Source organism: Odocoileus virginianus, chromosome 30, assembly GCF_023699985.2.
Source record: "Odocoileus virginianus isolate 20LAN1187 ecotype Illinois chromosome 30, Ovbor_1.2, whole genome shotgun sequence".
NCBI lineage: Eukaryota > Metazoa > Chordata > Mammalia > Artiodactyla > Cervidae > Odocoileus > Odocoileus virginianus.
The window spans coordinates 5624463-5757743 of NC_069703.1; the positions used below are offsets into that span (position 1 = coordinate 5624463).

A 133281-nucleotide genomic window follows, 5' to 3' on the forward strand; every position below is an offset into this window, starting at 1 on the left:
ACTGACTCCTAAAATGTCGATGTTCACTCTTGCCATCTCCTGTTTGACCACTTCCAATATACCTTGATCTGTGGATCTAACATTCCACGTTCCTATGCAATATTGCTCTTTACAGCATTGGACTTTGCTTCCATCGCCAGTCATATCCACAACTGGGCGTTGTTTTTGCTCTGGCTCTGCCTCTTCTTTCTGCTGTTATTTCTCCACTGATCTCCAGTAGCATATTGGGCACCTACCGACCTGGGGAGTTCATCTTTTAGTGTCCTATCTTTTTGCCTTTTCATACTGTTCATGGGGGAGAAAGCTGGATCCCACCAAAAAGAGATATTCCACATCCAAAGGCAAAGGAGAAACCCCAGCAAGACAGTAGGAGGGGTGAAATCATGTTTAGAATCAAACCCCATACCTGTGAGAGATGTTCAGAGGGCTCAAAGAAAACCTTGTGTGCACCAGGCCCCAGAGACTGAGCCAGACGTGTGTTTGAGTCTCCTGCAGAGGTAAGGGTCAGCAGTGGCCTGCTGCAGGGGCAACGGCTCTGGGTGCAGCTACCTGGTCACACAGCCTGTTGCATAAGCCTTCTTGGAGGTTGCCATTAACCTCACCATAGAGCCACTGAGCAGACGACCCACAAACTGCAGAACAATTATACCAAAGAAATTCTCACACTGTTAAGAAAGTTCTAGGACCCACAACAGATTTCCCAACCTGGGGATCTGGCAAAGGGACTGAGAATCCCTAGGGAATTTGACTTTGGAGGCCAGTGGGATTTGATTACAGAACTTACACAGGACTGGGGAAACAGACTCTTGGAAAGCAAGGACAAAACCTTGTGTGCACCAGGACCCAGGAGAAAGGTGCAGTGACCCCACAGGCCCAGACTTGCCTGTGAGTGTCCCAAGCGTCTCCTGGCAGAGGTGTGGGCTGGCAGTGGCCTGCTGCAGGGTCGGAGGCACTGAGTGTGGCAGTGCACGCATGGGACCTTTTGAAGGGGGTCACCATTATCTCCATCACCTTCACCATAGTTTGGTCTCAGGTCAACAACAGGGAGGGAACACAGTCCCGCCCATCAACAGAAAATTGGATTAAGGATTTACTGAGCATGGCCCCGCCCATCAGAGCAAGACCCAGTTTCCTCCCATCAGGAAACTTGCACAAGCCTCTTATTCTTATCCATCAGAGGGCAGACAGAATGAAAGCCACAACCACAGAAAACTAATCAAACTGATCACATGGACCACAGCCTTGTCTAACTCAATGAAACCATGAGCCATGCCATGTAAGGCCACCCCAGACGGGCAGGTCATGGTGGAGAGTTCTGACAAAACATGGTCCACTGGAGAAGGGAATGGCAAACCACTTCAGTATTCTTGCCTTGAGAACCCCATGAACAGTATGAAAAGGCAAAAAGAATGATAGTATTGAATTATAGGGCTTCCCAGATGGCTCAATGGTAAAGAATCTGCCTGCCAATACAGGAGATGTGAGAAATGTGGGTTTGATCCCTGAGTTGGGAAGATCCCTGGAAGTAGGAAATGGCAACCCACTCCATTATTCTTACCTGAAATATTCCATGGAGAGAGGTGCCTGGCAAGCTCCAGTCAAAGGGGTCGCAGAGTGTCCAACACGACTGAGCAAGGCACACATAGGCACTCCACTCCCACAGTGCTGAATATAACCCAAAGAGTAAAATAAATATCCATAAGCTCATACTGCTACAAATAACTGAATAAATAAATAAATGGGAGAAAACACAGCATGTTTCTCTGCACAAAAATTCCAAATAAGAAACGAGGAAAGAGAAAGCCACCATTAAGACAGCATAACAGCTAAATCAGTTCAGTTCAATGTGTGAAAGTTTGAGAAGAAACAGGATATTTGCATAGCCTCAGAGTATCTCTCCCCAAATCCTTATTAGTTACAGAGAGGAACACAGGACGATTAGTGGAGAAATCTAACAGACTTCACCTTAGGAAAGTGATGAACAACAGTAATAAGACAGATGTATCATATATCTCCAAATATGAGGCATCAAAAAGTATACAGTATCACTTCTGTGGTATTCTTTCCAAACTGCATAACCTCAATCTAGCCATGAAAAACCATGACATACCCAAACTGAGGGACATTTTACAAAATAACTGACCAGTAGTCTTCAAGACCCCAAGGTCAGGAAAGACAAAGATCAAGGAAAGAGACAGGACAAGTAAACACAGAATAGGATCCGGGATTATATTCTGACACAGAGGAAAAGAGATTTGTGGGCAAATTAACGTTTGATGAAATCCAAATGAAGTTTGTTGTTTAGTTAATTGTATTGTACTGGTATTAATTTCTCAAGTTTTGATCATTGTGCCATGATCACATAAGATATTAATAGCAGTGGAAGCTGGGTGAAGGGTATATAGGAGCTCTACATACTGTTTTTGCAACTCTTCTGTGAATCTAAAATTACCTGATAATACAAATTTTGTAAAAATTATCTTGGTTGGGATGAAAAATTTTAGTCACTTCTATTGATTCCTTATGTATCCTCCCAGTACTTATTTACACAAATATAAAATTTTTATCCCCTGTTATGCCATAACACCTTGTTTTTTCTTGGAGACTTTCCATATAAGTACATATATATTTTCTTTTCCAGTTTTTTATTATGAATAAAATTTTAAACATAGAGAAAACTGGTAAATATATACCATCACCTCTATTTCCTCATTTTCTTTTATAAATATGTGGTATCCCATTGTGTGGAGTTAACTCAAGTGTATCTCATCTCATAGTTAGATGCTAAAATGTCTGTCTTGATCTACTATTGTCAGAATGGAGTAGAAAATGAGTCAGAGATGGAATCAAATTGAAAAGCATAGGCTTTGAAACCAGACAGATCCAAGCCCAAATAACCATTCTGTCACTGTGTGTATGGCTCTAGGCAATATAACTTCCTCAAATCTCAATTGCCTTATCAGTAAAATGGGAATATAACTACTATATCTTAAACTTACAGTTGGGATCATGTGAGGCAACATATAGTCAGCCTTCCATATCCATGAGTTCCACATCAACAGATTCAACCAACCTCAGATATAAGGTTTTTGGGGAAAAAAAAAAAATTCCTGTAAGCTACAAAAAGTAAAACTTGAGTTTGCTGCAGAGAGCAACTATTTACATAACATTGACACTATATTAGGTATTACAAGTAATCTAGAGACGATTTAAAGTGCAGGGAGGATGTGCATAGTTTACATACAAATATTATCCTATTTTATATAAGGGACTTGAGCATCCTTGGATTTTGATATCCTGGGGGTGGGGGAGTCCTGGGAACAACACCCTGCAAATGGGGAGGGATGACTGTATATAAAACATCCAACTCAGAAGATATTCAATAGATCATACTGTTATTATGATTCAATCGGAAAATTTCAGAAATACCTGGCAGCTGATTTAAGTCAAATTCAAAAACACCCATCTTTCTTCCTTCTGCTGATTATGTCATCCTATTAATACCAAGAGTACTCTTATCTTAGGAAATGTAAAACAGAGCTCCAGCAATATCCCTATAACCTTGACTTTATTCTTAAATTGGATCAACACCACAATGTGAATATCTGTTTGACGACACAATTTAGTTGCTAAAGCTAAGTGACAGAGACCTTGTAAGAAGCACTGCTACCCTAAACTGATTCAACTAACTGATTTATATATTCAACTCTGGGCTGATCACCAGTTCATTAAAAAGTCAGAGAATCCTCCACATTTTAATCTCTATGGGTGAGTCGTGTCTGACTCTTTGCAACCCTATGGGCTGTAACCCTCCAGGCTCCTCTGTCCATGTGATTCTCCAGGCAAGAATACTGGAGTGGGTTGCCATATCCTCCTCCAGGGGATCTTACCAGCCCAGAGATCTTTTATGTCTCCTGCACTGGCAAGCGGGTTCTTTACCACTAGCGCCACCTGGGAAGCCCTTTGGAGAAGGCAATGGCAACCCACTCCAGTACTCTTGCCTGCGCTTTAATCTTTAATAAACCTGAAGCCAATACTTCCATCAGAAGGTCTGGACTGACCACAGAAGGTGAAGAACCAGTTAGTGAATTTGCCATTCTCATTCCTCCATAGTACCACCAACATATGAAAACTTTAATTTTGTGTATGCATTTCTTTTTGTGTTTGCATTTCTTTGTCCACAGAGTACTTTCCAACTCTAAGGGGATGTGGTTGCAGATAACTTTGCTGCCATTTGTGTAATTGCAAAGTTAAATCATTCCCAGGTGAGGAAAAAAGCAGATGCCTTTTCCTGGCCTACAAATAGAATATATAAACAGTCAGGAGAGTGTAGAAGCATTCTGTCTGTAGTAGCATTAAAAATTTATTCATTAATTCATTCACTAAACAAGGATTTACCAAGCTTCTAACTGTCTGTGAGGCCCTGTGCTCACTGTTGAAAATTTAAAAATCAAAATGAAGAGAACAAAGGTCTTGCCCTTGAGTAAATTACAGCCCAATCCAGGGGAGGTAAGACACACTGACAATTATAATTCTGTGAAATAAATACTTTGGGAGGGAATAGAATGCCATTACAAAAGACGTAAATCTTTACATCTGCTTTGAGTTCACCAGAGTGAGGGCATGCCTGGCAGAGCAAGCAGACCCTCCAAGGGCAAAGACAAGCCTGTAGGCATGAATTCAAGGTTCCCTTAGGGGATCAGGTGCATGTGAGGCATGTGGATGAGGCTGAAGCTATTAGCAGTTTGGGCTTCATACTTTTCAATGGAAAATGACAAGTTTAAGTGGGAGCTATTAAATGTTTTTAAGCAAAAGACTAAGATAATCATGTTACTTTCTCAAAAGATCATTTTTGTAATTATATGAAAGATGCTTTGGGAAGAATGATTATAAACCCAGTTAGAACGCTATCATAGTACTGTGATGAGAGAGAAAGTGGTCCTCATGGAATCCCTAGGATTTCCATAGCTGAAAAGACCTTACTTTTTGAATGAGGCCAACAAGTATGAAAACTATTGAGTTGACCAAAAGATGTTACAAAAAAACCCAGATGAACCTTTTGGCTAACCCAGTATTTATCAGTTGAAATCAAGAGGGAAATCAGGGAAAAAAATCAATAGGTTTAGGCACTTAGAAAAAAAGTCTTTTAATATAACAAATTCTCAGGAGTCCAGAAACTGGTTCTCTAACAGATGAAGTAGTTTATTGAAGACTTCAGATTCTTTTCTCTAATTTTGTAATTGCCAAAGTTTTTATATGGTTTGCCAGATGGTAGACAGAGGAAAATAAATTAAAAACACTAAATTTAAACAATTTGGCTCCCTGACTACTGCTTAATATGGATATTCAAGGAGAACCTGAAAATTCTAATTACACTGAAATGTGCAGATTATCTATGTTGTGCATACATATACCCCTTACCTCCACGCATAAATCAGAAGTCACTGCAAGAAAAAAACGTAAGGGAAAATGACTCTGTATTGACGCTCTGAAATACTCTCCCGCTTTTCATATTAAAAGCTTTATATGGTCCCTTCACTTGAATAATATATGAGATGCTCATCTCTTTCACCGGATGGGCTTACAGTTTGAAGAATGTCTTACAGCTGTGGTTTGATGGACATTCATCTCACGCGGGGCTCAACTATCTGACTAAGAACAGCGAGTTCAGTTCAGCCAGCCACTCGCTAAGCAAATGAGGACTCATCTCGGATCCGACTGCATTCATTTGAGGGAGAAATTTATTCTCAGCTGCAGCCCCAGGGAGACGAGAAGAATGGATTCATTGCCCTCGCGCTGGTAAAAGGTTTTTGCTTAAAGCAAAATCGCATTGTCTTTTCACTGTAGAAGACATCGTTAAGTCTGAATTCCCACTCTTAAAAATCAGAAACGACTGCAGTTTTATTCTCAACGCTCTCTCTCGTTGAGAAATACCTACTAATCTGTACACAAGGCAAGAAATAAATTACGCCGAAGAGATAAAACACAAGAGAGCGGATCCCCGGTGTTTTACTCTCGGTCTGACCATCATGATCAAGGATGAAGACGGACTTTGTTGTTTTGTTTTGTTTTTTGTTTTTTCTTTAATGAGAAAAATGTTTGAGCTCGGTTTTTACCATTTTTTAATACTCATTTTAAAAATCTCATTTTCCTATTGTTCAGGAAAACTTGATACTTTCCGTCCTTCTAAAAACATCTTCTTTTCTTGGACTCTGGTCTGCTGTAGGGTGTAAAATGACCCAAAAGCACAAGCTCACGGGCAGGAGAAGCTTAACTCTGCAAAGCTGGCGCCGCAGGACCTCCTGGAGGAGAGTGGGCGGAAACTACCTATCCCGGCGTGCCCGGCTCGCGAGCACAATGGAGCCTGTCGTCATCCGGGTCACGGGGCTGTGCGTTCCGTGCGCGCCGCTGGATTCCGGCCTGGATCCCGCCCGGGGCGGAGGGCCCTGTAGGGCCGGGAAAACTGCGATTCCCGGCATGCCCTGCCACGGGTGCGCCTGCGTACGGGAGCTACCGCGCCGGGGAGCGGGTAGGTATAAAGCGGAGTCTTGGTTCCTTGGAAACCAGCCTGCCTGCGGCCGGACAGAGCCCCGGGCGGCAGAAGGGCTGTGCGGTGGGGCCGCGGGGCCCTGGGAGGTGCGGGGTCCCCGGGGGCGGGCCGGTGCCTCAGATAAGTCCCCCGTCGTCTCTCCCTGTCGCCCTCTCCCCTCGCTGGCGGAGTTTAGTCTCGCCCTCTAGACCTCAGGACCCTGGGGTTTATGGCACTTCTGCGCTGGATTCGGGTGAAAACTGTTTCCATTGACCTGGCTCCAGCGACGGAAGGATAGCCACCACAGGGGGTCTGCAGATAAACCCCAGGACAGCTTTTCATGTTTTCATGTTTCTTTACATGTTAAGTTGGCCTTATAGGTTCCTGGGAAAACGATTTAGACGTTAATTATTTCTTAGTTTTGCCACCTGTTATCTTCCTTCACTTGCTTGTTAGCTACTAATTATGATGAAACAACTTAATTTTTTGCTCAACTATCCCCGTTTGCTACCCTCAATATCCCATGTACTGTCCGGCTCTGGAGGTAGAGTGGTTAAACTATGACCTTAGGTGAAGCTCGAGTTGATCGGACTTGAAAGTCTCACAGTCATCTTGGAGCGCCCAAGGCTAGGTCTTTGAATCTTTTCTGTTCTCTTGTTATCCAGTCTCCACGGCTTTAAAAGCCATGTCTGTATTGACAACTTCAAAATTTATATCCCTATTCCACCTTTCTCTGCTGACTCTATATCTACAAGTTCAGTCATGTATTGGGCATCTTTCCTGTTTTAAATTTAACATTTCCAAAACAACTCTTGATCTTTCCCCCGAAATTTGTTCTTCCTAATAGACTTTATCTCAACTAATGACAACACCCTCCTTCCAGAGCTTCCTTTCCCATGTAATCGATGAGCCAAGCTTGTCTTGAAAGTATGTCTGGACACTGACCTCTTCTTACTTCTTACTGTTCCGTTGGAGCACACTGGTCCTAGTCTTCGGCGTCTCCCCTGGATTATTGTAGTTGCTTTCCAGTGGGCTTTCCTACTTCTATTGTCTTTCTGCCATCTTTCCGTTGTCTTGGCTACCACCTAGGCAGAGTGATCTAGTTAAAAGTTGAGTAAGATCCCAGCACTTCTCCATTCTAAAACCTCCGGGTGCTCTGATAAAGGCAGACCTTTTACAATAGCCTCTGAGGCACTGTGTAACACAGTCCCTCTCACCGCATCTCCCAGTGTTCTGTCCTTCACTTTGTCCTCCCCAGTCAAACTGACCTCCTTACTGTTTGCAGACCCATCAGACATTCTGACTTAAGGTCTTTGCACTATATTCACTTTTTCTGGACTTTTCTGTCTCCAGATATCCACATTCACTCCTGCACCTCCTTCACAGGTCTTTCCTTTAAGTAACATCTCAGTGAGGCTTTCTTTGACCACTGTTTACAACGGCAGTCTGTACCACAGCCTTCATCCCATCTTCTTTCCAACTTTTTCATCATTATACTTAACACAAATGAACAGACCAAACATTTTACTTATTTCTTGAAATGGAATATAAGTTCCAGGAGAGCAGGGAGTTTGTCTCTCTAGATCATGGCTGTATTCCTTGGTGTCAAAACAGTTTCTGGTTCATGGTGGGCATTCAGTAAATGTTTGTTGGACATATGAGTTAATGAAGACAATATTACTGACCAAATTATTTTTTAGTGATTGTGATAAGCAACACTGAGTCCCTGGCCTGTTTTTGGAACCAACAGTATATAGTTGTAGTTATTGCCACGTATAAGAATGGAAGCAGAAGCAAATGTTGCCTTTTCAGAATCACCTGATTTACTAGATATTGCTTATGACATTTGTCTTATTCAAGCCATGCTTTCAGTGAGGTAACCTGAGCTTTTTGAAAATACTTTCCCTAAACATAAGGACAGAACTGTATTAATTTGATAATGACATATTTATGAAAGTAATTGTGAATTAACTTTTTTAAAAAGCGTATATCTTAGTATTTTTATTATTGTTGCTATTGAACTTCAGGACTTAGAATCAAGGCTGCATTCAATGATATTTACTCCTTTTCAGAAATAGCATAGCACAGATATGTTTAAGCCATATAGTCTCTTTGTTAGAATATTAGCAATTAAAGCTTTTTCCTTGTAAGAGAAGTTATGGCTTCTATCCCCTTATGTTAAAGAGTTGAAAGTCTATTATAACTTAGTAACTTATAGAATTGCAAGTCTACTGAATAGAACGTCATAAGGTTCTGGCCACTGGCCTCCAAGTGGCCCGTGGATTGTGTGAGGGCGTGGTATTTCTGTTGCCTTTGCTTGGACCCGCCCGATAAGGGAGGAGAGGCAGGGGTATGAGTAACTGCAGTGAAAGTGAGAGTCTCCCCTGACTCTCAGCCTCAGCTCAGTAGATTCACTTGATCCAAGTCCTTCCTGTACCCTGACCCTCACAGGCTTCGGGGACTTCTTGGTGGACATTAGGCTGTCCTGCTGTCACTGCTGGGCCATCGTTGCCACTTTGTTTCTGAGGATTCTCCTGACCTTAGCCTTGTTTGTTTCCCCGTGTGGAGAGGGGGTGGGGAAGAAGAATTTTCAACTAACCCTGAGACCTGTTTGTAGTAAATCCTCCAAGGGATAATTGGCTTGTTTAGTTTTTGAATCAACCTCTTAAATGACTTGAACCCTAGTGATAGACTAAGAGAATATTTTGGGGACAACGCCATATATTTCATATATTTCACCATAGATCCCCTGCACACCATCAGTTGGTGGCCCAGGCACCTCGATCTCTCCTTCTTTAGGATGAGTTTTCTATAAACCACCTTGTCCCTCAGAGGCTGGGGGCCAAGTTTCTTCTTCCTTTTTGTTTGAGAGTATTTTTTTCTCTCCAGAAGCCTGAGAAGCTCCAGTATAGTTCGGGTTCAGATGGGTGTGAGTGGTGGTGCCAATCAAATTCTTACCTAAATGTATATAGACTTTTCTATTTTCTAAGCAAATGAAGCAACTTGAGTTCTTTTTCATCTTGTTTTTTTTTTTTGGCTGAATGCATGCACACCCTGTAAAGTAATGTAAGCATTTTGTACATACTATGGGTACCTTGAGAAAATAGCAGCAAAACTATGACATTTCAATAATTACATGAAAAAAATTTAAGTGGAAATCTACATCCTACTAAAAATAGATGGGGAACTTGTACTCTATTTTCTGTATTTTTTTTGCCAAAAATGAACTTTTATATTTGTGTTAGTATTTTTGTCTGACTTCTTTTAATCAGACAATCCTTTTTATTATAACCAGCTCCCTGGGCATAACTAGTTGCCCCCAAAATTGCCCTTCCCTCCCATCTCAGACACTGCTTGTCATTTCCTTTATCTCTCCTCCTCATTTCTCTACCACCTGTTACCTGGGACTACTGTGTATCCCAGGAATGCTATTGTTGCAAGAAACAGGGAAGAATGACTAACAAAAGTTTATATTTCTCACATAAGCAAAGTTCGGAGGTTACCAGTTTTAAATGTCAGGTTAATTTGAGCTACTGTGGCCTTTTCCATGTTCTCAGATGCTGGTGGTCCCTGACTGTGTTTATATTTAACAGTGAGGCACTGCATGGCTGACTCTTCTGAGGGCCTTCAGAGCCCTGGGCATCGCACCAGAAGGACTGGTACCACTATTTCTGTTCTTTTTATCAGGGAAAAAAACACCTTCCCAGAAGCTTCTTGAAAAGTGCCTAAAGCCTCACTGGCCAGGATATGTCACATGGATGTGTCAGCTATAAGGGAGGGTGGAGATGTGAACCTTTTCAACTTCTTTTGGAGAGAGGGGACAAAGGAGCCAGCTGTCTATCACAAACCAAATTAAACACCCTTTTCTTTTTCTCACAACCCTTGGCTGATCTCTTTCTGTGTTGGCAGCAGCTGGACAGCAGGTGAAAGAACGTGGATGGAGGGTAAATCCATGCTGTGTGTTTCATTGTTCCTCCTCCAGTCTCTCCCCACCCCCCACTGCTGGTGGTGCCCCCAACCCTGGCCCTAGTGTCATGGCAGTAGAACCAGTCCTAGGGTTTGTCTTGTGGTTCTTCTGTTACCTGAGGAACACTATCTTTGCTCCTGTGGTAACCTGAGCAGGAATCTCGAAATACAGCTTTTTCCCAGAAATGTAGATGAACCTCATTTCACATCTTTGTGTATCCAGAGACTCCACTGGTATCTGCCTGTACTTTTGTCTTCCCCTTTAAGAATGCACTGAAAACATAAGAGCGTCTTTATGCCATATCCTTAAGTTGACTGTTAACAAAGATCTGTTAAAGAACTCAGAAAGGTTATGTGTGTGTGAGAAACGCGTTATGCTTTATAGAGGCACATGGAGAGGCATCTTGGTCAGAAGACTAAAAAGAAAATTTGTACACTTTGACCTTCATCATTCCATTTCCCTTAGCCCCTGGCAACCACCATTCTATTCTGTTTCCATGAAATTGGTTTTTTTTTTTTTTTTTTGGTTTGGTTTTTAGATTCCATATATGAGTGATATCACACATTTCTTTTCCTCTGTCCAGCTTAGTTCACTTAGCACATGCCCTCCAGATTCATCCTGCAAATGGCAGGATTGCCTCTCATGTGGCTGAATAACATTATAAATCACATCTTTATTCATCCAATGAAGGATGTTTAGGTTGTTTCCATACCTTGGCTCTTCTAAATACTGGTCCAGTGAGCATGGAAATGCAGATACCTCTTTACGACACTCGGAGAAGGCAATGGCACAACACTCCATTACTCTTGCCTGGAGAATCCCAGGGACAAAGGAACCTGGTGGGCTGCCGTCTATGGGATCGCACAGAGTCGGACACGACTGCAGTGACAGCAGCAGCTTTAAGATACTAATTTTACTTCCTTCAGATATTTACTCAAGAGGGATTATTTACCCAAGTGGGATTGCTGGATCTTCTGGTAGCTCATTTTTAATTTTTTGAGGAATCTCCATACCGTTTTCCATTATGTCTGTACCAGTTTACATTCCCACCAACAGTGCATAAAATTCCCTTTTCTTCACATCTGTGCCAATGTTTATTGTCTTTTGTTTTTTTAAAAATAGCCATTCTAACAGATGTGAGGTGCTATCTTGGGATTTTGTTTCCCTGATGATTAGTGATGATAAGCATCATTTCATGTACCTGTTGGCCACCTGTAAACCTTCAATAGAAAAGTAGCTTTTCAGATCCTCTGCCCATTTTTTAATTGGATTGTTTCTTGGCTACTCTGCTATATGTGTTCTTTATTTACTTTGGATATTAGCCCTTTAATATGGTTTGTGAATATTTTGTCCCATTCTGTAAGTTACCTTTTCAAATTAGAGGATCTAGTGTATAACATGGTGACTATAGTTAAAATGAGATTGTATACTTGACAGTTACTGTAAGAAGGTCTTTAAGCATTATTGCCACAACAAAAAAGTTAGCTACATTAACTATACGAGGTTGTTAATTTTGTGGATGTAATTATTTTTATTTTGATAAACATTCTTCAAAGTATATGTATATCAAATCACATTGTACACATTGTATATATTCAATTTTGTATTTGTCAACTATGATTTGAGCAAATACCAGGAGATAATGAAGGACAGAGGAGTCTGGCATGCTGCAGTCCATGGGAGTCACAAAGAGTTGGACGCGACTTAGCAACTGAACAGTAACGTTCCTCAATAAAGATTTTTCCTTTTATTTTAGTAAAAAGAAATAGAAAAGCCATTCTCTGGGACCTGTAGGGGAAAGATAGAAGGTAATTGAAGAGCTACTCCAGGATGAAAAAATGTCTTCAACGGCTGTAGCAATATTACGTTGGCAAGAAGCTCAGCCTTTCCACAGTGCCCGCCCCCACCATGGGTCTTAAATCCTGCCATCAATTTTAAGACTTACTTAATTCCTTCATTGGTTCCAGGGGACCATCTTCAGTGCTTGAACCTGAGATACTCCCCACTTCCATTGCCTGGGGGCTGAGGGGAAGAGAGAGTATCTGATTACACACCAGGCTGGGGAGAAAGATGTGTTAACAATATCCCAAGTGGGGCCTTTGTGAGCACACGCTCACAGGTACAGTATTGCTAGTGATGGTTAAGGTGTACAGTCTGTTTAGTGTAGAAATGTCTGTACAGGATGGCGTTACAGGAGAGTGTTAAAGTTTCCACCAGTGATCTTGTCATCGAACTTTGGGAAGGTGATTCAGTGGTGAGAATGCTTTTAAGCTAGTTCTGCTTCTGTAATTAATACCTGAAAGGGTAGTGTCACTACTCCCAATTACTCTTGTGTGGTCTTGAGGGAGGAGTCTGGTAATTTGATGTCAGTAGCTGTAGAAGAGTCTTTGCTATGAAGTTAGTTTGCAAGTTATTTTTTAAAGTCACTGCTTCAAGGTATTTGATAAATCTATTTTATGGCAACTGCTCAGAGGTCCAAGTACTGCAGAGTTGTTTTTATCAGAAAGTTTGGATGTCAACATGTTAAAATGAAAATGGCTGGTAACGAAAGAGGTAATAACTCCCTCAGCCAAGTTATAGATCCTAGTGTATGTCAAATAGTAGCAGACAGGATAGGTTGTGATCAGTAGCGAACTGCCCAACAATCTGTGGCTTGTAACAACGGAAGTTTATTGCTCACTCACACTGTGCGGCATGGATGGGCCAGGCTCTGCTCCCGTCATCTTTACTCTGGGATCTTAGCCTATGGAGAAGGCTCTATCTGGGATGTTGCTCATCTTACAGAGAAGGGAAAAGAAAGAGGTGATGAATGACATGTTGGCTCTTAAAGTTTCTATGTGTGTCTGTCCAATTGCTTCAGTCGTGTATGACTCCGTAACTCCGTGGACCATAGCTCTCCAGACTCCTCTGTCTATGGGATTTTCCAGACAAGAGTACTAGAGTGGCTTGCCGTGCCCTTCTCCAGGGAGCTTCCTGACCCAGGGATCTTCCTGACCCAGGGGCCAAACCCTCACCCTCACCTCCTGCATTGCAGGTGGGTTCTTTATTGCTGAGCCGCCTGGGGAAGCTCCGTAAAGCTTCTACCCACATTTAATTGACCAAAGCAGGACACATGGCCATTTCCAAGCTAAACAGGACAGGGATGTATAATCCTCCACAGGAAGGGGCAGTCGCTATCTTGAACAATAATATAATCAACTACACTAATATTGTAACTTTATTCTCAGGTGCATATGGAAACTGCAATGTCCAGACCAGTCCTCTCTCCAACCCGCATCAATGCTACAGCTTCTGAAACATTCACAGTACTTCAGCAAAGGATGAGAATAGTTGAAGAACAGACCAGTTCTCTGAGGGATGACCTAATAATGTTGGACTTTGGTGACAAAAGGTACCAAATGAAAAATGAACACTGTAGGTTGAGTTTTGCTTCACTGGTTACAATAAGGAGTCACAGTATGGATGGTTTAGCAGTTGAAATAAGTATTTAGAAAAGAATTGAGAAATAACCATTTCAAGTAGGATATTAATTAGAAAATATTTGCAAGATAAAGGGTTGTCCTCCTATAATAGAGCTACTAACACTTCTAAACAGGTATTCTAAGTGTGTTATATATTCAATACTTGATTAAAAACAAGTGTGATTATTTACATAATTAGAAAAAAATTTTATCCTTTTGTAAAGATAGACTTTGATATTAAGATGAACATCTCACTTGATTCATGCCATTAATATGATCTGTATTTTCTTTCTCCAGATTTATTGTAAATTAAAAGAGAGGTTTTTTAAGTCTTAAAAATTCATAGTTTAAAATGGTGCTGCTGCTGCTAAGTCACTTTAGTTGTGTCCAACTCTGTGCGACCCCATAGATGGCAGCCCACCAGGCTCCCCTGTCCTTGGGATTCTCCAGGCAAGAACACTGGAGTGGGTTGCCATTTCCTTCTCCAATGCATGAAAGTGAAAAGTGAAAGTGAAGTCGCTCAGTCCTGTCCTTCTCTTCGCGACCCCATGGACTGCAGCCTACCAGGCTCCTCCATCCATGGGATTTTCCTGGCAAGAGTACTGGAGTGGGGTGCCATTGCCTTCTCCGAGTTTAGAGTAAAGTACTCAAAAAAAGAACTGTGTTTTTCCTTTGTGCTGTGGAAGAAGTTATTCCCATTAAAAGTTAGGTTGTTAAAGGCCTGAGGAATATGGGTGCTTACACAGCCAATATTGAATTTACTGGTGTGATTTTCTTTAAAATTACATATATATATTTCCTGAATGTCTCTTATGAAGATCAAAAATTAGTATGATTGGTGTTACAGCACCTATAGAGTAAATAACTGTTCAGCAGTTAAAAGATTAAAATTGTACCAGTGTTGAGTATGTTAGAACAAAATAGGAATTTTTATTATGTCTTTGTTTAAAAATTTTCTAAGGATGTGAGTATATTGCCTCTATGCTAACTAATTCTTAATTTTCTATTATAGAATTAGCATTTAGCATGTTTTATGTATCACTTGTTTTTACATACCAAGCAGGTTTACGAAAAATTCAGATTAAAATGACCATTAAAATGTTGGTAACTTTTACCTCCCCCCCCCCCCCCCCAACTGGTCTCATCCTGCTTACCTAGTTGTTGTCGTTTGGTTGCTAAGTCACGTCTGACTCTTTGTGACCCCATGACCTGTAGCCCACCAGGCTCCTCTGTCCATGGGATTTACCTAATAGTTCTCTCTGTAGTTAAATTTGCAGAGGCTATCAGATACTTGTTAACTAAAGAACTTACTGTTTGTTCTCAGGAGAAATGCAACACTGACTCAATGCTTTCAGTTTCAGTTCAGTCACTCAGTCCTGTCTGACTCTTTCCAACCCCATGAATCACAGCACGCCAGGCCTCCCTGTCCATCACCAACTCCTGGAGTTTATTCAATCTCATGTCTACTGAGTTGGTGATGTCATACAACCATCTCATCCTCTGTCATCCCCTCCTCCTCCCGCCTTCAATCTTTCCCAGCATCAGGGTCTTTTCAAATGAGTCAGCTCTTTGCATCAGGTGGCCAAAGTATTAGAGTTTCAGCTTCAACATCAGTCCTTCCAATGAACACCCAGGACTGATTTCCTTTAGGATGGACTTGTTGAATCTCCATGCAATCATAGGGACTCTCAAGAGTCTTCTCCAACACCACAGTTCAAAAGCATGAATTCTTCGGTGCTCTTTCTTTATAGTCCAACTCTCACATCCATAGACGACTACTGGAAAAACCATAGCCTTGACTAGACGGACCTTTGTTGGCAAAGTAATGTCTTTGCTTTTTAATATGCTGTCTAGGTTGGTCATAACTTTCCTTCCAAGGAGCAAGCATCTTTTAATTTCATGGCTGCAGTCACCATCTGCAGTGATTTTGGATCCCCCCAAAATAAAGTCATCCACCATTTCCACTGTTTCCCTATCTATTTGCCATGACGTCATGGGACCGGATGCCATGATCTTTGTTTTCTGAATGTTGAGCCTTAAGCCAACTTTTTCACTCTTCTCTTTCACTTTCTTCAAGAGGCTCTTTAGTTCTTTGCTTTCTGCCATAAGGGTGGTGTCATCTGCATATCTGAAGTTATTGATATTTCTCCCCACAATCTTGATTCTAGCTTGTGCTTCATCCATCCCAGCATTTCTCATGATGTACTCTGCATATAAGTTAAATAAGCAGGGTGACAATATACAGCCTTGATGTACTCCTTTTCCTATTTGGAACCAGTCTGTTGTGCCATGTCCAGTTCTAATTCAGTGGTTGGGATTACTTTATAATATTGTTATATTGGCATCTTTGTCCAGGGGCCAATTGGAAACTCCAGAATGTTTAGAACAACCTGTGAGCCAGAACATCACTGGACCTATCCAGAATGAGATAATTTGTTCAGGAAAAACAAATATTTTGTGGAAGAATTGTGAGTTCCTGGTCAATCGAATGTGCCGTCTGGAAAGTCTCATCCAGTCTTTGAAGATGAACATCTTCCGTCTGCAAACCGAAAAGGATCTGAACCCACAGAAAGCAGGTACGGAGAGAAGAGAATCACCAGAAAGTTGGCCTGTGTGGGTGCTTGATGAGCTTGTGATTCCTTTCCTCACCTTCTTTAAGCTGCTTGGTGACCCTTCTGTCCTGTCTGGTAGATTTCCTGAAGGAAAGACTGAATACAATACAGGAGGAGCATTCCAAGGACCTCAAGCTGCTGCAACTGGAAGTGATGAATTTGCGCCAGCAGCTGCGAGATGTAAAAGAGGAGGAAGACAAAGCGCAGGATGAGGTGCAGAGGCTGACTGCGACTCTGGAGATTGCCTCTGAAACAAAGGTTTGTGTCCACGTTCTGGAAGACAAATTCACCATTGTGTGTTAGCTGGAGGAGGCAACAGACCCAAAAAACTGACTTTTAAAAATAGATGATGTTGATGTGAAGATTCTTGACATTTGAAATTTATCGCCATCGATAGTATAAAGCGTTGTGTGCTATTAGTAACTGAATATTTACAGATCTCTTCTATGTGACTTTTGAGGACCCAGAGGTGTGAGGGAGTCTGAGTTCTTCAAAAGCTTATATGCTTACAGGGAGAACAAGGCATAGCAGGAAACTAAAGAGAAAAAATAAGGGTATAAGAAATATTAAAGGACAGTATAGGACAAATGTAAGCCAATATTGCCAGCTAAGTGTTTTATGTTCAGGCGGGTTTGAGAAGATGTACATGTCTTGTCTAGAACAGATTAGGCTAGGCGTCAAAGAAGAGACAGGACCTGAGCTGAACCTTTAGAAGGTAAAGCAGAGAGGTGTGGATATTTCAAAGAGCACTCACAGAGGCAGCAAAAAATAAAGACTAAGGAAAGAAATATGTCTTCCCTCCATAGGCCAGGCAGTATAACAGAGATTGTTTTGTTTAAAACATGTTACTTTGCTTAATCTCTGCAAAACCTCAAGGGTATTATTGCCCTTATATTAGTGATAAGAGGACTGGGGCCCAGAGAGAGGTCACTTCTCTGAGATCACACTTCCCTATATTCTTCCTGTATCTCAGATTTGAACCTGTATCTTTCTGCTGGGTGCAGTCAGGGGGAGATGCATAGGCTAGCCTGACCAGAGTGAAGATTTGTTTCTGTGAAGTAAGTTGGAAAGAGCTAGGGCTAACTTCGTAAAGGATCTCAAAATCAAGAGTAATCAAGTAGTCGGGCTTGGTTTTAGGGGGAGTGACTAGATTTTTTATAAGAAAGTGAAAGTGAAGTCGCTCAGTCGTGCCCGACTCTTTGCAACCCCAAGGACTGTAGCCCACCACGCTCCTCCGTCCATGGGATTTTCAGGCAAGAGTACTGGAGTGGGGTGCCATTGCCTTCTCCAGAGATAAGAAGTGACATAATGAAAATAAGAAAACTAATCCAGAAATAGTATAGGACAGCAGCCCCCAACCTTTCTGGCACTGGGGAATGGTTTTGTGGAAGGCAGTTTTTCCATGGGGATGGTTCAGGATGATTCAGGCACATTGATTGTGCTGCTGATCATCTGTATTTGCAGCTGCTCTCCATTGTTAGCTCCACCTCAGATCGTCAGGCATTGGAATCTCCCAAGAAGCACGCACCCTAGATCCCTCACGTGCAGTTCATGGCAGGGCTCACGTTCCTGTGAGAACCGAACGCTGCCGCTGGTCTGACAGGACACGGAGCTCAGGCAGGAAGCTGAGCCGTGGGCGCGGCTGTAGACACGGTGGGAGCTTCGCTTCCTCACCCAGTGCTCACCTCCTGCCGTGTGGCCGTTTCTGACACTCCACAGACCAGCACTGCTCCATGGCCTCAGGGCTGGGGGATCCCTGACAGAGTATCAGTTACAGGAAGAGAGGCTGGAGACAGGAAAACTGGCTAGGAATCCATTGCATTATTTGAGGCATAGACCTTATTAGGTCTGAACTACAGTCGTGGCATTTTGAAAAGAAAGGTATGCTGGAATATGGTATTGGGCAGGGGCTCAAGGTAGGGAAGAAGGCATAGATGACTCTGAGGTTTTACATCTTAGATTGCGGTGCCATTAATAATAATATGAAAGAATGAATAGTGAAAGCTGCGTTTTTCATCCTCAACTCCTAAGCATATTTGAGGCCAGAAGAAATGATGTCTGTTATTTTAGTCTCCAAGTTGTATCCGACTTTTTGTGACCCCCATGGACCCTGTGGGGTTTCCCAGACAAGAATGCTGGAGTGTGTTGCCATTTCCTTCTCCAGGGGATCTTCCTGACCCAGGAATCGAACCCACATCTGCCTTGCAGATGGATTCTTTAACTTTGAAGCCACTAGGGAAGCCCCAGAAGAAATAGAGTACTTTTGAAAAAATAGGAATATATCCCATAAGAAAAATATCTCGCAGTTACCAGGTTTTCCTCTGATGGTTGAATTTTTACATAGGAGGTACCTGTGACTAATCATTTTTTAATGATCTAAAAGGGAAAATTATAGAAGTCATGAATCAAAGTAATAAAATAACTTTAAATATCTCATTGTAGTAATTTCTTTAGATTCATATTAAGAAGTATTTATAACTGTAGTCAGAATAGCTCTTACGGATTTCTCCCAAAAGTCCAGATTTGATATACCTATGGACAGTTTATTCCTATCAGATTTTAGAACCTTTTCTACTTCTATTTTTAGAAGAATGCAGCTATTATTGAAGAGGAACTGAAGACCACAAAACGTAAAATGAACCTTAAAATTCAAGAGGTAAGGTAAAAGGATGCTGAGTGGGTGGAGGGGGCACTGGAATTGTAGAGGGGGATGCCAAGAAAGTGAATAGAGTAAGAGGAAACCACTGAAGAAGAAAATGTGACTATCAGGAAGGTTTTTAGAATATGCTGCTTGAAGTTATACCCGCATTTATATGACATTATGACTTCCTTTCACCTCAGTAATGCCATAAAACTGAAAAGATAAGCGCTCTCTGAGTCGGGAGGGAAACAGTGACCATGGAACTCGTGTGGTTGCCGTCCACTAGAGTTAGGGGACCCCTTCACACAGAGACCTTTACATCAAGTTAGCGTTTAAAATAAAAAGCTTTTAATAAGTCTACTCATCTAATTCTACCTTATTACTTTCATTTCAGCCTCTATTTAAGTAGATAACAGACTGGAATTATGAAGTAGGTGGCTACTAAAAGTTGTTGGACTCAAAATTTGCAGCTGAAAACAGTGAGAAGAGTCAGAATTACTAACTCAATATACCCTGACAGTGTCCTAAAAACCTCAGTATTCCCTGACAGAATAATTGACATTAGTCCAAATCAAAAGGATCAAATTATATTTAAAACATTCTGTTCTACAAGACAGATATACTGTTATAAAAATTATAAATTTTAGTGTGCTTAAGGTGGTAAGTGTAGCTATATCTGGAACATTCTCTTATGTGAAGTGCTTTATTTACCAGTAATTACTGACAAAAGCATTATTGTTCATTGCTGGAATATATTGTTTCACATTTAAAAAAATACTTTGGATATTTTAATAGACTTTTTTGAGCAGTTTTAAGTTTTTAGAAAAATTGCACATAAGCAGAGTTCCCATATACCCTTTCTCCCCACCCCCAGAGTTTCTGCTTTTATTAACATTTTGTATTAGTCTGGTGACATTGATTTGTTATGTTTGATTATGAACCAGAATTGATACATTATTACTGAGTCCACAGTTTAGATTGTTTCATTTTTTAATTGATTACAGTATACAAAAGAGTTTCACTTCACTGCCCTAAAAATACCCTCTGCTTTACACACTCATCACTACCACCCCCTTTTTCCCAAGCACCTGGCAACTACCGATCTTTTCACTGTCTCTGTAGTTGGAGTCAGTTGCCTTTTTGGACTGCCTTCTTTCACTTATTTAGCATATGCATTTAAATTCTCCATGTCTTTTCATCGTTTGATCATTTATCTTTATCACTGAAGAATAATAAGTTGTCTGGATGTACCAAAGTTTATCCATCCACCTACTGAAGGATGTCTTGGTTCCTTCCAAATTTAGCAATCATGAATAAAACTGCTATAAGCATTCATGTGCGGGTCATTTTTTGTTTTTTGGACATGTTTTTAACTTGTTTGGATAAATGCCTAGGAGCGTGATTGATGGATCATACGGTAAGCTTGTGTTTAGATGTCTAAGAACTGCCTGCCTGCCCTGCAGTGACTGTACCATGTTGCGCTTCCACCAGCGATGAATGAGAGTTCCTGTTGTCCCACATCCTCACCAGTGTTTGGTGTAGTCAATGATTCGAGTTTTTGCCATTCTAATAGGTGTATGTATAGTGGCATTTTGTTTTAATTTTCAGTTCCCCGATGATGTGATATTCAGCATCTTTTCATACGTTTATTTGCCATCTGTTTATCTTATTTGGTGAGGTGTCTTAGATCATTTCCCCATTTTGCAGCTGGGCCTTTTTTTTAATCTTACTGTTGAGTCTTAGGACTTCTTTTATATTTTGGATACCAGTCCTTTATCCATATGTGTTTTACAAATATTTTCTCCCAATCCATAGTTTGTCTTTTCTTTTAACAGTGTCTCTTGCAGAGCAGAAGTTTTCTTTTTAATAAGTTCAACTTGCCACTTTTTTCGTGGATTATACTTTTGGTAATTATATCTAAAATATTAAAAAAAAATATTGCCAAACCCATAGTCACCTAGATTTTTCTGCAGTATTATCTTTTAGAAGTTGTATAGCTTTGCATTTTACATTTAGGTCTTGAATTGCTACTTTTGTGAAAGGTGTAAGGTCTATATCTAGATTCTTTGTATGAGTTTGTGTATGTCCAGTTGATCCAACACCAGTCTGTTGAAAAAACTATCCTTTCTCCATTGGATTGCCACTTAGCATTGTTTTTTATTGGAAAAGTCTTCATTCTTGGTGCTGTGGTAAAATCTTGAATTTTCATTGAGCTCGCTGAGGACCTGAAGAAGGACTCTGTGAGTCCAGCAGGAATGTCTTGAGGGCATGTGGGACAAGGAGGGTGTATTCTGCTGGGGCTACCACACACTGCCACACACTAGGCTTCAGCAATGGAAGTCTTTGTCTCACTGTTCTGGAGGCAACAAGTCCAGGATGGAGATGGCAGCAGGCTTGTTTTTCTCTTGAGTCCTTTCTCCCTGGGCTGCAGACGGCTGCCTTTTCTCTGTGTCCTCACATGGTCTTTTTTCTGTGCACGCATCCCTGGTGTCTCTGCGTACACATTTCCTCTTGTAAAGACACCAGTCACGTTGGATTAGGCCCCCCTCAGTGACCTCACTACTGAAGTGACCCTTTAAAGGCTTCATCTCCACTTATGGTCGTATTCTGAGGTCCTGGGGTTATGGCTTCAACATATGAATTTTGGGGAGGTACACTTCAACCCCTAACAGAGCTAAACAAGGAGTAGGGTAATGCAGTGTATGTGCTTTCTAAGAGATAAATATATACATAAAATCTGATTCTGATAAACATGAAATAGATTAACTGATTGCCCTTAATAAAGCTTTAGGAATGAGTATCTCAGTAGTATAATTAGCAAATAAAGATTCCTTTTGTAAGGCACATAAATTGTGTCTTGAGCAAATTATATTGTATAGTTTGAGGTAGAGCTTAACCACTTCTCTTAAATCATAAAGTGGTTGTAATGTGATACTGAAATAGAACCTGAAAAGTACAGCCAAAAGCAAAAACTATGACTCATTCTTAAATAAAACTAGTATTTAACTGATCATTGGTTAAGGAAGGAATTTTGAAACTTGAAGGAACAGGATTATTAAAAGCTCAGTTGGTTTGACAATATAAAAATTAAAATCTTAAAAAAAAAAGAAAAAAAAAATTAAAATCTTATACATGTAAAAAAAACAAAACATAATGAAATTAGACAGTTAATAATCATACCTTTTAAAGAACTTTAAATGAAAATCTCAAAATCAGCGGGCAGAGGATAAGAACAGTTCAGAAAATATGTGAAGAACTAATAACCATATTGGAAAATTTTAGTCTTACTCGGAACCAAAGGAATGAAAAAAATATTAAGATATTGCTTTTTATTTATTAGATTAGCAAAGATTTAAAAATGTGATAATATCTAGTGCTGCTGACATTTATTCAAATACTAATAAGAAAGTAAGATTAGAAGAATAATTACAAAATGTATGAAAAGTCTAAAATAAAATAGTATTTATACTTTTAACCTAGTAATTCCTTTTGTAGGATTTATCTCAAAGAAATAATGAGAAATTCAGTGAAAAGTTGTTCAAATCATGTTCAGCAGAGCAGTATGGACTAGCAAGACACTTGAACACTTGAAATGTCCAGATGTTCAGGATTAGGTGTAGGGTTAAGAAAGTCATAGAACGTTTCCAAAATAGTCTATCTTGTAACAGTTTCATGTCAACATACTTTTCATCTTTTTCACTTTGAAAAACTTTTTAAAAACTGTAAAATAACACCATCCTTCAAGAAGACACATATAAATTATGTATGTACAATGTACAAAAGAGTTATAAAATATACTCAGGTTGTCTTCACTGGAGTTTAAAAATAGAATTTCTTTCAATTTAATATAAGTTTATAAAGGGAATGCATGTATGCTCTGTGGCTTCAGTCGTGTCTGACTGCTGGCGACCCCGTGGACTGGAGCCCCCAGGCCCCTCTGTCCATGGAGATTCTCCAGGCAGGCTCACTGGCGTTGGTTGCCATGCCCTCCTCCCGGGGACCTTCCCCACCCAGGAGCTGACCCGGAGTCTCCTGTGTCTCCTGCCTTGGCAGGTGGGTTCTTGACCACTAGTGCCACCTTCAGTTTCCATTAAATTGGAAAGAAGGAAAAAAAAGCTTAACCTTCTTTGTATCTTTATCTGACTCATAGTCATTTATGGATAGAAATAAGGTCAGTGTACCCAAATTCTTGAATGTTATTTTTGTCTGCTACTTAGCAACTACTTTATTATTTGTTCTGATCTTTAAATTCTGACACAAAAAAAATCCAATACATAATTAAAACAGCTTTCTGAGAAATGTTTATAATATTATGGGATAAAATAGATATATATACACACACACATATGTATAGATGAAGAAATCAAATTCTAGAAAAACAGAGTTAAACTAAATACAGAAAATACACACACTGAGACGTATTCGTGTTTTTCAAACTTCGACCTGTCTTACACAGCAGCAGCATCCCAGGGACGTTCCATGAAGCAGGACTCGCTACTTGCTCTGTGCTCCAGTATTTTCTTTGTGTTCTGTTTTGCCCCCCTTTTCAAATGCTTCTTGCAACTTACAGACGAGTCTTGACTGCAGTTTGGAAAATAGACTTACATAGTAGAAAGGTGAGGGTAACAAATTTGACTCTGCATTTCTTAGAAAGTTAACCATTAGGGAGAAACAAAAACATGTTTTTGCGTAGTCATAAAGGTAGGAAGAATGAGGGTGAGATGGTATGTCTGTAAACTTTTCATGGTGACTTTGATCTTTGCTAAACTGCTGCAAAGTTCCCTTGGTCTCACCTAACTGCAGTGTTACTCTGTAGCTAAGGAGACAGCTGTCCCAGGAGAAGCACCTCAGAGAATCTCTTGAGAAATCTGGATCAGCCTTGCTACTCAGAATACAAGAAATGGAATCAACAGTGGAGGTGGAACGGAAACAGGTAGTGAGATTTTCTCTCCTTGTTTATGTTGGGGAAGTGAAACCAAAAGGGAAAAGCCAGTGTTTTGGCTATAAACCTATAGTTTTGCTAATTTCCTTTAGATTTATTAAATTCTTTTCTTTAGTAATCCTCTATTAATATTCTTACTATGATTTAAAAAATTCTAGTCCAAAATAAGGACTCTGATGCCATTCAGCCCAATACTCTTACTTTATGAATGGGGAAGCAAAGGACAAAGGTTATTATGTGTCAGGGTTTATAGAGGTGAACTCTTAGCTCCTAGGAGGGAGTCATTCCCCCTACCACATACTCTGTGCTCCAGGAATTGATTTTGGAAGGTATTTCCCTAGTCTTGTATTATATGTACATGATGTAGATAGAAAAGAATAATTAAACTGAGCTGACATTTGAAGCATAGAATACCAGTAAGTCAAGTAATCAGGAACGTGTTTACATTGCTGTTTTCAGTTCTCGTCATTTATTTTAGCATAATATTTTTGCCTCCAAAAGTTGTTATTTCAAGTACCTATGTGTATGGCTCAGATTGTAAAGAACGTGCCTTCAGTGCCAGAGACCCAGGTTTGATTTGGGAAGATTCCTTGGAGAAGGGAATAGCCACCCACTCCTGTATTCTTGCCTGGAGAATTCCACAGACAGAGGAGCCTGGCAGGCTCCAGTCCACGGGATCTCGAAGAGTTAGACATGACTGAGCGTGTCACTCAAGTTCACTCACTCACATAAGATTCTAAATTGCAAGCACCCAAGGCAATTAGTAGCTTCAAATCCTGATACCTATAATTAGAGTATGTAATGTTTATTATTTTAATTGATTTTGTTTATTATTTAATTGATTTAAATGATTCCTAACAGTGGAATTATTAAAAGGATTCTACTTAAGGAATTTGCAAATGATCTGTTATTGCTATAATTTATTCTGCCAATATCGGCCATTAACCACTTGTGGTTATTTAAATTTAAATTAGTTAAAATTAAATAAAATTAAAGGTTCAGTTCCTCACCCTGGCCACGTTTCGAGTGCTCAGCACTTGGTCCTGAGCTGGTGCCTGCTGTGTTGAGTGCACGGATGTCTCCTGGATGGCCCCACTGTAGGACACTGTACCCTGCTGAGATCTTCAACATACAAACTCTGCTTCTTCCTCCAGTAACATTCAGAAAATCGGCTTTACACATGTGCTGTAAGATAGCTTAAAAGGAATTTTTTTTTGCACAATTTCAGGTGCACATTTTGCAGGAGAACTGCATTGCCCTACGCAGTTCTATTCAGGCCACCCAAGAACTACTGGCCCAGGAGCAGCAGCAGAAAGGAGCGTTGGAGACTGCTTCCTCACAGCTCAAGTCTGACCTCGGTATGAAAATAGATGCCGGAAACTACACTTTTGTTAGTTTGTTGAGATTTTATGCAAAAGCTTTCAAGATTCCAGATTCTTGTAGTGGCCAGTGATACTGGTATTCCCACAGAATGTAAAAAATTGCTGGCTTTCTTTCTGTCCATGGCACTGGGGGGAAAAAACTAGAATTTGACCCTCTTGATTTTAAACTAATTATTTAGATTTTTACCAAGTTTATTCAATTGTGCACTTGGGACTTTTGGGTTCTATAAATCTAGATTGAATGTTGGGTTATAGAGTGCTAATAAAGAAATGAGGCCATTAATCCTTGCTGAGTTACTGATTCTAACCATTTATCATGTCAGACTCTCCATTCTTCAGGTTATCAGTCTATTTTGGTTAACTTGTATTTGTAGAAATGGATGGTTGTAAGGTACTATAGACAGAGCTTAGATTAACTCGTTTAACTTTTTTTTTTTAAGAGTCCTTAAAGACGACAAAGCTAGAAGATGGAAGTGTCTAGACTTGATCCCAGGGAGCTTAGAGACATGTTTCTTCCAATCCAACATCCTTTATCAGACTGCTGTTTGTTAATATATAATTATAAAGGCAGTTTTCAAATAGATCTCACTGTAGAAATCAGAATTCCAGTGCAGTGCCTCACAAGTGAATAACACTTCATGGTTTACAAAAACCACTTTTACAAAAATTATCTCATGTAACACACAAAACTACCTGTACTTTCCAGAGTTACAGGATGAATAAATAGTGAAGTGAGGCCTAAACTGGATCTTCTAACTCCAAACCCAATGTTCTTATCAGTGCGGCTTCTACAGTGTGGCTGTAATGAGGGTGGGAAATACTGAAAGATAAATGAAATTTAAAAAAAAATAGAGCAAAGAGTAATCCATTTAATGGTTTTACTTGCTGCTTTTAGCAGAAGGTACTCTTTTCATATAATTGTCAAGTAGGGAATTGTTCTGTGAAATTCTCACTGATAATGCCCCAGGATAAGTTTTTGTCTTCCTATGATTGCATACTTAAAAAAACACACATTACATTTTATGATACCATGATAGTATCCCATTTGAGCCTTACAGCATACTTGTGAGAAAGGTAAAATATACCTCATTCTACAGAAGAATAAAAAGATGTATATCGAAGGACCCCCAATAAATAGAATAGCTGGGACTAAAATACAGATCTTTCTGTTATTATTAGTTGTCCTTCTGATTAAGTGATTTTTAAAAAATGTTTCTTTCTTGATAGATTAATGCTTTCCTTTTGAATTTTTAAAGAATATATGAAAGACCATTAAAAACATTAAGATTAGAATAACAGTAATTCAAGCTAACATAAAGAAAAGGAGACCTGTCTCAATACCAACTATATGCTTCATATTGAGTAATATATGCTTTACATGCATGCAATTTTATTATTTAAAAATACAAATATTGATAGTTATTATAATTAGATTAGTAAAAGGAATGCCTTTAGATATTTGCTTCAATGAAGTTTAAAATGTACCTTTTTATTATTAGCAATAAACATGTATATATGTGTGTGTATATGTGTGTGTATATGTGTGTGCATGAATACATACACACTAAAGTGATTACATTGTTTTCCTAAATAGAATAAATTTTCCCCTTTGATTCTTTCTTTGACTAGTGGAATTTCCAAGATAGATCATATAGTTTACCTTTTTGATCCTTCACATATGTTAAATTAGAGTTTATTTAAAATAAGTCTTGGACTCATTTTCAAGAAGTATACTTTTCCTGAGTATATCATAAATGTGAATTTTTATGTGTTTTATAATTTTTCTGGCTTTAAATACTTAAGTGACAAAACTAATAGATCTTTATGAATTTTCTGTGAAGCCAAATGTTAATCTCTGAAGAGTTTACATCTTTTGGCTACTAGTATATCAAGGGTTTCCCTGGTGGCTCGGTGGTAAAGAATCTGACTGCTAGTGAGGAGACTTGGGTTCCATCCCTGGGTCGGGAAGATCTCCTAGAGAAGGAAATGCCAAACTGTTCCCCTATTTTTGTCTTTGGTTTTCTTTTCACTATATATACAGACTCTCTGAGTGGTTTCAAATCCCACCCCCCACCTCAGATCATCCTCCTGAGTTCCAGATGGTATCTTACTGCCAACTAATCATCTATATTTAGGGACCTTGCAGATACCTCCAAACACATGATGAAAGTGTAAGTGTTGGAGTCATTCTTACTCATTGTATCTCCCAACCTGCTCCTTGCCCTGAATTCTGTTTAGTTGAATCCACCATCCACTCGGCTGTCCAGGGCTGCACCCTAGATTATTTTCTGGACTCACCTGTTGCCTTCACTTCAGTTGGTCATTCAGCAAATCCTGACAGTCTTCTGCTTATTCTTCTGCATTCCCATTGTCATTACTTTAGAGCCAGCTTTGATTGTTTTACACTCTGGTTACTGCAACGGCTACTAAACTGATCTCCCTGTCTTTATGGAGCCTTTGTCAAAGTAATCTAACAAACAGCTTTGTCCGTTTGCCTCTCCAGCTTGAAATCCCTCAGAAACTCACCATTATCTGTGGGTTGAGTAAAATGTGACCTCATTTACCATTGCATGTGACTGTGGACTAGTTTTCCATGATTTAGTTTCAAGTCTATAAAAACATGATCGAAATACTGGCGTTCTGCTTATTTCTGCAAAATACAGACTCAAAATCTTTTTTAAAAAAATGAAAATTTCTCAGGAGAAAAAATACCATGTGATTTCAATGTAGTTGTAAGTTATTAACATCTTAGTTATGTGAACTTTTTGTCTTTAGTTTCTAGAGACAACATCATTTCCAAGTTGGTTGAAGAAAATAAGGTAAGTTTAGAGATTTAGAGTACAGAGGTTTTCTTTCATTTCTTCATTAAGTAATATTTCCTCATTCATGTTGGTTTATAGTCCTTCTGATCCTTCTAAAATCTTTATTAAAAATTTCACTGTATATGAGTTTATATACAGAACTGTTATCAACTGGATATTATGAAATAAATTATTTCAACCACTTGTAAAAGAATGAAACTAGAACACTTTCTAACACCCTACACAAAAATAAACTCAAAATGGTTTAAAGATCTAAATGTAAGACCAGAAACTATAAAAATATTTTTGTTGATGGCTGCTCAACATCATGAATGTATGTACTTAATACTGCTGAACTAAACAAACTTAATACGTAAATATTTTTAAGTGAACTGTACACTTTAAAATGGTAAAAATGAGTATAGTTCCCTGTGCTATGTATATAGTAGGTCATTTTTGGTTGTTATTTTATGTTAATCCCAGCCTCCTAACTTATCCCTCCCTACCCTTCCCCCTATAAAGGAAAATAATCTAAAAAAGAATGCATATATTATTATATATATTCTTATTATATATGTATATATTATTCTGTACATAATATATATACCTTATATATACATATGTTAATATATAATATATTATGCACATATACATATATTAACAATATAATATACTATGTATATATAATATATTAATATTATATATAATATATAGTAACATATAATACATATAGTATAGTATGTTATATATAGAATTATATATATAATTAACATTTATATATATAATTAACTATTATATATGTAATATAGAATGTTAATATACACATTTTTATATAACTGAATATATAACATTTATATATAACTGAATAAATATATAACATATATAACATTTAATGCAACTGAATTACTAAAACTAACAGTACTGTAAATCAAATATACTTCAATTTAAAAAAGACATTTCATTAAAAAGATTTTAAAAGTGGTTAAAATGATAAATTTTGTTATGTGTATTTTACTACAATAAAAATAAAAGAAATAAATGTTACTACTTTTATATCTTAAAATATTTCTAAATCAGTCTCATGGTGTAGATGTTATATGATGTTTACTTTTCTTGATGCTTCTTCTGGAAAACTAGAAAAGTGAAGGAAGAGGACTTAGACTTTGTTCATCCCCATTTGACTTAAGTACTGGTTAGGTAAACCACCCCACAACTCACATCTCTATCACCTTCCCTCATCTTAAAGGGAACATTTTTTTTCACAGAATGAAAGCGCTTTCTTCTGCTCCACAGGTATCCTTGATGAAAATATCTTCCCCTACTTATAATTTGAAAATATCCTTGCATCTGTTTCTTTGAAATAATAAGATGTTACTGCTACTTAGAAGAAATGTGTATGTAATTAAACTAACAAATATTTCATCTTAGTATAGTTTTCTTGACATATAAATACCAAGGTTTGTTTTTTCTAATTCAGATTTCTAGGCAAATTCTTTCTAATTGGAATCCCAGTATGAAAATATTTTTAGTAAATCTTTTTGATAACTTATAAACAGAAGTTTGGGAGTTGAAGATACCAAAATTTTAAAAAGTCCTTTTCTATGTATATCATTAGAACTTGAACTGGTACTGGCCACAGTACAGAACAGATATTTTGATAGAGGTATATATTAGATGCTTTACTGTCTGAGCCACCAGAAAGCCCCAATATGTAATAACTCTTACACATAGAAAATAAATTATTTTTTTTCCCTATAGAATATACAGATGTCTTTCAATAAGGAACATGAAGGAAATGCATATTTGAGGTCGGAAATAGTATCTCTTCATGAAGCATCAGAAAAAGCACAGGTAAATCTTCTGATTTCTCTAGTGTTTAGACATTAATTTTGTTCAAGTAAGTAACCAAGAATAATCCTGGTTACATAAATTCAAACCATTGCCATCATCTAAAATTTTTATTTCCTTAAGATGTGTTTCATTTATGAAGCATCATCAAGTTAACTCCCAATTCCCCTTTAGGAATTCTCTAAATTCCTGTGATACATAGGTATCTGAGATACACTGTTATATCATGCGCTAGTCTATACTTGTGTGCTGACTAATTTACTCATTAAATATATACCTTTTATTTCCCCCATTGAACTTCTAAGCAGTTCAGTGCCAAGGGCTATGTCTTATTCTTTCTTTGTGTCTTCTTTGTCAAAGCACAGTGAGAAGCTCATAAGTAATTGCGGATACTGAAGGTGTATGGATCATTTAATGTGGGGTGGTGGTCCCCACGTTCAGCTGATGTTTTGTGCATATGCATACGTATGGAGAGGAGTCGCCACCGATACAGGAGACCGTGTTGTTTCTCATAGGGCCCGATGAAATGGTGTTGATCAACCGAAAGATCTCTTTGTTAGTACAATTTGATGTTTCAGTGTTAGGATCATAGTGTCGCTATGCTCTTTATGACAGAGAAAATACAAAATGTGTTCTTTCATAAAATAGTGATAACAATAACTACTAATGTGTTCAGTCACAGAGTCATCTCTGACTCTTTGTGACCCCATGGATTACAGCACCCCAGGCTTCCCTGTCCTTCGCTATCTCCGGAAATTTGCTCAAACTCATGTCCGTTGAGTCAGTGATGCCATCCAACCATCTCATCCTCTGGCGTCCCCTTTATCTCCTGCCCTCAATCTTTCCCAGCATCAGGGTCTTTTCCAATGAGTGGGCTCTTTGCATCAGGTGGCCACAATATTGGAGCTTCAGCTTCAGCATCAGTCCTTCCAGTGACTATTCAGGGCTGGTTTCCTTTAGGATTGACTGGTTTGATGTTGCTGTCCAATGGACTGTCAAGAGTCTTCTTCAGAACCACAGTTTAAAAGCATCAGTTCTTAGGTTCTTAGCCTTTTTTATGCTCCAGCTCTCTACTACTATTCTTACTATAAATGATAGTTAAGATATACTGAACCCATACTGTATACTATGTTACTAACAAATTGTAGTCCTCTCAGTAGCTCTACTGTAGAAACTATTATTTTTCTCACTTTAAAGGTAAGAAAGCTGATATACAGAGAGGTTTAATAATATAACTAATATGTGACACAGTTGGAATTTGAGCCCAGCAATCTAACTCTAAAGAAAATTAGCTATTTCTTTTCAAAGAGTAAGAGTTCTCCTCTGTCTCACCTCTCAAGTGTTACTCAATGAATAGTTTGTACGTCTGGTTATAACTTTAAAATGTTCCTTAGTGTATTTCTATCTACTTTGCTATACATACTACTTATTATCCTGTCCACATAGTCTTTCATCTGTCTCTCCTTTCTTGTTACTAATTTTTGAAGGTTTTATTAATTCTTCAGTTATTTGCCCAATCCTTAAAGAACTTGTATATTAAAACATAAGATCCTTACCAAATATACTTTGCAAAAATAACTGAGAATTAAGATAAATATTTTCCACAGGAATACAAATTAAAAAATACCAAAAGGACAAAAGAATTATAAACTAACTACATGTTTAATAGATGTGTTGCACAAAAGACTTCTATTTCATTTTGGAAGATTAATCTTGTGAAATGGTACAGTCATCTGTATTTTGCTTTTTTGAATACTGTAATTGGTGATGAAGGAGCTTAGCTATTTTATGTTATCAGCTAAACAATTCTAAAAACTCATCATCCAATTTTGGGAATGGATTTTGTATAGCATTGGCCATGCATCTACATTGTAAATCCCATTCTGTAGATATCTTGCTCCGATTGACCAGCATGCAAAATGCAAAAGAACAAAAGATTGGTACACTGCCAAATGCTTCAGTTCTACCAAATCAACAAATTTCTCCTTTTAATTTAGAATTATTTAGGATGGTGATTCCAAATATTTGAAAGTATTTTATAATTAAATATCCATTGGGTTAAATAAAGTTCACATATATGGTGAAATAATACCATGAAATACTATGTAATTATTAAAAATAATGATGCATAAGTAAAAAGAATTATTTACTGGAGAGATCTGTGATTTGCTATATATGTTGTCTTAGAATTTGAATGACCAACTGACAAGAAAGTGTTCAGAATTGAGCAACATGCTTCAGACTGTTAAAATGGAAAATACCAGAATCATTGCTGACCACCAAGCCATTCTGCAGGTACTCATTTTTATTTTTTTCACAATAGTAAAAGATGCTTATTAGTTTCCATAATCAACAGCCAGACAAAAAATGTAATTACAATTGCAAGCCATAATGGAAACATGATTAACCTAACAATATAAAATAATTACATACAATTTGGGGGAGTCAAGCAGAGTTATATGCACATGTTTTCTTCCACCCAGTGTCCTTTGGATATTGCATTTAATCCATTTACATTGAAGGTATTTATGGATATGTATGATCCTCTTACCACTTTCTCACTTGTTTGGGGTTTATTTTCTGTAGATCTTTTCCTTCTCTTGTGTTTCCTGCCTGGAGAAGTTCCTTTAGCATGTGTTGTAAAGCTAGTTTGGTTGCACTGAATTCTCTTAACTTTGCTTGTCTGGAAAACTTTTGGTTTCTCCATCAAATCTGAGAGTCTTGCTGGGTGGAGTATTCTTGGTTGTAGGTTCTTCACTTTCATGACTTTAAATATATTGTTGCATTCCCTTCTGGCTTGTAGAGTTTCTGTTGAGAAATGAGCTGATAATCTGATGGGAGTTCCCTTGTATGTTATTTGTCATTTTTCCCTTGTTGTTTCTAATATTTTATCTTTGTCTTAAATTTTTATCAGTTTGATTACTATGTGTCGTGGTATGTTCCTCCCTGTGTTTATCCTGATGGGGACTCTCTGTGCTTCCTGGACTTGATTGACTATTTCCTTTCTCGTGTTAGGGAAAATTTCAGCTATTATTGCTTCAGATATTTTTTCAGGTCCTTTCTCTCTCTGTTAGTGCATTTAATGTTGTCCCAGAGGTCTCTTAGGCTGTCTTCATTTTTTCTTCCATTCTCTTTTCTATATTCTGTTCTGCAGCATTGATTTCCACTATTCTATCCTCCATGTCATTTATCCATTCTTCTGCCTGTTACTCTGCTATTGATTCCTTCAAGTATGTTTTCATCTCTGTCTGTCTGTTCTTTAGTTCTTTTAGGTCTTTACTAAACATTTCTTGCATCTTCTCCATTGTTTTCCTGATATCCTGGATCATCGTCACTATCATTGTTCTCAATTTTTTTTCTGGAAGGTTGCCTAACTCCATTTTGTTTAGTTGTTTTTCTGCCATTTTATCTTGTCCCTTCATCTGGAATGTAACTTTCTGCTTTTTTAGTTAAATCAGTTAATACTGATTAACTTTCTGTAATACGACTTTTGTTCTAGCTGATGTGGGCTTGTGGTACTTCTTGCTTCTTCAGTCTACCCTCTGATGGAGGAGGCTAAGAGGCTTGTTAAGCTTGATGATAGGAGGGACTAGGTCTTGCTCTGGTGAATGGGGCCATGCTAAGTTTAGTTCAGTCGTTCAGTCATGTCCAACTCTTTGTGACCTCATCCAGCACTCCAGGCTTCCCTGTCCGTCACCAACTCCTAGAGCTTGTTCAAACTCATGTCCATTGAGTCAGTGATGCCATCCAACCATCTCATCCTCTGTTGTCCCCTTCTCCTCCCACCTTCAATCTTTCCCAGCATCAGGGTCTTTTCCAATGAGTCAGTTCTTCAATCAGGTGGCCAAACTATTGGAGTTTCAGCTTCAGCATCAGTCCTTCCAATGAATATTCAGGACTGATCTCCTTTAGGATGGACTGGTTGGATGTCCATGCAGTCCAAGGGACTCTCAAGAGTCTTCTCCAGCACCACAGTTCAAAAGCATAAATTTTTCCGGCACTCGGCTTTCTGTATAGTCCAACTCTCACATCCATACATGACTACTGGAAAAAACATAGCTTTGACTAGATGGACCTTTGTCGGCAATGTAATGTCTCTGCTTTTTATTATGCTGTCTAGGTTGATCATAACTTTTCTTCCAAGGAGCAAGCATCTTTTAATTTCATGGCTACAGTCACCATCTGCACTGATTTTGGAGCCCCTCAAAATAAACTCACTGTTTCCACATGTATTTGCCATGAAGTCACAGGACCATATGCGAAGATCTTAGTTTTCTGAATGTTGAGTTTTAAGCCATAGTTTTTCACTCTCCTCTTTCACTTTGATCAAAAGGCTCTTTAGGTTTTCTTCACTTTCTGCTATAAGGGTGGTGTCATCTGCATATCTGAGGTTATTGATATTTCTCCCGGCAATCTTGATTCCAGCTTGTGCTTCTCCCAGCCCAGTGTTTCTCATGATGTACTCTGCATATAAGTTAAATAAGCAGAGTGACAATATACAGCCTTGATGTACTCCTTTCCCAGTTGGAACCAGTCTGTTGTTCCATGTCTGGTTCTAACTGTTGCTTCTTGATCTTCACACAGATTTCTCAGGAGGCAGGTCAGGTGGTCTGGTATTCCCATCTCTTGAAGAATTTTCCACAGTTTGTTGTGATCCACACAGTCAACGGCTTTGGTGTAGTCAATAAAGGCAGAAGTAGATGTTTTCCTGGAACTCTCTTGCCTTTTCTATTATCCAACGGATGCTGGAAATCTGATTTCTGGTTCCTCTGCCTTTTCAAAATCCAGCTTGAACATCGGGAAGGTCATGGTTCATGTACTGTTAAATCCTGGTTTGGAGGGTTTTGAGCATTACTTTACTAGCGTGTGAGATGAGTGCAATTGTGCGGTAGTTTGAGCATTCTTTGGCATTGCCTTTCTTTGGGATTGGAATGAAAACTGACCTTTTCCAGTCCTGTGGCCACTGCTGAGTTTTCCAAATTTGCTGGCATATTGAGTGCAGCACTTTCACAGCATCATCTTTTAGGATTTGAAGTAGCTCAACTGGAATTCCATCACCTCCACTAGCTTTACTCATAGTGATGCTTCCTAAGACCCACTTGAATTTGCATTCCAGGATTTCTGGCTCTAGGTGAGTGATCACACCATCGTGATTATCTGGGTCATGAAGATCTTTTTTGTATAGTTCTTCTGTGTATTCTTGCTATCTCTTCTTAATATCTTCTGCTTCTGTTAGTTCCATACCATTTCTGTCCTTAATTGTGCCCATCTTTACATGAAATGTTCCCTTGTTGTCTCTGATTTTCTTGAAGAGATCTCTGGTCTTTCCATTCTATTGTTTTCCTCTGTTTCTTTGCATTGATCACTGAGGAAGGCTTTCTTATCTCTCCTTGCTGTTCTTTGGAACTCTGCATTCAAATGGGAGTATCTTTCCTTTTCTCCTTTGCCTTTGGCTTCTTTTCTTTTCTCAGCTATTTGTAAGGTCTCCTCAGACAGCCATTTTGCCTTTTTGCATTTCTTTTTCTTGGAGATGTTCTTGATCACTGCCTCCTTTACAATGTCATGAACCTCCATCCATAGTTCTTCAGTCACTATGTCTGTCAGATCTAATTAATCCTTGGATCTGTTTGTCACTTCCACTGTATAATCATAAGGGATTTGATATAGCTCATACCTGAATGGTCTAGAGGTTTTCCCTACTTTCTTCAATTAAGTCTGAATTGTTCTATAAGGAGTTTGTAATTTGAGCCACAGTCAGCTTCCCATCTTGTTTTTGCTGACTGTATAGAGCTTCTCCATCTTTGGCTGCAAAGAATATAATCAGTCTGATTTCAATATTGACCATCTGGTGATGTCCATGTTTAGAGTCTCTCTTGTGTTGTTGGAAGAGGGTGTTTGCTCTGACCAGTGTGTTCTTGTAGCAAAGCTCTATAAGCCTTTGCCCTGCTTCATCCCTTACTCCAAGGCCAAATTTGCGTGCTATTCCAGGTGTTTCTTGAGTTCCTACTTTTGCATTCCAGTCCCCTATAATGAAAAGGACATCTTTTTTTCGTGATAGTTCTAGAAGGTCTTGTAGGTCTTCATAGAACCATTCAGCTTCTTCAGCACTACTGGTTGGGGCATCAACTTGGATTACTGTGATATTGAATGGCTTTCCTGGAAATGCAGAGATCATTCTGTCGTTTTTGAGATTGCATCCAAGTACTGCATTTCAGACTCTCTTGTTGACTATAAGGGCTACTCCATTTCTTCTAAGGGATTCTTGGCCACAGTAGTAGTATAATGGTCATCTGAGTTAAGTTCTCTCATTCCAGTCCATTTTAGTTCACTGATTTCTAAAATGTCAACATTCACTCTTGCCATCTCTTGTTTGACCACTTCCAATTCACCTTGATTCATGGACCTAGCATTCCAGGTTCCTATGCAATAGTGCTCTTTATAGCATCAGACTTTACCTCCATCACCAGTCACATCTGCAAGTGGGCCTTCTTTTTGCTTTGTCTTCATCTTGTCATTCTTTCTGTAGTTATTTCTCCACTGTTCTTTAGTAGCATATTTGGCACCTACTGACCTGGGGAGTCCATCTTTCAGTGTCCTATAATACTGTTCTTGGAGTTCTCAAGGCAAGAATACTGAAGTGGTTTGCCATTCCCTTCTCTAGTGGACCACGTTTTGTGAGAAATGCGTCTGCTCAGTAAAGCTTTAATCCAGTTATCTTCTGATGGCTGGGTTGCAGTTTGGCCTGAGACAGTGCAGCCCTGGTGTCTGAGGGTCTATAGTAGGATTAACGGTGACCTCCAAGGGGGCCTTCCAGGACTGCTGCTTCCAGTGACTCTGTCCCTGCAGTGAACTCCTGCCAGCCCCCGCCTCCACGGGAGACCCTCCAACACTAGCAGGTGGTTTTGGTTCAGTCTCCTGTGGGGTCACTGCTCCTCTCCTCTGGGTCTTGGTGTATGTACGATTTTGTTTGTGCCCTCCAAGACTGGAGTCTCTGTTTCCCCCCAGTCCTGTGAAGGTCCTGTAATCAAATCCCACTGGCCTTCAAGGTCAGATTCCCTGGGGATTCCTAATCCCTTTGTCAGATCTCCAGGCTGGGAACCCTGACGTGGGGTTCAGAACCTTCACAACAGTGGGAGAACTTCTTTGGTATTATTGTTCTCCAGTGTATGGTCGCCCATCTGGTGAGTATGGGATTTGATTTTTATCGTGATTGCCCCCTCCTACCGTCTCGCTGTGGCTTCTTCTTTGTCTTTGGACATGGGGTATCTTGTTTTGGTGGGTTCCAGCTTTCTCCTGTAGATGGTTGTTCAACAGCTAGTTGCTATTTTGGTGCTCTCGCAGGAGGAGATGAGTGCATGTCCTCCTACTCTGCCATTTTGAACTGGAAGTTCTGCTCATTCTTTAAGACTCACTGTAATACAGAAGCTTGATCACTCCAATCAGAAAAGATCAGTTTTGTCTTTCAATTTTTACTCCTAGGACCCTAAGCAGACTATAATCACAAGGTTCTCTCGCTCTCTTTTTTTTCCCCCAGCATATGCATATACCAAGTATTGTGCTAAGGATTACATATATTACCTCCTTTAATCCTAGCAGCTGTTATGTAAAGGGATATTTGTCATCCTTATTTTACAGGTAATAAAAAAGTTTAGAAAAGTTAATCAACTTGTCCAAAATCACCCAGCTAGTACAGGATGAAGCAGATATAAATCTAGGTTTGACTCCAGACTTGGTGTTTAATAATCTATGTTATGTCGCCTTTTATTCTGCATTCCATAGTAGTACTTTATGTGTGTGACTCATTTCCTGTACTGCATTGTGTTCTTCCTAGGACACTGTCTTATATGTCTTTATTACCCATAGTGCTGAGTGTATCTTGCATCTAACAGATTCTCAATAAATATTTTTCATTATTTCAAACATTGTGTGTTTACCCCATGTAAGTATTGTTATGATACTAGATCTGGATAGAATTATGGTAGTGAACAAGACAAATCCCTACTTTCATGAAATTTACCACTTAGTAGATTGAATAATGTGACTTAGATACATAACAGTTTCATAAACATTTTAAAACCTTGGAATATGACCCAGGTGAGATCCCATTTTATCAAGTAGAAGGTGTGAGGGTTTGCCTTGTAATCAATATTGTTCAAAACAATGTATTTTAAAGTATGTTTACAAAAGTAATTATTAGCATGTACTCTATAAAAGCTTTATAAATTGTGGATAGAGGGAGTATGCATAAAAATGGTGAGCCAGAGAAAAATTAATTGTGCAAAAACAGTTACAGACTTCCGTTCTCACAGTATCTGAGCACAGTTTCAGATACTCTCAAAAGAATTTACAGTAAACTGTGAAACATGATTGTCCCTGGAGAGTGGAATTATTTGGAAGAGGTGTGGAGGAGTTAGAGGTGGAAGACTTTTTTTCCTTTATATACATTGATATTGTCTTACTTTTTAAAGTATAGTACCATGTTGAAATTTTAAATTACCAAAATATACCTAATATAGTTCTATATCCGAAAATTTGTATCAATTGTATTCAAAAAGTTGTATAAATTTTGCAGCAAGCTGGGTAAATGATGCACCTTGATTGTTGGCAAGAAGAGCTGTAAAGTGATAAAATTGTGGTCAAGTCAGGGTAGGGACAAAGAGAAAACTGGACATTAAGATAAATTCTTTCAAAAAGAGGTTTTATTTATATAAATTAAATTTTACTTTTGTAAGTATCAGTATCTTTGATTAGTTATTTAGAATGATATCCTATCAATTGACTTCTGGCATCTCAGCTTTTAATATTACTTCCAACAGGAGGAACAGAAAATGATGACACAGACATTTCAAGAACAAAACTTACTGCTGGATGCAGCCCATGCCAGTATCACAAGCGAGCTACAGACTGTTCAGAATGAAAAAACACAGCTCCAAGTGCATCTGTAAGTAAATCATAGGCAACTTCTGTATTTTTCGCTTTTGTACTTGTATTTCGTATCTTAATGCAGATGTTCTGATTCTGCATTTGCTGGGCCAGCCACAAAAATAAAAACACTGCCCTCACGGAACTAAGTTTGTTAGAACATTTTAGTAATTGCTCTCAGGCAGGAGATACATTCTATAAGAACATTTAGTCGTAAAGAAGAGCTCTCATTCAGCTTTCATGTCTTCTTGCTCTCTTCCTGCAGGGACCATTTAATCCTTGAGCATAACCAGTGTATCCAGAAAGCACAAGAGGCTGAGGAGAGGGCAACAGTCCAGAAAGAGCTGCTGGAATCCACTATTGCAAGATTGCGAGCTGACCTGGAAGCGTCAGTGCAAGAGAAGAAGTCTCTACTAGAGGAGAAAGACAGACTTCAGAAAGAGGTAGGTGGAGGCAGATTTGTTACCTCCTGGTTGTGGGTGGTGATCTTGTTTTAAAATTGTATTTTAAGTGCAAAAGACAAGAAAAGAAATACAACCCAGATGGAGTTTGTTTGAGTTACCCATGAAAGAAGTCTTTGGGTGGGTAATCGATGTCTTTTAGCCATGTGAGTAGTCTGTGCCAAATAGTCTACCCTTACGTAGCATTAGTGAACGTCAACTAACCATTCACACATCCTCATGTTAGTTAAGGGGTCAGATTTTAAAAATCCATTTTCCAACAGTGGGAGTGGGACAGTGTAGCAGAAACAGTGTAAGGGAAAACGGCCCTGTCTTCCTAGTCGGGAAGGAACTAGCAGTCTGACATGCAGACGTGTCTTTCTAATTTCAGGGCTGTTTGTGAAGTCTCCTGCTTCAGAGACTCTCTGAGTGGCCCCTTTTCTGAGAGGATGTGCTATCTCTGCAGTGTAGGTATTAACTCACATGCAGGGTGTGTCTGCTATAGTAGAGCCTGTCAACTGTTTTTAAAAGACTGGTCTCCTTTTTTCCCCGCTTCTTGGGCAGGTTAATAAAACAGAGAAAGAAGTAGCAGAGGAAAAATGCAACTTGGAGAAAGAATTATCTAAAAGCAAGGTATTCCACGTTTTCTTTCTTTTTGTGTCATTATGTTTTATTTCCTTCTGTATTGTTGCCTGTTGTATCAGCTTATCTTAGTGAGGAGACGGGTTATATTGCTGAATAACAAAATGTAGGGGAGGAGAGAAGCTACGAAGCTGGATGCCCTCAGAGCACTTCAGTCACTTCAGCATAAGGCTGCTTCTGGGAAAGGTTTGTTTGTTGAGCATCTTGTGTTTGCCAGTGAGTCATCACTGCCTCTGACCCTAGTGTTCACCAAGCAGTTTAGCTAGAAAGACTCCCAAGTGTGAGCTCATGGGCCTGTGGGAAGCAGAGGGATGATTGCTGACAGTGCTTTTTTTTAAAAAAATAAATAAAGCTAATTTAGGCTTCTTATTAGTTCTTGCAGTTTTGTGAGATACCCCTTTCTAGGTTCTATAAAGGTAGAATGGCCAGAGAAACGAATACAATCCTTATCGAAATAGAACAAAAAAAAAAAAACAACTTTAAAACATTGCTGTTTGCATTTCAGAATTTAAGAGAGTAAGGGTTATGTATCGTTGTCATCTGGAGTATATCTGGAACACCAAGAACTATTAGGCCGCCCTGCTCAATAAAACCAACAACAGATGCTAGAGAGAGCCATCAAGCCTTGACTGTTCGGCTTCTGGCTCAACTAAATAGCATTCGTATTACCTACCACATATGTGAACCTCTTTAGAAAATCATTGTATTTCTCTTTGGCCATGCTGGGTCTCGGCTGCCATGCAGGCTTTTCTCTAGCTGCGGTTGAGTGGCAGCTGTCCCCTCGTCGGGCGCGCGGGTTTCCCACTGCAGGGCTTCTCCCACCGCGGAGCACAGGCTCCAGGTGCACAGGCTTCGGTAGGGGTCGCTCCGGGCTCTAGGGCACAGGTTCAGTAGTTGGGGAACACGGGCGTAGTTGTTCTGCAGCATGTGGGATCTTCACAGATTGGAGATTGAACCTGCGTCTCCCACATTGGCAGGTGGATTCTTGACCACCGAGCCACCAGGGAAGACCCATCTATGTGAACTTGTAGTTTAAGAACTACAGAGAGAAAAAAAAGCTAAATTCTGTACGGGAGCTCCGAGACAGTTCACCAAGCTGGCAGTACCTTCTGTGGTTTTACTCACTCATGTCCAGTGATTCAAAAACAGTCCCCCTAAAAGACCTTTAAATAAAGCTGACTTCCTGTGGCTAGGGTTTTGCTGGTATCAGTGTGGCCTCAATATGCTTTTTAAAATTTGGAAAATTGGTGGATACTATTAATTCATTAATACTTTTTGCTTTAAAATGCTAGTGAATATTTCGTGGCTATGGTGAATAGCTATTTATGATTACAACATAGCATTATTATTTTGCTTGTCTGATTTCATTTGTCCTAATGTAGACTGAGTATATGTTCATGGGACTGAAAGATGCTATACTTGCTTGTTTGCTGTTGTTCACTCAGCAAGTTGTGTCCAACTCTTTGCAACCCCATGGACTGCAGCACGCCAGGCTTCCCTGTCTCTCACCATCTCCTGGAGATTGCCCAAGTTCATGTCTATTGAATCGGTGATGCCATCCAGCCATCTCATCCTCTGTTGTCCTATTCTCCTTCTTCTTTCAATCTTTCCTAGTATTAGGGTATTTTCCAAGGAGTCAGCTGTTGGCATCAGGTGGCCAAAGTATTAGAGCTTCAGCATCAGTCCTTCCAAAGAGTATTCAGGGTTAATTTCCTTTAAAATTGACTGGTTTGATCTCCTTGATGTCCAAAGGGACTCTTCCAGAGTCTTTTCCAGCACCATGGTTCAAAAGCATCAATTCTTCGGCACTCTGCCCTCTTTTGGACTTCCCTCATAGCTCAGTTGGTAAAGAATCTGCCTGCAATGCAGGAGACCCAGGTTTGACTCCTGTGTCTGGAAGATCCCCTGGAGAAGGAAATGGCAGCCCACCCCAGTATTCTTGCATGGAGAATCCCATGCACAGAGGAAGGCTATAGCCCATGGGGTCTCAGAGTAGGACATGACTTAGCGACTGAACCATCACCACTGCCTTCTTTATGGTCCAGCCTCTCACAAGCCTGTGTGACTACTGGAAAGATCATAGCCTTACCTATATGGACCTTTGTTGGCAAAGTAATGTCTTTGCCTTTTAACACACTGTCTAGGTTTGGCATAGCTTTCCTGCCGAGAAGCAGTGGCCTTCTGATTTCCTGGGTGCTTTCACCATCCACAGTGATTTTAGAACCGCAAAAAAGGAAATCTGTCACTGCTTCCACCTTTTCCCCTTCTGTTTGCCATGAAATGACGGGACTGGATGCCATGATCTTAGTTTTTTTAATGTTGACTTTTAAGCCAGCTTTTTCACTCTCCTCCTTCATCCTAATCAAGAGGCTTATTAGTTTTCCTTCACTTTCTGTCATTAGAGTGGTATCATATACATATCTGAGGTTGTTGATATTTCTCCTGGCAATCTTGATTCCAGTTTGTAACTCATCCAGCCTGTCTTAACTTATATATGGTGTGCTCTGTGTATAAGTTAAATAGACAGGGTGACAATAAATAGCCTTGTTGTATTCATTTCTCAATCCTGAACAAGTCAGTTGTTCCATATAGGGTTCTAGCTGTTGCTTCTTGGCCCACTTACAGGTTTCTCAGGAGACAGGTAAGAAGGTCTGGTATTTCCATCTCATTAAGAGTTTTCCACAATTTGTTATGATTCACACAGTCAAAGGCTTTAGCATATTCAGTGAAACAGAACAAGATGTTTTTCTGGAATTCCCTTGCTTTCTCGATGATTCAGCAGTTTGATCTCTAGTTCCTCTGCCTTTTCTAAGCCAAACTTTAACACGTGGAAGTTCTCAGTTCCCATAATGCTGAAGTCTTGTGTGGATGATTTGGAGAATAACCTTACTAACATGGGAGATGAGTGCAGTTGTCCAGTGGTGTGAACATTCTTTAGTATTGCCCTTCTTTGGAATTAGGATGACAGTTGACCTTTTGCAGTCCTATTGCCACTGCTGAGTTTTCCAAAGTTGCTGGCATATTGAGTACAGCACTTTCACAGCATCATCTTTTAGGATTTGAAATAGCTCAACTGGAATTCCATCACCTCCACTAGCTTTGTTCACAGTGATACTTCTTAAGATACACTTGACTTCACATTCCAGGATGTCTGGCTCTAGGTGAGTGATCACACCATCGTGATTATCTGGGTTGTGAAGATCTTTTTTGTACAGTTCTTCTGTGTATTCTTGCCACCTCTTCTTAATATCTTTGCTTCTGTTAGGTCCATACCATTTCTATCCTTAATTGTGCCCATCTTTGCATAAAATGTTGCCTTGGTATCTCTAATTTTCTTGAAGATATCTCTGGTCTTTCCCATTCTATTGTTATCCTCTATTTCTTTGCGTTGATCACTGAGGAAGGGTTTCTTATCTCTCCTTGCTATTCTTTGAAACTCTGCATTCAGATGGGTATATCTTTCCTTTTCTCCTTTGCCTTTCTTTTTTTTTTCTTTTTTTTACACGCTCAGTCATGTAATCCCATGGACTTCAGCCCGCCAGCCTCCTCTATCCATGGATTTTTCCAGGCAAGAATACTGGAGTGGGTTGCCATTTCCTTCTCCATTCTCCTTTGCCTTTCATTTCTCTTCTTTTCTCAGCTATTTGTAAGGTCTCCTCAGACAACCATTTTGCCTTTTTGCCTTTCTTTTTCTTGGGGATGGTCTTGATCACTGCTTTCTGCACAATATCACAAACCTCCATCCATAATTCCTCAAGTACTTCGCCTATCAGATCTAATCCTTTGAATCTGTTTGTCACTTCCACTGTATAATCATAAGGGATTTGATTTAGGTCATACCTGAAAACCAGTGGTTTTCTCTACTTTCTTCAATTTAAGTCTGAATTTGGCAATGAGTTCATGATCAGAGTCACAGTCAGCTCCTGGTCTTGTTTTTGCTGACTGTATAGAGCTTCTCCATCTTTGGCTGCAAATAATATAATCAGTCTGATTTTGGTATTGACCATCTGGTGATGTGCATGTGTAGAGTCTTCTCTTGCGTTGTTGGAAGAGGGTGTTTGCTATACCAGTCCGTTCTCATGGCAAAGTTCTATTAGCCTTTGCCCTGCTTCATTCTGTACTCCAAGGCCAAATTCGCCTATTACTCCAGGTATCTCTTGGCTTCCTACTTTTGCATTCCAGTCCCCTATGATGAAAATAACATCTTTTTTTAGTGTTAGTTCTAAAAGGTCTTGTAGGTCTTCATAGAACCAACCGTTCAGCTTCTCGGCATTAGTGCTTGGGGCATCAACTGGGATTACTATGATATTGAATGGCTTTCCTTGGAAACTCACAGAGATCATTCTGTCATTTTTGAGGTTGCACCTAAGTACTGCATTTTGGACTTTCTTGTTGACTATGATGGCTACTCCATTTCTTCTAAGGGATTCTTGCCCACAGTAGTAGATATAATGGTCATTGAATTAAATTCACCATTCGGGTCCATTTTAGTTCACCAATTCCTAGAATGTTGATGTTCACTCTTAGCATCTCCTGTTTAACCACTTCCAATTTACCTTGATTCATGGACCTAACATTCCAGGTTCCTATGCAGTATTGTTCTTCACAGCATCAGACTTTACTTCCATCACCCATCACATTCTCAGCTGGGCATTCTTTTCACTTTGTCTTCTTCTCTTCATTCATTCTGGAGTTATTTCTCTACTGATCTCCAGTAGCATATTGGGCATCTACCAACCTGGGGAGTTCCTCTTTCAGTGTCCTGTCTTTTTGCCTTTTCATACTGTTCATGGGATTCTCAAGGCAAGAATACTGAAGTGGTTTGCCATTCCCTTCTCTAATGGACCACATTTTGTCAGAACTCTCCACCATGTCCATCTTGGGTGGCCCTCCATGGCATGGCTCATAGTTTCATTGAGTTAGACAAGGCTGTGGTCTAAGTGATCAGCTTGGTTCAGTTCAGTTTAGTTGCTCAGTTATGTCCAACACTTAGCAGCCCCATGGACTGCAGCACGCCAGGCCTCCCTGTCCATCACCAACTCCTGGAGTCTACTCAAACTCATGTCCATTGGTCAGTGATGCCATCCAACCATCTTATCCTCTGTTGTCCCCTTCTCCACCTGCCCTCAGTCTTTCCCAGCATCAGGGCCTTTTCAAATGAGTCAGCTCTTCGCATCAGGTGGCCAAAGTATTAGAGTTTCAGCTTCAGCATCAGTCCTTCCAATGAACACCCAGGACTGATCTCCTTTAGGATGGACTGGTTGGATCTCCTTGCAGTCCAAGGGACTCTCAAGAGTCTTCTCCAACACCACAGTTCAGAAGTATCAATTCTTTGGTGCTCAGCTTTCTTTATAGTCCATTGCTCACATCCATATATGACCACTGGAAAAACTATAGCCTTGACTAGACAGACCTTTGTTGGTAAAGTAATGTCTCTGCTTTTTAATATGCTGTCTAGCTTGGTCATAACTTTCCTTCTAAGGAGTAAGCGTCTTTAAATTTCATGGCTGCAGTAGCTATCTTCAGTGATTTTGGAGCCCAGAAAAATAAAATCAGTCACTGTTTCCACTGTTTCCCCATCTATTTGCCATGAAGTGATGGGACCGGATACCATGATCTTGGTTTTCTGAATGTTGAGCTTTAAGCCAACTTTTTCACTCTCCTCTTTCACTTTCATCAAGAGGCCGTTTAATTCTTCTTCACTTTCTGCCATAAGGGTGGTGTCATCTGCATGTATCTGAGGTTATTGATATTTCTCCTGGCAATCTCGATTCCAGCTTTTGCTTCCTCCAGCCCAGCATTTCTCATGATGTACTCTGCGTAAGTTAAATAAGCAGGGTGACAATATACAGCCTTGACATACTCCTTTTCCTATTTGGAACCAGTCTGTTGTTCCATGTCCAGTTCTAACTGTTGCTTCCTGACCTGCATACAGATTTCTCAAGAGGCAGGTCAGGTGGTGTGATATTCCCATCTCTTGAAGAATTTTCCACGGTTTGTTGTGATCCATGCAGTCAAAGGCATTGGCATAGGCAGTAAAGCAGAAATAGATGTTTTTCTGGAAATTTCTTGCTTTTTTGATGATCCAGCAGATGTTGGCAATTTGATCTCTGGTTCCTCTGCCTTTTCGAAATCCAGCTTGAACATCTGGAAGGTCACCGTTCACGTATTGCTGAAGCCTGGCTTGGAGACTTTTGAGCGTTACATTGCTAGCATGTGAGATGCGTGCAGTTGTGCGGTAGTTTGAGCATTCTTTGGCATTGCCTTTCTTTGAGATGGGAATGAAAACTGACCTTTTCCAGTCCTGTGGTCACTGCTGAGTTTTCCAAAGTTGCTGGCATATTGAGTGCAACACTTTCACAGCATCATCTTTTAGGATTTGAAGTAGCTCAACTGGAATTCCATCACCTCCACTAGCTTTACTCATAGTGATGCTTCCTAAAACCCACTTGAATTTGCATTTCAGGATGTCTGGCTCTAGGTGAGTGATCACACCATCGTGATTATCTGGGTCATGAAGATCTTTTTTGTACAGTTCTTCTGTTTATTCTTGCCACCTCTTCTTAATATCTTCTGCTTCTGTAAGGTCCATACCATTTCTGTCCTTTATTGAGCCCATTTTTGCATGAAGTGTTCCCTTGGAATCTCTAATTTTCTTGAAGAGATCTCTTGTCTTTCCCTTTCTATTATTTTCCCCTATTTCTTTGCATTGATCGCTGAGGAAGGCTTTCTTATCTCTCCTTGCTATTCTTTGGAATTCTGTATGCAAATGGGTATATCTTTCCTTTTCTCCTTTGCTTTTTGCTTCTTTTCTTTTCACAGCTATTTGTAAGGCCTCCTCAGACAGCCATTTTGCTTTTTTGCATTCCTTTTTCTTGGGGATGGTCTTGATTCCTGTCTCCTATACAGTGTCATGAACCTCCGTCCATAGTTCTTCAGGCACTGTGTCTATCAGATCTAGTCCCTTAAATCTTTTCCTCACTTCCACTGTATAATCATAAGGGATTTGATATAGGTCATACCTGAATGGTGTAGTGGTTTTCTGCACTTTCTTCAATTTAAGTTTCGTTAGTTTTCTGTGATTGTGGTTTTCATTCTGTCTGCTCTCTGATGAATAAGGGTAAGAAGTTTATGGAAGCTTCCCAGATTGGGAAATGTGAGGTGGGTCCTAGAACTTTCTTAACAGTGCAAGAATTTCTTTGGCGTAATTGTTCTGCATTTTGTGGGTCATCTGCTCGGTGGTTCTGTGGTGGAGCTAATGGCGACTTCCTCCAAGAGGGCTTATGGCACATGCTGCGTTATTCCAAATCCTCCTCGGACAACCACTTGGCCTTTTTGCATTTTTTCCCTTGGGATGGTTTTGTTCGCTGCCTCCTGTACACTATTTCAGACCCTCTGTCCATGGCTCTTCAGGTACTCTGTTTACTGGATCTAATCCTTTGAACATGTTCATCACCTCTACTGTATATTCATAAGAGACTTGATTGAAGTCATTCCTGGCTGGTCTGATGGCTTTCCCTGCTTTCTTTAGTTTAAGCCTGAATTTTGCAATGAGGAGCTGATCATCAGAGCCACAGTCAGCTCCAGGTCTTCTTTTTGCTCACTGTGTGCTACTTCAGCTTCATGTTTGGCTACAAAGAATGTGATTAATCAATCTGATTCTGGTATTGACTATTTGATGATGTCCATGTGTAAAGTTGTCTCTTACGTTGTTGGAAAAGGGTGCTTGCTATGGCCAGTGCATTCTCTTGGTAGAATACTGTTAGCTTTTGCCCTGCTTCCTTTTATATTCCAAGGCCAAACTTGCCTGCTACTCCAGGTATATCTTGACTTTTGTATTCCAATCCCCATGATGAATCCCAGAGAAAAGCAATGCCAAAGAATGTTCAAACTACCACACAATTGCAGTCATCTCACACACTAGCAAAGTAATACTCAAAATTCTCCAAGCCCTGCTTTAACAGTATGTGAACCGTGAACTTCCAGATGTTCAAGCTGCATTTAGAAAAGGCAGAGGCACCAGAGATCAGATTGCCAACATCTGTTGGATCATCAAAAAAGCAAGAGAGTTCCAGAAAAACATCCACTTCTGCTTTATTGACTATGCCAAAGCCTTTGACTGTGTGGATCACAACAAACTGTGGAAAATTCTTCAAGAGATGGGAATACCAGGCCACCTGATCTGCCTCCTGAGAAATCTGTGTGAAGGTCAAGAAGCAACAGTTAGAACTGAACATGGAACGACAGACTGGTTCCAAATCGGGAAAGGAGTACTTCAAGGCTGTATATTGTCACCCTGCTTATATAACTTACATGCAGAGTGCATCATGCAAAATGCTAGCCTAGATGAAGCACAAGCTGGAATCAAGGTTGTCATTATCAATAACCTCAGATATGCAGACGAGACCACCCTTATGGCAGAAAGCAAAGAACTAAATAGCCTCTTGATGAAAGAGGAGAGTGAAAAAGTTGGCTTAAAACTCAACATTCAGAAAACGAAGATCATGGCATGTGGTCCCATCACTTCATGGCAAATAGATGGGGAAACAGTGGAAACAGTGGCTGACTTTATTTTTGGGGGCTCCAAAATCACTGCAGGTGGTGACTGCAGCCATGACGTTAAGATGCTTGCTCCTTGGAAGAAAACTATGACCAACCTAGACAGCATATTAAAAAGCAGAGACATTACATTGCCAACAAAGGTCCGTCTAGTCAAGGCTATGGTTTTTCCAGTGGTCATATATGGATGTGAGAGTTGGACCATAAAGAAAGTTGAGGTGAGGAATTGATGGTTTTGAACTTTGGTGTTTGAGAAGACTCTTGAGAGTCCCTTGGACTGTAAGGAGATCCAACCAGTCAAATCCTAAAGGAAATCAGCCCTGAATATTCATTGGAAGGACTGATGCTGAAGCTGAAACTGTAATACTCTGGCCACCTCATGCAAAGAACTTACTCATTAGAAAAGACCCTGATGCTGGGAAAGATTGAAGGTAGGAGAAGAAGGGGATGACAGCGGTTGAGATGGTTGGATGGCCTTACCAACTCCATGCACATGAGTTTGAGCAAGCTCCGGGTGTTGTTCACGGACAGGCTGGCCTGGCGTGCTGCAGTCCATGGGGTCACAAAGAGTCCGAAATGACTGAACTGAACTGACGATGAACTGAACTGAATTGACATCTTTTTTTGGTGTTAGTTCTAGGAGGTCTTCTAGGCCTCACTGATCAGCTTAAATTCACCTGTTCCTGTCCATTTTAGTTCACTGATTCCCAAGATGTCAGTGTTTACTCTTGCCAATCCTTTGGCTTGACCACGTCCAATTTACCCTGATTCATGGGTCTAACGTTCCAGATTTCTGTGCAATACTGTTCTTCATAGCGTCAGACTTTACTTTTATCACCAGACACACCCACAGCTGATTGTCATTTCTGCCTTGGCCCAATTGCCTCATTTTTCCCGGAGCTATTGGTAGTTGTCTTCTGCTCTTCCCCAGTAGCATATTGGACACCTTCCAACCTGGGGGTGTCATCTTTTGGTGTCATATCTTTTTGCCTTTTTATATAGTTCATGGGATTCTCACAGCTAATGTATTGGGGTGATTTGCCATTCCCTCCTCCAGGGGATCATATCCTGTCATTCTCCACTATGACCTGTCCATCTTGGGTGGCCCTACACAACATGGCTCAATAGCTTAATTGAATTGTGCAAGCCCCTTCACCATGGACAAGGCAGTTATCCATGAAGGAGTGCTTGCTCATTAGAAAGCTTCTATTAAGCCAAATGACAGTGCTTCTACAGAGTTCTGTTTTTTGGTCTAACTTGATATTTTTTAGATGTGTGTTCATTGTAACGGTATGCTTTCTTAAGTTAGGCTTATTGAGTTACAATTTACAGAGTGAAATTCACCCTTTTTGTGTGTTTGTGTAAATTCTGTGAGCTTTGACAGTCATGTAACCACCACAACAATCAAAGGTGTATAGAGTGTTCCTACTATACTGTCACCCCAGAAAGTTCCCTTGCGCCCTTTAGTAATCAACCTCTTCCTCCATCACCATCCCCTAGCAACCACTGATCTCTTTCTTTATCCCTGTAGTTACATCTTTTCCAGAATATCATATAAATGGAATCATACAATATATAGCATTTTAAGTCTGGCTTCATTTATTTAGCATAAAGCATTTGAGATTCATACGGGTGTGTATCAGTAGTTTATGTTCCACTATATCACAGGTTTATCACAGTTTCTTTGCCTATTTGCCAACTGAAGAATATTTGGGCTGTTTCAGATTTTGGCAGTTATGAAAGAAGCCTGTATAAATATTGATATGTGAACATAATATTTTTCTCTTGGATACATATCAGGAGTTGGGCTTCTAGATCCTGTAATAAATACACATTTCAACTGTTTTCCAGAGGATGTGTGCCATTTTCCATTCCTACTGGTAATGAGTTCCAGTTTCTCTGCATTCTCACTAGCACTTGGTATTGTCACTTCTTGTAGTTTTCAGCCATTCTACTTGGTGAGTAGGGATACATCATTGTGCTGTAATTTGCTTTTCTCCAGTGACTAGTAATGTTGAGTGTCCTTTCATGTGCCTATTTGCCATCAACAATTTAAAGAGTCTCTTCAGATCTTTTAACCATTTTTAATTCAGTAGATTTCTTACTGATTTTTCAGAGCTTTAAAAAGTCTCACTAGTTCTTACATAAGTTATTACTGTTTGCACATAAACTTTGTATGTGCTCTATTTTTTCTTTGATTTCATGCCTTTTTATGATGTCTTAAAAGAGCAGATGTTTTATATTTTCAGTCCAGTTTATTAATTTTTCAAATTTTATGGAGAATACTTTCTGTGTCATATCTAAGAAGTTTTTGCCTAATCTAAGATCATGTAGACTTTCTTCTTTGTTTTCCCCTGGAAGTTTTTTGATTTTAGGTACGATATTAAGTCTTTGATCCACTTTGAGTTAATTTTTATGCATCATGCAAGATATAATCCAAGATTCATTTATTTTTAGGTGAATCATCTGATTGCTCTAGTAAGTTTTATTATTGAGATATGATTAATATACCATAAGTTCACCTTCTTAAAGTACACAATTGAGCAGTTTCTCAGTATATTCGCAAGCTTGCACAAAAACCGCCACTCTCCTGTTCCAGAACGTTTTTATCAGCTGAGGAAACACCCAGCGCCCATCAGGAGCCTCTCTCTGCTCACCCCGCCGCCCCGGCCGCTCCTGTTCGTGTGCCTGCGCGTGTTCAGGTGCTCAGGCGTGTCTGGCACTCTGCAGCCCCATGGACTGCAGCCTGCCGGGTTCCTCTGTGCAGGGAATTGTGCCCATTTCCTCCTCCAGGGGATCTTTCTGAACTAGAGATCGAACCCACATCTCCTGCTTCTCCTACGTTGGCAGGCAGATTCTTTACCACTCAGCCACCTGAGAAGTCCATTTTACTTTATACAACAATGAGTTTGTCTATTCTGGACGTGTCATATCAAACAATATATGGCCTTTTGGTTTGGCTTCTTAGCATGATGATTTCAAAGTTTGTCCATTTGGTAGTATATATAATGTATATATATTTCATTTTTTTATGACTGAATAATTTTTCATGAATATACCACACTTCTTTTATCCATTTATCAGTTGATGGTCACTTAGACATTTTTCACTTTTTGGCTATTAAGAATAACGCTATGAATACTTGTGTACAACTGTTTTTGTGAGCATATGTTTTCAGTTATAGGAATAAACTACTGGGCCATGTGATAACTGTCATTTGGAGAAATTGCCAAGCTGTTTTACAAATAAGGTTGCTGCACTATCTTACAACCCCACTAGCATTGTAGGAAGATTTCACTATCTACATCCTCACCTCAACTTCTGTCCACTTTAAAAAAATTATACCCATCCTAGTAGGTTTGAAATATCTCATTGTGTTTCTGTTTATTTGAAAAATTCATCTGTTTAAAAGTGACCATAGTATAAAATCATTAAAAATGAACAGTTTAGTGGCATTTAGTACATCCACAGTATTGTACAACTACCACATCTGTCTAGTTTCAAAACATTGTATCACCCCAAAAGGAAACTCCAAACCCCAGTCACTCCTCACTCCGTCCTTCTCCTGCCCCTTACAACCACCAGTCTGCATTCTGTCTCTGTGGATTTAACTTCTATGAATGTTTCACATGAATATAATCGTACAATATGTCATCTTTTGTATCTGACTACTTTCACCTAGAATAATAGTTTTTGAGGTTCATCCATGTTTCTGCATGTATCAGTACTTCATTCCTTTTTATGGCTGAGTAATATAGTGTGTGTGTATACCACAGTTTGTTTATCTGTTGATGGATATTTGCATTATTTCTTCCTTTTGGCTTTTGTGATTAATGCACATATCTTTTCACTATGGTTTTGTCTGGATATATGCCCAGGAGTGGGATTGCTGTATCATACGGTAGTTCTATTTGTAGATTTTTAAGGAACTTCAAATTGCCAACATCCGCTGGATCATCAAAAAAGCAAGAGATTTCCAGAAAAACATCTGTTTCTGCTTTATTGCCTATGCCAAAGCCTTTGACTGTGTGGATCACAATAAACTGTGGAAAATTCTTCAAGAGATGGGAATACCAGAACACCTGACCTGCCTCTTGAGAAATCTGTATGCAGGTCAGGAAGCAACAGTTAGAACTGGACATGGAACAACTGACTATTTCCAAATAGGAAAAAGAGTACGTCAAGGCTGTATATTGTCACCCTGCTAATTTAACTTATATGCAGAGTACATCATGAGAAATGCTGGGCTGGAGGAAGCAAAAGCTGGGATCAAGATTGCCAGGAGAAATATCAATAACCTCAGATATGCAGATGACACCACCCTTATGGCAGAAAGTGAAGAAGAACTAAAGGTCCTCTTGATGAAAGTGAAAGAGGAGAGTGAAAAAGTTGGCTTAAAACTCAACATTCAGAAAACCAAGATCATGGTATCCGGTCCCATCACTTCATGGCAAATAGATGGGGAAACAGTGGAAACAGTGGATGACTTTATTTTTCCGGGCTCCAAAATCACTGCAGATGGTGACTGCAGCCATGAAATTAAAAGACACTTACTAATCCTTGGAAGAAAAGCTATGATCAACCTAGACAGCATATGAAAAAGCAGATATATTACTTTGCTGACAAAGGTCTGTCTAGTCAAGACTATGGTTTTTCCAGTAGTCAGATATGGATGTGAGCAATGGACTGTAAAGAAAGCTGAGCACCAAAGAATTGATACTTCTGAACTGTGGTGTTGGAGAAGACTCTTGAGAGTCCCTTGGACTGCAAGGAGATCCAACCAGTCCATCCTGGGGGAAATCAGTCCTGAATATTCATTGGAAGGACGGATGCTGAAGCTGAAACTCTAGTACTTTGGCCACCTAATGCGAAGAGCTGACTCATCTGAAAAGACCCTGATGCTGGGAAAGACTGAAGGCAGGAGGAGAAGGGAACAGAGGACGAGATGGTTGGATGGCATCACCGACTCTGTGGACATGAGTTAGAGTAAACTCCAGGAGTTGGTGATGGACAGGGAGGCCTAGTGTGCTGCAGTCCATGGGGTCACAAAGAGTTAGTCAGACACGACTGAGCAACTGAACTGAACTGCTATTCCTCACAATGGCTAAAGCAACTTACATTCCTACCAGTGGTGTAGGAGGGTCCCCTTTCCTCCACACATTTATTGGTTAGACTGTTGATGATGGTCGTTCTGACTGGTATGAGATGATAATCTCCTATTTTGATTTGCATTTCTCTAATAATTAGCCACGTTGAGCATTTTTTCCTGTGCCTTTTAGCCATCTGAATGTGTTCTTTGAAGAAATGTCTGTTTAGGTTTTCTGCTCATTTTTTTTATTAGATTGCTCTTTTGATATTGAGCAACATGAGCTATTTGTAAATTTTGAGGACTAATCTCTTGTTAGTTGCATTGTTTGCAAATATTTTCTCCCATTCTCTAAGTTCTTTTCTTTCTGTTTATGGTTTCCTTTGCTATGCAAAAGTTTTTGAGTTTAATTAGGTCCCATTTGTATATTTTTGTTTTTTAAATTTATTTTAATTGGAGGATAATTACTTTAGTTTCAATTACTTCCCTCATGGCTCAGACAGTAAAGTGTCTGCCTACAATGCGCCAGACCCAGATTCAAACCCTGGGTCGGGAAGATCCCCTGGAGAAGGAAATGGCAACCCACTCCAGTATTCTTGCCTGGAAAATCCCATGGGCAGAGGAGCCTGGTAGGCTACAGTCCATGGAGTCGAAAAGAGTTGGACACGACTGAGCAACTTCACTTTCACTTTTCACTTTCATTCTAGAAGATGGATTGAAAAAGATATTGCTGCTATTTATGTCAAATAGTATTCTGCCTTTGTTTTTCTCTGAGTTTTACAGTATCTGATCTTATATTTAGGTCTTTAACTCACTTCAAGTTAATTTTTGTGTATGGTGTTAAGTTATTGATTTGAGATATTTTTCCTTTTTAAAATATGTTTATACAGCTAAAGATATCCCTCTAAGCACCAATTTAACTGCATACCATACATTTTGTTTATCAAGTTTTCATTTTCATTTATCTCAAGATATTCTTTAATTTCCTTTGTAATTTTCTCATTCACCAGTTGGTTATTTAAAAATACGTTGTTGAATTTCCCATATGTGTGAATTTCCAAATTTCCTTCTTTTATTGATTTAATTTTATTTCATCATGGTTGAAAAGCATACTTTGTGTAATTTCAGTCCTTTCAAATATATTGAGCTTTTTTATAGTTGTACCATGTTGGTATGTTGTAGAGAATGCATCATACACACTTGGGGAAAATGTGTATTCTGTTGTGTGGAGGAGTTATAAAGATGTGTTAGGTTCAGTTGCTTCATAGTGTTGAAGTCATCAATTGTTTTTTCATTGATCTTCTAACTGTTCTATTTATTATTGAGGTCTTTGTTACTATTGAATTGTTATTTCTCCTTTCAGTTCTGTCAATTTTTGCTTTATTGTTTTTGCCTCACTGGGGCTCTGTTAGATGTGTATTAATTTACGAATGTTATCTTCTTAATGGATTGGTCCCTTTTTAAATATACAATGTCCTTTACCTCACAGATTTTTGTTTTAACATCTACTTTGTCTAATGTTGGTGTAGACACACCATTTCTTTTCAGGTAACTATTTACACTATATATCTTTTTCCATCCTTTTATTTCCAGCCCATTTGTGTCTTTGGATCTAAAGTGTGTCTCTTATGAACAGCACATAGTTGGTTTTTTTAAAAAATTCATTCTGCCTCGCTCTGTTGGAGTGTTTAATCCATTTGTATTTTAACATAATTACCCATAAGGTAGGATTTACATCTGCCACTATACTATTTTTTTAATGTTTTATATACTTTATTGTTCCTCTGTTTCTCCATTACTGCCGTCCTTTGTATTAAATAGATATTTTTGTGAACTGTTTTAATTCCCTTAATCTTTCTTTTACTGTATATTTTTTATTTATAGATAACAGAGTTACAAGAAAAAATAGCTGTATATTATACCTGTATGTTGCTACATTTGCTGGTACCCTTTATTTCTTTGTGTAGATTCCAGTTATCATGTAATGCCCTTTTATTTCATCTTGAAGACCGCACCTTAATATTTTTTGTAGGGTGATTTTTATAGCCTCACAATCCAGACCCCATGAAAGAATGGATGCTGGTAATATTACCCCACATGATTTAAATTGAGATAGAATTGAAATCTTAGCAATATTGAATCTTCTCATACAGGAACACAATATATCTCTCCATTTTATTTAGATTTTTGATTTATCTTGTCAGTATTCTGTAATTTTCAGCATGTCAAATATTGGATTTTTTTATTAGATTTTTACCTAAAAATTTCGTGGATTTTGATAATGTTATAAATGGAACTTTTAAGAAATAGGAAATTTCCAGTTTCTTTTCTTAATATATAGAAATGCAATTGATTTGACCTTGTGACCTTCAGCCTTACTAAAACTCTTACTCAGGTACCTTTTTTGTAGATTTTTTGGAATATAGAAACTCGTGTCTATTGTAAGTAGAGACAGTTTTATTTCTCCCAGTCTCCATGTCTTTTGTTACTTTTTCTTACCTAATTGCACCAACTAAGCCCTCCTGTTTGATGTTGAATAGAAATGGCAAGAGCAAATGTCCTTGCCTTTTTCCCAGTCTTAGGGGAAAACATTCAGTCTTCCACCAATATTGGTATTAGTTGTAGGTTTTTTATAGATATACTATATCAGGTAGAGATGATTCCCTTTTGTTTCTGGGTTACTAGGTTTTTATCATAAATTAATAAGAATTTTGTGAAATGCTTTTCCTTTATCTGTTAAGATGGCTATATGAATTTTCTTCTACAGTCTATTGGTGTGAATTATACTAATTAATTTTGAATGTTGAACATGCTTTGTATTACCAGGATAAACTTCACTAGTCCTGATTTGTTATCCTTTTATGTATTGCTGGGTTCATTTTGCTAATATTTTTTGGAGGATTTATTTTTACATCTGTATTTATATGCTTGAGTTAATATTTAAATAAGTACCAAGCACCAGAAGGACTTCTGGTAAATGCACGCTATGCAGTTTGTTATAACCCACCTGCTAAAGACAACTAGAAAAGCAGGGGAACGTGTTCATAAGATACCATTTATTTTATGGTTAAAAATGTCATTTTAAAGGCAAGATAGTATTTTTGGATCTGCATAGATTTCTTTTCTCCCTTTGTTTTTCAAAGGTAGACATAAATGCATTAACCCGCAACGTGCAGACTCTAGAGGAAAAGAATAAGCAGCTGACAGATAAGATTGCTTCCCTAGAACTTGAGCAAGCATCTTCTGATTACCACTGGGTGGGTATAAAAAGGTCAGTCTAAAGTAGGAGTTAATGACTAAAGAGTTCTTTACAAATCAGGATAATTAGGGGATGGGTTTCTTCATTTGTTTGTGTTTTGATGATTATCACATGTCCTGAATAACTTAGCAGGCCAAGTATGTCAGAGAGCCCTGCAGTATTCAGGCGATAGATTTAGGAGAACGAGGATTGAAAGCAGCTGTTAAACACCTGCCTACACAGATGATCTGTAGTGGTGAAAAGTACCAGTGTTTCTAACATTTTAAAATAATTTCTTTTCCATAAATTGTGAGAAAGAAACTTGTATTTTTTTTACCCCGACAGTTCTATCTGTTGGGAAATCAGTAGTAAGTTAGATTTCTTGAAGCTGTTTGACAAGGTCATTACATTGCAAATAAATGAAAAAGAAAGTGAAAGTGAAGTCGCTTGGTTGTGTTTGACTCTTTGTGACCCCATGAACTGTAGCCCCCCAGGTTCCTTCGTCCTTTGGACTCTCCAGGGGATCTTCCCCACCCAGGGATTGAACCCGGTCTCCCGCATTGCAGGCAGACCCTTTAGCATCTGAGCTACCAGGGAAGTCGTTACAAATAAACATAGGTCTTACAACACCTCCAGGTGAAGGAGACTTAAAGAGATTGTTCTGTTCAACAGCTAGTACGTTTTCTGTGTGCTTTTGAATACTTAAGAATTATCTATTTCTTCTATAGTATGTAATTCAGCTTTCAGAATTCCAAAGAAGGTGTGAAGTCTGTCTTAATCTGAGCTAAATTCTTCCAAGCTCTGTCATAAACTGCTCATTACTGCAAACTAGGAAAATTACAGAAACTAAATCTAATTCCTGTTAGTTTTCATGCCTCTGGAGCCAGACTATTTGTGTTTCAATTTTGGCTGTGACCTTGGGTGTGATCCTTAACCTTTCTGAACCTGAGTTTCTTAATCTGTCAAAATGGGGATAATACTATTATTAGGAGGTTGTTGAGATTAAGTAAGTTAATACATGTAAAGCATGTAGCACATTTTTAACTTTTATTGAATTCTTAGTATCTCAACTATCCCTGGAAAAAGCCTGTTAAGCTCCTTTCAGAGGAACGGGGTGCATTAGCTCTAAATCCTGGTACTATCTCAGGCCAGCCCTCTCTCCCTCAAAATTAAAGATTTGTCCTTGTCCTTTGCTTTTGGGCAGACCTCAGCTGGGCGTATCTACCCACCAGGTTTGTCTCTCAGTGTGCATGGCTTTTATGCCTGGACTGCCAGGGAGCAGACCTGTGGTCTTATCCTGTTAGTAACTTTGACAGATTTTACAGGTCACTTGGTCAGTGTTGATACTTGCCTGCTCACCACACCTCTTGATTAAGGTCTCGCAGTAATTACCCATACCTCAATTCCAGCTTACATGTCTCTGCATAATCGCTAACCAGGCCTGCCTGGAAGTGTTGCAGTTGGCTGTAATGAGTCTTGAGGAAAGAGGTCGATATTTTACGACTTTTTTTTTTTTTAATCTGAGCTATATCATTAAACCTATTGCCATTCATTGCTGGCAGTATGTTTTTGTTCTTTAAAAATTAACACTTAATCCTCAATAAAAACTACCCTCTAGCATTACCTCTTATTTTTAGAGATGTGCGTATGAGGGTGTGTCTTATATGCCACACCATAGATTTAAATTCAGATCCCGTTTTAACCCATGGCTTCATTCATTGTGTGACCTGGACAGGTTCTTAGCCTCTGTGGCCCTCAGTGCCAAGGGGACCTTCGCTGTGGAACTCCCCTGAGGGTTCCCAGAGCCTGCTGTGCGTGCTCATTAAAACAGTTACTGTAACTTCGTAAGTTAGAAACTGACCTGTTTCATGCCTCTGCTTTCCTCCTGTTACGGTGTAAGAATAGTGACTTGTCACTGTGCTCCCCTGCCTAGCACAGTGCCCATAGGTAACAGGTGTTTAAGAAACCTTGGCTGGGTAGAACACAAAGAGCGTCATGTGTGTCTTGCCAGACTGAGACTCAAGTGTGATATTGTGAGTCAAGCGCCAGTCACAGGGCCAGCATACCGCATCCCTGTGTAAACACCATGCTCGTTTCCTTCTCACACTTCCTTATGTTAGGTTTGTGTTTGCCATTTCAGCCTTTAGTGACTAATGTTTAAAAATTTTTATTGAAGTATAGTTGATTTATAATGTTAATTTCTGCCACACAGTAAAGTGAGTCATGTATTCTTTTTCCTGTTCTTTTCCAAACTACAGTTTATGACAGAATGCTCCCGTGCTGTACAGTAGGACCTGGTTGTTTGTCCTGTATATAACAGTGTGTATCAGCTAACCCCAAACTCCCCTCCATCCCTCAAACTCTCCCTCCGCCCCTTTGACAGCCACAAGTGAGTTCCTATGAAGTCCATTACCACAGGCCATCATGAAGGGAGAAAAGATCCAAATGTGGGAAGTTTACTGTTCTGGGTTCAAATTAAATGACTAGTCTCCTCACTTTTTGTTGGTATTTTAAACATACATTTTCAAGTGGTAGCTCCAGAAAGAAGCAGAATTATTTCCATATACAACTAGGATTTTAATGACTTGAAATTAAACAATGTATTAAATATATTCGTTCTTAAAACTCGGATGACATTTAGTGAGTGTACACTTGTGAGGGTGACAGGATCGGTTCCATCTGCATGGGCCCATGTCATACTGGTTGTTAATAGGATAAAATTCTTACTTACCCATCTGCTTGTAAAATAGCTTTGTTGTTGTTGTTCAGTCGCTAAGTCAAGTCTGTTTGTGACCCCATGAACTGCAGCACGCCAGGCTTCCCTGTCCTTCACTGTCTCCCAAGAGTTTGCTCAACCTCTTATCCACTGAGTTGGTGATGCCATCCAACTGTCCCAACCTCTGCCACCCCCTTCCCCTCCTGCCCTCAGTCTTTCTCAGCGTCAGGGTCTTCTCCAATGAGTTGGCTCTTCACATCAGGTGGCCAAAGTATTGGAGCTTTGGCTTCAGGATCAGTCCTTCCAATGAATATTCAGGGTTGATTTCCTTTAGAATTGACTGATTTGATCTCCGTGCTGTCCAAGGGACTCTCCAACACCACAGTTCAAAAGCATTGCTTCTTTGGCATTCAGCCTTTTTTTATTGTCCAGCTCTCACATCCATACATGACTATTGGAAAAACCATAGCTTTAACTATACAGACCTTTGTCGGCCAAGTGATTTCTCTTCTTTTTAATATGCTGTCTAGGTTGGTCATAGCTTTTCTTCCAAGGAGCAAGTGTCTTTTATTTTCATGGCTGCAGTCACCATCTGCAGTGATTTTGGAGCTCAAGAAAATAAAGTCTATCACTGTTTTCATTGTTTCCCCATCTATTTGCCATGAAGTGAGGGGACCAGATGCCATAATCTTGGTTTTCTGAATATTGAGTTAAGCCAACTTGTTCACTCTCCTCTTTCACTTTCATCAAGTGGCTCTTTAGTTTCTCTTTGCTTTCTGCCCTATGAGTGGTGTTATCTGCATATCTGAAGTTATTGATATTTCTCCTGGCAATCTTAATGCCAGCTTGTGCTTCATCCAGCCTTGCATGTAGCATGATGTACTGTGCATATAAGTTAAATAAACAGGGTGACAATGTGCAACCTTGACGTACTCCTTTCTCAATTTTGAACCAGTCCGTTGTTCATGTCCAGTTCTAACTGTTGCTTCTTGACCTGCATGTAGGTTTCTTAGGAGGCAGGTGAGGTGGTCTGCTATTCTCATCTCTTTAAGAATTCTCCAGTTTTTTGTGATCCACACAATTAAAGGCTTTAGCATAATCAATGAAGTAGAAATAGATGTTTTTCTGGAATTCTCTTGCTTTTTCTGTGATCTAATGAATGTTAGCAATTCATTCTGGTTCCTTGTATATTGCTAAGATTATTTAAACAAAGGATAGTTTGAGTTCATCATTCCACAACTCAGAATCTGAGATATTCACTCATTTAAATGGTCTCTTTCTAATTTCTGGTGTTCCATCAATTTTCTTAAGTCTAGGGCCTGTTTAAATGATAATTTAAATTACTGCCTTAACATCTACCTTATGTTAGCAAAAAAAGGAGGACATTATTTCTAAAGTTTATTTAAAAGATTAATAGAATTATTTATGCCTTTGCCTAAAAACGGAAATTTTATTGGAGAAATTTTACCATTATTTTAAAAATTTGTGTAAGAGACCCAGACTGTCCAAGTTCTTTTAAAAAAATAAAAGTCTTCAACATACCAGGAACACAGAGTGTTTTTGAGTGTTCTTATGTGTAATAGCACATTTTTGGTTAAATCTAGCTCTTGATTTTTTATAAGCTTTATCTACACTTTGCAATGCTTGATTTATAGGACTTGGAGCTGAATTTTAAATTTTAAATAGTTAAGCTTTTATTTCAATAGTTGTATGGTGTAGCTTTGTTTTTGTAGTGTTATTGGCCATCCTTGTGATATATTTTCTGCTGAAGACTTGATCAAAACATAGCCCCAAATGTTCATTTGTGGGATGATTTTACGTTTTTTAGATCATAGTTTCTAAAATGTTGTGTTAAAGGAGGATGGTATGTCTTACATAAATGAAAAAAATTAATGTTATGATAATATATCATTACTAGCCTCCTGTTTATTGCTAGCAATCTACATTTCTGTTAGGTTACTTTGTAACTAATACTTAATTGGTCTTAATGCTTTTAAAAAAATTGCCTTGGTGGGAGCAGCACACAGTGATTAAAAGTGAAACTTTAAGAAACTGAAAGTATGAATATGTATAAATAAGTATGAAATAAATATTGATCTGATGTGACAAATGCCTGGATGGCCATACTAGTCAGTAACCCACTGATCCCTAATATTGGGTATACATTTTTATATTGAATGTACATAATTTTATAGTAGAACTAGTCATTATAATTTTTTCATCTTTTTTTTTTAAGCCTAGAGTGTCTGAAATGGCTTAATTCTTCTAGTTGAGGCAACTACCAAGAAGAAGACAGTGCTTCAGACTAATGTGATCTCTTATATGCTATCATGAAAATATTTGAACAGAGGAAAAAATGAGCTACATGTTATATAGTAATCTAGTTTGGAATGTGTTTTTACTTTTATTTGAAAAATATTCACAATATATAAGATGAAATAGAGTGCACCACAGATTGGCTATGTTGAAGACCGTGAGGAACGTCTCTTGTATAAATTAATATTCCAACATATATGTTTTTATCTTTAAAACTTGCTTAAAGTTGAATGTAAATTCTTTGGCTTTAAATGCTAAAAAGGAGCCTTGTTCTGTTATTCACAGATTAAGCAAATATAAGCCAGAAATAATGATTTTGTCAGTATAGGATATTTACCAACATTAACAAGACTTTGAACTCAAAATTAACTGCCAATGACCCATAGTGCAGCTAGTTAGCCTATGTGATTAAGAATGTGTGTGTTATCCCTACCATGAACTTATGAAGATGATTTTCACTTAATGGCAAATATCAGTGTTTTCTGTTATTAGGATACAACAGTGGAACTGATTGTGGAAGGTAAAAATTTCCATCTTCAGTCACTAGTAGTGTTCCTCAAGTATACCAATAAGGTCCAAAATGTAATCAAGAGAATCTGTTTTATACTTATTTCCTCTGACAAGGTGAGGAAAAAGGAAAAAAATAACTGTCATCATTAAAGCTGTTTTTAATGATTAAATATGTAATTTCGTGAAATGTAGAGGCTTCAGTAATGTTTTTCCTAGGTAACATTGTGTTGAGTACTTTGTCAAATAATGTTTCCAACAAGCATTTATTTTGCTTTTTCAGTTTTTTTTTCCCTCACTGCCTTTTAACTATGGTAACTGAAGTGTCTTCTGTTGTCCAAGTGGTTGTCACCATTTTCTTAAGGAGCTACAGTTATCCCTCAGTATCCATGGAGGATTAGTTCCAGGACCCCCACAGATACTAAAATCTGTGGATACTGGAGTCTCTTATATAAAATGGTATATTTGCGTATATTCTAGACACATCCTTCCATATACTTTAAATCATCTCTAGATTGCATATAATACCTAGCATGATGTAATGCTATTGTAAGGAGTTGTCAGTTGCCCATATGTGGCAAATTCAAGTTTTGCTTTTTGGAACTAACTGGAAATTATTTTTTTCCTGAATATTTTCCATCCGCAGTTGGTTGAACTAGTGGATATGGAACCCTATGGATACAGAGGGCTGCCTGCATGTAATCCTCAAACTGCCTATCTGTAACCACTAATAAAACCATCCACATCTGGCTTAGATTGCAACTACAAAGGGATAATTTATGTAACAAAAATAGGGTTAGGAAACAAAAACAAACTCTGTGACTCTTAAGGCGCTCACACTTCCATTAGAAGTTCCCCTGTGTGTTGCAGGGCTTCCTGGGTGGCTCAGACAGTAAAGAGTCTGCCTGCAATGTGGGAGAGAGACCTGGGTTTGATCCCTGGGTCAGGAAGATCCCCTGGAGAAGGCCATGGCAACCCATTGCAGTATTCTTGTCTGGAGAATTCCACAGACAGAAGAACCTGGTGGACTACAGCCCATGGGGCTGCAAAGAGTTGAACACAGCTGAGCGACTAACACACACACATGTGTTGCATATTACACTATGATCAGCTGCCTAAAGAAGGACAAAGAGGCAGCAGGGGCAAATAAATATGAATCCTGGATTTACCACTGTGGAAATAGTAAGGGTATAAATGCTTGTTTAAGAAGAAAAATGATTACTCATTCTATGTCTAGAGATACTGATACCTGTGTTTGTTTTATTAGCTTGCCCAACAACAGGTGGAAAACGTCTTGGGAAAAATTACTGACAGTAAAAATAAACTGGCCTATGAAAAGGGAAAACTTCAGGTATGAGATTTCATTTTCTGATTTTTTTTTCTAATTTTCTAATGCCAGTGGTGAAGTTAAATATTGCTGGACTTTGAAGAGGACCTAGCTTGGTCATTTACCAATTCTGTAACTTTGGACAAGTTTTTAAACCTCCATAAGCTTGGTCCCTTATTCAAATCCAGCTGACCTCTATTTACACACTTATAAAATAATGCTGAAACCTAAAAGTGTGATCCCAAGGTTCATTCTGTGACAGAATGAAACTTTATTATAATTATTTTATGCATAGTTATTTGCTGCCAATGTAGAAAGCCTATGTTCTGTGTCTTTTTATTGAAGTTCTGTTGATTTCCAGTATTATGTTAGCTTTGAGTATACAGCAGTGATTCAGTATTTTTATAGATCATACTCTAAAGTTATTATAAAATATTGGCAATATTTCCTGTGCTGAACAACAGATTCTTATAGCTTATTTTATCCATGATAGTTTGTATCTCTTAATCCCTCACTGCTGTCTTGCCCCTCCTACCATCCCTCTCCCCACTGAAAACCACTAGTTTATTCTCTGTATTTATTGGTCTGTCTCTGTTTTGTTATTTTCATTCCTTTGATTCTTCAGATTCTTTAGGTTTTAGATATAAGTGCTAACATACAGTTATTTGTCTAACATTTCACTGAGTACAGTATCTTTCAGGTCCATCCATATTATTGCAATGGCAAGATCTTATTCTTTTTTATGACTGAGTAATACCCTGCTCTGTGTGTGTGTCTATGTCTGTGTGTGTCTGTGTTCGTGTCTGTGTCTGTCTGTGTCTGTGTATCTGTGTGTGTGTGTGTGTGTCTGTGTGTGTATCTGTGTGTCTGTGTCTGTGTGTGTCTGTGTGTTTCTGACTGTGTCTGTGTCTGTGTCTGTCTGACTGTGTCTGTGCGTGTGTCTGTGTGTCTGGGTGTGTCTGTGTCTGTGTGTGTCTGTCTGTATTTGTGTCTCTGTGTGTCTGTGTGTTTGTCTGTGTGCCTGTGTGTGTGTCTGACTGTGTCTGTGTGTGTCTGTGTCTGTGTGTGTGTCTGTGTCTGAGTGTGTCTGTGTGTGTGTCTGTGTGTGTGTCTGTGTGTGTCTGTGTCTGTGTGTTTGTCTGTGTGTCTGTGTATGTGTCTGACTGTCTCTGTGTGTCTGTGTGTGTCTGTCTGTGTGCATCTGTGTGTGTTTCTGTGTGTGTGTCTGTGTGTCTGTGTGTGTGTGTCTGTATGTGTCTGTGTGTGTGTGTCTGTATGTGTCTGTGTGTGTCTGACTGTGTGTGTGTGTATCTGTGTGTGTGTCTGTGTGTGTGTGTCTGTGTGTCTGAGTGTGTCTGTGTCTGTGTGTGTGTCTGTGTGTGTGTGTCTATCTGTATGTGTCTGTGTGCGTCTGACTGTGTGTGTGTATCTGTGTGTGTGTGTGTGTGTGTGTGTGTCTGTGTGTGTCTGACTGTGTGTGTGTGTCTGACTGTGTGTGTGTCTGTGTGTGTGCCATATCTTGATGCAATTGTCTGTTGATAGGCCTTTAGGTTGCTTCTGTATCTTGGCTATTGTAAATAGTTCTGCTCTGAACACTGTCTATGTCTTTTTGAATTAGTATTTTCATTTTCTTAACGTACATACCCTGGTGGAATTTCTAGATTGTGTGTTAGTTCTTTTAGTTTTTGAGGCACCACTATACCACAATTTACATTCCCACCAACATTGCCCTCGGGTTATCTTTTCTCCATATCCTTGTCAACGTTTGTTATTTGTGGTCTTTTGATGTCACATTCTGACAGGTGTGAGGTGATATCTCATTGTGGTTTCTATTTGCATTTCCCTGATGATAAGCAGTGTTGAGCACCTTTTCGTGCACCTGTTGGCCCTCGGTATGTCTTCACTGGGAAAATGTCTATTCAGGTTTTCTGATCATTTTAAAAATTTGATTGGGATTTTTTATATTGAATTGTATGAACTGCTTATATAGTTAGAGTATTAACCACTTATCAGTCATAACATTTGAAAGCATTTTCTCCTATCTAGTAGGTTGTCTTTTCATTTTGTCAATGGTTTTCTTTGCTGTGCTAAGGCTTTTAAGCTCAATTATGTCTCTCTTTGTTTATTTTTGCTTTTGTTTCCTTTTCCTTAAGAGGCAGATCCCAAGAAAGATTGCTATAATATATGTCAAAGTGTGTTCTATATTTTCTTCTAGGAGTTTTATGGTTTCAAGTGTTATGTTCAAGTTTAATCCATTTCAAGTTAACTTTTATAAATGGTGTAAGTTAGTGGTCCAGTTTTCCAAGCGCAGTTCACTCAGTCATGTCCGGCTCTTTGCGACCCCATGGACTCTCTGGATAAATCTGTGCGCTGATGCAAGAGGGCTGTTAAAAGTCCCGTACTGTGATTGTCCTGTTGTCATTCTCTCCCTTTACGGCCTTTAATATTGGCTTTATATAGTTAGATGCTCCTATTTAGATGTACCTATTTAGGCATATGTATGTTGGTGAACATAAATCCAATTCTTCTGTGGATCCCTTTGTGCCGTTTGTCTTTTGTTACAGACTTCGTTTTAAAGTCTGCTTTATCTGCTCTGCTTACTGCTACTTCACCTTTTTTCCTCTTCCATTTACATGAACTGTCTTTTTCCATCCTCTCACTGTGTGTGTGTGTGTCTCTGAGGTGAGTCTCTTGCAGACAGCGTATAAATGGGTCTTGATTTTTATCCAGTCAACTGCCCTGTATCTTTTGATTGGAGCATTTAATGCGTTTCTTTGTAAAGTGATTATTGAAAAGTGTGTACTCATTGCCATTTTGTTGCAGTGCCCCTGGTCAGTAACGTCCAGTAACAAAAGACACCTCAATACATCCCTGGTCCATGACGCGTTGTGTGTGCTCCTCCCCACGCCCACAGCAGCAGCCTTCACGCTGGTATGGAGCTGCTTTGGGGCAGGAGGGAAGAGCAGGAGCCTGCAGGCTGGGGCGGTCCCCACATGTCGGAGTTGTAGTTTCGGCCCCCGCCCCCACTTTGACACACCCTGATTGCGGTTACCCTCCCCCTCTTCAGGCACAGGGCTGGGTTTGATCGGCTCCATCTCCCCCAGTTGCTCACTCTCCCTGACAGTGCCAGCCTTTGCCCCAGTGGGGAGCTGCTCCAGAGCAAGAGGGTCTGGAGCTGGCGTCTGGTGTGGGCTCGGCACCTGTTGGGACCCCAGGCTATTCCGTTGGTTTCCTCTGCCTTGTTCCTAGGAGTAAGCAAGCCTGCGTGTGCTTTTAGGAGTGGGGTCTGTTCCTTACAAATCTCTGGTATGGCCCACTGATTTTCAAACCAGCTAATGGGACTCATCTTTCCAGTGTTGGTCCCCAGAACTGGGATTCCTAATATGTGGCATGAGCCCCCAAATCCCCAGGGAGGATCTCTGATCCTGTGATAGCGCTTTTTTTTTCTTTGTCTCTACTAGGGGCACACATCCTGACCTGATCGTGTCTCCCTTCCTACCAAGCTGTGTTTGTCTTTCTTTATAGCCTTGATTGTAGACGTCTTTCTCCAGGTTCATTTGTTTTTAACGAGAGCTGCTCCACATATAGATGTATTTTGGATTTATTTGTAAGGGTAGATGAGCTCAGTGTTGTCCTACTCCACCATCTTGGTTTTTATCACATATATTTTCTTTTTTGCTGAATTTTTCTAACATTCCTAAAAAGAAATAATCCTGGAAATTAGGTCTCAAGGCAGTGCAATTGACTTGAATGCATAAAATGATTCTTTAATCCCCTGTTCTTTAATTCCACTGTTCTTTAATTTAATGTGGGTTTTGCCTCTGTAGTATCCACAGAGCAGGAAACTTGCCACTAATATGATTAAGTCTGCCTTAAACCAACTTTGGTAGAAACACTGAAGTCTGAATTAATGCTTCTTAGCTTCAGGTACACAATAGAGTCCTCTGGGGAATTTTAAAACCACCTCATACTGGGAAGTGTATGATGTCTGCCATTTACTTTCAAATGAATTATTTGAAAAAATTAGTTTTTTACATACATAAAAGAAGTGATAGATGGATATATGATAAGCGAGTATAAGAATGTGAATGTTTAAATTTGGGTGGCAGGTGTCTGTATGTTTAAACATTTTCAAAATAAAAGGGGAAAAATCCCCATGAAAAGGCTTGCAGTCCAGAGCAATTAAATCAGAATCTCAAAGAGTACGTTATATAGGCTTCAATACTTTTTAAACCCCCCCCCCCCCCCCCCGCCGTGATTCCAATATGCAGCCATAGTTGAGCACTGGACTGAATGCTATGAAGCAATATCTGGTTAGGCTTGGCAGCTATAGAGCTGATAGAATAAGTAATCTCACTAGAGACTTGCCATGCACCTCAGTGTTAATCTTATCTATTCAAGGGACTTAGCCATCGGGTTAGCAGACATGATCCAGCTCAGAAACAGGAGAGCTGTTTGACCACTATTTGCATGCTTTTAATTAATACTTTCTGGAGGCAATGATACATTTAAGTATAATCTATACTTGTGTAATCTTGCACAAGTCTTAATTTTCTTGAGCTTCATCTTACCTATGAAGTGAGCTGGGGAAACACACCTCTCTCAATTACTTTCTCACTAGAAAAGACTGTAACAGGCTGGATATTTAGATTATTACAGGCACAAAAGAACTTTCTCCTTTGTGAAACTAATGTTCTCATAGAAGCTGTGGCCCAGAATATTGACCTTCTTTTAGCTTTCCCAGGAGAAATGAAGTATATTTTTATGTGTGTGAGAAAAATCACAAATACTCATAGGCAACTTGAAGCCAAACCTTTTCTGGGTGTGGATTACATTTTAAGGTTTGTTAGTGAGTCTGATGTTACTTATCTAACATTTTAAACCTCAGTTACATGTTTGAGATTATCCTTATAATCTTAAGGAAAATACGTGCATTTTTTCTGCCTATATTCCTATAATAAGGGCCAAAGTGTTTTGATAGTCTTTGAAAGCTGAAACACTTTTGAAGCTATTGATTCACTGGTGTTTTTATGTCAAGCTTTGTGTTGAAACACTACGAAGATACTGATCTCATCAGCCCAAGGGAAAGTGCTCTCATATAGCATATTGGTGGTGGCGGTGTTGTTGCTAAGTCATTACGCCTGAGCCACCAGGGAAGCCTGTATAGCACATTACTCTTTTAATTGAAATATAGTTAATTTACAGTTGTGTGTTACTTTCTGGTGTGCAGAGAGTGATTCGGTTATACATACACATTCCTCTTCATATTATTTTCCATTATACTTTATTACAAGATACTGAATATAGTTCCCTCTTCTGTACAGTGGGACCTTGTTGTTTATCTGTTTTATACACAATAGCTTGCATCCTCCGATCCCAAACTCCTAATTTAGCCACCTCCTTCACTTTCCCTTTTGGTAACCAGAAAGTTTTGTGTTTTTTTTTATGTTTTTATACCTGTGAGTCTGTTTCTGTTTTCTAAATAATGTCATTTCTATCATATTTGGCTCAGGTGGTAGAGAATCTCCCTGAAATATGGGATACCTGGGTTCGATCCCTGAGTTGGGAAGATCCCTTGGAGAAGGGGAAGGGTACCCACTACAGTGTTCTTGCCTGGATAATTCCATGGACAAAGGAGCCTGGCAGGCTACAGTCCATGGGTTCTCAAAGAGTCGAACACAACCAAGTGACTTTCACTTTCATATCATATTTCAGAGTCCACATATAAATATCTATGTTATTTTTCTTTTTCTGTTTGACTTCACTTAGTTTGATAATCTCTAGGGTGATCCATGTTGCTACAAATGGCATTATTTTGCTCTTTTTATGACTGAGTAATATTCCATTGTGTGTATGTGTGTGTATGCATGCACCATTTTCTTTATTCATCTGTTGATAGACATTTTCGTTGCTTTCATGTCTTGGCTATTGTAAATGATACATTATTCTTGCCAGGTAATCTAAAAAAAGAGCTACATACTAAACATAATCAAAATAGTTTGTTTTCTCTCAATTGGATTATAATTAATTAAAATATTATGTATCAACTATATTAGATAAGAGATTGCATTTTTAATAATATAAATACTGGGTTTCAGATGTTAATATAGACTGTCAGAAACTGCTGCCTCACATTCAAACTTGATTTTGATTTGATATTTTGTGCTGTATACTGTTACATTGTCTAAGTATGTCCAAATGTATTTATCCTTTATGTTGATGGATATTTAGGCAGTTTTCAGTTGCTTACAAGCAATGCTTGTATGATAAATTCTTATACTTGTCTTTGTACTCACATCCAAAGAGTCTCTAACTGTAATTATTAGGAGAATTACTGGGTTGTAGCCTGCCAGTGCAGGAGACATAAGAGACACAGGTTCGATCCCTGGGTTGGGAAGATCCCCTGGAGAAGGAAATGGCAACGCCCTCCAGTGTTCTTGCCTGGAAAATCCCATGGACAGAAGGAGCCTGGTGGGCTACAGTCCACGGGGTCACAAAGAGCCTGACACGACTGAAGTGACTTACCATGCATTCAGGGTGTACGTAAATTGAATTTTACTGGATTCTCTCAAATTTCTCCTGAAAGTTTAGAAAGCATTCTGTATAAGAGAATGTAGAATGACAGTGTTATGAATCTTATAAAGTAGACGAACCTCATAAAATAATACTACATGATGTTTTAAAAGTGAAAGTGTTACTCACTCGGTTGTGTCTGACTCCTCGTGACCCCAGGCTGTAGGACTGTGGCCCGCCAGGATCCTCTGTCCATGGATGTTTAGGGATACATTTATAGTAAAATTATTTCAAAGGAATAGGAATGATAAACACCAAATTCAGAATAGTAGTAAACTCTAGGATGGCAGGAAGAAGTTTGTTGGATTAGGCTACACAGAGGTATGTTTGTATGTTTTATTCTTTTTATGCTGAGTGATGGATAGATGGGCTGTTACTATATAGGTCTGAAAGATTTCTGTCACTTTTTTCCTAGCCTTTAAATGTATGTCCATTAGTGCTTTATGCTCACTAATCTACCATTAGTTGCATCACTCTTACACTAGCTGGATTCAAATATTATGTTAGCTACTTGGCCCCTTATTATAAAACCAGGCAGCTGGTTTTATGATCTTAGTTTAAAGGTTATGTAAGAGTTTTGTTTTAGTAAATCGCATTAAGCCATAATATAAAGAGAAGTACATAAGGTACAACTAGGGAATTTTCACAAAGTAAAGGTGTCCGTGTGCCCGGCCCTCAGAATGAGAAACAGAATGTCCCCAAAACTCATTTCATACCTTCTGCAGTCAGTCTCCCTCCTTACTCTCCACCATCTTGACTTCTTTAGCCAGATCAGTTTTACCTGTTTTGAACTTTATATAATTCCAACAGAATATGCTTTTTGTGTCTTGTTTCTTTCACCTAGCATTATAATTGAGAGATTCACCCATGTCGTTTGCTGTATTAATGCTTCTTTGGCTTGAATTGCTGCATGGAATTATATGAATATTATTAAGAGTGCTGTGCTGAAGTTATCAGTTTTATGACGATATTATCATATTTCAAGTCAAAATACATAACTTTGGTGGTTCAGGTTGTTTCAGTTATGAAACTCAATCTAAACTATGAAGGAGCTAACAGTATAGGCTTGTCCTACTTAATTTCTAATTTATCACACGTACTGAAAAAAAAAACCTAGGAAATTTCTTAATAGCATTCATTTAGAATGCTTGCACTATAAACACATGAGACTAAGTTTTCTTTTCGCTGGTGTCTTAGGTGTCTCACCGTTTCTTTTCTATTTTGCTCTGTCCCGTGCAGCATGTGGGGTCAGACCTGCGCCCGTGCCCTGGAAGCATGGAGTCCTAACTGCTGTTACACTTTCATAGCTTTTTATTTTAAAATATATGTAACAGGCAATAGTGGGGTAAGGAATTAAGTGGTACAGACTACTAGGCATAAAATAAGCTACAAAGATATAGTGTATATCACATGAAATGTAACCAATATTTCATAGTAACTAAGTGGAGTATAATCTTCAAAAATTGTGAATCACTGTGTTGCACACTTGAAACTTACATAATATTGTAAATCGGCTGTACCTCAGTTTTTAAAAATACATCTCTATATTTAGATCATTTGAAATAATAGGAGGGAATGACCTTGACCTAAATACTGCTTTTTTTGAGACTGCCTAATAAGCTAGCTATGGAAGCTATTTTTCATGGATTTAATGACATAGACACATCAGATCTCTGAGGGTAGCAGGATTTATTTGCTTCTATGTTCTTCCCCATTTGAATGTCCTGAATTAAAGATCTTTTGAAAAAGAGACCCACTGCAAAAACTAAAGGGCTTATAGATGCGAATATGCCATCTAACAAATTTCAGAGCAATTTTATTGAGTACCTCAATGCTGGGGGTAGGGTAATTACCTTAGAAAAATTACCCACAAAAAATAATGTGTGTTTTGCTTGAAGAGAGGCAAATTTAAAATTCTTTGAGTGTTTATCAGTACTTTTCCACTGAGTTCTAAGATTATCAGCAGTTTGCTTGTATTTAAAATGAGAATAATTGTTGCATCAAAACACACCTTTAGAGGCAGCCATCCTAATTCTGAACCTTAAGTGGAAACCGCTTAACAGGAAGCCACACAACGTGTTTTCTTCTGTGTTTTAACGGGGAGCCACACAACGTGTTTTCTTCTGTGTTTTAACGGGGAGCCACACAATGTGTTTTATGCTGTGTTTTAACAGGGAGCCACGCAGCATGTCTTGTGCTGTGTTTTCACGGGGAGCCGCGCGGCGTGTCTTGTGCTGTGTTTTGACGGGGAGCCGCGCAGCGTGTCTTGTGCTGTGTTTTGACGGGGAGCTGCGCGGCGTGTCTTGTGCTGTGTTCTAACGGGGAGCCACGCGGCGTGTCTTGTGCTGTGTTTTCACGGGGAGCCGCGCAGCGTGTCTTGTGCTGTGTTTTAACGGGGAGCCACGCAGCGTGTCTTCTGCTGTGTTGCTGTTCAGTCGCCAAGTCATGTTTACTCTTCATGACCCCATGGACCGCAGCATGCCGGCTTCCCTGTGCCCCTCCATTTCCCAGAGTTTGCCCAAGTTCATGTCCACTGCATTGGTGATGCCATCCAACCATCTCATCCTGTCACCCTTTTCTCCTTCTGCCTTCAGTCTTTCCCAGCATCAAGGTGTTTTCCAGTTAGTCAGCAGTTCGCATTTGGTGGCCCAAAGTATTGAGCTTCAGCATTAGTCCTTCCAGTGAATATTCAGGGTTAGTGTCCTTTAGTTTAGGATCAACTGGTTTGATCCCCATGCTGTCCAAGGGCTGTTAAGAGTCTTCTGCATCATGACAGTTTGAAAGCATAAATTTTTTTTGGCATTCAGCGTTCTTTATGGTCCAGCTGTCACATCTGCACATGTCTTACTGGAAAAACCTAAGCTTTGACTATATGGACCTTTGTCAGCAAAGTGATGTCTCTGCTTTTCAATACACTGTCTAGGTTTGTCATAGCTTTTCTTCCAAAGACCAAGCTTCTTTAATTTCATGGCTGCGGTTACCGTCTGCAGTGATTTTGGAGCCCAAGAAGAGAAAATCTGTCACTGCTTCCACTTTTTCCCCTTCTAATTGCCATGAAGTGATGGGACCAGATGCCATGATCTTAAGTTTTTTTAATATTTAGTTTTAAACTGGCTTTTTCACTCTCATCCTTCACCCGCATCAAGAGACTCTAGTTCCTCTTTGCTTTCTGCCACTAGGGTGGTATCGTTTGCATATCTGAGGCTGTTGATATTTCTCCCAGCAGTCTTGTTTCCAGCGTGTAACTCACCTAGCCTGGCATAACTCATATATGATGTGCTCTGTGTATAAGTTAAATAGACAGGTGACAGTAAACAGCCCTGTCATCCTCCTTTCTCAATCCTGAATCAGTCAGTTGTTCCATACAGGGTTCTCACTTTTGCTTCTTGACCAGCATATAGGTTTCTCAGGAGACAGGTAAGATGATCTGGTATTCCCATCTCTTTAAGAGTTTTCCACAGTTTGTTATGATCCACACAGTCAGAGGCTTTAGTATTGTCAATGAAACAGAGGTAAATATTTTTCTGAAATTCCCTTGCTTTTTCTATGATCCAGCAAATGTTGGCAATTTGATCTCTGGTTCCTCTGCCTTTTCTATATCCAGCTTGGACATCTGGAAGTTCTCAGTTTGCGCAATGCTGAATCCTAGCATGTAGGATTTTGAGCCATAACCTTACTAGCATGAGAGATGAGTGCAGTTGTCCAGTGTTTTGAACATTCTTCAGTACTGCCTTTCTTGGGAATTGGGATGAGGATTGACCTTTTCCAGTCCTGTGGCCACTGCTTGGTTTTCCAAACTTGCTAACATGTTGAGTGCAGCACTTTAATAGCATCATCTTAAAGCTCTGCTGGAATTTGATCACCTCCACTAGGATTATAGGTTTTTTTCTGGCTTTGGGTGACTCACCACACCTTTGTGGTTATCTGGGTCATTAATATCTTTTTTTGTACAGTTCTCTGTATTCTTTCCGTCTCTTCTTGATCTCTTCTGCTTTTATTAGGTCCTTACCATTTCTGTCCTTTGTTGTGCCCATTTTTGGATGAAATATTTCTTTGATATACCCAATTTTCTTGAAGAGATCTCTAGTCTTTCCCCTTCTGTTGTTTTCCTCTTTTTCTTTGTGTTGTTCATTGAAGAAGGCCTCTGTCTCTCCTTGTATTCTGTGGAGCTCTACGTTCAGTTGGGTGTACCTTTCTCTTTCCCCGTTGCTTTTCACTTCTCTTCCTCTTCAGCTATTTGTAAATCCTCCTCAGACAACCACTTTGCCTTCTTGCTTTTCTTTTTCTTTAGGATGGTGTTGTTCAATGCCTCTGTACAATATTATGGACCTCTGTCCATAGTTCTTCAGGCACTCTGCTTACTAGATCTAGCCCCTTGAATCTATTGGTCACCACTGCTGCGTATTCGTAGGGGATTTGACTTAAGTCATACCTGGGCTGGCCTGGTGTTTTTTCCCACTTTGTTTTAGGTCTGAGTTTTGCTATGAGACGCTAATGACGTGAACCACAGTCAGGTCCAGGTCTTGTTGATGGTGACTGTCTACAGCTTCTCTGTCTTTGGCTACAAAGAATGTAATCAGTCTGACTTTGGTATTGACCATTTGGTGATGTCCATGTGTAAAGTTGTTTTATACCGTACACTGTGGAAAAGAGAAACAGAGACAGGCAAAGATGAGAGAAAGGAGGATTCTGCTAATGGAACAGGAGAGATTTCCTGAGACAAAATGTGTTCTCATGTAGCCTTTCTAAAAAAAGTTAATATTAGCCCTCAAATTTTAACAGTTCCCGAAAATGATCAGTAGCTACAACCAAGAGGAGTATGCCCTTCACAGGTGGGAAATAAAAGATTCCAAGAGAGGAAGAAGTTTACTTAAAAATTTTGGATGAAACTTTTTCTGATTCAGAGATAGGCTCAGTAATGTTGATTTGTATGAGAGGATTGGAAATAAGAGGAAGAAAACATAGAGAAATACACAATTTGGAGATTTGTACGTAAATATTAATGATTCACTTCCCCAACTGGGGCTTCCAGGTGGCACTAGTGGTAAAGACCCTGCCTGCCAATGCAGGAGAAGTAAGAGACTAGGATTCAGTCTCTGGGCTGGAGGAGAAAATGGCAGCCCACTCCAGTATTCTTGCTTGTGGAGAATCCCGTGGACAGAGGAGCCTGGTGGAGGTCCGTAGGATCCCACAGAGTTGGACCAACTGGAGCAACTTAACATGCACCTTCCCCCAAATGATCATCATCTTTAAAGATATGAATAGTCAGCTTTATGAGTTTGTTTTCAAATATAATTCAGTCTATAAGAATTCTGTTAATTCAGCTTTTGTAATTCTCTGTTGGTAAAACACAAGATTCTGTCTCCTCCTTACATACTAACAATTTAATTATTTATACTCAGGTTTCAGAGTGCTAGATACCACAATTCCTTTGAAATAGAAATGGAAATACATTGCCCACAAAGTCTCACTGTTATGTTCATGAACTGTGTTAATTTGGAGTTTCCATAAGTGCTATAAACCAAATGAGTTATCTCAGTACTTGTATATGGCTATGGCCTACTTTTATTTGTTGAAGTAACTATTTTAGTTGACATTGAATCATTGAAAAATGTAGGATTGCTTTCTTAAGAATTTGCTTTGATTTTTTTTTCACCCAAATCCTTGGCTTTTGTTTTTTCCTTTTTTTGAGTGTATATATCTATATATTTCATCAGCAAGGCTTATTTTATTGCTCTTCTATTTTTTTTCCTCTAGACAAAAGTTAAGCAGCTAGAAGAACAACTGCATTCTCTTACTGAAACCAGTTCACAGAATGACCATCTACGCAAGTTGAATAAGGCACTAGAAGGCAAATATGCTCAGGTGTGATTAATAGCTACAAAACAGATTGCTTTTATGTTTTCATTAGCTTTTAAGAAACAGGCCTCTGTCCCCACCTCACCGTACAGTCCCAGGCAGATTCTCTCACTGTACTCCATATTCTCTCTGTGCTCTCACTGTGCAACACCCTCTATGTACAAAGTTCCGCTTCATCCTAGAGGATTTCAGAAAATGCCAGAATCAGGATCGGGACATTCAGCTTGCTTATGCTCTAACTGGAGGATTAGGAATGTACTCAGTAGATTTTATTATAGAAGATTATGGCTTTCAGAAACAAAATAGATTGTATTGGGAGCATCCTTAGGGAGAATTATGATGAAAGCATCAAGAATCATGTTGTTCATAGAGAAAGTGGGTTTCTTTGATGTGAGCCTTAAAACTTTTGGCCGATGCAAGGAACAAGTATCTCTGATTTTTTAGTTATAGGCAAAGACAGAACTTGGTGCCAGCAAGACCCACAACAGCACACTTGAAAGAGGTATTAGTAGCAAAGGTGCTTACTTGTCTGCATCGTGGCTGTTGAGACTGAAAACCTGTAGTAAGTCACATAATACTTTAACAGATGAGGAAAAAATTAGACAAACATTCAGTATATAAAGCATTTAGTGAAGAAAAAATCCAGGAATATGTGTTAGTAAAAAAAAGTGATTCATTTCAGTGATTTACAGTTTACCACATTATCTGTTTATTTTTAATTTGTAACACTCAGTGTTAGCCTGTGTAGTGTCTATGTCTGTAACGTTTGTGTATGTTATACCTCTGGTAACCGAGGAACTAGAATGTGTCATCAGATGGAATGCTGCTAATGTTCTAACCATCTGACTTCACTGGTAAAGGGGGCTTCGTTAGATACGCTTTCTTTCTTCACCAGGACATAATTCGTTCTGGTATTTTTTTTTTCAATTCTGAAAGCAAAGGAACACATTTTTAAGTATATTTTCCATCTCAGCTTTGTTTAAAACATTGTGTTGTTTCTCACAGTAAACGGGGCGCTCATTGAGAAATAATCCTAGGTTTAGTTGATTTGTTTTTCTCAATTGCTGATGCCTCCAAGAAGAAGGAAATCTCCGGAGAGGCCTGCTTCTTCGAAATTCCTTGAAAGCTACAGGCCTCCTGGAAACAGTGTAAAGGAGCGGACTTCCTCGGTTGGTTTGCCCAGTGTTGCGCCAAACCCCACACGCCGTGTGACCTTTGCACCTACCCTGGCTTCTGTGAGGTCTTCTCAGGAGATTGGAGACTCTAGGATCTCTCTAAAGACTCTTTTGAATGCCATTAAAACCATGGAGGGAAGACTAGAAGGTAAAATAGACATTCTTGCCTCAAGACCATTAATAAATGATGAGTCACCAAATTTTCTTAATCGAAATTCGGTAAGTGAAGACCAGAAATCATAACGAAATTTCAGATTTATACAACAGTGAAGAAAAGTAGTAACATCTAGAGAGATAAAGTTTAGAGATGTGCATAGTAACAAGGAAGCAAACTTCTTCTCAAACAGAATAGACTAATGTAGATTGAAACCATCATTCTGGCTTTCTTATACTTAATTTTTCTTTTGGACACAGAAATGTCCAATTTGGCTTAACACTAACCATTGAGATTTTTTAAATCTAATTTTCTATTTCTTAAAAATTAGTATGTTAATAATCTTAACATTTACAGTAAAATGTTTGGATAAAGGCTGATTTTAAAGTAGAAGTACATAAATAGGAGCCCTAATATCTTGGATGCTGGCATATATTTCCCCCAAAAAACTTACCAGAGTATCTATCTTTGTTTCCTATTTAAAAACAGAAAGTACTCTAACTTGTCTTAGAGTTGACTACTGTTTAGATACTTTTGTTAAGTACTTTAGATAGTGGCCGTTTCATATTTATGTAAACACTGGTAAAACTGTAAAATCTGTATTCTTCCTAATGTATTTTTCCCGTTCAATAGGTTTTCAAAACGTCTAAGTTAGCATCTTTTGTACCATGCTTGGATCCCTACAGAAAAAGTATTTTCAATGTTACACGTTAAAAGTTATAGGGAAGTGTAATGTTGAGGGAGATGTGGAGAAAAGGCATTCTCTGTTGATGTTTGGAGTGCCCTCTTCCCACAAAGGGCAATTTGCCTTTATTTACTTTTATTTCTTGGGCTTCCTTGGTGGCTCAGATGGTAAAGAATCTGCCTGCAATGCAGGAGACCCAGATTTGATCCCTGGATCTGATCCCTGGGTTGGGAGGATCCCCTGGAGAAGGGAATGGCTATACCCAGTCCAGTATTCTTGCCTGGAGAATTCCATGGACAGAGGAGCCTGGCAGGCACGATCCCTGGGGTCGAAACACAAAAATCAAACACAATTGAGTGACTAACACTTTCACTTTTTCACAGAGGAGCCTGGTGGCCTACAGTCAATGGGGTCACAGAGAGTCGGACATGACTGAAGGGACTTATCGCACACACACACAATATATAAGATGTATTAAGATATACAAATATATATTTTATATATATATATTTTCAGATACATAAGATATATAAATATCTTCAGATTTTAAATATAAGATATACAAATATCTTAACATAGGTTAAAACAAGGTTCAGAAGAGTGTACAAAATATTTCACTTTTTGTGTGCAAAAGGGTTGGGAGGATGAAGAATATATGCATATGTTCACCTTTGCAAAGAGTATCTCTAAAATGAATTGTAATAAATTGGCAATGTTATTTTCAAGAAAGGAAGCTGGGTGGCTGGGAGATTTTTCACTGTATCCTTTTGTATCTTAAAAATAATGTGAATGTGATACCTATCTTGAATAATTTTATACACATTTTATTTTCAACAAAAGCAAAAGTGGACAAAGGATGGTCTTTTCAGCAAGCGGTACTGAAGCCATTGTGTGTCACATGCAAAATCAAAAAGCAAAATACCTTTGATCTGTATCTCTTACCGTATATAAAAATTAAAATGGATGAGAGCCCTAAAAGTAAAACCTAAAACTATAAAACTTCCAGAAGAAAACATTGGAAGAAAGCTTTGTAATCTTGAATTACACAAAGATTTCTTAGATTTGACATCAAAAGCATGATCCATAAGGAAAGGAAAAAAGAGAAATGACAGCTTATGCTCTTCAAAGACATTGTTAAGAAAATGAGATAAACTACAGGCTGGGAGAAGAAACAATTGCAAATCACATATGTGATGAAAGTGTTGTCTCCAAAATTTATTAAAATCACAAAACTCAGAAGGAAGCAGTTTGAAAAAAGAAGAGGCAAAGTATTTGAATGTATATTTCAGTAAAAAGATACATGGATATAAATAAGAACTTGAAAAGATGTTAAACATCAGGCATCAGGGAAATGCAAATTAACACCACAGTGAAATACTGCCTCACACTGGTGTGTGTGTGTGTTCCGTCATGTCCGACTCTTTATGACCCCATGAACTATAGCCCTCCAGGCTTCTCTGCCCATGGAATTTTCCAGGCAAGAATACTGGAGTGGGTTACCAGACAGTAAAGAATCTGCCTGTAATGTGAGAGACCCAGGTTTGATCACAGGGTCGAGAAGATCCCCTGAAGAAGGAAATGGCAGTCCACTCCAGTATTCTCGCCTGGAGAATTCCATGGACAGGAGAGCCTGGTGAGGGCTATAGTCTATGGAGTCACAAAGAGTCAGACACGACTGAGCAACTAACACTTTTCACTTTCACCTTCAGGGGATCTTCTGGACCCAGGGATCAATCCACATCTCTTGCATCTCCTGCCTTAGCAGGCGGATTCTTTACCACTAGTGCCACCTGGGAAGCCCACCACATACTAGTAGAATGTTTAAAAGTGAAAAACTGATTGTACTGAGTGTTAGTGAAGATATGGAGGAGCTCATACATTGTTGAAGGGAGTGTAAGAGCAACAATTTTGGAAAATAGTTTGGTAGTTTCTTTAAAAGTGAAACAGGGGACTTCCCTGGTGGTCCAATGGCTAAGATTCTGCAATCCCAATACAGGGGGGCCAGGTTCCATCCCTGGTCAGGGAACTAAATCCCACATGCCATAACTAAGACCTGGTGCAGCCAATTTTTTTTTCAAATGAAACATATTACTACCATATGACCTATCTCTTCCACCCCTATGTATTTACCAAAGATAAATGAAAGTTTATATCTACACAAAGACTTGTATATAACTGCTCAAAACAGTTCTATTTGTAATAGTTTAAAATTATCACTTCATGGCAAATAGATGGGCAAACAGTGACAGACTTTATTTTCTTGGGCTCCAGAATCACTACAAATGGTGACTGCAGCCATGAAATTAAAAGACACTTTCTCCTTGGAAGAAAAGCTATGACAAACCTAGACAGCATATTAAAAAGCAGACACATTACTTTGCTGACAAAGGTCCATATAGTCAAAGCTTTGTTTTTTCCAGTAGTCATGTACAGATGTGAGAGCTGGGCAATAAAAAAGGCTGAATGCCAAAGAATTGATGCCTTCAAACTGTGGTATTGGAGAAGACTCTTGAGAGCCCCTTGGACTGCAAGGAGATCAAACCAGTCGATCCTAAATGTAATCAACCCTGAATATTCATTGGAAGGACTGTTGAAGCTTCAGTACTTTGGCCGCCTGATGTGAAGAGCCTACCCATTGGAAAAGACCCTGATGTTGGGAAAGATTGAAGGCAGGAGAAGGGTGCAACAGAGGACCAGATGGCTGGATGGCATCACTGACTCAATGGACATGAGTTTGAGCAAGCTCCAGGAGATGGTGAGGACAGGGAAGCCTGGCATGCTGCAGTCCATAGTGTTGCAAAGAGTCAGACACGAGTGAGCGACTGAATAGAACAGAAAACTGGAACAACTCACGTGTCTAGCAGAATACTGTTCAGCAACATGCAGAAGATTGAGTGAATCTTAACCATGCTGAGTAAAACAAACCATTCAAAAATGAGTATAGTACATCCCTTACATACCAATCTTCCAGTTGTGAACTTTCAAACTTGCGTTCACGTGTCCAGTCATGAAGGTTAGTTCCATTTGAGGCAGCACAGTGTTCGAATGTAGACTGGTACTTGAAGTCTGCAGCAGCTGTTGAGAATACAGTCCAGTTCAGTTCAGTTTAGTTGCTCATTTGTGTCTGATTCTTTGTGACCCCATGAACTGCAGCACGCCAGGCCTCCCATCCATCACCAACTCCCGGAGTTTACTCAAACTTATGTCCATTGAATCAGTGATGCCACCCAACCATCTCATCCTCTGTTGTGCCCTTTTCCTCCTGCCTTCAGTCTTTCCCAGCGTCAGGGTCTTTTCCAATGAGTCAGTTCTTCGAGTCAGGTGGCCAAAGTATTAGAGTAGCAGCTTCAGCATCAGTCCTTCCAATGAGTATTCAGGACTGATCTCCTTCAGGATGGACTGGTTGGATCTCCGTGCAGTCCAAGGGACTCTCTAGAGTCTTCTCCAACACCACAGTTCAAAAGCATCAATTCTTTGGTGCTCAGCTTTCTTTATTAGTCCATCTCTCACATCTATACATGACTACTAGAAAAACTATAACTTGACTAGAAGGGCCTTTGTTGGCAAAGTAATGTCTCTGCTTTTTAATATGCTGTCTAACTTGGTCATAACTTTTCTTCCAAGGAGCAAGCATCTTTTAATTTCATGGCTGTGCTACCAAAGAGTCCAGTGCTACCAAAGAGCTATGACCCTGTAACTCAGACAGTAAAGAGTCTGCCTACAATGCAGGAGACCTGGGTTCAATCCCTGGGTCGGTAAGATCCTCTGAGAAGGGAATGGCACCCCACTCCAGTATTCTTGCCTGGAGAATCCCGTGAAAAGAGGAGCCTGCCGGGCTACAGTGCATGGGATCACAAAAAGTCAGATACAACTGAGTGACTAACTACCCAGATGTCACTGGATCATTTTCTCAAGAAGGTAGCTGGGAATGAATCTAGCACACAACCAGAACCTGTGCCATCTGTGTCAGGCATGAGTGAGACTGCAGCGTGCCCTCTGTCTCCTCTTGCTGATGAGCCTTCAGCTCTTAACCATCTCCCACCTCCACTCCCTCTTCCAGCCAGTTCTCACCTGTTCACTTGATGCCCCTGTATGCCAGCTGTTGCACCACTGTGCTTTTCAAGGCACTATACTGTAAGGTTAGAAGTATTTTTCTTTGCTTGTTCTTTATGTATTGTCTAAAGAGTATTATAAACCTATTAAAGTACAGTACTGCATAGCTGGTTGTGATAGTTGGGTACCCAGACTAACAGTTGGACTTAAGAACAAATTGAACTTATGAACACGTTCTTAGAACTCATTTGTATGTAGGGGACTTACTGTACATAAAATACCTCATTTATATAAAATTCTAGGAAATAAAAATGAATTTATTGTGACAGAAAATAGGCCAGTGGAGGCCTTGGGTGGACGTGTAGGAACAGGGAGAGAGAGAACGGGTTGATTACTAAAAGGCGTAGGGGAAGTTTTGGGATAATGGAAATTGTTCATTATTGTGATGATGATTTTAAGAGCTTATACATATTTCAAATTGTACATGTTAAATGTACACAACTTACTGTATGTCAGCTATATCCCAGTATGGCTGTTTTTAAAAATGTTAATTTTTGTGTAAGTAATTAAAGTATTTAAAATGACATTCTTGAAATGAAAAAATCAATAAAGATAGATAACAAGTTAGTGGTTGCCATGGAGCATGGAATGGATTTGGGGAGGACATGAACCCAAAGAAATAGTTCAAGTGAGTTCTTTGTGGCAGTGGGGCAGTCTGTATCTTGACTGTGGTGGTGGTCACCGGAATCTGTGCATGGGATCAGATTACATAGAGTTATATGTATGTGTGCATACACAGATGAATGTAGGTTAAAAAATGGTGAAAACTGTAACTTTTGTAGTCCAGTTAATCTGACTAACAATCATGTAAGATTGTGAAGGTGTAAAGATGTCATTATAGAAGCAGGGTGAAGAGTGCGTGGGGACTGTCTCACTAATTTTGTAACATCCTGTGAGTCTATAATTATTTCAAGATAAAATTTTTTTTTAAAGAGTAGTATTTAAGATAGTATGGTGATCTGAAGTGAATATGTAGATACACTGAAAGTGTTTCAGGGATGTAAAATTGTAATACTTTTAATTAGGATTAGAACACTATTTAGAACACTTTTATAACTATTTTCTTGATACTATTTGATACTTACTCATCTGCTTTTATTATGTATTATGTTAATTTACATCTATTTTCAAATTCTGTGATAACCAATTTCTCCCCCAGTTTTCATCTTACCATCAGAGGGTTTTTTTGTGTGTTTGTTTGTTTAGTATTTTAAAGTTTTTATTGGTATATAGTTGGTTTTCAGTGTTAGTTTCTGGTGTCCTAAGTGAATCAGTTACACATACATCCACTCTTTTCCCATATAGGTCATTACAGAGTACTGAGAAGAGTTCCTTGTGCCATACAGTAGCCATCCTAATCATAGTCTTATCTCCCTTATCCCTCATCCAGGCTTTTCATATTGACATGTATTAGAGATTTGCCCATGTTTATTAACAGATTTTTTTTTCCTTTGTAGTTTTAAGGGGAAAAACAGCTACTAGAGCTAATTTGCAGTTACAGATAAGCATATTTAATTAAACATTTTAAATTTGGCTTCTAAATTACTGTGTCTTATTCTAACCAGAGCTTCCCTGATGACTCAGATGGTAAAGAATCTGCCTGCAATGAGGGAGACCTGGGCTTAATTCCTGGATTGGGAAGATCCCCTGGAGGGGAGTACATGGCAACCCACTCCAGTATTTTAGCCTGGAGAATCCCCATGGAAGAGAAGCCCGGCAGGCTAACAGTCGATGGGGTCATAAAGAGTCGGACAAGACTGAGTGACTTAAGCGCAGGACGTTCTAACTGCTGACTGTGCTTTGGGAAAGTTATTTATTATCGTTTCTTTCTTTTCTGCTCAGGTGAAATCCCTTCTCGAAAAGAATGAAGAGGAGCTATCACAAGCAGTGAAGGGCCGTGATGCAGCCCTGAAAGAGAGTCAGAAGTTGAAAGGGGACCTTGAAACTCTGGAGGACAGGGAGAACAAGAAGGCAAGACATCACCCCTTTGTGAAGTCTGTAACTGACATGAAGCGCTTCTGAAATTTTTATGAGCCACGTTCTTTCATTTCTTGTTACCTTTAGTTTAAAAAAAAAAAAAGAGGATTGATCAGAGGAGAATTTTCTTTTCTAAAGGAAAGATAACTTTAGAAAAACTTTAAAATTCCCTTAAAAATAGATGATTTAACTCACAGTGGGTTTTTTTCTTTCTTAATCAAAGGTCTGTTTTTTTTGTTGAACACATCTGACCTTGCTAATAATAGCCACTTACTTATGTCTTATTAATGTGGTAAGACTTTGTTATGAATCTATGTTAAATCACATAGTGCTTTCTTCTTAACTGTTTGTTCTCGGTGGGAGGAGAGGTCACATCCCAGACTCCTTCCCCTCTAAAGAGGGCTGTGACCTAACGCCGCTCTTCAGCGGCTCCCACTCCCCCTCATCATCATTCTGATGGGCTTCCGAGGTGGTGTCTTCTGAGCTCATGGTAAGGTTAGCTGAGCAGGGCCTGTGTGGGCCACCAGGACCACCTCCAGGCCCAGGCAGTTGTCGGTCCTTCTGTCTCTAGTTAATACTGATGTGTGTGCCGGGATACGGCAATAGTCAGGAAGCACTGCAGACTCTTTAACTGGAGCCATAGGATCTGGGGTCTCGTTTTCTTTTTCTCAAAGTCAGAATAACTCAATAAACAAAATAAAAATAAAATATACTTTAATTATCCTCCAAATAAAAATAAAACATAGTAGAAGCATACCTCACACCTATCTGTGGAAAATTTCTGTGAAATTGTAAATGAATTTAAGAATTTTATATTCTCTTGTTTATTTAAATAAAACTGCTTTGATTAAAAAAGAAAAAAAAATTTATATATACACACTTATTCCTCTTAGCATTGTACCAGACCTGGTTTCGATGCTCTTCCAGCAGTCACAGGACTCAGCAGTAGAAGAATAACTCAGTTCAGTTCAGTTCAGTCGCTCAGTCGTATCCGACTCTTTGCAACCCCATGAATTGCAGCGCGCCAGGCCTCCCTGTCCATCAAAAACTCCCAGAGTTTACTCAAACTCATGCCCATCGAGTCGGTGATGCCATCCAGCCATCTCATCCTCTGTCTTCCCCTTCTTCTCCTGCCCCCAATCCCTCCCAGCATCAGGGTCTTTCCAGTGAGTCAACTCTTCGCATGAGGTGGGCAAAGTATTGGAGTTTCAGCTTCAGCATCAGTCCTTCCAGTGAACACCCAGGACTGATCTCCTTTAGGATGGACTGGCTGGATCTCCTTGCAGTCCAAGGGACTCTCAAGAGTCTTCTCCAACACCATAGTTCAAAAGCATCAATTTTTCGGCACTCAGCTTTCTTCACAGTCCAACTCTCACATCCATACATGACCACTGGAAAAACCATAGCCTTGACCATACGGACCTTTGTTGGCAAAATAATGTCTCTGCTTTTTAATATGCTATCTAGGTTGGTCATAACTTTCCTTCCAAGGAGTAAGCATCTTTTAATTTCATGGCTGCAGTCACCATCTGCAGTGATTTTGGAGCCCCCCAAAATAAAGTCTGACACTGTTTCCACTGTCTCCCCGTCTGTTTCCCATGAAGTGTTGGGACCGGATGCCATGATCTTAGTTTTCTGAATGTTGAGCTTTAAGCCAACTCTTTCACTCTCCTGTTTCACTTTCATCAAGAGGCTTTTTAGTTCCTCCTCACTTTCTGCCATAAGGGTGGTGTCATCTGCATATCTGAGGTTATTGATATTTCTCCCGGCAATCTTGATTCCAGCTTGTGCTTCTTCCAGCCCAGCATTTCTCATGATCTACTCTGCATATAAGTTAAATAAGCAGGGTGACAATACACAGCCTTGACATACTCCTTTTCCTATTTGGAACCAGTCTGTTGTTCCGTGTCCAGTTATAGCTGTTGCTTTCTGACCTGCATACAGGTTTCTCAAGAGGCAGGTCAGGTGGTCTAGTATTCCCATCTCCTTCAGAATTTTCCACAGTTTATTGTGATCCACACAGTCGAAGGCTTTGGCATAGTCAATAAAGCAGAAATAGATGTTTTTCTGGAACTCTTGCTTTTTTGATGATCCAGCGGATATTGGCAATTTGATCTCTGGTTCCTCTGCCTTTTCTAAAATCAGCTTGAACATCTGGAAGTTCGCAGTTCACGTATTGCTGAAGCCTGGCTTGGAGAATTTTGAGCATTACTTTACTAGCGTGTGAGATGAGTGCAATTGTGCAGTAGTTTGAGCATTCTTTGGGATTGCCTTTCTTAGGGATTGGAGTGAAAACTGACCTTTTCCAGTCCTGTGGCCACTGCTGAGTTTTCCAAATTTGCTGGCATATTGAGTGCAGCACTTTCACAGCATCATCTTTCAGGATTTGAAATAGCTCAACTGGAATTCCATCACATCCACTAGCTTTGTTTGTAGTGATGCTTTCTAAGGCCCACTTGACTTCACATTCTAGGATGTCTGGCTCTAGGTGAGTGATCACATGATTGTGATTAATAACTCCAGAAAGAATGAAGGGATGGAGCCAAAGCAAAAACAATACCCAGCTGTGGATGGGACTGGTGATAGAAGCAAGGTCCGATGCTGTGAAGAGCAATACTGCATAGGAACCTGGAATGTTAGGTCCATGAATCAAGGCAAATTGGAAGTGGTCAAACAGGAGATGGTAAGAGTGGATGTCGACATTCTAGGAATCAGTGAACTAAAATGTACTGGAATGGGTGAATTTAACTCAGATGACCATTATATCTACTACTGTGGGCAGGAATCCCTTAGAAGAAATGGAATAGCCATCATAGTCAACAAAGGAGTCCGAAATGCAGTACTTGCATGCAATCTCAAAAACAACAGCATGATCTCTGTTTGTTTCCAAGGCAAACCATTCAACATCACAGTAATCCAAGCCTATGCCCCAACCAGTAATGCTGAAGAAGCTGAAGTTGAACGGTTCTATGAAGACCTACAAGACCTTTTGGAACTAACACCCAAAAAAGATATCCTTTTCATTATAGGGGACTGGAATGCAAAAGTAGGAAGTCAAGAAACACCTGGAGTAACAGGCAAATTTGGCCTTGGAGTATGGAATGAAGCAGGGCAAAGGCTAATAGAGTTTTGCAAAGAGAACCCACTGGTCATAGCAAACACCCTCTTCCAACAACACAAGAGAAGACTCTACACATGGACATCACCAGATGGTCATCACTGAAATCTGATTGATTATATTCTTTGCAGCCAAAGATGGAGAAGCTCTATACAGTCAGTAAAAACAAGACCTGGAGCTGACTGTGGCTCAGATCATGAACTCCTTATTGCCAAATTCAGACTTAAACTGAAGAAAGTAGGGATAACCACTAGACCATTCAGGTACGACCTAAATAAAATCCCTTATGAATATGCAGTGGAAGTGAGAAATAGATTTAAGGGACTAGATCTGATAGACAGAGAGCCTGATGAACTATGGACGGAGGTTCATGACATTGTACAGGAGACAGGGATCAAGACCATCCCCATGGAAAAGAAATGCAAAAAGGCAAAATGGTTGTCTGTGGAGGCCTTACAAATAGCTGTGAAATGAAGAGAAGCTAAAAACAAAGGAGAAAAGGAAAGATATTCCCATTTGAATGCAGAGTTCCAAAGAACAGCCAGGAGAGACAAGAAAGCCTTCCTCAGCGATCAGTGCAAAGAAATAGAGGAAAACAACAGAATGGGAAAGACTAGAGATTTCTTCAAGAAAATTAGAGATACCAAGGGAACATTTCATGCAAAAATGGGCTTAATAAAGGACACAAATGGCATGGACTTAACAGAAGCAGAAGATGTTAAGAAGAGGTGGCAAGAATACACAGAAGAACTGTACAAAAAAGATCTTCACGACCCAGATAATCATGATGGTGTGATCACTCACCTAGAGCCAGACATCCTGGAATGTGAAGTCAAGTGGGCCTTAGAAAGCATCACTACAAACAAAGCCAGTGGATGTGATGGAATTCCAGAAGAATAACTAGACCGGATCAAAACATTGTCTTATTTCATCTTCTATTAGGTGGGAAACTTTCAGCGACAACTGGCAGAAGCCAAAGAAGACAACTGCAAAGTGACAATCATGTTAGAGAATGTGTTGGCTTCTCACAGTAAGATGCAAGGTGCTCTGGAAAAAGTGCAAATAGAGCTTGGCCGGAGGGATTCAGAGATTGCAGGCCTCAAGAAAGAAAGGTACCAGACATTTTTGTCTTTGTACTTAAACTTTTCTGCTATGTTGTAGTAAGGAACAGTGTATGACCAAGCAGCAGTCACTTTATATTGCTTTCTTTATGAAAAAGTAGTGAAATGGTACTTAAAGAACTAGCACATTTGGGAGAATCTGGAATTATAAAAATGACATCCAAAAATTCACATATTCTGTAGTAGTGTAAATTAATATGTATTCCAGCAATTCATGTGATAAATGCTGTCTTATCCTTGCTGTTTTCTACACCATTTAAACCTGCCCTTGGGTCTACAGAATAGTAATTGTCAAGATTATTAAAGCCAGGCATCTTCATTTTGAATTAATTATCCATTTATTAGTATACTATTTAATAAATTATTTTAGAGAAATCATTCTGAGAACTTTCAGCTGTAAGAGAACTCTTTTGAATGTTTTAAAAATTACATGCACATTTCCCGTTTAGGTTAATGAACAAATGGTTTGAGTTTAATAAGGCCTCTAAGTATAATGTATTACTGGTACATATTTCCTCTGTGTTATGGGAGAATTATTGACTTTTATATTCTTCATCATGCTAAGTTTTTTTTTACATTATGAATCAGTGTTACCTCTGAACTTAAAGAAATCAAGGGGATGGTGTTAAAAACAGTTTACTGTTCACAATAAAATTCTAGGTAAAAAGCAGAAATCTCAAGAGTAAGCCAGTCCATCTAGAAGTGATACATTTTTGTGCCTGTGATATATATATATATAGTATAAAATTACCCATTTTTCACTTAGTCATTAACTTGTACTGATAGTTTAATATACCAAGCAAAATTGAATCATAGAGATGGGACAGATTTTTAATCCCCAGGAGAATTAGTTTCTTACTCTGACGCTGGGGTTGCGGATTATCACCTGCCAGCTCTCAGATGTTCTGAGCATCTGTAGCCCATGACCTAATGCCATTTCGGCTTCCTAGAAGAGTGCCCTGCATATCCCAGTGGTATCATTTCTAGATGGTGCTTTCCATTTCTAGAAAGTCACTTTCTCTGCGCTCTCCATCTTTAGGGCTCTAAATCAGCAGCGGGTACAGAAGCTGGAAGCAGAAGTGGACCAGTGGCAGGCCAGAATGCTTGTCGTGGATGCCCAGCACAACAGTGAGGTAGGAGCCAGGTTTTTATGGATGATAATGTTAGTGTTGTTTTTTTTTTTTTTTTTTTTCATTTTATTGGGATAGCACTGTTTTGGAAAAATGGAGTAAAATAATCAGGTAAATTTCCTTCCCATTCAAGTCTGAGTTTTGAACAATACATATTCCCAAATGGGAAACTGGTCTATAATCTTGCAGCGAGTCATTTAGCAAACCGGGACCATAGTTATGCCTAATTCTTCTTGTCTTATATGGTCTACATTCTTTTCATATATTAATGCGTAAGGTATTGCAAATGTTAAGGGGCTTAGAAAATAACATAACTTCAGTTAGCAGTAGGGTAGTCCCACTAAATAAGGAAACACATTCATTCATAGGTATATACATATATAAATATGTATCTACACATATATACACATGTAAAATACACAGGGATATTTCATATGAATAAGCTTTTTCTAGAGGAATATACAGGAGCAGTTGCCAGTCCTTATCTCTGTAGGCAGTGAGGTTAAAGAATCAAGAAGGGGAATTTAACTAATTTAAAATTTTAGAAATTAGGATAAATAAGTTGGCTCTGTTTTCGAAAACTCTGTAGTGACCAGTGGAGCATACCCTTCCCATCACCTTCTAAGAGCCCACTAAGCGCTGTCTGTAATGAGTTCTCACTTATACATACCCCAGGCCTCTGGAGTCTTTGTTTCTGGTTCCAAGTAATTATTGTTTCAAAGTTTAAAGAGGGAATATACAGTGTTATGTACTTCTAGTATCTTTTACAGTGGAACAACAGGATTAAAAACAATCTTCTTTTTCAGATGGAACCTCTACAAAAAGCTCTAGATGTAGCTAGAGAAGACAACAGGAAACTGGCTATGAGCCTGGAGCAAGCTCTCCAGACAAATAATCACCTACAAACAAAGCTTGATCATGTTCAAGAGAAATTGGAAAACAAAGAACTTGAGCGACAGAATTTGGAAACCTTTAAGTAAGAGCAGTATAGTCACACTGAAATTAGGGAAGAGCCTCTGGGAGAGTAAGTCTGGCTCATTCACATAAACCGCTTCAAGCTTTTTCCCTACTTTGAGCTGGTCCTCCTGCAGAACTATGTGAAGGAGACAGGCATAGCTAAACAGCAGAGGATGCTGGTTGGGATACGGTCCTCTTCAGCTCTTCCCTCATCTGGTGTTGATCTTCCGTACATGAAGGTTAAACCAATTCAGGAGGGACACATACACATTTCTGCCAAACCTTTTCTATCAGAAGCTTATGTGTCCTTTAAAGGCATGATTTGGAAAAGGAACAACAGAAGCCCGGATGGAAATGACCCCTCCAGGAGTGGGATAATTCCATTTAAGTAGATGCTTGACCATTAATTGTTTTCGATTTTGCCCTGAGATTAGTTAGCTCAAATCCTTCTAATTCAAGTCAAGCCACTAGACTTTTTTTCTTAAACTGTATCTAGGCAAATATGATTTAGATATTAACAACATCCCATGAAAATTTATACCCAAGGGAAATATATTGTGCACATAGAGTGAACATATTGATATAGCAGAGCATATTTATATAAGCTAAAGCTAAGAGGGTATTTTTCATGTTTGTAATCTGTACAAATTTTATATTCTGGTGAAATGTTGCTGGCTCCGGACTATTCAATATTGGTTAAAACAAGAATATGTGTTTCATTCTTAAGGGTGGATCTCTTTATATTAATGACTTTGTTTTTTAAGGCTGTAGGTAAATGCTTATTTTTCTTTCTGTTAATGAGTTCCAGATCACTGATTTCACATGGTGACTGATCTGCTCAGTTGTAAATCATACTGCCTAAGATGTTTTCTAAAGGTGATTTAAATTTCTCTTTTTTCAAAACAGAGAACGGATGAGTGAAGAATCCAAAATAGAAGCAGAATTGCATGCTGAACGCATAGATGCTCTAAGAAAGCAGTTTCAGGTTGAGAGAGAAACTGCCAGGAAAGCAGCACAGCGGGAAGTGACTGAGGTAGGAGGCACGTGGCCAAAAGACACAGCGTCCATCCTCTAGGTGGCTGCCAGCGGGGGAGGGTTCCCGAGAACGGCAGCAGTTGTTCCTTAGCTCTTCTGGCCCTCCTTTCACCAGCAAGTGAGATGCAGCTCTAAGCTGTTCGATACACAGTTATCTGCCCAGTGAAGGAATGCCTTGATGATAGTCTTCTCCTTGGAGAATAATAGCTTGAGTGGTAAAGAGAAAGGAGGAGACTGCCATCTGCTAGACAGACAGCAACTCACCTATCTCCTCAGTTCACTTCACTAGCATCCATCGTGCACCTACCTTCTCCTGAGAGGCATATTTAAAGGCATACAGTAGAAGACGTGGTCTGTACTAAATGACCCCTTATTTGTCACCTCCACTCTTACATGAGATGAGTAGGGAAGACGTCAGAAGACTCTCTGGTATTTAGAAGCTATGTACAATTTTAAAGGAATTCAGAGAAAAGGAAAGTTTGTTGTAGGCTGGCTGGGTGATAGGAGGAGGAGGGAAGCTTGACCAAAGAACGGGACTGAGACTGGCAGAGCTTGCAGGGGTAGGACATGCTGTGTAAGAGGATAAGCAAGTGAAAAATGAACAGGATGTGTGAGCAAAGGAAAAGCGTTTGCCTGTCTTGATTAAAGCAGGGACTAGGAAATTCCTGAGAAAGAGGGGCTAGCTTAATGGAAGCCAACTGGTGGGTGGTCTTAACTACCAGAATATTGGCTGGAAACCGTTAGGTAAAAGTAAAGCAAAAAACAAGTAATGCACTGTAGGTTTCTGAGAAGGATGTAAGCACAGTTTTAAGTAGGTTAGTCTGTTGGTGATGGAGAGTAAATAATAATGAAGATAAACTGGAAACATGGAGGCTCATGGGAACTAGAGCAGTTACCTTGGCTTCAGATGATCAGGGCCAAGAAAAGTGGTTCTGTTGGAAGTAGGGAACAACTAAATAAGCCATTTTTAATAGAAAAATCAAACATACACAAAATGTATCATAAGCAAAGGGGAGGGAGTAATTAAAATAATTCCAAGACTTAGCTGGAGTGGCTGGTCTCTATTTTGCCAGATTTAGTGCATTGCTTTGCAATTTACAAGGAGCAGTCTCAAAAATCAGATTCAGCTGTTTATATGGTACTTTGTAAATTGCAAAAGCACTGTATAAGTATTACAATAAAAACAATTTCTGTGGGAAACAAAAATGGACACTGAAGTTAAAGATAACCTTTAATCAGAGATAGTTGTTCAGAATACTTAGTTTAAACCCTTTTAACAGGAATCAGTGAAGATCGTGAACTTTACAGGAGACCAAAGAACAGCGGTAAGAGGGTGCTGTCTTGAGCAGTTAGCCGCGAGGGGCCTCGGGGTGCACTGTTTAAGTGCCTCAGCTCTGCCTCCTAAGAGCATGTGGTAGTTTACTATCTGCAGACGACTGAACTTTTGAGTCTGTTTCCTTGATCATAAAATGGAATTTCTGAATGTTTCCTTGATCATAAAATGGAAATCATCACAACTACTTTCCAAGGTGGTTTAGAGGATTAAATTGGAAAATATATGAAAAGTAATTATAACAGTCCCTGAACATAAGTAGAAAGTGATAGTTTTTAAGGCTTACCCAGTTTCAACAAAGCTGTGATTGAGGTAATGGTGGAATATCTAACAGAAATTTGGTTGGGTGATAGAAGACTAAATAACACTGTAGTGTGAATTTAGGAGCTGAAGGAAAAAAGCTAGTATAAAGAGAAAAGGTAACATAATTTTGGTTCTTTCTTTGACATGTTAAACACTTACCAGCCATAGAGAATACCACCTTCCCTTCTTCTCCCTTCTCAGCTGCCTCTTCTTCCTAAAAATCAAGTGGTACTTTTTAGGTGCTTCTTCCTAAAAATTCAAGGATACAAGAGGAGGAGAGGAACTCTGTAAAATGATTTAAGTAATGTTAAAAGATAAATTGAGGCATAATAAAATTAAGAGTTTATTTGAACAAAAATCTGTTTGAATTGGACATTATGCAATTGATTGCAGTAAAAGGCAGTCCGAGGAGTTGTACAAAATGAAAGACTCTTACAGGCAGAAGGGAGCAGGAACAAGAGAGTTAAACTAGGCAAAAGAGTAGATGGGTTACAGCAAACTTACTTCCTTTAGGGGATGGCAGGTGTCTACCAGGCAGATTCCCCAACCAATGCTGATCAGACAATTCCTGACTGACTGGTTTGAGAGTCTGTTTCTGGGAGAGCCAAACTATTTACGTTTGGTGACAGTAGGGCTTAGCATAAGTGATTTTGTTTGGGGCCGTTGTGTTGTTTTTTATTAATAATCACTGTTGTTTTACCACAAGGCAAGTTTCCTAAAATTTCTAAAGGCAGTAAGTGCAAATTATTATGTAAAGTAAATAAGCTATAAGGGTATATTATACAGCACACAGAATATAGCTGGAATATAATCTAAAAAATTATAACAACTGGAGTATAATCTATATTTTAATCACTCATATACCTAAAAATATTATAAATCAACTAAACCTCAATAGAAAAGCAATAATATAAAAATACGTATATTCCAATTAAAAATAAATGCATGCAACAATAGTCAGTAGCTGATAGGTATTTACATGTGTGCTTAGTCGCTCAGTCATGTCCTATTCTTTGCTACCCCATGGACTGCAGCCCCACCAGGCTCCTCTGATCATGGGATTCTCCAGGCAAGAATGGGTTGCCATACCCTCCTCCAGGGGATCTTCCCAACCCAGGGATAAAATCCAGGTCTGCCACATTGCAGGCAGATTCTTGACCATCTGAGCCATCAGGGAGACCCAAGAATACTGGAGTGGGTAGCCTATCCCTTCTCCAGGGGATCTTCCTGACCCAGGAATCAAACCAGGATCTCCTGCATTGCAGGCAGATTCTTTACCACTGAGCTACCAGGGAAGCCCATTACATAAACTACCATATAATTTATTTTCACTTCTCCAAACATGACATCACAAGTGACAGAGATGAGCTTAATTAAAAAAAAAAAAGCTTTAAAGCATGGTAATGTTCACTGAGCAATTTGTGTCAGGCTTTATATTCTTTTTCTACCTTGTTTGACTGTTACATGACTCCTATGAGGTAGCCTGTTCCCTCAGTTCTCCAGAGATGAACCCGAGGCTTAAGGATGTTATCTGAAATTACTTGACTAGTGAGTGGTGAAGTTGAGATTTAAAGTGCCTACTACAAAAGCCATGCTCTTAATATATGATGAACATATATTTATATTGTTTATGTGTTCTAAGAAAGATTATGTTTTTTAGCATTAAATCACAGAGTGTTTCTCCACAAATCTCTTACTGCCTCACTTAACCTCCTTTTTAAAAGAATAGTCCAATGAGAACAAAATATAGGGACACAGCTAAAATTAACCTCCTCTTACTGAATGGGAGGTTAAAATGTTCTCATTTTCCCTTTGTGTGCCACAGATGAAGAAAGCCCTTGATGAAGCCAACTTCAGATCAGTGGAAGTGTCCCGGACCAACCGCGAGCTGCGGCAGAAACTTACAGAGCTGGAGAAGCTCCTCAACAGCAGCAAGGAGAAAATAAAGAACCAGAGGGCCCAGATTAAGCTCCACTTGTCGGCCAAGGCGAATAACTCTCAGAACGTGGAGAGGATGAAGGTTGTTGAGAAACCCTCGGTCTCCCCTCCCTTGCTAGTATCTGATGAGGATCCAGGCAGGCAGTGGTGTTGGAGGAAGATGGTCTCAGAGCTCTAACACCGCCCTGTGACCTTGGGAAATTATAGCTACACCTGGGGCGTGGGCAGATTGCCTTGCAGGGGGTGGGAGCTGTCTCTCTTTGCAGCAAAGACGCTGCTGTGTGAACATTCGGCTGCTCATTAGCTGCCAGCGCCCCATGCTGGCTCCAGGCTCTCCTCCCACAGGGACTGTATAGGACTTGGCTCTGTTGGGGTCAGTGGGCTGGATGGAAGAAGAGCCCAGCAGGAACTGATAACTGGGTCTCGTGTGGGATTCTTTCTGTCATCCTGTAGGCAAAAGGAGCAAGCCAGTTTCTCCACTGATTATCCTTCTGTGTTATTTCCACATTTACTTTCAGCAAATAGAAACAGAACTGAGGCATATGGAGCTAATTAAGGATCAGTATCAGAGGAAGAACTACGAACAGGTAGATGATCTCCGCACACTGTTTACCACTCATGTAAAGTCCCAAACTTGGGCAGCTTCACCAACCGTCTCCCTATTTGTGCCCTGCAGTCACTGAGTATCCAGAAATTCGTGTCTGAAATGACTAACCTGCAGAAGGAGATGCAGCTGTTGGCCAGGAGCCAGTATGATACCTCAGCACGGAATAAGCAGCAAGAGCTGCGCCTGGAGTCTGAGCGGAAGCTGAGGCAGGAGCTGGAGAGTCGGTGCCAGGTGCAAAGGCTTCCTAGGATTCCTCTCAGAGATGACCAGCAAATGCCATGTGCTGAACCCAACATTAGGGCATATTGCTTTTCTAGGCTCTAGCGAAGAAAACAAATTTACAAGTTGTTAATATTAGCTAAGACCTCAGAATCATATCTAGGAAGAAGCCTGTAGCTTTGAATATAGCACCTCATTGTCATTTTCAATGTTAAAAAAAGAAACCTCATTTTTAAAGAACAGCTAAGGCTCACATATGCAAAGTACTAGTTACTGAGTAAGACTTCTGAATTTCATAGTCTTTCAGGAACTTTAGACTGGTTGGTTCTTACCTCTACTTCAGATCTCTCTGTCTGTTGCCATTACAGGACTTTTGCCTATTCCCAACCTAATGAAAAGCATATTTTATTCCTGAAAAGGGATTTCAGGAGAGCATCAAGCTCTTGCCTTCCAACAGAGATCGTCTGCTACAAATATTATTCCCTCAGTTCTAGAAAGAAACGTTAATCACCTTTCCTCAGGAGAATCAATAAATCAAAATCTGTCATCATGTACAAATGTGTATACAGTCAGTTAAACTGAAAACAAGTTTTTAGCTTGTAGTCTGTTAGCACCTGGAATTAGAAAGTATCCCATCATACTTTCATAATTTGGTTTGTCTTTTATTACAATATTGAAGGTTTTTCTCCCATATATGGTACATTGGGAGTTTGTAAAAATCTTTGTATCACATTTTCAGGAATTGGAAGAAACTATCAGACACCTAAAGAAATGTAAAGAGGCAACAGAGAATAAGCTGAAAGAAGCCAGTGTGGAATCAGAGCAGGTGAGCCAGACACACAGATGACCTTGAAACACAAAAGTCTCTGTAAAATCCTCCATTAACACAGTTGTCAGAAGTGCAAAAGGCAAGAACCAATACCTTACTCACTATCACCTCTAACATGTTATAAAGAACAAATAGTTTTAGATTAAGGTTCTGTGTCTTGATGAGAGATCATAGAATACTGAAATACTGATATTAACTTGATATCCCTACCACTAGATATAAGGGAAGACCAGCATGTGTTTGAATTTTAGTGATTATTATTTGACATGAACTAATAAAAGTAGAAACACTTTTCCACCAATAACTAGAAATATAAATATTTCTATATTTATAAATATAAATATATAATATAAATATATTATAAAAATAATATAGTATAATATAAAGTAGACCTTATCAATTTGTGAATTTGATTTCTCTTAAATAGGCCTTTTTGAAGGTATTTAAAATCATACATTTAAAAGAATATTTTTATGGAAATATAGCCGGTTTATAACATTGTGTTAATTTCTGCTATGTAGCAGAGTGCTTCAGTTACACATATATTCTTTCTCATCGTGATTTATCACAGGACGTTGACGGTAGTTCTCTGTGATGTACAGTAGGAGCCTGTTGTTTATCTATCCTGTGTGTCCTGGTTTATATCTGCTAATCCCAAACTCTGACTCCTTCCCTCCCCCACTCCCTTCCCCCTTGGTAACCACAAGTTTGTCTCTGTCTGTGAGGCTGTTTCATAGATACGTTCATTTCTGTCATATTTTACATTCCACGTGTAAGTGCTGTCCTGTGGTGGTTTCCTTTCTGACTCACTTCGCTCGGCGTGACCATGTCTAGGCCCGTCTGTGTCGCTGCTAACAGCATGCTTTCTTTCTTTCGTGTGGAAGAGTAACACTCCACTGTGTGTGTGCACCATATCTTCTTTATCTGCTCACCTGTCGATGGACGTTTAGGTGGTTTTCATGTCTTGGCTCTTGGGAATAGTGCTGCCATGATGATAGGGTGCATGTATCATTTGGAATGGCAGTTTTGTCAGGTGTATGCCCAGGCGTAGGATTGCTGGATCCTATGGTGGCTCCAGTTTTTTTAGGAACCTGAATACTGTTTCCCTAGTGGCCACACCAGTGTGCATTCCCACAAAGAGTGTAAGAGGGTTCCCTTTTCTCCACATCCTCATCAGGATTTGTTATTTATAGACTTCTTAATGATGGCCATTCTGACCAGTGTGACGTAGTGTCTTCTTGTAGTTTTGATTTGCATTGCTCTAATAATTAGCAATGTTGTGCATCTTTTCCTGTGCCTACTGGCCATCTGTATGTCTTCTTTGTAGAAATGTCTATTTACAAAACAAAAACCCGCTTTTCAGTTGGGTTTTTTGTTGTTGATTTATAAAAGCTATTTGTAAAATCCTACATTTTTTAGAACTGGAAAAGATCTTCAAAATTATTAGTCTACCACGACCACCCCTCATTATCCAGAGGAGGAAGGAGATTCTTTCACTACAGGTAGCACAGTGACAAGCTGCCAGCTTGTCCCTTTTATAGCCATTAAATTACATGACAGTATGACTGTCGGAATGGTATATTAAACGGATTATGGACTCCTGTTGTGAGTTTGCCAACTGTGACACTTCCTATGCCTAAGTAAAGTTAGGTTTACATTGTTTAACTCATCAGTTACCACCTCTGTAACAGAAAGTTGTTACCTACCACTGTTTCTCTGATAGATGGCTCGGAGTAAGTCTGCATATACGTTAGCTCCCTTCTCATTCACCATACAAGAGGAGAGATAATGTGTGATGCCACTACAAGTATCTTTCCCTCCACTTCTGATAGAGTGCCAGAGAAAAGCAGGGTTTCGTTTGGGTGGGAGAGGTGTCTACCATCAGGATGCACAGACTGGAAAACACTTAGCTTTGTGGCTTTCTAAGAATTAATGACAAGGAGAGCTCCGCTTTCTTATCTCACACTTGTACCCACACTGTGCCCTGGTTAATACAAGACAGGTACATAATAGCATAGATTTGAGGACGTGTTACATGGCAGGCGCTGTGCTAGGTGTTGGAGATTAGAGGGTGAACAAGCCAGATGAAGCCTATGCTCCCAAATTTGCCTTCTCAAGCAACAGAGAAATATACTACTCTGAGAACTGAGTCAAAACATGAAAATGCTGTCCATGAAACATAAGTAATCAAGAGAGGGAAGTCAGTCGTTTTACTTTTTATTCTAGAGGATATGTTGTAGAGCCATTTTGAAGCAACCTTTATATAAAACCCTGTTGGCTCCGTGTTCAGAATATTAGAATATCCCAAATACTTAGTGGAGTGCCAGGCACATATCGGCACTCAGATATTTGTCAAGTAAATGAAACTGATTCCAGATCGTCTTCAAAGGCAGACTATTAGAGGAACTGTTTTCAAGTCTAACAAAGACAGTTTGGAAGTTTGTGCTTAGGGGCTAAAATATAAAATATTTTGATAAAGGAAATAAAGAGTACAATTTACACTAAGCTACTCCAGTGTTCTTACTAATTTATTCTTATTTATACTTATTTATTTATTATTAATTTCATAAAACACAGCAGAAAAAATCTAGTCTTTATAGTTTAGGGACTCTGGAGAAATATTTAGTCTTAGAGAACAGAACTCAAATTCAGAATGTGGCTCAGACCACCACATTAATTTTCAGTGCCATCTGACACTTTCATGCCTACCTTTACTTTTTCTTGAGTCCTCTCTCACCTCACTTCACATCCAGAAAATATTAACAAATGCATGTAAAGTAGCAGGGCTGCATGCATTCTTTAACTCCACATTCAGAAATTATTCTCTCATCTGTAGGAGGATGTGTACATGCAAATAGGTTGTAAAGACCATGCAGTCAGAATATAAGTCTTTAATATCTAGGTAAAAAGTCTCTCAAACTGGCTATAGTAAGAAAACTTTCACACTAATGTGAAACCCACTTGCTAGTTGTGGGGGGGAATAAAGCTTTTAAATTATACAGTGTAAAAAGAGTCAAACTAGTACACAGAAAAACTTACAACTGTTTCTTTGTTGTAATTTTTAATAACATTTGTACATTCAGATAACAGCTAACCTGGAAGAAGCTCACCGCTGGTTTAAGTGCAGGTTTGACGGTCTACAACTTGAGCTGACCAAAAACCGGTTGCAGAGGCTTCCCCGGGAAGACAGGTGGCGGGAAGAGGTAGAATATTTAACTGTCTTAAGCAATTCTGGATTTGTTCCTTCTCAGATTTCTAATTACACAAGTCCTCTCTTCATCCAGCTACTCACTCCACTAATTTGTAGATTTCTTTACCATACTGCTTAGAAAACCAGTGAACTGAATTTCTTTCTTAAAAGTTCTACTTCTCCCATGCTGTCTAGATTAGAACCACCTATATTTATGGGGAAAAAAATGACCTTCATAAAGACCAAATAGGTCCTCAGCTCTACAGTTGTTGTGAACAGTTTGGGGTGTGTGTTCTTTCCAACAGGACCAAGATAAAAGGCACAACAGCACATCAAACCAGTCTGCTCTGCATCGATGGGAGAATAAACAGAATAGACTTGTGCCCAAGAAGTGCCACTCTGAACTAGAGAGAAAGTGATGTCCTTGACAGAGCAGCTTCTTCAGCTTAGAACAGCTTCATCACCCTGATTGCCTGAGCCCAGTAACTAGGACTGGCCTGTTTCCACAGTCATCAGAACATGAAGTCTTTGATGTGGGCTGAGGATTTTGGACCTAAGTTTATCCTTTTATGGATTCTTTGATATCAGTTCAGAACCATCCCATCTTTTTTGTTCCTTTCCCTGTTTTCCACCCAATAAATTTATATTCATGTGTTTTATGATAGGAGATGTTGTTGCATGATACTTGGCTGTTTTTCCTAAGTAAGTTTCATCAAAAAGCATTTAATGAGGTACTGATGATATACTTTCAGTGAAATGTTCTAGTCTAACATCTAGTAGATAATCCCTGGAAATATAGTAACCTGGAAAAAGGTAAAAACTTTCCCACTGTCTAGTAAACATATATTTTTCTATGTGAGGTAATTACTAGCATACCTTTAGTAAAACCATGTCTCTATTTTTATATAAGATATCTCAGAGATTGTATTTGCAGCTTCCTTCAACATTTACAGAGTTATTGAATTCTGCTCCATGAGATTATGCCTGACCAACCAAGCTGTCTCTTATCATACAGTAAGCAATAAATTCAGCTTTACCTTTTCATTTCAGATAGAGTAGTGGATTAGTTAATCCAGACCTAAAATATGTAAATAGCTGCCATAATGCCTAGCTTAATTGATGTTCAAGTAATGATAGCTGCTGATAATAAATAAGAAACCATAATAAATACAGTGAGCAATTATGAAACTGGAGAGCATATCACAGTCTCAGAGGTTGATGAGCCTACCACTCCATAGATGATATAAAAAAACACAGCTGAATTTACTGCTGGATTTGTTTTACTGTGGTAGGGAAGAGCTATGTTGGTCTAACAGAGTCCTCCCTGATCAGAGCCAGCCTCTGATCTTATATAGGATTTTAAGGAAGCATGGAGTTCAAGCACTGGAAGATTTTCAGAAGTTTAAATGGGTTGACATCATCTGTAGAAGTGTAGTTACTTGGGTAAGACCATTGTTGATTAACTGACATTCAGAGGCAAGTTTATTGGAGTATGTCCATTTCTGTATCTGCACAAACGGGCAGCTGGTAAAAGCCTCAAATTGTCGAACTCCTCTGGTGTTTATCTCTTTGGATTCTATAAGTACGGGGCTTCCCTGGTGGCTCAGATGATAAAGAATCTGCCTGCGATGCAGGAGACCTGGGTTTGATCCCTGGGTAGGGAAGATCCCCTAGAGAAGGGAATGGCTCCCACTCCAGTATTCTTACCTGAGGAATTCCATGGACAAAGGAGCCTGGCAGGACTTCCATGGACAAAGGAGCCTGGCAGGACCCCAAGTCCATGGGGTCACAAAGAGTCGAACACTAGTCAATTTGATGGTATTGGGGAGTCAGAATCTTAAAACAGCCTAGGAGCCCCACGGAACAATTATCCTTGGTCCTGGGATGGCATGAAAACCGTGGTCCTGAACTCTGCATAGGAATAAGGTCCCAATTACTGCACGAGAGAGATCAGCCTTAATGGGTTGTAAACACATTGTCCCTGAGTGTGATATACTTGCCAAGAATTCTAACATCCTCATCCAGAACAGGAGAGAAGAATTAGATTGGTGATCATTTCTAGTCAGGCTTATAGTTAAAACTGCCTGTTTAGTGTGATGATTTGTTAAAGTATTTCTATGATATTTTAAAAGTGTTTCTATAGTACTTGAAGAGTGTCTATTGTACATGCTACCTTCTATTATGACCCTCTACTTCCATGTGAAATAACCAAAAACCAGACAAAAATATGACACTGATTTTTAAGACACTGAACATCATGCAACAAGGCCCTGTGATCCCTTGAGAGAAAAGGAACAAGGGAAGTGAGCTCTTCTGTTGCCTCAGCTTCAGCCTGGGAGGTGAAGTCAGGGTGGGTCCCTGAGTTAAAGAATGAGAACGCAGGGTCCAGGGAAGACGCTGGCTGCTCGGGTTCCAGGACAGAGCATGAGATGGGAGAGAGCTGCCCAGGGGGGAATCTCAGCGATGTCCTAAAGGCCCCCTCTGAGTGTTCACCTGACTACTGGTCAGCACTGGCTGGAGACAGGGCCACCCAAAAGGGCTGTAAGCGACAATGCCCAGCACACACACACGGTCCCGGGTCCCACAACCAGAATCAGACACTTCACGGTTTACAAGCATCGGGTAGCCTCTGCAGCAGGACCTTGCCTCAGTAGAGACCAGTGAGCCCTGGAGCCAACAGTGATGTGCTCCTGACTTAACACCATGACCCCAACGACCCACATCCAAGCAGCTGCACTTCAAAACAGCTGAAGAATATTTAGAATACAAAAATACACATATCAAGCTAACATCATGATTTCTGGCATCCAAAATTATCAGACATGCAAAGAAGCAGGAAAATAGGACCCTTAATGTGAAAATTAAATTGACCCTGAACTAATACAAACCACTTCAGCATTCTTGCCTTGAGAACCCCATGAGCAGTATGAAAAGGTCAAAAGATATCGAATATGCTCCTGGAGAAGAGTGGAGAAATAACTCCAGAAGGAATGAAGAGGCTGAGCCAAAGTGGAAACAATGCCCAGTGTTGCAGATTAGTCTGGTGGTGAAAGTCTGATGCAGTAAAGAGCAATATTGCATAGGAACCTGGAATGTTAGGTCCATGAATGGTCAATCGGAAGTGGTCAAACAGGAGCTGGCAAGAGGGAACATCAACATTTTAGGAATCAGTGAACTGAGATGGACTGTAATTGTTCTGAAGCAAGGAGACTAAGCCAGACTACTGCTGATTTTAGAGACAGGCAATGCCATGTTGTTAACACCCCAAGAGCCCAGCCTAACCTTTCCATGTTACTGTGAAAAGAGAACTATGAAAATCCAGTAAGAGTTCATCTGCACTCTATAATGAACTTTGCTTCAGTTAGCCTGTCTATGAAGTCTTTTACCCTTGGGTATTCTGTGACCATAGTCAAAAGAAACTTGACAATTTTTTGGTTAGCTTTGTTGACCTGAGTTGAATCCCTGGGTTGGGAAGATCCCCCTGGCGCAGGGAATGGCTATCCACACCAGTATTCTTGCCTGAGGAATTCCACAGCCAGAGGAGCCTGGCAGGCTACAGTCCATGGGGTTGCGAAGAGTCAGACACTACTGAGCGACTTTCATTGAGGTATAACTGACAAATTGTAAGAAATTTAAAGTATACATTGTAATAACTTGATAAGCACTGATTGTTCTCATCTAATTAACTCATCCATCACCTCACACCTTTAAAAAATATCTGGTGACAGCATTTATTTTTATTTATTTATTTTTTTTACTGATAGAATTTATTAACTTCAGAATTGCACTGCAAGAAATGTCAAAAGAAGTCTTTCAAGCAGTGTTAACAGACATTTAGATTGACAAAAAGGAAATTTTCTAGAAATGGTTAAAATGAAAGTAAATATAAAAGAGTTTTTATATCTAATCACATTTTTTCTAATGTCTAATCACATTTACAATGTTGTATTAGTTTCAGGTGTCCAGCAAAGTGAATCAATCATTAACTGTCTACAGCAAAAGATAACAGCAATGTATTGTTATAGCATATGCAAAAGTTATACATATGACCACAGTAGCACAAAAGGTGGAAGGAGAGATTGAAATAATACTGTTGTAAGATTCTTATACTGTTTGTGAAGTGTATGATACCATTTAAAGATACAGTATGATTAAGATAAATATAAATCCTAGGTCTACTACTAAGAAAAATGTATAAATAATATCCTCTTTAAATAAACTATATAAACCACAAATTAATATGAAAAAACAATGATACAAAAATTTCTCATCAGATTAGAAAAATAAATCAGATGTGACCATGTATTGGGGGAGCATGTGAGAACATTAGAACAAGGTGGAAGCATATATTGGTATGTACCATGACTTCAAAGAGCAACTTGATAACACTTATAAAGCTGATGACAGTTTCACTTCTCTTGTCTAATTTTCTATAAGTGTTTCTATAAGTATTTAATAATTTAAAATATAATTTAAAAATAAAATATTACATTAAACAAATAATTTTACTAAAATTACACTGAATTTTTCAGAGTAGCACATTGCCAGTTTTTCACATAACACCATGCATCCACTTTAGTCGCATCCAACCCTTTGTGACCCCATGGACTGCAGCCTGCCAGGCTCCTCTGTTCATGGAATTTTTCAGGCAAGAATACTGAGTTAGTTGCCATTTCCTTCTCCAGAGGATCCTCCCGACCCAGGGATGGAACCTGCATCTCCTGGACTGGCAGGAGGACTCTTTACCAGTGAGCCACATCAGAGGATCAGTTAAGTCAGTTTCTCAGTCATGTCTGACTCTCTGCGACCTCATGGACTGCAGCACGCCACGCCTCCCTGTCCATCACCAACTCCCGGAGCTTACTCAAACTCATGTCCGTCGAGTCAGTGATGCCATCGAACCATCTCATCTCTGTCGCCCCCTTCTCCTCCCACCTTCAGTCTTTCCCAGCATCAGAGTCTTTTCCAGTGAGTCAGTTCTTCACATCAGGTGGCCAAAGTATTGGAGTTTCAGCTTCAGCATTAGTCCTTCTAATGAAAATTCAGGACTGATCTCCTTTAGGATTGACTGGTTTGATCTCCTTGCAGTCCAAGGGACTCTCAAGAGTCTTCTCCAACACTACAGTTCAAAAGCATCAATTCTTTGGTGCTCAGCTTTCTTTATGGTCCAGCTCTCACATCTGTACATGACTACTGGAAAAACCACAGCTGTGACTAGACGGACCTTTGTTGGCAAAGTAATGTCTCTGCTTTTTAATATGCTGTCTAGGTTGGTCATAGCTTTTCTTCCAAGGAGCAAGTGCCTTTTAATTTCATGGCTGCAGTGGTGACAGCATTTAATTTCTACTCCATTAGTAAATTTTAGTTACATAATACCCTATTATCAACCACAATCATCACGGTATACATTATTCATATTATAACTGAAAGTTTGTACCCTTTTCCCAACAGCACCCTGTTTTCCCCTACCTCCCAAAACCTGGAAATCACTTTTTCTAATACCTGTTTCTGTGAGTTTTACCTTTTGGATTCCACATATAAGTATCTTTGGTAATTTCTTGAGTCATTTCTTTAGATATTTTAATGTCACATCAACTATGATCATACTGCAGCATATTTTCTCTGGAAGTAGATCCTGCCTGTTAAATCTGTAGGTGTCACAAAGAATAAAATAATATTTCTCCAAGAGTGATCCCAAAATGTGAGATGTGAGTGGAGACTTAGAATTGTTATAAATTCCCATTTTCAACAGTGGCTCCAGTAGACCAAATCAAATTAAGTTTATTTCTTCTCAAGCTTCTGTAATACCATTTTCAAATTCATCAACTTTTATCATGACAGTCATTTTTACATTAAGACAAAATTCCTCTCTCACTCTCACTGCAAGTTATTTTGCTTTTCTTTTTGCTTTTTACACAACTTCAACACTTTGGTCTGAAGATCTGATGTTCCAGAGTGAGGGGACTGTGAAGTGAAAGTGTTAGTCACTTAGTTGTGTCTGACTCTTGATGACCCCAAGGCTCCTCTGTCCATGGAATTCTCCAGGCAGGAAAACTGGAGTGGGTGGCCATTCCCTTCTCCAGGGTATCTTCCCGACCCTAGGACTGAAGCTGGGTTTCCTGCACTGCAGGCAGATTCTTTACCATTTGAGCCTCTATTAAGTGTAGATAACACTAATATCAACAACGTTATATTATTCCACTTGGGAATTTAGAGGAAAGGATGAGGAACTGTTGTAGAGATTCACATCTCCCTCAGAGCAGCCATGATTAGACAGATTTTGGATTGTCTTTCAGGTTCTTAGCTAGTATTGGACAATTATTTCATTGCCCCTTTCACTTGCACTATATCTCCTGATTTCTTTATGTATAGGCTTCCAATTCTTAACAAAATTTTTGGTCAGGGGTCAATTTTATCTAGAGACCTTGTTTACTTACTGTGTTTACTTTCTAAAAACATCTGATCACATATTTTCTAAAAATAGTTTCACATTAATTTTTTTCTTACTATAACAAATCCCCTAGTTTATATTTGAGCCTATTAAAAGAGGGAAGGCAAAACCTCCTTTACTTCTGCCATGGAGCCTCCCCCAAATTCTCAACTGCACACGGAACCTTCTCTAGGATAGATCACCTCCTGGGCCATAAATCTAGCCTTGGTAAATTCAAAAAAATTGAAATAATTCCAAGCATCTTTTCTGCCCTCAGTGCAGTAAGATGAGATGTCAGTTACAGGGGAAAAACTATTAAAAATTCCAACATGTGGAGGCTAAACAACACACTCCTGAATAACCAACAAATCAAAAAAGAAATCAAAATATGCATAGAAACGAATGAAAATGAAACCACAACAATCCAAAACCTATGGGACACTGTAAAAGCAGTGCAATGGGGAAAGTTCATAGCAATACAGGCTTACCTCAAGAAATAAGAAAAAAGTCAAATAAATAACCTAACTCTATACCTAAAGCAACTAGAAAAGGAAGAAATTAAGAACCCCAGGGTTGGTAGAAGGAAAGAAATCTTAAAAATTAGGGCTGAAATAAATGCAAAAGAAACAAAGGAGACCATAGCAAAAATCAACAAAGCTAAAAGCTTGTTCTTTGAGAAGATAAATAAAATTGACAAACCATTAGCCAGACTCATCAAGAAACAAAGGGAAAAGAATCAAATCAACAAAATTAGAAATGAAAATGGAGAAATCACAACAGACAACACAGAAATACAAAGGATCATAAGAGACTACTACCAGCAACTATATGCCAATAAAATGGACAACTTGGAAGAAATGGACAAATTCTTAGACAAATATAACTTTCCAAAACTGAACCAGGAAGAAATAGAAAATCTTAACAGACCCATCACAAGCACAGAAATCAAAACTGTAATCAGAAATCTTCCAGCAAACAAAAGCCCAGGACCAGACGGCTTCACAGCTGAATCCTACCAAAAATTTAGAGAAGAGCTAACAGGTGTTAGCTCCTACTCAAACTCTTCCAGAAAATTGCAGAGGAAGGTAAACTTCCAAACTCATTCTATGAGGCCACCCTAATACCAAAACCAAACAAAGGTGCCACAAAAAAAAGAAAACAGGCCAATATCACTGATGAACATAGATGCAAAAAATCCTTAACATAATTCTAGCAAACAGAATCCAACAGCCTATTAAAAAGATCATACATTGTTACCAAGTGGGCTTTATCCCAGGGATGCAAGGACTCTTTAATATCTGTAAATCAATCAATGTAATGCACCACATTAACAAATTGAAAGATAAAAATCATATGATTATCTCAATAGATGCAGAGGAAGCCTTTGACAAAATTCAACATCCATTTATGATAATAAATTAAAAAAAAACCCTCCAGAAAGCAGGAATAGAAGGAACATACCTCAACATAATAAAAGCTATATACGACAAACCCACAGCAAACTTTATCCTTGATGGTGAAAAATTGCAAGCATTTCCCCTAAAGTCAGGAAGAAGTCAAGGGCGCCCACTCTCTCCACTACTATTCAACATAATTTTGGAAGTTTTAGCCACAGCAATCGGAGAAGAAAAAGAAATGAATCCAGATAAGAAAAGAAGAAGTAAAACTCTCACTGCAGATGACATGATCCTCTACATAGAAAACCCTAAAGACTCTACCAGAAAATTACCAGAGCTAATCAATGAATATAGTAAAGTTGCAGGATATAAAATTAACACACAGAAATCCCTTGCATTCCTATACACTAACAATGAGAAAACAGGAAGAGAAATTAAGGAAACAATACCATTCACCATTGCAACAAAAAGAATAAAATACTTAGGAATATACTTACCTAAAGAAACAAAAGACCTATATATAGAAAACTATAAAACACTGATGAAAGAAATCAAAGAGGACACAAATAGATGGAGAAATATACCATGTTCATGGATTGGAAGAATCAGTAGAGTGAAAATGAGTATACTAACCAAAGCAATCTATAAATTCAATGCAATCCCTATCAAGCTACCAATGGTATTTTTCACAGAACTAGAAAAAATAATTTCACAATTTGTATGGAAATACAAAAAACCTCAAATAGCCAAAGTAATCTTGAGAAAGAAGAATGGAACTGGAGGAATCAACCTGCCTGTCTTCAGGCTATACTACAAAGCCACAGTCATCAAGACAGTATGGTACTAGCACAAAGACAGAAATATAGATAAATGGAACAAAATAGAAAGCCCAGAAATAAATCCATGCACCTATGGACATCTTATCTTTGACAAAGGAGGCAAGAATATACAATGGGGCAAAGGCAATCTCTTTAACAAATGGTGCTGGGAAAACTGGTCAACCACCTGTAAAAGAATGAAACTAGAACACTTTCTAACACCATACACAAAAATAAACTCAAAATGGATTAAAGATCTAAATGTAAGACCAGAAACTATCAAACTCCTAGAGGAAAACACATGCAAAACACTCTCTGACATAAATCACAGCAGGATCCTCTATGACCCACCTCCCAGAGTAATGGAAATAAAAGCAAAAATAAACAAATGGGATCTAATTAAACTTAAAAGTTTTTGCACAATGAAGGAAACTATAAGCAAGGTGAAAAGACAACCTTCAGAATGGGAGAAAATAATAGCAAATGAAGCAACTGACAAAGAATTAATCTCAAAAATATACAAGCAGCTCCTGCAGCTCAATTCTAGAAAAATAAACAACACAATCAAAAAAATGAGCCAAAGAACTAAACAGACATTTTCTCCAAAGAAAATATACAGATGTGTAACAAACACATGAAAAGATGCTCAACATCATTCATTATCAGAGAAATGCAAATCAAAACCACAATGAGGTACCATCTCACACTGGTCAGAATGGCTGCTATCCAAAAGTCTACAAGAAATAAATGCTGAAGAGGGTGTGGAGAAAAGGGAGCCCTCTTACACTGTTGGTGGGAATACAAACTAGTACAGCTGCTATGGAGAACAGTGTGGAGATTCCTTAAAAAGAAAAACTGGAAATAGAACTGCCATATGACCCAGCAATCCCACTCCTGGGTATACACACCGAGGAAACCAGAATTGAGAGAGACACGTGTACCCCAATGTTCATTGCAGCACTGTTTATAATAGCCAGGACATGGAAGCAACCTAGATGTCCATCAACAGATGAATGGATAAAAAGCTGTGGTACATATACACAATGGAATATTACTCAGCCATTAAAAAGAATACATTTGAATCAGTTCTTTTTGTTTGTTTGTTTGTTTGTTCCATTTATTTTTATTAGTTGGAGGCTAATTACTTTACAATATTGTAGTGGTTTTTGCCATACATTGACATGAATCAGCCATGCATTTACATGTATTCCCCATCCCGATCCCCCCTCCCGCCTCCCTCTCCATCCCATCTCTCTGGGTCTTCCTAGTGCACCAGCCCTGAGCACTTGTCTCATGCATCCAGCCTGGGTTGGTGATCTGTTTCACCCTTGATAGTATACTTGTTTCAATGCTATTCTCTCACAACATCACACCCTTGCCTTCTCCCACAGAGTCTAAAAGTCTGTTCTGTACCTCTGTGTCTCTTTTTCTGTTTTGCATATAGGGTTATCGTTACCATATTTTAAAATTCCATATATATGCATTAATGTACTGTATTGGTCTTTATGAATCAGTTCTAATGAGGTGGATGAAACTGGAGCCTATTATACAAAGCAAAGTAAATCAAAAAGGAAAACACCAATACAGTATACTAATGCATATATATGGAGTTTAGAAAGATAGTAATGATAACCCTATGTGCAAGACAGCAAAAGATACACAGATGTATAGAACAGACTTTTGGACTCTGTGGGAGAAGGCGAGGGTGGGGTGATTTGAGAGAATAGCATTGAAACATGTATATTATCATATGTGAAGCAGATCGCCAGTCCAGGTGTGATGCATGAGACAGGGTGCTCAGGGCTGGTGCACTGGGATGACCCAGAGGGATGGGATGAGGAGGGAGGTGGGAAGGGGATTCAGGATGGGGAACACATGTACACACATGGCTGATTCATGTCAATGTATGGCAAAAACCACTACAATATTGTAAAGTAATTAGCCTCCAATTAAATAATTTTTTTTAAAGTTGACAATATTTGACTATGAAAAAAAAGAAAAAAGAACAGAGTTAAGAAACTTGACTGTTTGGTAATATTTGGCATCTCAAGAGCATTTATTCCAGGCTCTTATCTCTGGTGATTGCTCACATCATTTACGAAGATGGCTCTTATTTTAGCACTGCACGATATTACAGTATGTTCTCCAACTTGGATTTCTATTGGCAGTAGGGATTCTATAAACCATTGCTAATGTAATCCATTTTCTAGATAGAAACAATGTAGAATATATAGAAGACTAAAACAGACTGCGGAATACTTCGTGGGGAATATTTTCTGGGGAATACTAACCCCAGAAAGAGCTGGTGATTAGCAAGAGTGCTTCTCTTTTCTTATATAGTTCTAATAGGAGATCCAGGGTTGAATCTCTTTGGAAGGACTAATCCCATGCCCACCCTCAACCCATCACTGTGACTTGAAAGATGAATTATATACTGACTGGTTAGGTCTCTGTGTGAGATGTGTCCATCTCTGAAACAGGGTGGTTCCCTAAAGGAAATCTAAGTGATATTCCCAGAAGAAAGAGGAAATGGAAGTAGACCAAATCAAAAGTTTGTAATACCCCAAGGTTTCTGGTGAACTTCATGCATACTGCAACCAGAGTCGGAGCAAAGAATAAGGTCCTCATATTGGCACTCCTTTTCCTCCAGAGCATTGATATAAGACAGCCACAAGCAAGCTGTCAAGAGCTTCCTGAAGCTTTTAAAACAGATTCATCAGTTACCTATGCATAAGGGCTTTCGGGTAACTAAAGACAGGCAGCTGATAAGCTATCTGCCTCCTAGTATTTCCTTCACAAGCAATATGAAACAAAAAAGTCACTTCTACACAAAACCATACTACATAACTCAAAGACGGATAATGTCAAATCTTCAAAATAAGTAAAGATGAGAAGAAGAAAAATTACCAAATTCCTACGCATGCTCTCTCACACTTCTCCACACCTCCTTCATTAAAACACTCTGTGGCAGACAAAGGCAGACCAAAATAACCGCAGTGAAGACAGAAAAAGAAAACTAGAGAAGGAGTCTAAGGCTAATGTGGAACTGCCACCACAAAGACTAAATGCATCCTAAACCTGGAAATAATAAAAAAAAAAATGTCCAGGCAAATGAGAGCATGAACTACAGGAAAAGAACTTCAAAGTATACATGATTTAAAAGGGACAGACATGATTCAAGGGAGCACTCATCAAAATGCATAGATTCTAGAGGAGTTTAAAAAAAAAGGCAAAAGGAATCATTAAGGAGAAAAGAGAAAAAAAGAGGAAAATTTTAGCACCAGTAAGAAAAATGAGGAGTATAAATAACCATACTTGTGAACAAGAGGAAAGTTAAGTCCATACAGAGCTACTGTAGAAGGTCAGGAAGTGAAATTTCCTACATTGCAACTGAGGAAAATTCCCTTCAATAGACATTCATGAAGGAGAAGACATGAAAAGTGAATTTTCCAAGCAGATAGAAAAACTTTTGAGGATAAAAACCACTGTGAAACTAATTCAAAATCTAAAGCCAGAAATGGACAAAAATCAGAAGTGAAAAGGGGGTTGTTTAAACTCGGGAAAGAAACGAAAGAAAAAGGCAAAAGTATCTCAGAAATGAGGAACAAGTTACAGGATGCCCAAGAGAGAACAGATTCAGATGAAAATAAGTCATTGATGAAAGGCAGGAAAACAACCAAGAAAATGAAAGTGGCATAAAGAAGTAAAAAAAAAGTCATAGAAAAAGTAAATGGAATGGAAGATATGCAAAGAAGGAATCATATTCATGTTATTGGAGGCCCTGAGGAAGAAAAAACAGTAAAATAGAATATTTTAAACTACAGCCCAAGCACAGTTACCAAAAACAGAAAAAAAAAAAAAAAAAGTATATCTGAATCTACATTATAAGGACTCTGCAGGTACCTGGGGAAAACTGATCAATTTTGATATATATTCTAATAAAACTATCAGATATCAAAGACAACATCTTATTGAAATCTATAGGCAAAAAGATCAGATCAACAGCAATAGCAACTGGCAACAGACGTTTAAAAACTTAACACACGAAGCAAGGTAACAGTTGAGCAGCATGGTAAGCAGTATTCTAAGGCCATGAGATTTCCTGCCCTCTGATACACACGCCCACACCATTGCTGGGACTGTGAAAATGGTGATTATACTCATGATTAGATCATACGTTACAACTGACTGTAAGACAGGAAGATCATCCTGGCCTAATCACATGAATCTTTTAAAAACCGGTTTCCCCACACAGTTACGAGGGAGGAGGTCCATGCCCCACCCCCACCCCCAGGATAAAGTGGTTGGAGATCTGTCCCCTGCAGACTAATACCCCAAGACGAGAATGGCAGGACAGTTGAGAGAAGAGTCTGGGCCCTGCCTGGATAGAGCTAAGAGACCACATATTTCTCATTCTGAGTCCAGCAACCTCCCCGACTACACGTGCACAGAAAGCTACTTGGAGGTCTAAACGGGAGTGAGGCTCACTGATGCCAAGCTACCCGCAGGCCTCTTTGGTGGAGTCCACCTTGGCTAAGGAGATGTGTGCACACATGGAAGGATTCTGGGATATACCAAATATGGGCTCTGAACCAGGTAAATAAAACTAACTTGCCCAAGGAAACTCAGGAGAAATTCAAACTACCACGAGGGTGTGCCTCAGTGACTCTCTCCTCCTAATACATATTTGCTTCACCACTTTCCATCTTTGTGTGAATTCTGTTTCTGCAAAGCTGAAGGCCAGGGCCTGGTCACTGATCACTGAAAGGTCTAGTGGCTAGGACTTAGTGCTCTCACTGCCACAGCCTGACCGCAACCTCTGGCTGGAAATCAAAGTCCCGCTTCAAGCTACTTTAGGCCAAGGCCACCTGAGATGAGACCAGTTACAGAAGGGAAAGTCAGAGATTTGAAGCACAAGATTTCATGTGCCCCTGTTAGCTTGAAGATGGAGTAGGCACATGGCAAAATATACTGGTGGCCTCTAAAAGCTGAGAGCAGTCCCTGGCTGAAAGCCAGAGAGGAAACACTGACCTCAGTCCTAAAAGTGCAAGAGAGTAAAACAAGCAAACAAACCAAAATACTGGATTCTGCCAACAACCAGGTCGAGCTTCAAAGAAAATTCTTCCCCAGACCTCCATAGAGGAACACAGCCCTGCTGACACCTTGATTTCAGTCTGCGAAACTCAGAGTGAGACTCTAGCCTCAGAGAAACTATGAGACGATAAGTGTCTTTATTATTTTAATGGTTTATCATAGCAGCAATAAAAATACAAGTAGTATTTTTTTAAAACTCTGAGAATGTGTATAAGAAAAAAGAAAACTTAAAGAATATATGTGAACCAAGGATTTTATACCCAGCTACATTGTCCTTTAAATACCAAGACTAAGAACATTAATTATAAAAATATAAAAACTTAGAGAATTATGTACTCAGCAGCCTTTCTTAAGGAATTTGCAAGAGCAGAGGTCAGCAAACTTTTTTTGTAAAAGGCCTGACAGTAAATATTATGAGCTTTTAGAGTCATCTATGGTTTCTGTAACATATTATTCTTTGTTTGTGTGTGTGTGTGCATGTTTTTAAAAATATAGAGTAAAAATTCTTAGCTCATAAGCCATACAAAAAATGGGCTGTGGGTCAGATTTGGCCTGCAGGCTTTATCAGAACAATCTTTGTATTAAAGGATGAGCCTCATCCAACCAAGTGATAACTGGGAAAATTTCAGGCAAAAGACTGATTGGGTGAGCATTTAAAAACATAAATATATATAGCAACATATGAAGCAAAAGTCAGAATAAGAATGGAAAACTGATGTACAAATGTTACATATTTTGACAAAGCAGAAATGCAACTACAAAAATGGGAAAGGGAAGAAGGAAATACAAAAACAGACTAATACTATTGCTATGTAGGCCATAGGAAGGCATGAAAGGAAAAACAGAAACTTGATAAACCAGATAGCCAAAGGTTAAATAAAGAAACCAGAGTAAGAGCTTTTTAAAAAGTATAAGGGAGGCAGTTTAAGACAACGATGTAAGAAGATTCTGAACTCACCTCCTCCCACAGACCCACAGAATATATAGCTATATATGGGATAATTTCCTCTGAAAAAGATCTTGAAAACTAGCTGAGCATCTCCTTCATATGCAGAAAATGAGAAAAAGGCCACAGCAAAGCAGTAAGAGAGTCTGAGACCCAATTTCACCATAAACCCCATCCCTGCTTCCTGATGCTTCCTGATACTTTGGTCACCTGATGTGAAGAACTGACTCATTTGAAAAGACTCTGGTTCTGGGAAAGGTTGAAGGCCGGAGGAGAAGGGGATGATAGAGGATGAACTGGTTGGATGGCATCTCTGACTCGGTGGCATGAGTTTGAGTAAGCTCCAGGAGTTGGTGATGGACAGGAAAGCCCGGCATGGTGCAGTCCATGGGGTCACAAAGAGTTGGACATGACTGAGCAACTGAACTGAACTGAACTGCTTCCTGAGGAGCAAAGGGCTTGTAGCCCAAAGAGGCATCCCAACTTTTAAGACTTGCACATGAAAGATGAGCCTCCAAGACCCCTGACTTTGAAATCCAACAGGGCTCATGTCCATGAGACCTAACGGGTTGCAGCAATCTGAGAAATGGCCCTGAACTCACTTGTCACGGAGCCCAGCCCAGAAACAGCCACTTGAAAAGCACCCAGACTTCACAGGAAAGATCTCCATTGCTAATCTTAGAGCATTCACCAGAGAGCTAGGACATACTGGAATACTCTCCAGGGATGGAGGCGGTGGGTGCCCTATTCACACTCCTCCTCTGCCTTGCTAAACCCAGTGGGTGACTTTTTTTCTCACCCCTCAGCAGGTGTCATCTCTACCCTCCAACCGGGGAGCATCATCTTCACCAAAACTTTAACCTTGCTAAACCTAGTGGTGTCATCTTTTGTTCTCCACCCTAGATCTTTTCTCTTCTTAGTAGGTGCCATCTTTGTGCCTTCTCTCTCTCTGTTGTGCTCCGGAGTGTCAGTATCTCCCAGAGGGGAGCTTTTATATGCATCTGGTACCTGGCTTTAGTCGCCGATGCCCATGGGATGCCCTTTGGAACATCACTTGGCTTTGGAGGCCCAGGAGCTTGCATTCCCAGGTCCCAGAGGGCTAACAGTCAGAGACAGCTTTTACCATCTGAGGGCACTGCAAAGGCAGCCAGCTTAAACATATTTATGGTCTTTCTGCAAAAGGGGCCTATTTGCTCATGCAGGAGCTCTGGCCTGAGCAGCAGGCTTCTGGTCTGGTACACTTCTAGGACGTACTCTTGAGGAAGGGAGCTGGTGGGCACAGTTCTGTGCTCTCCCCCGCCTCACTCCAGTTTGCTGGTTATCTTCCAGAAAGCAGCTTATATACTTGTCTGGTGCCCTAATTTTGCAGCTGCCACCAGGGAACACCTCTGCATTGCCTGGCTTGGGCGGCCAGGGTGGCTTACACTCATGGGTCCTACAGAACTACAACCAGGAGAAGCTGTTCTTAAACAGCAGTGCTTAGAGCACAGTAAGAGGTAACAGATCCAGGAGCTCAGTCTTCCTGTGAAAGGGGCCTAAAAGCTTACCATCATTGGCAGCAAGCACTGGGGGTGTGGGGGGCTGTGGCAAAGCTTCTCATTAAAAACACACCAAGGGCTGATTGGAAACCCTTCCAGAGACTGCAGAGGGCAGGCACTGCCTCCGTGCTCTCCCCCCGCACACTCCAAACTGCCAGGATATCTCGGAGAGGAGCCCTTACGCATGTACAGCGCCCCCAGTCGTTATCTCTGGTGCCTTGGTTTTCTGTGGCTGCCGTGGGGAGCACCCCTTAATTACCTGGCTCTGGGAACCACAGGGACTCACATTTCTGGGTTCCACGGAACTGTAACAATTGAAAGGATAATTCTTGGCAGACTGCCACTGCAGGGCACTGCACAGACAGAAGACTGAATCATACCCCTGGTCTTTCTGCAAAGCAGAAAGCTCCACTTGCCCTGGAGCTTTGGCCAGGATTCAGGTATAGCATGTGTTTAGAACCATGTGGAGGTGCTCTCAAGGAATATAGGCAAGAGGACACCATCTATGCTCTCCTCCTCTGCCTCACTCCCAGAAAATGAGCTAATACACTCCTCTGGAGCCTTGATATTTGCAACTGTTGCCCAGGGGTCACCTCCAGATCACAGTTCCAGAGGACTGTATATATCTGCATGCTTCAAAAGTTGCTGCCTAAAGGTCTGGCTTCCAAATCTGCCTGAATCTAGGTGCTGACTGACACATGCCCCTTTGGAACAATGATGGGTCTTGACACACACTCAACTACTGGGAACGATTAAAAATAAAATAGGCTGTGTGGACAGTCACAAAGGATGGAGAGACAATGAAAAGTTGGGGATGGGCTGAACAATGAGGTTCGTCTCTACACAAGGCCACTTCTTCAAGACTGAGAGGGGTGTTTCTTTTATCTACTATATAGAAACCAACAAAAAGAGTCAAGTAAAATGAAAGAATTGAGGAATATGTCCCAAATGAAGAAACAAGATAAAACCTATGAAACAGAGATAAGTAATTTAGTTGATAATCAGTTCAATAATGGTCATAAAAATATGCTTAGAAAAACAAATGTGCTTAGAAGAAATATGCATGTGCCTGGAGACTGTCAAACTGAGTGAAGTAAGTCAGAAAGAGAACAGATATCATATATTAATGCATACATGTGGAATCTAGTATCAGTTCAGTTCAGTTGCTCGTTGTGTCCAACTCTGTGACCCCTGAACCACAGCATGCCTGGCCGCCCTATCCATCATCAACTCCCAGAGTTTACCCAAACTCGTGTCCATTGAGTCGGTGATATCATCCAACCATTTCATCCTCTGTCGTCCCCTTCTCCTGCCCTCAGTCTCTCCCAGCATCAGGGTCTTCTCCAATGAGTCAGCTCTCCGCATCAGGTGGCCAAAGTATTGGAGTTTCAGCTTCAGCATCAGTCCTTCCAATGAAACCCCAGGACTTATCTCCTTCAGGATGGACTGGTTGGATCTCCTTGCAGTCCAAGGGACCCTCAAGAGTCTTCTCCAACACCATAGTTCAAAAGCATCAATTTTTTGGCACTCAGCTTTCTTCCAGTCCAACTCTCACATCCATACATGACCACCGGAAAAACCATAGCCTTGACCAGATGGACCTTTGTTGGCAAAGTCATGTCTCTGCTTTTTAATATGCTATCTAGGTTGGTCATCACTTTCCTTCCAAGGAGTAAGCGTCTTCTAATTTCATGGCTGCAGTCACCAACTGCAGTGATTTTAGAGCCCCCCAAAATAAAGTCTGACACTTTTTCCACTGTCTCCCCATCTATTTCCCATGAGGTGATGGAACCAGATGCCATGATCTTAATTTTCTGAATGTTAAACTTTAAGCCAACTTTTTCACTCTCCTCTTTCACTTTCATCAAGAGGCTTTTTAGTTCCTCTTCACTTTCTGCCATAAGGGTGGTGTCATCTGCATATCTGAGGTTATTGATATTTCCCTCGGCAATCTTGATTCAGCTTGTGCTTCTTCCAGCCCAGCGTTTCTCATGATGTACTCTGCATATAAGTTAAAACAGCAGGGTTACAATATACAACCTTTATGTACTCCTTTTCCTATTTGGAACCAGTCTGTTGTTCCATGTCCAGTTCTAACTGTTGTTTCCTGACCTGCATACCGGTTTCTCAAGAGGCAGGTCAGGTGGTCTGGTATTCCCACCTCCTTCAGAATTTTCCACAGTTTATTGTGATCCACACAGTCAAAGGCTTTGGTGTAGTCAGTAAAGCAGAAATAGATGTTTTTCTGGAACTCTCTTGCTTTTTCGATGTCCAGCAGATATTGGCAATTTAATCTCTGGTTCCTCTGCCTTTTCTAAAACCAGCTTAAACATCTGGAAGTTCTCGGTTCATGTATTGCTGAAGCCTGTGGGCAAGAATCCCTTAGAAGAAATGGAGTAACCATCATAGTCAACAAAAGAGTCTGCAATGCAGTACTTGGATGCAATCTCAAAATGACAGAATGATCTCTGTTCATTTCCAAGGCAAACCATTCAATATCACAGTAATCCAAGCCTATGCCCCAACCAGTAACGCTGAAGAAGCTGAAGTTGAACAGTTCTATGAAGACCTACAAGACCTTTTAGAACTAACACCCAAAAAAGATGTCCTTTTCATTATAGGGGACTGGAATGCAAAAGTAGGAAGTCAAAAGACACGTGGAGTAACAGGCAAATTTGGCCTTGGAGTATGGAATGAAGCAGGGCAAAGGCTAATAGAGTTTTGCAAAGAGAACCCACTGGTCATAGCAAACACCCTCTTCCAACAACACAAGAGAAGACTCTACACATGGACATCACCAGATGGTCAACACTGAAATCAGATTGATTATATTCTTTGCAGCCAAAGATGGAGAAGCTCTATACAGTCAGCAAAAACAAGACCGGGAGCTGACTGTGGCTCAGATCATGAACTCCTTATTGCCAAATTCAGACTTAAACTGAAGAAAGTAGGGATAACCACTAGATCATTCAGGTATGACCTAAATCAAATCCCTTATGAATAATATGCTAGAGGGGTTCAATAGCAGAACAGATGAAGCAGAAGAAAGGATCAGACAACTCAAAAGTTAGGCAGTGGAACTCACTCAATTAGAGCAGCAAAGAGAAAAAGAATGAAAAAATATATATAAGGGACTTATGGGACATGAAACATACTAATATTTACATTAAAGGGGTCCCAGAAAGAGAAGAGAGAGGAAAAAAGACAGGAAACTTATTTTAATAATAGTGGCTGGAAATTTCCCTAAGCTGGGAAAGAAATAGACATCAGGAAGCAGCAGGAAATCTGAATTCCAAAAAAGAGAGGAGCCCAAAGAGAGCGATACAGAGTCACATTATAATTAAAATTTCAAAATTTAAAGACAATGAGAGAATCTTAAAAGCAAGAGAAAAATAATTTATTACATATAAGGGAAACCTCCCATAAGATAATGAGCATACTTTTCCACAGAAACCTCATAGACTAGAAGATAGTGACACAATATTCAAAGTGCTAAAAAAAAGTTCTAACCAAGAATATTCTACCTGTAAAAAGTTATTATTCAGAAGTGAAGGACAGATGGAGTTTTCCAAACAAGTAAAAGCTAAAGGAATCCATTACAGTGAATAATAATTTAACAATTATCATAAATAACAGTCAAAATAACTATAATAATTAATAACTATTAACATATAATTAATAATTGTAACTATAATAATTAATAGTTATTGATTATAAAATTAAAATGATATTAGCTATCTCATTAATAATAAATTTAATTAATAATTATAATTAATAACATAATACTTAATAATTAACAGTAAAATAAGTATAGTAGTAGTTATAATGACTATAATAATAAATAGCTATAGAATTATATAAATTAGAATTACTTATAACAATTAATGACAATATAACTATTAATAATTATAATAATTAATTAAGATTTAATATGTGACATCAAAAATATAAAACTTTTGGGATCCAAAATGTAGAACTTCAAAATATGTTTAAAGTATTATCAACTTACTGACTGTTATAAGTTGTTATATTAAGCCTCATGGTAACCACAGGTTAGAATCCTATAGGAGATATACAAAAGACAGTAAGAAAAGAATCTAAGCATAGCACTAAAGGAAGTCATCAAACCACAGAGATAAAGAGAAGAAGAAAGAACAGAAAAAAGTACAAAACAGCTAGCAAATAATAAACAAAATGGCAATAACTACATCTCTATCAACAATTACTTTATATGTAGATGAACTAAATTCTCCAAGAGACAAAGAGTGTTAAATTGATTTAAGAAAAACAACACAAGACCTATTTAGACTGCCTACAAGACACTCCACCTGTTAAAAACACAGACTGAATGTGAGAGCCTGAAAAAAGAGATATACCTTGCAATAGAAACCCAAAGAAAGTGGTGTTAGCTATGCTTATATATATCAGACAAAATACTATAGTCTTTAAAACAAAGACTGTAATAAAAGAAAAGAAGGGCATAACTTAATGATAAAGGAGGATACACTAGTTATGTAGATATTTATGTTCCCAACATGGCAGTCTTCTAAGAATCTGTCTGCAATGAGCAAGACCCAGATTCAATCCTTGGGTCGGGAAGATCCCCTGGAGAAGGGAATGGCTACCCACTCCAGTATCCTTGCCTGGAGAATTCCATGGATGGAGGAGCCTGGTGGGTTGCAGTTCTAGGGGTTTATATAGCAGCCAACCATATATATATATGCATGTGTATATATAGTATATATATAGCAAATAATAGCAAATATTAAGACCAGAAAGGGAGAAATAGCTATGTAATAATATCAGGGGACTACCATATTCCACTTACATCAGTGGATAGATCATCCCGACAGAAAATCAGTGAGAAAACATAGCCTTAAATGACATACTAGATCAAATAAACTTAACAGATACATATAGAACATTCCATCCCAAAGCAGCAGAATACACATTCTTCTCAAGTGCACTTGAAACTCTCTAGGATAGATATGTTAGGCCACAAAACAAGTCTTAATAAATTTAGGAAGACTGAAATCCTATCAAGCATCTTTCCCAACAGTGGTATAAAACTGGAAATTAATTATGAGAAGAAAACTGGAAAACTCACATATGTGTGGAGATAACAACACACCACTGAACAAAAAATGGGTCAAAGAAGAAGTCATAAGAGAAATAATACCTGAGACAAGTGAAAATGGAAATAAAACATACCAAAATCTATGAAAAAGTGAAAGTATTAGTTGCTCAGTTATGTCTGATTCTTTGCAACCCCATGGACTGTAACCAACCAGGCTCCTCTGTCCATGGAATTCTCCAGGCAAGAAAACTGGAGTGGGTAGCCATTCCCTTCTCCAGAGCATTTTCCCAACCCAGGAATCAAACCTGGAACTCCTGCAATGCAGTCAGATTTTTTAACATCAGAGTCACTGGGGAAGCCCACCAAAATCTCTGGGATATAGCCATAGTGGTTTTAAGAAGAAATTTTTAGCAATAAATGCCTACCTCAAGACATGAGAAAAATCACAAACAACCTAAAACTATACCTTGAGGAATTAGGAAAAGAAATAAGTTAGTAGAAGTAAAGAAATAAAGAACAGAACAGAAATGAATTAAATAGACTAAAAAGACAATATGAAAGATTAATGAAACTAAGAGGTTGTTCTTGAAAAAATAAACTGACAAAACTTAAGTTAGACCCACCAAGAAAAAAGAAGGATGCAGATAAATATTGAGTTGGCCAAAAAGCTCGTGCCAGTTTTTGAAAAGCTGAAACAAATTTTTTGGCCAACCCAGTAAAATCAGAAATGACAGAAGAAATGTTACTACTGACACCACAGAAATACAAAAGATTGCAAGAGACTACTATGAAGAATTATACACCAACAAATTTGACAGCTTATAAGAAAATGCATAAATTCCTAGAAATACAGTCTTTCAGACTGCATTATGAAGAAATAGAAAATCTGAACATACTAAATAGTAATGAGGGGACTGATTGAACAAGTAACCAGTAACTGAAAACCTCCCAACAAAGTACAGCCCAGGACCAGACGGCTTCCCTGGTGAATTCTATCACACACTGAAGAAGAGCTGAGCTTCCCTGGTGGCTCAGTGGTAAAGAATGCACCTGCCAGTGCAGGAGACATGGGTGCGATCCCTGACCCGGGAAGATCCCACATGCCTCAGAGCAACTACACCCATGCTCCACAACTACTGGGCCTGTGCTCTAGAGCCTGGGAACTGCAGCTCCCGAACGTTCTGGAGCCCTTGCTCTGCAACAAGAGAAGACGCTGCAACGAGGAGCTTGCTCACCACCGCTGGAAAGCAACCCCGCGCGCCACACCCAGCGAAAAGTTCGCACAGCAACAAAGACCCAGCACAGCCAAAAATAAATAAAACTTTAAAAATAAATAAAAGAATTAATACTAATCCTCGTCAACTCTCCCAAAAAATAAAAGAGGAAGGCACACTTCCAAAACTCATTTTATGAGGGCAGCATTACCCTGATACCAAAACAAGGACTCCGTAAGAAAACTACAAGTCAAAATCTCTGATGAATAGAGATGTAAAAATTCTTTACAAAATAGTAACAAAGCAGTGATCAGAAGAAAATTCATAGTACTAAACATTTTTATCAATAAAAATGAAAACCTGAAAACCAATGAATCAAGTTCCCAAAAATAACTACTAAAAGAGTAAAGTAAATCAAAAGAAAATACAAAGGGAATAATAGATAAAAGCAGAAAATGCGACAAAAAATTTTAAAAACAGAGTTAAATAAATTAAAATATTGTTTAAAAAAATTAACAGGAAGAATGGCATTGGAGGAATCAACCTTCCTGACTTCAGACTATAAAGTCACAGTCATCAAGACAGTGTGGTACTGGCACAAAAACAGAAATATAGACCAATGGAACAAGATAGACAGCCCAGAGATAAATCCAGGTACCTATAGGCACCTTATCTTTGATAAAGGAGGCAAGAATATACAATGGGGCAAAGACAGCCTCTTCAATAAGAGTACTGGGAAAACTGGACAGTGATGTGTGAAAAAATGAAATTAAAACACTTCCTAACACCATGCACAAAGATAAACTCAAAATGGATTAACACCTAAATGTAAGACCAGAAACTATAAAACTCTCAGAGGAAAACATAGGCAGAACACTCGATGACATAAATCAAAGCAAGATCCTCTATGACCCACCACCCAGAGTAATGGAAATAAAAACAAAAGTAAACAAGTGGGACCTGATTAAACTTAAAAGCTTTTACACAGCAAAGGACACTAAGCAAGGTGAAAAGACAACCCTCAAAATAGGAGAAAATAATAGCAAATGAAACAACTGGAAAAGGATTAATTTCCAAGATACAAGCAGTTCATACAACTCAATACCAGAAAAACAAACAACAGGGGGAAAAGTAGGAAAAAGACCTAAATGGACATGTCTCCAAAGCAGACAGACAGATGGCCAATGAACACATGAAAAGATGCTCAACATTGTTCATTATTAGAGAAATGCAAATCAAAACTACAATGAGATATCACCTCACACCAGTCAGAACGGCCAACATCAAAAAGTCTACAAAGAATGCTGGAGAGGGTGTGGCGAAAAGGGAACCCTCTTGCACTGTTGGTGGGAATCAGTATAACCACTATGAAGAACAGTATAGAGGTTACTTAAAAAACTAGGAATAAAACCACCATCTGAAAAAAAAAAAAAAAAAACCACCATCTGACCCAACAACCCCACTACTGGACATATACCCTGAGAAAAATCATAATTTGAAAAGACACATGACACCAACGTTCATTAGAGCACTATTTACAATCGCTAGGACAAGGAAGCAACCTAGATGTCCATCAACAGATGAATGGATAAAGAAGTGTGATATATATACAGTGGAATATTAGCCATAAAAAGGAACACAAATATCACATATTAACACGTATTTATGGAATCTAGAAGGATGGTACCGATGAACCTATTTGTAGATCAGAGATGGAGATGCAGATAAACAGACTTATGGACATGGAGGGTGGTAGGTGGGGCAGTAAGAAGAGGATAGGATGAATGGAGAGAGCAGTATAGAAATATACACACTAACATATGTACAACAGATAGCCAATGGGAATGTGCTATGGCTCAAGGACCTCAAATCAGGGCTCCGTGACAACCTGGAGGGGTGGGATGGGGTGGGAGGTGGCAGTGAGGTGACTTAACTATACCTATGGCTGATCCATGCTGATGTATGGCAGAAACCAATGCAATATTGTAATCAGTCTTTTTTTTTTTTTAATGAAACCTGAATACTGAATTTATTTGAACTGATACTGATAATTTTTTTCAGTTGTTAATTTTCTTTTTTTTTTTTCTTCCCATATGTTTTTATTATTTAGAGGCTAATTACTTTACATCATTACAGTAGTTTTTGTCATACATTGAAATGAATTAGCCATGGATTTACATGTATTCCCCATCGCAGTCCCCCCTCCCACCTCCCTCTCCACCCGATCCCTCTGGGTCTTCCCAGTCCACCAGGCCCGAGCACTTGTCTCATGCACCCAACCTGGGCTGGTGATCTGTTTCACCCTAGATAATATACATGTTTCAATGCTGTTCTCTTGAAACAACCCACCCTTGCCTTCTCCCAGAGTCCACAAGTCTGTTCTATACATCTGAGTCTCTTTTTCTGTTTTGCATATAGGGTTATCGTTACCATCTTTCTAAATTCCATATATATGTGTTAGTATACTGTAATGGTCTTTATCTTTCTGGCTTACTTCGCTCTGTATAATGGGCTCCAGTTTCATCCATCTCATTAGAACTGATTCAAATGAATTCTTTTTAATGGCTGAGTATGTAATCAGTCTTTAATTAAAATAAATTAAGAAAAAATAACAAAATAGACAAGCCACTAGTTAATTTGATCATTAAAAAGGGAGGAGGCATAAATGACAAAAAATGACAAGGTGGAAATAACCACTGAGACAGAGGAAAGCTCCTGTTTCTTCAGTGAAGCCACTGAAACAAAAGTCATAAGAGACTATTTGGCACATATTTCTGCAAATGTGAAAACTCAGATAAAAGGGGTAGTTTTCCAAGGAAATATAGGTGACCAAAATTGATCCATCTAGTTATAGAAAGCTTAAACAGACTAATTTCTGTAGAAGAAATAGAGAAAGCTATGAAGAAACTGTCTAATATGAACAAAGAATTCTACCAAACCTTCAAAGACTGGTACCCAAATGTTTCATCATTATTCCAGGGCATTAAAAGGAAGGGAAAATACTTTCTTTTTTAAGGCAAGTATAACACTGATATCTAAACCTGATAAAGATGATACCCCCTAAAAAAAGACCCTACAGGACAATATTACTCATGAATAGTCAGGCAAGACACTAAAATATCAGCAAACAGACGCCTACCCTGATGCTGGGAAAGACTGAAGGCAGAAGGAGAGGGGGATGACAGAGGATGAGATGGTCGCATGGCATCACTGACTCAATGGACATGAGTTTGAGCAACTCTGGGAGATGGTGAAGGACAGGGGAGCCTGGCGTGGGGTTGCAAAGAGTCGGACATGACTGAGCGAGTGAACAATGGGATGTATTCCAGGAATGCAAGTAACGTTCAATATTAGGATGTCTGTTTATATCATATAACATTAAAAACCTAAGGGGAAAAAATACTAAAAAATCTATGGAAAAAGTCATAAAGATTTCCATAGATGCTGAAAAAGTCTATGATAAAAATCAACATCCACTGAAGATAAAAATACTCAAGAAAATAGGAATTGAGAGTTTTTAACAAGAACAAATATATATATAGATTTCATTTCACTTATCTACAAATAAAATATGTATTCATAAAATATATATATTATAAAATGTATAATATAAAATTATATACATGTTGATCCTTGAACACCGTAAGTTTGATGAAATTTAAAAATCTAGGATTTGAGTCCTGATCTATCCAAATGGTTTTACCTTCCTGTCATCTATCAAGTCCTTTGTTTTTGAGGCAGAGATGGCAACACATAGATTTTCTTTTTTGTATTTATTTTTAAAAATTATTTTAAATTGAAGCATAATTGCTTTACAATATTTGTTGGTTTCTGCCACACATCAAACACGTGGATTTTCTAATGCAGTGGGATGAGAGTTGAAGGAACAGTCAGCTGCACACATAAATTATATACACACATAATCTTATTCCCGGAGCCAAGGCAAGGATGTGCACTATCTGCATTACTACTCAACACTGTTCTAACAGAAGTATCAAACAGTGGAATTAGAAAATTCAGAGCTGTAAGAATGGGTATAGAAAAAGTAAAGTTATCTCTTCTTGCAGATGGTATGACAGCACACCTGGAAAACTCCAGGGAATAAATGATAATGCTAACTCAAACAGTGAAAGGATTAATAAATTAGCAGGATATAAAAGAAACCTACAAAACTCAATGTCCTTCATTACAGCTAAGAAAGGTAGAGTCACCGAGTTGTATTAAATAAGGAATAAGACCTCACACAGTACAGGAGAATGGAGGGAAGTGATGGTCCAGGAGGAGCTGGAGAATCAGAGCCGTCATTCCCCAGCCTTCCTGAAGCCCTGAGGTGGTTTGCATGGGAACCTCAAAAGTTGTGCTTTTTTAGCTGCCGGGGTGAAAACACAGGGGGGAAGCTGATGAAATCTGCTGAAACCTGTGGCGTGTGCTGGAGGTTTGCTCTATTTTTGGACAGAGCTGGCAATTAGGAATAGGAGCTGGATGCAGAGCAGAAAAGAGCAAGGATAAAATGGAACACACCAACTCTGTTTGCCACCACATCTAACCACAGTGATCATCAGAGCAATGCCTGCTGCTTCGCTTTTACCTTCCGAATCTCAAGAAAACTCCCCGGGCCACCTCTAACATTGAACCACTCAAAGAAAGAGATTCTGGAAAATGTAGCTCCAGCGTAATCAAACTGACAGTTCAAACCACACAGACATTCTGACCAGCAATGAGTATGGGTGGCCCACAGTGGAGCTGGTCATGTTCTGTTTCTTGATTTGGGTGGTGATTTCATGGTTGTATTCACTTTGAAAGAATTCACTGGTCCCTACACTGATGATCTGAGCCCTTTTCCCTAAATATACTTCCAATAAATAGCCATTTTTAAGAAGGAAAACAAGTGTTGTAAAGTTATAAACATTAAAATAATTTGGTACAGGTTCAGAAATAGACAAACAGTTGAATGGAGCAAAATATAAGACATACAGATGGCCATAAAGGACATGAAAAAGTGCTCAACATCACTAATTATTAGGGAATGCAAATCAAAACTACAATGAGGTATCATCTTACACTGGTTAGAATTCAGTTCAGTTCAGTCACTCAGTCGTGTCCGACTCTTTGTGACCCCATGGACTGCAGCATGACAGGCTTCCCTATCAATCACCAACTCCTGGAGTTTACTCAAACTCATGTCCATCAAGTCGGTGACGCCATCCAACCATCTCATCCTCTGTCGTCCCCTTCTCCTTCTGTCTTCAATCTTTCCCAGCATCAGGGTCTTTTCAAATGAGTCACTTTGCATCAGGTGGCCAAAGTATTGGGAGTTTCAGCTTCAGCATCAATCCTTCCAATGAATATTTAGGACTGATTTCCTTTAGGATGGACTGGTTGGATCTTCTTGCTGTCCAAGGGACTCTCGAGAGTATTCTCCAACACCACAATTCAAAAGCATTTGTTCTTTGGTGCCCAGCTTTCTTTATAGTCCAACTGTCACATTCATACATGACTACTGGAAAAAATATAGCTTTGACTAGATGGACCTTTGTTGGCAAAGTAATGTCTCTGCTTTTTAATATGCTGTCTAGCTTGGTCATAGCCAAGGAGCAAGCATCTTTAATTTCATGGTTGCAGTCACCATCTGCAGTGATTTTGGAGCCCCCAAAAATAAAGTCTGACAACTGTTTCCACTGTTTCCCCATCTATTTTCCATGAAGTGATGGGACCAGATGCCATGATCTTAGTTTTCTGAATGTTGAGTTTTAAGCCAACTTTTTCACTCTCCTTTCACTTTCATCAAGAGGCTCTTTAGTTCTTCTTCTTTCTGCCATAAGGGTGGTGTCATCTGCATATCTGAGGTTATTGATATTTCTCGCAGCAATCTTGATCCCAGCTTGTGCTTCCTCCGGCCCAGCATTTCACATGATGTACTCTGCATATAAGTTAAATAAGCAGGGTGACAGTATACAGCCTTGACGTACTCCTTTTCCTATTTGGAACCAGTCTGTTGTTCCATGTCCAGTTCTAACTGTTGCTTCTTGCTTGACCTGCATACAGAATTCTCAGGAGGCAGGTCAGGTGCTCTGGTATTCCCATCTCTTTAAAAATTTTCTACAGTTTGTTGTGTCCTGTCATTTAACACTGCTGAAATTATCATGATGTTTTTACATTTTGATAATCTCCCAGCAATGAAAAGGCAGTGTGAACCACTCTTCACTCACCCAAAGCTGGTTTTAATCTGTGCCTTGAGAATGACACGAAAGCAGTGTTTTCACACCTTTTCCGCATCACGGCACACTATCAATGGCACTGTTTGTGGGGCGCACAGCGGCTCTGGATTCTCTGGCCTACCCAAAGCCCACCCTCCTAATTCCTAATTCTCCCTCTAGGGATCAGAGTCACTACTTTTCTCTTCCTTTAATCACTGAAGAGGAACACCTGAAATGGGGGAAGCGCCTCAACCACACACAAACTTATCAAAGCATCTCTGTCCAAACAACTATGTCTATCTCTGTCCAGAACCAACTATGCAAAGCGTTTGTTAGGAAAATACCTCTTTCAACTGCCTATAGATATGCAGGTGGGCCTAAATAAGAAACACTTGTTTGGCTACATTCAAACTCCTCTGAAACTAGAAACTGAAATTAATCTACACCACTACATAGCTCTAGAAAGAGGAAACAACTCACATCCTTAGAACTGGCTATTCCAGGACTGACTGGGCAAAGCTGTGGGCCCCTGAGTGGAGGTATCTTTCTTCGCTTGCTTGAAGGCCGTTTTCTAAATAGAAGCACATTTGAGAGTCTTTACTAAAATGCCACATGGTGTTGCTAATTCTCACTCTGATCCTAGTTTGCCTGAATCCAAAAAACAGAAAAAAATATATCCTGTATGATGTGTGTAACCTTGACAGTTCCTAGACATTCTTTTGCTCAGGGCAGCAAGAAACCCAGGGCCCCAGCTGTCCTCTGATAAAGCTTCTGCGATATGAGAGCCCAAATATGGAGAGGGGTATTGACATTTTTTCTCCTCTAATAAAAATTGTTAAGCTTATTTTGGAGGAAAAATGTTAAAAGCTGGCATACTTGTATTAAGACAATGAAAAGATGAAATATAATTCCCAATTTATAGAATGTACTGCCATCTACTGCATATAAAAAACCATTGTTCCTCCTACTGAAATTATTATAAATCAACCATTCGCACACTTTGAAATATAAATGAATTTGTAAGATCTGGTAACTGCCACAAAGAACTTGTAATTTAGACTGTTCTATAGCTTTTAATTTTCTCATCAGAAATTATCTCTTCAATTTTCCCTTTTATCTTTTAAAAATTCTATTTTTCCCCAACCCTTTCATGGCACTAATTCTGGAGGTTACATTTTTAATTTGATAAATATTTTATTATGTGAATACTGCTTTTTATAGCATTTTCTCTTCACATATACAATATTCTTTCATCTGTGAGTATTACATTTTCTGTTTCTCTCTACTTTCTGCACTGGCTCCATTCCCTGAGTTCCCCCAGTCCCCCACCCATTTATTTATATGAATGCCTCTCACTTCAGAGGCTCTCCTCAAACGTCTAATGATCATTAGCTGCCTGTTCAGATGAATAGCAAGGTACCTCCCAGGTGACTGGGGCTCCTGAAAGTGGAAGGGGTGTGTCCACTGCTGGAGGCCCAGCTGAGAGAATATACAGGCTTTTTGTCCTAGGATTTTTGAGAGGATTTTCTCTAATCCCCTGCTTGGAGGATGTTAACTTTGTTGCCAGTTTTCTGGGAGTTTAATAGGAGGATGCTGAGATCACTGTTAGGTGTGTAGACTTTCATTTAATCCCCTGCTTTCAGTGTAACATTCTGCCCTTGGCTATGCCTGGTATTCCGGAATCCATGATCCTTATTCAACAGCTCCAGAAAATAAACCACTGGTGTTCTTCAGGGCACAGGTGAAGTGGAACCTACTCTAGGTGAACATGGCAACTAGGAAAATCTAACAGCTTCTGAACAGATTTACAACTGCTTCACCAGTTTTTAGCCCCACCTCACCTGTTAATTCTTATGCCTGAAGAATTATGGACAGGGGTTCGTAAAATTGTACAGGAGACGGTGATCAAAACTATCCCAAGAAAAAGAAATGCAAAAAAGGCAAATGGTTGTCTGAGACCTTACAAATAGCTGAGAAAAGAGAAACAAAAGGCAAAGAAGAAAAGAAAGATATAAGCATCTGAATGCAGAGTTCCAAAGACTAGCAAAAAGAGATAAGAAAGCCTTCCTCAGTGATCAGTGCAAAGAAATAGGGGAAAACAACAAAATGGGAAAGACCAGAGATCTCTTCAAGAAAATTAGAGATACCAAGGGATAGTTCATGCAAAGATGGGCACAATAAAAGAATCAGTATGTACCTAACAGAAGCAGGAGCTATTAAGAAGAGATGGCAAAAATACACAGAACTATACAAGAAAGATCTTCATGACCCAGATAACCACGATGGTATGATCACTCATCTAAAGCCAGATATCCTGGAATGTGAAGTCAAGTGGGCCTTAGGAGGCATCACTACGAACAAAGCTAGTGGAGGTGATGGCATTCCAATTGAGCTATTTCAAATCTTAAGAGATGATGCTATGAAAGTGCTGCACTCAATATGCCAGCAAATCTGGAAAACTCAGCAGTGGCCACAGGACTGGAAAAGGGCAGTTTTCATTCCAATCCCAAAGATGGGCTATGCCAAAGGACGTTCAAACTACCAGACAATTACGCTCAATTCCCATGCTAGAAAGGTTATGTTCAAAATCCTTCAAGCTAGACTTCAGCAATATTTGAATCGAGAACTTCCAAATGTACAAGCTGGGTTTAGAAAAGGCAGAGGAACCAGAGATCAAATTGGCAAAATTGGCTGAGTCACAGAGAAAGCAAGGGAATTCCAGAAAAACCTCTGCTTCTGCTTCATTGACTATGTAAAAGCCTTTGACTGTGTGGATCACAACAAACTGTGGAAAATTCTTAGAGAGATGGGAACCCAAGACCATCTTACTTGTCTCCTGAGAAACCTGTATGTGGGTCAAGAAACAAGTTAGTACCAGACATGGAACAACTGACTGGTTCAAAACTGGGAAAGGAGTACAAGGCTATGTATTCTCACCCGTTTATTCAATTTATATGCAGAGTACATCATGCGAAATGCCAGGCTGGATGAATTACAAGCTGGAATCAAGATTGCCAGGAGAAAGATCAGCAACCCCAGATATGCAGATGGTAACACTCTAATGGCAAAGTGAAGAGGAATTAAAGAGCTTCGTGATGAGGGTGAAAGAGAAGAGTGAAAAAGCTGGTTTGAAACTCAATATTAAAACACTAAGATCACAGCATCTGGTCCCATCATTTTATGGCAATTAGAAGGGGAAAAAGTGGAAGCAGTGACAGATTTTCTCTTCTTGGGCTCCAAAATCATTGCAGATGGTGACTGCAGTCATGAAATTAGAAGACACTTGCTTTTTGGAAGGAAAGCTATGACAAACCTAGCCAGCATATTAAAAAGCAAAGACATCACTATGCTGACAAAGGTCCATCTAGTCAAAGCTATGGTTTTTCCAGTAGTCATGTATGGATATGAGAGCTGAACCATAAAGAAGGGTGAGCGCCGGAGTTGATGCTTTGAATAATGGTGCGGGAGAATACTCTTGAGAGTCCCTTGGACTGCAAGGAGATCCAACCAGTCAATCCTAAAAGGAAATCAATCCTGAATACTCACTGGAAGGACTAATGCCCAAGTTGAAGCTCCAATACTCTGGCCACCTGATGCAAAGAGCCGACTCATTGGAAAAGACCTTGATGCTGGTTAAGACTGAAGGCAAAAGGAGCAGAAAGGGCAGCAGAGGATGAGGTTGGATAGCATCACCGACTCAGTGGACAGGAACTCAGGCACACTCCGGAGGAACAGTGCGGCCTGGCATGCTGCAATCACGGGGTTATGAAGAGTTGGACACGACTTGGCAACTGAACAATATATAAGACAGACAGTCAACAAGGACCTACTGTATGATACGGGAAACTACTACATATTCTGTAATAACCTATTGGGAAAAGAATCTGAAGAAGAATGAATATATGTGTAACTGAATCACTTTTCTATACACCTGACAAAAACACATTATAAATAAATACTAAATAAAAAAAAAGAAAACAAAAACTTTTTTTAATTAAAAAAATAGAAGGCCTGAAGGATAGAAAAATTAACTGCCTGTCTCCTTTTTCTTTCTAAAGTAAACATGCTCATTTTTTAAGTTGTTACTCAGAACTGCAGGAAATGCGCTCCTCTAAAGGAACATCTCTGAGCAAGGAGTAGCTTGCTAGTGATCTTCAGCATGCTCTTTAATCTCTCATAAATAAAACTGGGATGATAATAACTACAACAATAACATCTACCTTACAGGTGATTCTCTGGGAGAATCAGAGTTAAGGTATCTAAAATATCCTGCACCACACTTAGAACACAGCAGCAGAGTGAAAACACTCAGCAAGTG

The 133281-nt window shown here is 39.3% G+C and overlaps 1 protein-coding gene and 1 long non-coding RNA gene across 7 annotated transcripts; one reads left to right on the forward strand and one right to left on the reverse strand.

Moving 5' to 3' along the window:
- Positions 1 to 6446: 6446 nt before the first annotated feature.
- On the forward strand, positions 6447 to 100919 carry CCDC150 (coiled-coil domain containing 150). 6 transcript variants are annotated; one of them, XM_070458482.1, is made up of 27 exons: positions 6447 to 6529; positions 13724 to 13887; positions 16313 to 16533; positions 16649 to 16827; positions 19157 to 19225; positions 24027 to 24143; positions 25381 to 25510; positions 28310 to 28353; positions 30094 to 30186; positions 32371 to 32478; positions 39000 to 39124; positions 39371 to 39548; positions 40110 to 40178; positions 56976 to 57089; positions 63877 to 63960; positions 76267 to 76374; positions 84338 to 84466; positions 88533 to 88702; positions 89751 to 89844; positions 90648 to 90817; positions 91705 to 91831; positions 95295 to 95489; positions 95926 to 95994; positions 96084 to 96245; positions 96973 to 97059; positions 100146 to 100265; positions 100558 to 100919. In XM_070458482.1, exons 2-27 carry the CDS (start codon positions 13730 to 13732, stop codon positions 100669 to 100671), a joined length of 3234 nt encoding a protein of 1077 aa, XP_070314583.1. In that variant the 5' UTR covers positions 6447 to 6529; positions 13724 to 13729; the 3' UTR covers positions 100672 to 100919. The 6 variants fall into 6 exon arrangements, with proteins under 6 accessions (XP_070314583.1, XP_020747472.2, XP_020747471.2 ...); XM_020891813.2 differs by lacking the exon at positions 6447 to 6529 and adding an exon at positions 6583 to 6636; XM_020891812.2 differs by lacking the exon at positions 6447 to 6529 and adding an exon at positions 12656 to 12750.
- On the reverse strand, positions 72180 to 96210 carry LOC139032163 (uncharacterized). The gene is made up of 4 exons (XR_011484679.1): positions 96123 to 96210; positions 93629 to 93683; positions 76454 to 81457; positions 72180 to 75149 (listed from the first exon to the last, which is right to left on the reverse strand). It is a non-coding gene; the product is annotated as an uncharacterized lncRNA (long non-coding RNA).
- Positions 100920 to 133281: the final 32362 nt, after the last annotated feature.

What these genes read in the sequence shown, in the direction of transcription:
- CCDC150 (XM_020891812.2), top strand. Translation starts at nt 12,679, where the DNA reads ATGGCGTTACAGGAGAGTGTTAAAGTTTCCACCAGTGATCTTGTCATC. An exon ending in AGATTGCCTCTGAAACAAAG is followed by an intron (nt 16,828 to 19,156) that starts GTTTGTGTCCAC and finishes TTCTATTTTTAG; the next exon opens with AAGAATGCAGCTATTATTGA. An exon ending in ACCACCAAGCCATTCTGCAG is followed by an intron (nt 32,479 to 38,999) that starts GTACTCATTTTT and finishes TACTTCCAACAG; the next exon opens with GAGGAACAGAAAATGATGAC.